Source organism: Xenopus tropicalis, chromosome 8 (genome assembly GCF_000004195.4).
Source record: "Xenopus tropicalis strain Nigerian chromosome 8, UCB_Xtro_10.0, whole genome shotgun sequence".
NCBI lineage: Eukaryota > Metazoa > Chordata > Amphibia > Anura > Pipidae > Xenopus > Xenopus tropicalis.
In genome coordinates this window covers 144292850-144406618 of record NC_030684.2, presented here as the reverse complement: position 1 = coordinate 144406618, position 113769 = coordinate 144292850, and the positions used below count along the sequence as shown (strand labels likewise).

Here is a 113769-nt window from a genome sequence, read left to right as displayed (position 1 = left end):
GCTGCACATTAGCTTGTCACTTTTTATTGCTGATTCGTCCCCCCCCCCAAACAATTCAGTCCGGGGGGAGCCCCCCATTGTATAAACTACATAAAGGGGTTGTTCACCGTTTAATGTTTAGTACAATGTAGAGAGTTATATTCTGAGACAGTTTGCAGTTGGTCTTCATTTTTTTTATTATTTGTAGTTTTTTAATTATTTTATTAATTGTCCAGCATCTCCAGTTTGGAGTTATAACAACTATCGGGTTGCTAGGGTGCAAATTTCCTTAGTAATAGGGAAGGGGCTGAATAGAAAGATAAGGAATAAAAAGTAACAATAACAATAAAACTGGAGCCTCACAGAGCAATAGGGTTTGGCTGCCGGGGTCAGTGACCCCCATTTGAAAGCTGCAAAGAGTCATAGGAAGGCAAATAAATAAAAACTGTAAGAAATAAATAATGAAGACCAATTGAAAAGTTGCTGAGAATCATCATCTAACATCCTAAAAGTTAATGGTGAACCGCCCCTTTACTTGCAGCCCCTCCTACTGATTTGTATGCGTCACATGGTGCAAGTGATTGGCTGAAGGCAGCTGACACCTGTATAGAAAACAAATCTGATTTCTCAGACGCCATTGGCCCCCCATTCCCTGCCGATTGCCCCACCCCCCCCGGGAGGTTAATCCCGCCCTGTGAGTTAAACGGTTAACCCTTCGTGTCCCCTCCTCTCCCCCGCAGCTGTCACTGGCATGCCGGCAGTAGGGGAGACCCATGGTTTTTAATATAAATATATAAATATAAAAAGCTGTAGAAATGTATATATTTGTACCGAGACCTTTTTTTTTTTATGATGCCAAAAAATTAAAGCTGCAGATGTACTAAGTGATACGGGGGTCTCTTGTGTCTGTCTGACCCGGTATGTGCCCCCCCCCCCCCGAGAGCGAGCCCCTCCCCCTTCCTAATGTGACATGTGACCCACATGGGTATATAGCCCCCTGCCCCAGGGATATACCCTATAAGGGGGTTCCTGTGCCCCCTACAGTACAGCCCATATGGCAGCCCCGGTGCCTCTGGGTATATAGCCCCTTGCCCCAGGGATATACCCTATAAGGGGGTTCCTGTGCCCCCTACAGTACAGCCCATATGGCAGCCCCGGTGCCTCTGGGTATATAGCCCCCTGCCCCAGGGATATATCCTATAAGGGGGTTCCTGTGCCCCCTACAGTACAGCCCATATGGCAGCCCCAGTGCCTCTGGGTATATAGCCCCCTGCCCCAGGGATATATCCTATAAGGGGGTTCCTGTGCCCCCTACAGTACAGCCCATATGGCAGCCCCGGTGCCTCTGGGTATATAGCCCCCTGCCCCAGGGATATATCCTATAAGGGGGTTCCTGTGCCCCCTACAGTACAGCCCATATGGCAGCCCCGGTGCCTCTGGGTATATAGCCCCTTGCCCCAGGGATATATCCTTTAAGGGGGTTCCTGTGCCCCCTACAATACGGCCCATATGACAGCCCCGGTGCCTCTGGGTATATAGCCCCCTGCCCCAGGGATATACTCTATAAGGGGGTTCCTGTGCCCCCTACAGTACGGCCCATATGACAGCCCCGGTGCACTGAGCACCAAAAGAGATACAGAGTTTCCCAAATGTAATTAGATAAGGGGGCTTTTGACAGAGCGCAGAATACTCAGCACACAACTTCACCTTCATTAGCAAAACTGTAATAACACATAAAACAAGAGCCCAAAACCCCCAGAAATGGGTTCAAACTCTACATAACCTGCAGAGTTATTTAGGAGGTGTGGTCATAAAAATGGGCGTGGTTAATGATATGAATGTGAATATGATACAATATGACGGTGCTGCCTGGCGGTATATAGCGGGTTACACAAACGCACGGAATAGACTGTCTGTGCCGTTACTGGCACTTTAACTACGGGCAGAGGGTGAGTTAAGCCGCTAATATGGGTTTATCTGAGCTAGGAGCAGGGTTGCCAGATTTATTTTTCCAAACCAGCCCCAAACTAGCCAAAAGCCGCTTTGGAAGTAGCCCAAAAATAGCCCAATATGCGCAAAGAAAAAAATTCTAAAGAAATAGAAGAGCAAGAAGGAATACAAAACAAGAGCCTCTGTCAATACTGTCCGATTGCATGCTGGGTATTGTAGTTTTATATTAACCCTAGCTGTAGGCTAATTCTTAGAAACAAACTACATTACCCAGCATGCAGCGGGACAGGCACACTAAGGGGAAAAACAACTTTGGCTAAGTTTCCAACCAAAATAGCCCAAATCTTTACTTTGGCTGGTTTGTACTTTGGAAACCCGCCCGGGCGTTAAACGAGTAGCCCAATTCGGCGGAAAACCCGCCAACCTGGCAACCCTAATCCATAGAGGCAGTCTAGCCTGTAACTGCCTCTCTATGATGAGAAGGAAGCCGCCGCTCAGTGTTTGTGGCGACTCTATGGTGCTGGCTGCGGGCATTCCCTTCATCCCGTCTCTATGGTAACTGGGAGGCGCTCTGCCCTCCCCTGCCCGTGTTTGTGGTGACCTCGGCGGGACTGCGCCTGGAGCTGTCAGTGGAGCCTGTAGGCGAGATGTGAGGAGCTGAAGCCGCAGCAGCCGGGGGGTGGCCTGGGACTCCGGTAGGTGGAGCGGCCGGTAACGGGAATAGGTTAGTGCATCAGGGCACCTGTGTAGCGTTTGTGTCGTGTGTGTGTAAATCGCAGAGAAGACCCAATGCCCAACTGAGGCACCGGCCGGCACACTGAGTGTTATACCTACGTGTAACTGCAGCATTTACTGTGGCTCTGTGGCTCTGTAGCCCTGTGGCTCTGTGGCCCTGTGGGTCTGTGGCCCTGTGGCTCTGTGGCCCTGTGGCTCTGTAGCCCTGTGGCCCTGTGGCTCTGTGGCCCTGTGGGTCTGTAGCCCTGTGGCTCTGTGGGTCTGTGGCCCTGTAGCCCTGTGGCTCTGTAGCCCTGTAGCCCTGTGGCTCTGTAGCCCTGTGGCTCTGTAGCCCTGTGGCTCTGTAGCCCTGTGGCTCTGTAGCCCTGTAGCCCTGTGGGTCTGTAGCCCTGTGGCCCTGTGGCCCTGTGGGTCTGTGGCCCCGTGGCTCTGTAGCCCCGTGGCTCTGTAGCCCTGTGGGTCTGTGGCTCTGTAGCCCTGTGGGTCTGTGGCTCTGTAGCCCCGTGGCTCTGTAGCCCTGTGGGTCTGTGGCTCTGTAGCCCTGTGGGTCTGTGGCTCTGTAGCCCTGTGGGCCTGTGGCTCTGTAGCCCTGTGGGTCTGTGGCTCTGTAGCCCTGTGGGCCTGTGGCCCTGTAGCTCTGTGGCTCTGTAGCCCTGTGGCTCTGTGGGCGCTGGGGACTGGAGTAGGGTTCTATCTAGAGCCAAAGGGGGGGGCGGGGGGGCTGAAGTAGGGTTGAAGTAGCCCCATGTGTAACTTGTACCCAGAGCATTACTGTCATCAGTGCCTGGGGGGCACTCAGGTGTGGGGGGGGGGGGCAGTGGGGACTGGAGTAGAGTTCTCTCTAGAGCCATAAGGGGGGCACTCGGGTATGGGGGCGGCACTCAGGTGTTTGTGGGCACTGGGGTCTGGAGTAGGGTTCTCTCTAGAGCCATAAGGGGGGCACTCGGGTATGGGGGGGGCACTCAGGTTTTGGGGGCACTGGGGTCTGGAGTAGGGTTCTATCTAGAGCCATTAGGGGGGCACTCGGGTGTGGGGGGGGACACAGGAGACTGAGGTAGGGTGTAATAGCCAATGAGAAGCCGGCTAGTCCAGCAAGACCCATTGGATGCCATTTCGGACTGCTGCATAGCAATGTGAGTGAGTGCTTATGGGCTCAGCGGGGCTGCCGTACACCCTGCTTGTGTATAACTGTAAGGCTGTGGGGTTACTGTATATATTGGGGTTACTGTATGAGGGGTCGGGGTGTGGGGGTTACTGTATATATTGGGGTTACTGTATGAGGGGTTGGGGTGTGGGGGTTACTGTATATATTGGGGTTACTGTATGAGGGGTCGGGGTGTGGGGGTTACTGTATATATTGGGGTTACTGTATGAGGGGTTGGGGTGCGGGGGTTACTGTATATATTGGGGTTACTGTATGAGGGGTCGGGGTGTGGGGGTTACTGTATATATTGGGGTTACTGTATGAGGGGTCGGGGTGCGGGGGTTACTGTATATAGTGGGGTTACTGTATGAGGGGTTGGGGTGCGGGGGTTACTGTATATAGTGGGGTTACTGTATGAGGGGTTGGGGTGTGGGGGTTGGCTGGGGGGGGCGGGGGGCGGTGTTGGGGGGTACAGGTGTCAGTATGAGGCACAGGGGTGCACATCTGGCATTAGCTGGGGGGAAATCACTTTTTATAAGGCGATTTGCAGTTGGTCCTCTTTTTCCTGCTTATTTTCCCTTACGTATTCCTAACCATGTGCCTGTCAGTCCTGCCTCCCTGTGGTTGCCGGGGTCACAGATACCCAGAAACCCTAGCTTGTTTGTTTTCTTTCAGTCTCTCTCTGTAATTGCTGCCTGGTTGCTAGGTACTCAGGACCCTAACAACCAGTTAAAAATTCCACAGCAGGTTCTTATCCCAACATCTGGCCTGTGTGTTTGTTTGAGAGAAGGTCTGTCCTGTAATTTGTGTATTGGTTTGCCCTGTAATTATCCTGCCCCCCCCCCCCGCTTATTTACAGGCCTCAGGGCGGGGTAACTGGGCAGGGTGCTTTATTATACAGGGGGGGGGGGGCTCCCAGTAAATAACTGCCCCCCCCCAAGCACAGTCACATTGAGAGGACAAGCTCTGACTGTTGGGCCCCAGAGAGACAGACATTATATTCCTCCCCCCATTTTTCCCCAGTTATTTGGGGGCTTTGGGGGGGATTACGGGCCCCTCGCTCGCACCCAGGATCTCTCTTCTCTCGCTGTTTGTGGGGTTTTGTGATTTTTCAACTGAGGTCTCATTGTTGGGCCCCTGGTCTGTTCCCTGTATGTCTCTTTTATCAGAGGGCAGTGACTGTGCGAGAGAGGCATGTGACTGCACATAATAGCCCATTGTATCCCTCTACTTGCCACATTCCCCCTCTTCCTGTGTGCCCCCCCATTCCCACCCCCGGGCAGTGAGTGTGTGCCCCCAGCCATCTCTAGCCCCCCATTCCCACCCCCGGGCAGTGAGTGTGTGCCCCCAGCCATCTCTAGCCCCCCATTCCCACCCCCGGGCAGTGAGTGTGTGCCCCCAGCCATCTCTAGCCCCCCATTCCCACCCCGGGCAGTGAGTGTGTGCCCCCAGCCATCTCTAGCCCCCATTCCCACCCCCGGGCAGTGAGTGTGTGCCCCCAGCCATCTCTAGCCCCCCATTCCCACCCCCGGGCAGTGAGTGTGTGCCCCCCAGCCATCTCTAGCCCCCCCATTCCCACCCCCGGGCAGTGAGTGTGTGCCCCCAGCCATCTCTAGCCCCCCATTCCCACCCCCGGGCAGTGAGTGTGTGCCCCCAGCCATCTCTAGCCCCCCATTCCCACCCCCGGGCAGTGAGTGTGTGCCCCCAGCCATCTCTAGCCCCCCATTCCACCCCCGGGCAGTGAGTGTGTGCCCCCAGCCATCTCTAGCCCCCCATTCCCACCCCCGGGCAGTGAGTGTGTGCCCCCAGCCATCTCTAGCCCCCCATTCCCACCCCCGGGCAGTGAGTGTGTGCCCCCAGCCATCTCTAGCCCCCCCATTCCCACCCCCGGGCAGTGAGTGTGTGCCCCCAGCCATCTCTAGCCCCCCATTCCCACCCCCGGGCAGTGAGTGTGTGCCCCCAGCCATCTCTAGCCCCCATTCCCACCCCCGGGCAGTGAGTGTGTGCCCCCAGCCATCTCTAGCCCCCCATTCCCACCCCCGGGCAGTGAGTGTGTGCCCCCAGCCATCTCTAGCCCCCCATTCCCACCCCCGGGCAGTGAGTGTGTGCCCCCAGCCATCTCTAGCCCCCCATTCCCACCCCGGGCAGTGAGTGTGTGCCCCCAGCCATCTCTAGCCCCCCATTCCCACCCCCGGGCAGTGAGTGTTTGCCCCTATATTGATGCGGTTTCGGCAGGATGAGGAGCATAAAGATGGCGGCCACCAGCGCTCTATTTAACAGTCACTGTCCCTTGTGGGACGTCTCTCTGGGACCCTGGGGGGGGGGATTCTCCCCGGCCGGTGGGTATTTACAGACCCCAGTGCAGGGAGGAGCCATATTTATAGCCCTGAGCTATTTTAAGGGGCTGCGTCGGTAGAAGAGGGGCTCAGTGCCTAACAGCTGCGGCTGAACATAAACCCAATTCCTATATACTGTGGCACCGCTGGCACTGGTACCGTGGGTTCCTATATACTGTGGCACCGCTGGCGTCGGCCCTGGTACCGTGGGTTCCTATATACTGTGGCACCGCTGGCACCGGCCCTGGTACCGTGGGTTCCTATATACTGTGGCACCGCTGGCACCGGCCCTGGTACCGTGGGTTCCTATATACTGTGGCACCGCTGGCACCGGCCCTGGTACCGTGGGTTCCTCTATACTGTGGCACCGCTGGCACCGGCCCTGGTACCGTGGGTTCCTATATACTGTGGCACCGCTGGCACCGGCCCTGGTACCGTGGGTTCCTATATACTGTGGCACCGCTGGCACCGGCCCTGGTACCGTGGGTTCCTATATACTGTGGCACTGCTGGCACCGGCCCTGGTACCGTGGGTTCCTCTATACTGTGGCACCGCTGGCACCGGCCCTGGTACCGTGGGTTCCTATATACTGTGGCAGCGCTGGCACCGGCCCTGGTACCGTGGGTTCCTATATACTGTGGCACCGCTGGCGCCGGCCCTGGTACCGTGGGTTCCTATATACTGTGGCACCGCTGGCACCGGCCCTGGTACCGTGGGTTCCTATATACTGTGGCTGCTGGCCCTGGTACCGTGGGTTCCTATACATTGTGGCACCGCTGGCACCGGCCCTGGTACTGTGGGTTCCTGTATATTGTGGCACCGCTGGCACCGGCCCTGCTACCATGGGTTCCTATATACTGTGGCTGCCGGCCCTGGTACCGTGGGTTCCTATACATTGTGGCACCGCTGGCACCGGCCCTGGTACTGTGGGTTCCTGTATACTGTGGCACCGCTGGCACCGGCCCTGGTACCGTGGGTTCCTATATACTATGGCTGCCGGTGCCCTGGTACCGTGGGTTCCTATATACTATGGCTGCCGGCCCTGGTACCGTGGGTTCCTATATACTATGGCTGCCGGCCCTGGTACCGTGGGTTCCTATATACTATGGCTGCCGGCCCTGGTACCATGGGTTCCTATATACTATGGCTGCCGGCCCTGGTACCGTGGGTTCCTATGTACTATGGCTGCCGGCCCTGGTACCGTGGGTTCCTATATACTATGGCTGCCGGCCCTGGTACCGTGGGTTCCTATATACTGTGGCACCGCTGGCACCGGCCCTGGTACCGTGGGTTCCTATATACTGTGGCACCGCTGGCGCCGGCCCTGGTACCGTGGGTTCCTATATACTGTGGCACCGCTGGCACCGGCCCTGGTACCGTGGGTTCCTATATACTGTGGCTGCCGGCCCTGGTACCGTGGGTTCCTATACATTGTGGCACCGCTGGCACCGGCCCTGGTACTGTGGGTTCCTGTATACTGTGGCACCGCTGGCACCGGCCCTGGTACTGTGGGTTCCTGTATACTGTGGCACCGCTGGCACCGGCCCTGGTACCGTGGGTTCCTATATACTGTGGCACCGCTGGCACCGGCCCTGGTACTGTGGGTTCCTGTATACTGTGGCACCGCTGGCACCGGCCCTGGTACCGTGGGTTCCTATATACTATGGCTGCCGGCCCTGGTACCGTGGGTTCCTATATACTATGGCTGCCGGCCCTGGTACCGTGGGTTCCTATATACTATGGCTGCCGGCCCTGGTACCGTGGGTTCCTATGCGCAGTATATCGGCCCAGTATCCCCACCTCTTGTCTCCGGGTCTCACAATCAGCCCCTGCCCTCTCGTCCAATCACCTCTCTGTGGCCCCTCTGTTACTGGAATAGTGCAGCGCCCGTCCGGTATTGGGTAACAGATGGCACATTAACCCCCTCCTGACTCCCGGGGGTGCCCTGGGGATAGGGCTACAAACCCTACCAGCTTGTGTTTGCCACTAACTCCCAGCATCCTCTGGGAGCCCAGCAAACTGAGGGCAAACAATGTAAGTTCTTTGAGTCCCCCCATATTTCTGCCCATAACCCCCCCCCCCCCAGAGGCTGATGTCTCTATTTCCCTCTGTAAAAGGGACAAATCTCTGGGGGTGTCGGGGGGGGGGGGGGGTTACTCCCGGGCACCTGCGTGACATTTAAAGGGGAAGTAAACCCAAACGTGCATCGCCATGGCTTTGCTTTAACCCTTTGCATGGCAGCGGCTGGGAGTCACAGTGACACAGAGCGGGGATTTCCATGGTGAGTGGGAAGGGGGTCAGTGTGTCACACGTTACAGGAAGTCGGGCGCTTTCTGCTGGAGGTTTGGCCGGTGCTCGCTTCCTGTTTGTTCTTCCCATCGCAGCTTTCACTCTCATGGGTTCCCCAGGCTGCTGAGCTGTGCGGTGCCCCTTACCCTGCGTGGTACAACCTTCCCTGCCACGTAATCCCACCACCTGCGCCCTCGGCTGTGGGGCTGCCCCGTCATTTCCCAACTACTCCTGTGCGTTCTTCATCTAACCAGCCTGTCCTTCTCCGTAGGACCCCCACTCAGCTCCCCAAAATGGACTCACCGTTGCCACCGGCGACCGTTGGGTGCTGAAGAGGTCGGACCCCCCCATTGGGTGAGTTACGTTGCCAAGCTCCGCTTCTGCTGATATCTGCCATTTAAAGGGGAACTCTGCCCCCACCCAGAAGCTGTCTTTGCGCAATTAAGAAAATAAATATATATATATATATATATATATATACATACATAGAGGGGAGCTGACTTTTGCTATATTGTTTCAAGGGAACAATCCGAGATTTCTTTCATTACACATTTCATTTTTCAGGTGGAGTTCCCCTTTAAAACATCCACTTACAAATATAGGGGCGTGTCCATTAAAGGGGATGTTCACCATGACATTAACATTTAGTACGATGTAGCCAGTGATATTCTGAGACAGGTTGCCATTGGTCTTTTGTGGTTTTTCAGTTATTTAGCTTTTTTTTTGTTCAGCAGCTGTCTGGTTGCTAGGGTCTTGTTTACCTTAGCAACCAGGCAGCGGTGTGAGTGAGAGGCTGGTATATGAATAGGGGAGGGGCTGAATAGAAAGATAAGGAATAAAAAGTAACAATAACAATAAAACTGGAGCCTCACAGAGCAATGGGTTTTGGTTGCCGGGGTCAAATATACTGTTGCTAGGGCTCAAATCACCTTAGCAACCAGGGAGCTGTTTGAACAAGAGACTGATATATGAATAGGAGAGGGACTGAATAGAAAGATAAGGAATAAAAAGTAACAATAACAATAAAACTGGAGCCTCACAGAGCAATAGGGTTTGGTTGCCGGGGTCACTGACCCCCATTTGAAAGGCAAATAATTTAGAAACTATAAAATAAAAATAATGAAGACCAATTGCAAAGTTGCTGGGAATAGTAACATACTAACAGATGAACCACCCAATAAGTCTAATTACCTCTCTCTCTCTCCATGATTTGAAGTTACCCATGATCCAGTGAAGCCGGAGCCGCCATCATGGAAGAGGGACTGCCCAAACTGGTGGATTACTTTGTAGTGGCCGGCCTGACCCCGGCGTCTCGGCCCTTGGAGGAAGAGAACCGCCAGCGCTCTATTCGCACCACAGAGCTGGTCACTGACGTGGCGGTCATTGTCAAGGCGCAGGGGGAGGAGGTTCCGCAGGGGTTTACCTGTATAGAGACCACCCCCGGGGGGCACTCGGCCGATCTGAATTCCGGCTTACTCACCAACCAGCAGATGTACCTGTGCTACCGCAGGGGCAGAGACAAGCCCCCTATCACCGAGTTAGGGTGAGACAGCTCATTGCTACGTTTTACCCCCGATAATGATTGTGCCCCTCCTCATGTTCTTCTCTTGCCCCCTGTCCTTAGAGTGCACTATGACGGCAAAGAACCTCTCCGCCCGGGCTTCCAGGTTATCGACACCACTCCGTACAGTCACTCTGCCAACCTGAGCTCGGGGGGCCCCGGGAACCAGCGAGCCTTCCTGATGTTCAAACGGGCCCCCGAATCCATGGGGCTGAATAGTCTGGGGGTGATGGATATCTGTATCATTAATCCCAGCAAGGGGGAAAGCACCCCCAACACCTTTTGCCGAGTGGATAGGAACCTCAATACAAGTATGGTAAGAAATCATCTACACCCCCCCCCCGACTACACATTAGAACTGCTTTCAGCTAACCTATTGTTTCTCCTACTCCCATGTAACTGGAGGAGTCCCAAGCCGGACTTGGATTTCTTACTATTGAGTGCTATTCTGATACCTACTGGGAGCTGCTATCTTGCTCCCTTCCCATTGTTCTGCTGATCGGCTGCTGGGGGTGAGGGGGGGGGGATATCACTCCAACTTGCAGCACAGCAGTAAAGTGTGCCTGAGTCTGAGCTTTCAGCCAGTGCTACACATTAGAACTGCTTTCAGCTAACCTATTGTTTCTCCTACTCCCATGTAACTGGAGGAGTCCCAAGCCGGACTTGGATTTCTTACTATTGAGTGCTATTCTGATACCTACTGGGAGCTGCTATCTTGCTCCCTTCCCATTGTTCTGCTGATTGGCTGCCGGGAGGGGGTGGGACCAGAGGTGTGGCCAAAGCCCCCAAGTGCCTGTGCTGACACTTTGCTCTATACTTGCAGTTCGGGCCGGCTCTGTTCCTCTGTTACAAGAAGGGCACGGCTAAGACCCACAGCCTTGTGTATGAGGCAGGTAAGTGTCCGTCTGTGTGAGTGTCAGCTCCTCGGCCCCCAGGACCCTCTATATAAACCCCATCTTACCCACAGGGGTGCTCAGCCGCTTCCCTAGTGCCGACAGTGAAACGTTTCCCTTGCCCGAGATGGTGGCGACCTTCTGTCTGCCAATGGGTGCCACCATTGAGAGCTGGCCAATCAACACTAAGTATCACATGCCCGTCTTCTCCACCTTTGTGCTGACTGGGGCTTCTGGGGAGAAGGTGAGTTGGGTTCATGGCTGATATAATCGGGGGTTCCTGTACCCAGAATTCTGTTCTGATGTCTCGCGTTGCCCAGGTATATGGCGCAGCCATCCAGTTCCATGAGCAATACCCCCGGGGGTGCCTGAGCGAGAAGCAGAACCAATCCCTGGGGCTTCTGAGTGTGGTGGACAAGCGCCCCGTGACCAACAAATCTGTCCAGACCAAGAAGAGCATCTGTGTCCTCTCTCATTGGCCCTTCTTCGACGTCTTCCAGAAGTTCCTCACTTTCATTTATCGATACTCCATCTCCGGCCCCCACGTCCTTCCCATTGAGAAGTAAGTGCCCCCCCCATGATACAGTATGGCGTTAGAGAAGGGAATGGGGGGCCCCCATCTCCGGCCCCCACGTGCTTCCCATTGAGAAGTAAGTGCCCCCCATGATACAATATGGCTCTAGAGATTGGAATAGGGGCCCCCATCTCCAGCCCCCACGTCCTTCCCATTGAGAAGTAAGTGCCCCCCCATGATACAATATGGCGCTAGAGAAGAGAATAGGGGCCCCCATCTCCAGCCCCCACGTGCTTCCCATTGAGAAGTAAGTGCCCCCCCATGATACAATATGGCGCTAGAGAAGAGAATAGGGGCCCCCATCTCCGGCCCCCGCGTCCTTCCCATTGAGAAGTAAGTGCCCCCCATGATACAATATGGCGCTAGAGAAGGGAATAGGGGGCCCCCATCTCCAGCCCCCACGTGCTTCCCATTGAGAAGTGCCCCCCCATGATACAATATGGCGCTAGAGAAGGGAATAGGGGGCCCCCATCTCCAGCCCCCACGTGCTTCCCATTGAGAAGTGCCCCCCCCCATGATACAATATGGCGCTAGAGAAGGGAATAGGGGGCCCCCATCTCCAGCCCCCACGTGCTTCCCATTGAGAAGTGCCCCCCCATGATACAATATGGCACTAGAGAAGGGAATAGGGGCCCCCATCTCCAGCCCCCACGTACTTCCCATTGAGAAGTAAGTGCCCCCCCATGATACAATATGGCGCTAAAGAAGTGAATAGGGGCCCCCATCTCTGGCCCCCACGTGCTTCCCCTTGAGGAGTAAGTGCCCCCCCATGATACAATATGGCGCTAGTAATAAGACAGTTCTTGTTTCCAATGTGTTTCTGTATTTTCTCTTCAGACATATCTCCAACTTCATGTTCAATGTCCCCTTCCCGTCCCCACAGCGGCCGCGCATTTTGGTTCAGGTGAGTAACGGGCTGGCCGGCGCTAGTCATGAGTCAGGCTCTGGTCTAACCAACCTTCTCTCTAGATATCAACATAGGGAGAGCTCTAGATATCAACATAGGGAGAGCTCTATTCCAACCAACCTTCTCTCTAGATATCAACATAGGGAGAGCTCTGGTTCAACCAACCTTCTCTCTAGATATCAACATAGGGAGAGTTCTATTCCAACCAACCTTCTCTCTAGATATCAACATAGGGAGAGCTCTATTCCAACCAACCTTCTCTCTAGATACCAACATAGGGAGAGCTCTATTCCAACCAACCTTCTCTCTAGATACCAACATAGGGAGAGTTCTATTCCAACCAACCTTCTCTCTAGATATCAACATAGGGAGAGCTCTATTCCAACCAACCTTCTCTCTAGATATCAACATAGGGAGAGCTCTATTCCAACCAACCTTCTCTCTAGATATCAACATAGGGAGAGCTCTATTCCAACCAACCTTCTCTCTAGATACCAACATAGGGAGAGTTCTATTCCAACCAACCTTCTCTCTAGATATCAACATAGGGAGAGCTCTATTCCAACCAACCTTCTCTCTAGAAATCAACATAGGGAGAGCTCTATTCCAACCAACCTTCTCTCTAGATATCATGTAGGGAGAGCTCTATTCCAACCAACCTTCTCTCTAGAAATCAACATAGGGAGAGCTCTATTCCAACCAACCTTCTCTCTAGATATCAACATAGGGAGAGCTCTATTCCAACCAACCTTCTCTCTAGATATCAACATAGGGAGAGCTCTGTTCCAACCAACCAACCTTCTCTCTAGATATCAACATAGGGAGAGCTCTTTTCCAACCAAACAACCTTCTCTCTAGAAATCAACATAAGGAGAGCTCTGTTCCAACCAACCTTCTCTCTAGATATCAACATAGGGAGAGCTCTATTCCAACCAACCTTCTCTCTAGATATCAACATAGGGAGAGCTCTGTTCCAACCAACCTTCTCTCTAGATATCAACATAGGGAGAGCTCTGTTCCAACCAACCTTCTCTCTAGAAATCAACATAGGGAGAGCTCTATTCCAACCAACCTTCTCTCTAGATATCAACATAGGGAGAGCTCTATTCCAACCAACCTTCTCTCTAGATATCAACATAGGGAGAGCTCTATTCCAACCAACCCTCTCCCTTGTGTTTCAGATGTCCCCCTATGATAACGTCCTGCTGTGCCAGCCAGTATCCTCTCCTTTGCCCCTCAGGTGAGATCTATTCAGGTATGCGCTAAATAAACCCATTGGCCTATTAGAGTGCCTGTCGCTGATCACATGGTACACACATATGTTTATTTATGCCACAGTTGAATGTTATAAAGTTTGGATAGTTTTTTTAGGGCGGGGGCTGCACCTAAATAGTAAAATAGCCATTTTTTCTCCAAAATGCTTCTCCTATGCACTGCACATATACATGGAAATATTTTGTGTTAAATACCTTCCCCAGTAACATGTTCTCTCCCCTGATTCGCTGGCACAACCACATTCCCTATAGGACATTGCCCCGTGCTGCGGGGTTTGTGATTGCAGCTCTGTCTTGTGATTAAAGGGGAGGGAGTGGGTCTGGGGGATAAAGAGGCAGAAGAGGGAAGGGAGTTGTTCCATATAGAAGGGAGGATTTAAAGGGGCGGTTCACCTTTAAACTAACTTTTAGTACGTTATAGGGCAATTCTAAGCATCTTTTCAATTGGTCTTCATTATTTATTTTCAACTCTTTGCAGCTTTCAAATGGGGGTCAGTGACCCCGGCAGCCAAACCCTATTGCTCTGTGAGGCTCCAGTTTTATTGTTACTGTTACTTTTTATTCCTTATCTTTCTATTCAGTCCCTCCCCTATTCACATACCAGCCTCTCATTCAACCCACTACCTGGTTGCTAAGGTAACTTGGACCCTAGCAACGAGATAGCTGCTGAAACTCCAAGCTGGAGAGCTGCTGAACTGAAAATGAAAAAACAAAAATACTACAAATAATAAAAAATGAAGACCAATTGGAAACTGTCTCAGAATATTACTCTCTACATTATATATATATATATATATATATAGATGATAGATAGAGAGAGACATAGATATATATATAGAGAGAGAGATAGATAGATAGAGAGAGATATATAGATATAGATAGTGAGAGATAGAAATATATAGATAGATAGATAGAGAGAGAGAGAGATAGAAATAGATATATATATATATATATATACTCTGTGTAGGTCTGTACATTGGTCCAGTGATACATTGGTCCAGTGTGTAGGTCTGTACATTGGTCCAGTTTTGGAAGAGTGGAGCAATAGGACGGTTGTTCAGTACCTAAGCCATTTGGCACAGGGGCCGATATGTTGGCTACCTGTAGCCCATGGCTGCAATTGTTATTGCTGTGTGTGGGTGGGAGCGGCCATGTTGCATGACAGGAAGGAGTAGTGAGTGACTAGAATTCTCCTTATTCCCTACTAGCGGAGCCAGTTACGTGACTCTCCTGCAGAACCTGGGCCCCGAGACCGCCGTGACCCTACTCCTCGCCGTGCTGACCGAACACAAACTGCTCATCCACTCCCAGCGGCCCGATGTGCTGACCAGCGTGGGCGAGGCTTTGGTGTCGGTGAGTTGCACTGAGAGAGGGGTCAGGGAGGCGGCACAACCCCCCCGGGGGTGGCACAATCTGAATGGGTTTACCCTGTTCCCCCTGCAGATCATCTTCCCGCTGCGGTGGCAGTGCCCATACATCCCGCTGTGCCCCCTCACCCTCTCCGATGTGCTTTGTGCCCCTGTTCCGTTCATCGTGGGCATCCACTCCAGCTACTTCGACCTGCACGACCCGCCCCAGGATGTTCTGTGTGTGGATCTGGACACCAACACCCTGTTCCAGTAGGTGCATACCAGTCGGGGGCCCCGGGGAGCCGAGCTTCTCCTCTCATCAATATTTTGTCTTCCAGGAGTGAAGAGAAAAAGGTCCCATCGGTGCGCTCGCTGCCCCGCAAACCCTGTAAGGTGCTACTGGGCACCCTGAGCGACCTGCACAAACAGCTGGACGAGAGTGAGCTACTTGCACGCTTGGCCTGCACGTCACCTACCTCTGCTTGGTACCCATTGCTTTGCCCACTCCCCCTGCCATGCCGCTGCCTCCTGGGCCCCATGTCCTCCTCCTGTGCCCCACTGCTGCCTCCTCCTGTGCCCCGCCGCCTCCTGGGCCCCACGTCCTCCTCCTGTGCCCCACTGCTGCCTCCTCCTGTGCCCCTCAGCCTCCTGGGCCCCACGTCCTCCTCCTGTGCCCCACTGCTGCCTCCTCCTGTGCCCCGCCGCCTCCTGGGCCCCACGTCCTCCTCCTGTGCCCCACTGCTTACTGCTCCTGGGCCCTATGTCCTCCTCCTGTGCCCCACTGCTGCCTGCTCCTGGGCCCTATGTCCTCCTCCTGTGACCCGCTTCCTCCTCCTGTGCCCCGCTGCCTTCTCCTGGGCCCTATGTCCTTCTCCTGGGCCCTATGTCCTCCTCCTGGGCCCCATGTCCTCCTCCTGTGCCCCGCTGCCTCCTGTGCTCCACTGCCTCCTGGGCCCCATGTCCTCCTCCTGTGCTCTGCTGCCTCCTGTGCCCCCCTGTATGCCTCGCACCCCCACTGTATGCCTCGTACCCCCCCTGTATGCCTCGTACCCCCCCTGTATGCCTCGTACCCCCCCTGTATGCCTCGTACCCCCCCTGTATGCCTCGTACCCCCCCGTATGCCTCGTACCCCCCCGTATGCCTCGTACCCCCCCGTATGCCTCGTACCCCCCCGTATGCCTCGTACCCCCCCCGTATGCCTCGTACCCCCCCCTGTATGCCTCGTACCCCCCCTGTATGCCTCGTACCCCCCCTGTATGCCCTGTACCCCCCTGTATGCCCTGTACCCCCCTGTATGCCCTGTGCCCCCCTGTATGCAGACACCCTGTATCTCAGCCCCAGTGGCCAGACTTATTGAGCCCAGTTTTCTGTCGGTGCCACTAGTGTACAACAAACCCATGGAGGAGGCCACACTGGAGTTCCTGCTGAAAGACTACGATCTGATCTACGGACGCCGGACGCAGTTGGAGCTGGACGTACGCGCCGCCTTCCTGAGGTTCATGGCATGCTTATTAAAGGGGTACCGCTCCTTCCTGCTGCCCATCACCCAGGCCCCCTCTGAACGGACGCGCGACTCCAGCAACCTGTTTAACGTGGAGGGTAAGTGGGGTCAGAAGTGAGAGGTGGGGTGTGTGGGGGGGACCCCCATTGGAGCTCGCTGAGCCCCCTCTGCCGGTTTCAGGTTTCCGGAAGTCGCGGGACCGGGCGCACCAGAAGTTCTACTCGCAGATGCTGAAGACACAGATGTTCACACAGTTTATAGAGGACTGCTCCTTTGTTAGCGACCGGCACGCCTGTCTCGAGTTCCTCGACAATTGCATAGAAAAGGTACTGCTGGCCCCATAGGCATCTCTGTGTCCTGGGCCCCTCCGAAGATATTTTTGCTGGGGGGCCTGTTAGGCATCTCTGTGTCCTGGGCCCCTCCGAAGATATTTTTGCTTTGGGGCTTGGTAGGCATCTCTGTGTCCTGGGCCCCTCCGAAGATATTTTTGCTTTGGGGCTTGGTAGGCATCTCTGTGTCCTGGGTTCCTCCGAAGATATTTTTGCTGGGTGGCCTGGTAGACTTCTCTGTGTCCTGGGCCCCTCCGAAGATATTTTTGCTTTGGGGCTTGGTAGGCATCTCTGTGTCCTGGGCCCCTCCAAAGATATTTTTGCTGGGGGGCCTGGTAGGCATCTCTGTGTCCTGGGCCCCTCCGAAGATTAATTGCTGGAGGGCCTGCTAGGCATCTCTGTGTCCTGGGCCCTCCAAAGATATTTTTGCTGGGGGGCCTGGTAGGCATCTCTGTGTCCTGGGCCCCTACAAAGATTTATTTGCTGGGGGGCGTGGTAGGCATCCCTGTGCCCTTGGCCCCTCTGCAGATATTTTTGCTGGGGGGCCTGGTAGGCATTTCTGTGTCCTGGGCCCCTCCGAAGATATTTTTGCTGGGGGGCCTGGTAGGCATTTCTGTGTCCTGGGCCCCTCCGAAGATATTTTTGCTGGGGGGCCTGGTAGGCATTTCTGTGTCCTGGGCCCCTCCGAAGATATTTTTGCTGGGGGGCCTGGTAGGCATCTCTGTGTCCTAGGCCCCTCCAAAGATATTTTTGCTGGGGGGCCTGGTAGGCATCTCTATGTGCTGGGCCCCTCCGAAGATTTATTTGCTGGGGGGCCTGGTAGGCATCTCTGTGTCCTAGGCCCCTCCGAAGATATTTTTGCTGGGGGGCCTGTTAGGCATCTCTGTGTCCTGGGACCCTCCAAAGATATTTTTGCTGGGGGGCCTGGTAGGCATCTCTGTGTCCTGGGCCCCTCCGAAGATATTTTTGCTGGGGGGCCTGGTAGGCATCTCTGTGTCCTGGGCCCCTCCGAAGATTAATTGCTGGAGGGCCTGCTAGGCATCTCTGTGTCCTGGGCCCTCCAAAGATATTTTTGCTGGGGGGCCTGGTAGGCATCTCTGTGTCCTGGGCCCCTACAAAGATTTATTTGCTGGGGGGCGTGGTAGGCATCCCTGTGCCCTTGGCCCCTCTGCAGATATTTTTGCTGGGGGGCCTGGTAGGCATTTCTGTGTCCTGGGCCCCTCCGAAGATATTTTTGCTGGGGGGCCTGGTAGGCATTTCTGTGTCCTGGGCCCCTCCGAAGATATTTTTGCTGGGGGGCCTGGTAGGCATTTCTGTGTCCTGGGCCCCTCCGAAGATATTTTTGCTGGGGGGCCTGGTAGGCATCTCTGTGTCCTAGGCCCCTCCGAAGATATTTTTGCTGGGGGGCCTGGTAGGCATCTCTATGTGCTGGGCCCCTCCGAAGATTTATTTGCTGGGGGGCCTGGTAGGCATCTCTGTGTCCTAGGCCCCTCCGAAGATATTTTTGCTGGGGGGCCTGTTGGGCATCTCTGTGTCCTGGGACCCTCCGAAGATATTTTTGCTGAGGGGCCCAGCACACACTATTTACTCCAACTCTTTGTTTTTTCTAGGTGCAGATAGATGGGGAGAAGATGGAGGACTTACACCTGGTGGAGTTGGACGAGTCCCACCGCAGCGAGCACACTGTGTTCATCATGCCAGCCGAGGAACCTCATGAACCTGGCAGTGGGGAGCTGCCCGCCCAGTACATGTGAGAGTACTTTGCCCCCGACACACTTCCCATTTGCCCCCCAGCACTCACAGTCTCCCCCTTATGGTTTTACTTTGTACCCTTCCACCTTGTAGGTATGAGAGCTTCCCAGTCCTCAAATGGGAGCTGTTCGACCTACCCCAAGATCTACTGATGGCTCCACCCAACCAATCCAAGAGCAGCGCCCCGAGCAGCCCCGCCCCACGCCGGACCAAGCAGGTGATTGGCTCTAGCTTGCCATCATGTAGAGAAGGAGGAGGTGGGTCTAAAGGGGAGGGATTTTCATCTATCTTTATTTTTTTGGCAGGAAATAAAAATGGCTCAGCGCGTGGCCCAGAAGTACTCAGCCATGCCCGACATGTGGGCCAAGTGCCTGCTGGGCCACTGCTACGGCCTGTGGTTTATTTACCTGCCCACGTTCGTGCGTGCCACCCCCAGCAAAGTGCGAGCTCTTCAGACCGCCTACGATGCCCTGAAGCAGATGGAGAATAAGAAGGTGGTCCTGCCTGATGAGGTAAGTGGCCATATGGACTTGGGGCCAAACACAGCACCAAAATGCCTGCTGGGTAGCGGGGGACATGGGCGGGGCGGGTAGGTGTGTGCCGGGCCCCTCTGAACTGGGATTGGCTGATTTGATCACTCCCCACACAGAATCCTGTGCGCTGCCGATGTTTAAAGGGGAAATTCACCTTCAGGTTAACCTTTAGTATGTTATAAAATGTCCTATTCCTAGCAAGTTTTCTATATTTCAAATGGGGGTCACTGACCCCGGCAGCCAAAACCTATTGCTCTGTGAGGCTCCAGTTTTAAATAATAAGCCCCAAAGCTCAGGGCTGATAGTAAATATCCGGCCCATGTATGGGGCATTCAAATGTTTTTGCCTAATTATAGCTTAAAAGGGTGTTCCCCTTGGAATTAACCCTTAGTATGATGTAGAGAGTGCTATTCTGAGACAATTTGCAGTTGGTCTTCATTTTTTATTATGGGTAGTTTTTTAATTATTTTGCTTTTTGTTCAGCAGCTCTCCAGTTTGAAATTTTAGCAGCTATCTGGTTGCTAGGATCCCATTTAACCTAGCAACCAAGCAATGGTTTGCAAGAAAGACCGAATTATGAATAGGGGAGGGGCTGAATAGAAAGATAAGGAATAAAAAGTAACAATAACAATAAAACTGGAGCCTCACAGAGCAATAGGGTTTGGCTGCTGGGGTCAGATATACTGTTGCTAGGGCTCAAATTACCTTAGCAACCAGGGAGCTGTTTGAATGAGAGACTGGTATATGAATAGGGGAGGGGCTGAATAGAAAGATAAGGAATAAAAAGTAACAATAACAATAAAACTGGAGCCTCACAGAGCAATAGGGTTTGGCTGCCGGGGTCAGATATACTGTTGCTAGGGCTCAAATTACCTTAGCAACCAGGGAGCTGTTTGAACGAGAGGCTGATATATGAATAGGGGAGGGGCTGAATAGAAAGATAAGGAATAAAAAGTAACAATAACAATAAAACTGGAGCCTCACAGAGCAATAGGGTTTGGCTGCCGGGGTCAGATATACTGTTGCTAGGGCTCAAATTACCTTAGCAACCAGGGAGCTGTTTGAACGAGAGGCTGATATATGAATAGGGGAGGGGCTGAATAGAAAGATAAGGAATAAAAAGTAACAATAACAATAAAACTGGAGCCTCACAGAGCAATAGGGTTTGGCTGCCGGGGTCAGTGACCCCCATTTGGAAGAAAAAGGCAAATAATTTAGAAACTATAACAAATAAACAATGAAGACCAATTGAAAGGTTGCTAAGATGTGGCCATTCTATAACATACTAAATGTTATTTTGAAAGTGACCTACCCCCCCTACTTACTAACTCCGTACTTAACCCCGCTATCCTTCCCACAGGTGTGTTACCGGGTCCTGATGCAGCTGTGCGGCCAGTACGGGGAGCCGGTCCTAGCGGTGCGGGTTATGCTGGAAATGAAAAAAGCTGGCATTGTGCCCAACATCATCACCTACGGATACTACAATAAGGTACCCGCTCTGTGCCAGCGGCCGCCCGGGGGCGGGGTCTGTTTCCTTCATTTACATGTAAATCCCCCGCTAGCTCCAAGGTAGGAGAGGGGGCGGGATTTTTATATGTTTTTATATGGCCATGGAACTCCCAGGTGACTTCTAATATCCTTATTTTACAACAGGGGGACTTTATAAGGATATCATTTACAGTTTGGTCCCATAGGGAAATGATCCAACTGTATATTATATAGTGAATAAAGTGCCCCCTATTGTAACATATAGGGATATTATAAGCCCCCGAGGAGTTCCTTATAATATATAGTGAATAAAGTGCCCCCTATTGTAACATATAGGGATATTATAAGTCCCCGAGGGGTTCCTTATAATATATAGTGAATAAAGTACCCCCTATTGTAACATATAGGGATATTATAAGTCCCCGAGGAGTTCCTTATAATATATAGTGAATAAAGTACCCCCTATTGTAACATATAGGGATATTATAAGTCCCCGAGGGGTTCCTTATAATATATAGTGAATAAAGTGCCCCCTATTGTAACATATAGGGATATTATAAGCCCCCGAGGGGTTCCTTATATATAGTGAATAAAGTGCCCCCTATTGTAACATATAGGGATATTATAAGCCCCCGAGGAGTTCCTTATAATATATAGTGAATAAAGTGCCCCCTATTGTAACATATAGGGATATTATAAGTCCCCGAGGGGTTCCTTATAATATATAGTGAATAAAGTACCCCCTATTGTAACATATAGGGATATTATAAGTCCCCGAGGAGTTCCTTATAATATATAGTGAATAAAGTACCCCCTATTGTAACATATAGGGATATTATAAGTCCCCGAGGGGTTCCTTATAATATATAGTGAATAAAGTGCCCCCTATTGTAACATATAGGGATATTATAAGCCCCCGAGGGGTTCCTTATATATAGTGAATAAAGTGCCCCCTATTGTAACATATAGGGATATTATAAGCCCCCGAGGGGTTCCTTATAATATATAGTGAATAAAGTACCCCCTATTGTAACATATAGGGATATTATAAGTCCCAGAGGAGTTCCTTATAATATATAGTGAATAAAGTGCCCCCTATTGTAACATATAGGGATATTATAAGGCACAGAGGAGTTCCTTATAATATATAGTGAATAAAGTGCCCCCTATTGTAACATATAGGGATATTATAAGCCCCCGAGGAGTTCCTTATAATATATAGTGAATAAAGTGCCCCCTATTGTAACATATAGGGATATTATAAGCCCCCGAGGAGTTCCTTATAATATATAGTGAATAAAGTACCCCCTATTGTAACATATAGGGATATTATAAGGCACAGAGGAGTTCCTTATAATATCCCTATATGTTACAATAGGGGGTACTTTATTCACTATATATTATAAGGAACTCCTCGGGGGCTTATAATATCCCTATATGTAACAATAGGGGGTACTTTATTCACTATATATAAGGAACTCCTCGGGGGCTTATAATATCCCTATATGTTACAATAGGGGGCACTTTATTCACTATATATTATAAGCCCCCGAGGAGTTCCTTATATATAGTGAATAAAGTACCCCCTATTGTTACATATAGGGATATTATAAGCCCCCGAGGAGTTCCTTATAATATATAGTGAATAAAGTACCCCCTATTGTAACATATAGGGATATTATAAGGCACAGAGGAGTTCCTTATAATATATAGTGAATAAAGTGCCCCCTATTGTAACATATAGGGATATTATAAGTCCCCGAGGAGTTCCTTATAATATATAGTGAATAAAGTACCCCCTATTGTAACATATAGGGATATTATAAGTCCCAGAGGAGTTCCTTATAATATATAGTGAATAAAGTGCCCCCTATTGTAACATATAGGGATATTATAAGTCCCCGAGGAGTTCCTTATAATATATAGTGAATAAAGTGCCCCCTATTGTAACATATAGGGATATTATAAGCCCCCGAGGAGTTCCTTATAATATATAGTGAATAAAGTACCCCCTATTGTAACATATAGGGATATTATAAGGCACAGAGGAGTTCCTTATAATATATAGTGAATAAAGTACCCCCTATTGTAACATATAGGGATATTATAAGTCCCAGAGGAGTTCCTTATAATATATAGTGAATAAAGTACCCCTGAGGCTGAAGGCCGAGTGCTTTTATACAGGACATAGAACTCCGAGGTGACTTCTAATACCCTTATATTTTACAACAGGGGGTACTTTATTATAATATACAAGTTTTAGTGAGTCATGTGACACAAAGCTCCGGTTATAAGTGATGACATCACTAAGCACCGTTTATAAGGATATCATTTACAGTTTGGTCCCATAGGGAAATGACCCGACCGTACATTACATTATTATTGTTTCCTTCTCTCTCACAGGCCATATTGGAAAGCAAATGGCCCTCGAGCAGTCAGAGCGGGCGCCTACGCTGGGCCAAGCTGCGCAATGTGGTTCTGGGAGCCGCACAGTTCCGCCAGCCCCTCAAACGGAAAAGGAGACAGGCCGGACTCAGCCTTTCCCAGACTGAAAGTGAGCAGCGGGCTTTGTACTTTCGGGGGGAGGCTGAAGGTTTTAAAGGAGAAGTAAAGCCATTTTGGTATAAAAGCCCTAGAAGCTCCCAGTGTTTAAGATAGCAGCTGCCATTTTAGCTTGGTCTCAGTAGCTTCCTGCTGCAGCTCTAGTTTATGATGGCTAAGACTACACAGAGAAGGGAGGGGGAGCGAATTCTGATGGGTGGGGAGCAAATTCTGATGGGTGGGGGACAGGGAAAGACGAGCAAACTGAGCCCTGAAGGATATTTCTGAGAGCAGGAAGTCTGACACACAGGAACATGTTTACACAAAAGGAGACAAGAAATCCTGTGTTTCTTTTGCTAGAGGACTCAGTGCAGCATTGACTGCAACATATTAGTTAGTGAAAGTAGCGCCTGTCTGTCCCTCCCAGTGTCTCCCAGTTTCCGACCGGTCTGATAATTCACTGGTTTCTGCTACATCGTTTCAGGAGTCGGAACAGCCAGTCACAGTTTTTCCCTTCAATTCTCAGGCCATTTGCCAAGGAACTGCGCCTCTGAGCTGCCCCCGCGGCTGAGCCTCCTGCGCCAAGCTACATGGGCGGGGAGCTCACACAGGGAATTCCATGAGAGCTGCGCCGGGAAACTGGTAAAGAGCTGGAGCGTCAGTGGCGCCGGGAGTGATGGCGACATGGTGGAGAGCTCGTTGGCGCACAGTGAGTTTGTCTAAGACCTGAGTCCTGGGGGGGAGTGGGACCGTTATATGTGCCCCCTGCCCCTTCCTTCTCTATGTACCCCCTCTCTGCCCCCTCCCCTTCTCTATGTACCCCCTCTCTGCTCCTCCCCTTCTCTATGTACCCCCTCTCTGCCGCCTCCCCTTCTCTGTGTACCCCCCTCCCCCGCCATCTCTTCCCTATTCAATGAACAGGCACATATTGTTAGTACAGGTATAGGACCCATTATCCAGAATGCTCGGGACCAAGGATATTCCGGATAAGGGGTCTTTCCATAATTTGGATCTCCATACCTTAAGTCTACTAAAAAATCAATAAACCGCTAATCAAACCCAGTAGGGCTGTTCTGCCCCCAATAAGGGGTAATTATATCTTAGTTGGGATCAAGTACAGGTACTGTTTTATTATTACAGAGAAAAGGGAATCATTTAACCATTAAATAAACCCAATAGGGCTGTTCTGCCCCCAATAAGGGGTAATTATATCTTAGTTGGGATCAAGTACAGGTACTGTTTTATTATTACAGAGAAAAGGGAATCATTTAACCATTAAATAAACCCAATAGGGCTGTTCTGCCCCAATAAGGGGTAATTATATCTTAGTTGGGATCAAGTACAGGTACTGTTTTATTATTACAGAGAAAAGGGAATCATTTAACCATGAAATAAACCCAATAGGGCTGTTCTGCCCCAATAAGGGGTAATTATATCTTAGTTGGGATCAAGTACAGGTACTGTTTTATTATTACAGAGAAAAGGGAATCATTTAACCATTAAATAAACCCAATAGGGCTGTTCTGCCCCAATAAGGGGTAATTATATCTTAGTTGGGATCAAGTACAGGTACTGTTTTATTATTACAGAGAAAAGGGAATCATTTAACCATGAAATAAACCCAATAGGGCTGTTCTGCCCCAATAAGGGGTAATTATATCTTAGTTGGGATCAAGTACAGGTACTGTTTTATTATTACAGAGAAAAGGGAATCATTTAACCATTAAATAAACCCAATAGGGCTGTTCTGCCCCAATAAGGGGTAATTATATCTTAGTTGGGATCAAGTACAGGTACTGTTTTATTATTACAGAGAAAAGGGAATCATTTAACCATGAAATAAACCCAATAGGGCTGTTCTGCCCCCAATAAGGGGTAATTATATCTTAGTTGGGATCAAGTACAGGTACTGTTTTATTATTACAGAGAAAAGGGAATCATTTAACCATTAAATAAACCCAATAGGGCTGTTCTGCCCCCAATAAGGGGTAATTATATCTTAGTTGGGATCAAGTACAGGTACTGTTTTATTATTACAGAGAAAAGGGAATCAGTTTTAAAAATCTGAATTATTAGATTAAAATGGAGTCTATGGGAGACAGGCTTTCCATAATTCGGAGCTTTCTGGATAATGGGTTCCGGATAAGAGATCCCGTACCTGTACTTACCTCCAGACTGGGCTTGTGAGGGTTAAAGAGACATATATTGCAGTTGGTCTGTGTGTATTCCCAGTGATGGAAGATGCGGAGGGTATGAAGATGGGCAGAAGAGGAGAGGGAAGCCCGTCGCTAAGGAGGCCGTGTGGGACCCCCCTGGCCCTGGGCCCCTCGGAGAACGGGAGCCTATCCAACGTCAGTCTGCAGACCGATGCCACCGGCAGCGACGTGGCTGTAACTTCAGAAGACTCGGAAGCCCTGATGACGGAGAGTTCCACGGAGGCCTTGCCCTGCCGGCCGGCCAGAGACCTGGGAGACTCCTCCTCCACCGGTACCAACGGCAAACGGCACAGCTTGGCCGGCAAGATACAGCAGCTTCTCTCCCCGGCCCGGAAGCCTGGAAGGGTCACGTTACTGCGCAAAAAGTCCTCCATGTCTGAAAAACCGTCCCCTCTCAGCTTCCCCGGGGATCAGAGCTGGAGGAGCTACAAGGAAAGCATTGGGCGCCCAGAGTCCACGGCCTCCGAGGTGAGTAAGGTGGGTGCTCATTGGTGTAGGAAATGGGAGGTATAGGGGTATGGGTTGGTCATGGTCATGTGTGGGCCGGCCCATACCCGCTGGACCCCTGGGTTTACCTATTATATATATTGGTTGGGGCTACCATATTGCTTACCGTATTGCTTGGGGCTACCATATTGCTTGTGGCTACCGTATTGCTTACCGTATTGCTTGGGGCTACCATATTGCTTGTGGCTACCGTATTGCTTACCATATTGCTTGGGGCTACCATATTGCTTGGGGCTACCATATTGCTTGGGGCTACCATATTGCTTGGGGCTACCATATTGGCTGGGGCTACTATATTGCTTGGGGCTACCATATGCTACCATATTGGTTGGAGCTAGGGCAGTCCATCTATATAGAGGAGGGGAGCTCCCACTAAATTAGTTCCCGGCATGTCCCCCATGCTGGGAAAGCCCACCCATGATGCCCCAACTGCCCTGACCCTTGCTTTTACCCCTCTCTCAGAGCTCCGTCTCTCTGGGAAGCGAAGTGGACTTGTCCGACACCTCCGTCTGCAGCTTCACCCTACACAAATCCACCGACCGACTGACCGACGGGGGGCAGGAAGCGCCGGCGGCAGAGGTACGTTGCACGTCACGTGACCTATAGGGGGCAGCAGCAGGGATATAGCATGTGCCCCTGTGCATTGTGGGTATTGGGTTCCCTAAGCATGTGACCCCCTGCCGCAGGTGATGCTGTCCGGCTGCTCCCTGTGCCCGGTGTGCCACTCCCTGGTATACGACGAGGACATCATGGCCGGCTGGACCTCCGATGACTCCAACCTGAAAACCGTCTGCACCTTCTGCGGCAAATACTTTGTGCCCCTCCTGAACGTCAGGGTCACCGACCTGCAGAGCCGGCACAGGTGGGACAGCCCCATTGCAATTGGTCTTCATTCATTGTTTTGAATATAAATCGATTGCGCTATAAGTACCTTAGCAACCAGGGAGTCGGGGTTTCCAGGGTCAGTGACCCCTGACAGCCCATAGGCTGGAAATATCCAGACTGGGAAGGCTAATTATTAAAGGGGAGGTTCACCTTTTAGAATGGCCTATTCTAAGCAACTTTTCATTTGGTCTTCATTATTTATTTGTGGGGGTCACTAACCCCGGCAGCCAAAATCTATTGCTCTGTGAGGCTCCAGTTTTATTGTTATTGTTACTTTTTATTCCTTATCTTTCTATTTAGTCCCTCCCCTATTCATATACCCGCCTCTCATTCAAACAGCTCCCTGGTTGCTAAGGTAATTTGAGCCCTAGCAACAGTATATCTGACCCCGGCAGCCAAAATCTATTGCTCTGTGAGGCTCCAGTTTTATTGTTATTGTTACTTTTTATTCATTATCTTTCTATTCAGCCCCTCCCCTATTCATATACCAGCCTCTCGTCCAAACCTCTCCCTGGTTGCTAAGATAACTTGGACCCTAGCAACCAAATAGCTGCTGAAACTCCAAGCTGGAGAGCTGCTGAACGGAAAACTAAATAACTACAAATAATAAAAAAATGAAGACCAATTGCAAATTGGTCTACTAAACGTTAACTCAAAGGTGAAAAACCCCTGTAACAATCCACACAGATGAAGACCAATTGCAAAGTTGCTTAGAACAAGACCCCGTTGAGGATACTTACCCCCAGTTCTGTACAGAAACCCCAAACACATTCAGCACCCCCCTCTCTAACCGGTCCCCTCTGTCTCTCATCAGTGCTTCCAAGGACTCCTCTGCCTCCCCCCAGCCTTCCACAAATGGAGACTCCCCAGTCCCTGGGGGGGCGGGGCCAGTGCTGAGCGACCGCTTCCAGTGTTTGGTGCTCGATGACCAAGGGACTGTGCGCCCCCCGTGCAATGGATACACCGACACCCAAGTAAGAGACTCTTCATCTTGTTGCCCCTGCCCTGTTGCCTTTTACCCCCCCGAGTTCCGAGGTACCTAGATCCGGTCTCTCCTCCAGTTACAGCTGCCTGGGCCCAGTGCGAGCTCCGAGGTGGTTACGGTGGCCTACCTTTGCCCGCTGGTTCTGCGCAAGGAGCTGGAGAGCCTACTGGAGAATGAAGGTGGAGATGTCCTTTCCCAGCCAGAGCTGGTCAACAGCCACCCAATCATCTACTGGAACCTTGTGTGGTACTTCAAGCGTATGGCACTGCCCAGTAACCTCCTTCAGCTGGTGTTGGCCTCCAAACACGTCCGGCAGCAGTCACAGGTCAGTGCTTTGGATCTGGATCTGGAGGGGAGTGGGACATGGGAGGTCTGAAGGCATCTCTAGCAACATGAAAACATGGGGTTCCACCATTCCAGGTAGATGTTTCCTTAAAAATGTATTCTCTTTACCCTTCAGACCCTTATCTGCAGCACAGTTTAGATCAGTGAACCCTAACTGGTGGCTCGGGGGCAACATGTTGCTCACCACCTCATTTGATGAATATTTCTGGCTTGGAGGCAAGTTTTGGAGGCTCCGAGACCCAGTTTTACTCCAACAGAGCCTTCTACAGGCCAGAAGTCCATATAGGGGCTACCAAATAGCCAATCACAGCCCTTATTTGGTGCCCCCACACTTGTGTGGCACACCACAGTGCCCCACCTATTGATGATGACATTTTCCCAGTCCTTCTACCTTTCAATGGTGAGGTCCCACCCATGGGTGAAGTCTTCATAGTGCCTCCAAAGCTGATCTATGTAAGTCCTCTGCCCTTCCTAGGGCGGGCAACTTGGGGCGGGAGCAGTGGGTGTGGTCTCTGCTGGAGGTTTGCTCATTGGTGCTTAATACTGTGCCCCGCCTATTGGTGATGACATTTTCCCAATCCTTCCCCTATCAATGGTGAGGTCCCACCCATGGGTGAAGTCTTCATAGTGCCTCCAAAGCTGATCTATGTAAGTCCTCTGCCCTTCCTAGGGCGAGCAACTTGGGGCGGGAGCAGTGGGTGTGGTCTCTGCTGGAGGTTTGCTCATTGGAGCTTATTATACTGTGGGCGGGGTCTGAACTGAAAGTCACTCCTCCCCCTCTCCATCTGTAGGTGCTGGAGGTGCCGCAGGTGAGGGTGCGACTTCTGTGGGACGTGTTAATGCAGGACCCGGAGCGGTGGCCTCCTCTCTACGTCCTCTGGAAACTCAACAGTAAGGACATTGGCTCTGCCAGGCTCTTCCCTTGTAATCAACCAGGTCCATTTACAGACTTTTGGTTCTTCTTCTTCAGGAAACCTCCCCACCCACCTCCATTCCTGGAACCACGCCCACCCCTTTACCCTGGAAGTTCTGGAGAAGATCTTGAATTTCGTAGGCCTCAACGAGGTTCATAAAGCAATTTCCCTGATCATAGGAATCTTACAGGAGCAGCCCTCCCCACCCCAGAGTATGCAGAGGTACCCCCATTTCCTTCCCATCATGCACCAGTAATGTATAAAGGTGATGTCACCAGCGCACTGACCAATGAGCTTGTCTTTCTGTCTAGGGGAATATACCGGGAACTGCTACTCCTAACACTGGCTGCCCTCGGGAAGGATCACATGGATATTGGTGAGTTCCGCTGTCTCTCTCTGCCCCCTGGGGATCTGCTCTGTAGAACCCAGAGCTCTAGGTGAGACCTTACCCAGGGATCTATAAAGTGGTACCGCTGTCTCTCTCTGCCCCCTGGGGATCTGCTCTGTAGAACCCAGAGCTCTAGGTGAGACCTTACCCAGGGATCTATAAAGTGGTACCGCTGTCTCTCTGTGCCCCCTGGGGATCTGCTCTGTAGAACCCAGAGCTCTAGGTGAGACCTTACCCAGGGATCTATAAAGTGGTACCGCTGTCTCTCTCTGCCCCCTGGGGATCTGCTCTGTAGAACCCAGAGCTCTAGGTGAGACCTTACCCAGGGATCTATAAAGTGGTACCGCTGTCTCTCTGTGCCCCCTGGGGATCTGCTCTGTAGAACCCAGAGCTCTAGGTGAGACCTTACCCAGGGATCTATAAAGTGGTACCGCTGTCTCTCTCTGCCCCCTGGGGATCTGCTCTGTAGAACCCAGAGCTCTAGGTGAGACCTTATGATGGTCCTTTTACTTTCCTTTTTGCCCCTCCTGTAGGTGCATTTGATAATAAATACAAGACGGCCTTCAAGAAGCTAAGCAGCTCATTGGGGAAGGAAGAACTGAGAAGAAGAAGGGCCCAGTTCCCCACTCCCAAGGCGCTAGACTGTCGGAGAACCTTTGGGGCCACCCTGGATTGCTGAGTGTGGCTCTTTGCGAGCAGAACCAGGTAGTGGGTTTGCAACATGCACAGGAGAAAGTCTTCTGCTCCGCGTAGGAGGGGCCCAGAGATGGGGCTGAGGAGCATCACTGTGATTGGCCCTCCTGTGTAAATAGGTAACGCCCATCTCCACGTGCACATTCCCTCCATGACCGCTCGTCATCAAATGCCAGTTATGCCGTGCAGCAGGAGTCATAGGAAGGAGAAGACTGGTGCATGCTGGGATAGATGTAGGCCAATGGGGCAGCAGCTCTAATGGCCAATAGCAGAAGACATGGAGCCGTGGGCGTGTCTTCCAAAGGCCCCCGAGCCGCCACGTGACCAGTGTTCATACTACTGCCATCACTTGCCAAAGCCGAACCCATTAGCCAACCGGGCGTCCCCGACGCGATTGGGCTCGTCTGTGGGTCATGTGATCTTCTTGGCTGTCACATTTGGTTTTATAGGGGGGTTGTTTTTATTTTATTGTAAATGGGACTGTCCCGGGGTCAGACTCACCGGCCCCAGTTTTATGTTGTCAGTATTAAGCAAACGTGTAAATGTTCCTTTATTTATTTCAACTTCTGTATTTGGTTTCTCCCCAGTCCCAGTATTTTACCCCCCCCCCCGTATTGTTTACCCCCCCAGAGTGTTACCCCGTTACTCTTTAGCCCCAGGGACGGACAGTCGGCCCCACACACAGGCACCTTCATAGATTTTGCTGCTCAATCTTCCATTAAAGGGAATTGTAACCCTTAGCTTGCCGAACACAAAGAGGAGGTGCCACTGCATAGGGGGCAGGGCAAGTGCCGCAGAACTGTCCCTCCCTGGCGCTCAGTGCAATATGATTGGAGCTTCGCTTTCCGAAGCTTTTTATTGTTTTGGAATTTGCTGGAAATAAAAGGATTCATATGTTTCAAATCCTCGGTTTCACTGTCCCAAGGAGCTTACACTCTAGTGGTATAATGGGAGACCCTGTCCCAAGGAGCTTACACTCTAGTGGTATAATGGGAGGTCCTGCCCCAAGGAGCTTACACTCTAGTGGTATAATGGGAGTCCCTGTCCCAAGGAGCTTACACTCTAGTGGTATAATGGGAGGCCCTGTCCCAAGGAGCTTACACTCTAGTGGTATAATGGGAGGTCCTGCCCCAAGGAGCTTACACTCTAGTGGTATAATGGGAGGCCCTGCCCCAAGGAGCTTACACTCTAGTGGTATAATGGGAGACCCTGTCCCAAGGAGCTTACACTCTAGTGGTATAATGGGAGGCCCTGTCCCAAGGAGCTTACACTCTAGTGGTATAATGGGAGGCCCTGCCCCAAGGAGCTTACACTCTAGTGGTATAATGGGAGGCCCTGCCCCAAGGAGCTTGCATTCTAGTGGTATAATGGGAGGCCCTGTCCCAAGGAGCTTACACTCTAGTGGTATAATGGGAGGCCCTGTCCCAAGGAGCTTACACTCTAGTGGTATAATGGGAGGCCCTGTCCCAAGGAGCTTACACTCTAGTGGTATAATGGGAGACCCTGTCCCAAGGAGCTTACACTCTAGTGGTATAATGGGAGGCCCTGTCCCAAGGAGCTAACACTCTAGTGGTATAATGGGAGACCCTGTCCCAAGGAGCTTACACTCTAGCGGTATAATGGGAGGCCCTGTCCCAAGGAGCTTACACTCTAGTGGTATAATGGGAGGCCCTGTCCCAAGGAGCTAACACTCTAGTGGTATAATGGGAGACCCTGTCCCAAGGAGCTTACACTCTAGTGGTATAATGGGAGACCCTGTCCCAAGGAGCTTACACTCTAGTGGTATAATGGGAGACCCTGCCCCAAAGCGCTTACAATCTAGTGGTATAATGGGAGGCCCTGTCCCAAGGAGCTTACACTCTAGTGGTATAATGGGAGGCCCTGCCCCAAGGAGCTTACACTCTAGTGGTATAATGGGAGGCCCTGTCCCAAGGAGCTAACACTCTAGTGGTATAATGGGAGACCCTGTCCCAAGGAGCTTACACTCTAGTGGTATAATGGGAGACCCTGTCCCAAGGAGCTAACACTCTAGTGGTATAATGGGAAACCCTGTCCCAAGGAACTTACACTCTAGTGGTATAATGGGAGACCCTGTCCCAAGGAGCTTACACTCTAGCAGTATAATGGGAGGCCCTGCCCCAAGGAGCTTACACTCTAGTGGTATAATGGGAAACCCTGCCCCAAGGAGCTTACACTCTAGTGGTATAATGGGAGACCCTGTCCCAAGGAGCTTTCACTCTAGTGGTATAATGGGAGACCCTGTCCCAAGGAGCTTACACTCTAGTGGTATAATGGGAGACCCTGCCCCAAGGAGCTTACACTCTAGTGGTATAATGGGAGACCCTGCCCCAAGGAGCTTACACTCTAGCGGTATAATGGGAGGCCCTGCCCCAAGGAGCTTACACTCTAGCGGTATAATGGGAGGCCCTGCCCCAAGGAGCTTACACTCTAGCGGTATAATGGGAGGCCCTGCCCCAAGGAGCTTACACTCTAGCGGTATAATGGGAGGCCCTGTCCCAAGCAGCTTACACTCTAGCGGTATAATGGGAGACCCTGTCCCAAGGAGCTTACACTCTAGTGGTATAATGGGAGGCCCTGCCCCAAGGAGCTTATACTCTAGTGGTATAATGGGAGGCCCTGCCCCAAGGAGCTTACACTCTAGTGGTATAATGGGAGGCCCTGTCCCAAGGAGCTTACACTCTAGTGGTATAATGGGAGACCCTGTCCCAAGGAGCTTACACTCTAGTGGTATAATGGGAGACCCTGTCCCAAGGAGCTTACACTCTAGTGGATAATGGGAGGCCCTGCCCAAAGGAGCTTACACTCTAGTGGTATAATGGGAGGCCCTGCCCCAAGGAGCTTACACTCTAGCGGTATAATGGGAGGCCCTGTCCCAAGCAGCTTACACTCTAGTGGTATAATGGGAGACCCTGTCCCAAGGAGCTTACACTCTAGTGGTATAATGGGAGGCCCTGCCCCAAGGAGCTTACACTCTAGTGGTATAATGGGAGGCCCTGCCCCAAGGAGCTTACACTCTAGTGGTATAATGGGAGGCCCTGTCCCAAGGAGCTTACACTCTAGTGGTATAATGGGAGACCCTGTCCCAAGGAGCTTACACTCTAGTGGTATAATGGGAGACCCTGTCCCAAGGAGCTTACACTCTAGTGGATAATGGGAGGCCCTGCCCAAAGGAGCTTACACTCTAGTGGTATAATGGGAGGCCCTGCCCCAAGGAGCTTACACTCTAGCGGTATAATGGGAGGCCCTGCCCCAAGGAGCTTACACTCTAGCGGTATAATGGGAGGCCTGCTCCTTGAGGTATAGTGGTAGACTCTATCCCAAGGAATAGAGGGGTGCTGGGAATATTGGGGTAGAAATATAGGTGCAGTAGAAATAAGAAGGGGGCACAGGAGGAATAGTGGGTGCAGTTAGTATTGGGGTACAGCAGGAATTGAAGGGGTGCAGTTAGTATTGGGGTACAGTAGGAATAAGAGGGGTGGAGAGAATATTGGGGTACAGTAGGAATAAGAGGGGTGGAGAGAATATTGGGGTACAGTAGGAATAAGAGGGGTGGAGAGAATATTGGGGTACAGTAGGAATAGAAGGGATGCAGTGACTATGAATGATATAGCAGGAATAAGAGGTATGGAGGAATAGGGGGTGCAGAGAATATTGAAGTACAGTAAAAATAGGGGTGTAACGAGTCTTGGGGCATAGAAGGGGTGCAGTGAGCGCGTACAATAGGAAGGATGCTGTGATTATTGGGGTACAGTAGGAAAAGGGAGGGGTATTGGGGTACAGTAGGAATAAGTGGGCTGCAGTGAGTGTGTACAGTAGGAATAGAGGGATGCTGTGAGTATTGGGGTACAGTAGGAATAGGAGGGGTACAGTAGGAATAGGAGGGGTACCATAGGAATATCGGGATGCTGTGAGTATTAGGGTACAGTAGGAATAGAGGGATGCTGTGAGTATTAGGGTACAGTAGGAATAGAGGGATGCTGTGAGTATTAGGGTACAGTAGGAATAAGGGGATGCTGTGAGTATTAGGGTACAGTAGGAATAGAGGGATGCTGTGAGTATTAGGGTACAGTAGGAATAGAGGGATGCTGTGAGTATTAGGGTACAGTAGGAATAAGGGGATGCTGTGAGTATTAGGGTACAGTAGGAATAGAGGGATGCTGTGAGTATTAGGGTACAGTAGGAATAGAGGGATGCTGTGAGTATTAGGGTACAGTAGGAATAAGGGGATGCTGTGAGTATTAGGGTACAGTAGGAATAGAGGGATGCTGTGAGTATTAGGGTACAGTAGGAATAGAGGGATGCTGTGAGTATTAGGGTACAGTAGGAATAAGGGGATGCTGTGAGTATTAGGGTACAGTAGGAATAAGGGGATGCTGTGAGTATTAGGGTACAATAGGAATAGGAGGGGGTACCATAGGAATATAGGGATGCTGTGAGTATTGGGGTGCAGAAGGAATAGGAGGGGGTACCATAGAAATATAAAGATGCTGTGAGTGTTGGGGTACAGTAGGAATAGGAGGGGTACAGTGAGTATTAGGGTACAGTAGGAATAGAGGGATGCTGTGAGTGTTGGGGTACAGTAGGAATAGGAGGGGTACAGTGAGTATTGGGGGGTACAGTAGGAATAGGAGGGGTACAGTGAGTATTGGGGGTACAGTAGGAATAGGAGGGGTACAGTGAGTATTGGGGTACAGTGAGTATTGGGGTACAGTGAGTATTGGGGTACAGTAGGAATAGGAGGGGTACAGTGAGTATTGGGGTACAGTGAGTATTGGGGGTACAGTAGGAATAGGAGGGGTACAGTGAGTATTGGGGTACAGTAGGAATAGGAGGGGTACAGTGAGTATTGGGGGTACAGTAGGAATAGGAGGGGTACAGTGAGTATTGGGGGTACAGTAGGAATAGGAGGGGTACAGTGAGTATTGGGGGTACAGTAGGAATAGGAGGGGTACAGTGAGTATTGGGGTACAGTAGGAATAGGAGGGGTACAGTGAGTATTGGGGTACAGTAGGAATAGGAGGGGTACAGTGAGTATTGGGGTACAGTAGGAATAGGAGGGGTACAGTGAGTATTGGGGTACAGTAGGAATAGGAGGGGTACAGTGAGTATTGGGGTACAGTAGGAATAGGAGGGGTACAGTGAGTATTGGGGTACAGTAGGAATAGGAGGGGTACAGTGAGTATTGGGGTACAGTAGGAATAGGAGGGGTACAGTGAGTATTGGGGTACAGTAGGAATAGGAGGGGTACAGTGAGTATTGGGGTGCAGTAGGAATAGGAGGGGTACAGTGAGTATTGGGGGTACAGTAAGATTAGGAGGGGTACAGTGAGTATTGGGGTACAGTAGGAATAGGAGGGGTACAGTGAGTATTGGGGTGCAGTAGGAATAGGAGGGGTACAGTGAGTATTGGGGTACAGTAGGAATAGGAGGGGTACAGTGAGTATTGGGGTACAGTAGGAATAGGAGGGGTACAGTGAGTATTGGGGGTACAGTAGGAATAGGAGGGGTACAGTGAGTATTGGGGTACAGTAGGAATAGGAGGGGTACAGTGAGTATTGGGGTACAGTAGGAATAGGAGGGGTACAGTGAGTATTGGGGTACAGTAGGAATAGGAGGGGTACAGTGAGTATTGGGGTACAGTAGGAATAGGAGGGGTACAGTGAGTATTGGGGGTACAGTAGGAATAGGAGGGGTACAGTGAGTATTGGGGTGCAGTAGGAATAGGAGGGGTACAGTGAGTATTGGGGTACAGTAGGAATAGGAGGGGTACAGTGAGTATTGGGGTACAGTAGGAATAGGAGGGGTACAGTGAGTATTGGGGTACAGTAGGAATAGGAGGGGTACAGTGAGTATTGGGGTACAGTAGGAATAGGAGGGGTACAGTGAGTATTGGGGTTCAGTAGGAATAGGAGGGGTACAGTGAGTATTGGGGTACAGTGAGTATTGGGGTTCAGTAGGAATAGGAGGGGTACAGTGAGTATTGGGGTACAGTGAGTATTGGGGTGCAGTAGGAATAGGAGGGGTACAGTGAGTATTGGGGGGTACAGTAGGAATAGGAGGGGTACAGTGAGTATTGGGGGTACAGTAGGAATAGGAGGGGTACAGTGAGTATTGGGGTACAGTGAGTATTGGGGTACAGTAGGAATAGGAGGGGTACAGTGAGTATTGGGGGTACAGTAGGAATAGGAGGGGTACAGTGAGTATTGGGGTACAGTGAGTATTGGGGTGCAGTGAGTATTGGGGTGCAGTAGGAATAGGAGGGGTACAGTGAGTATTGGGGTACAGTAGGAATAGGAGGGGTACAGTGAGTATTGGGGTACAGTAGGAATAGGAGGGGTACAGTGAGTATTGGGGTACAGTAGGAATAGGAGGGGTACAGTGAGTATTGGGGTACAGTAGGAATAGGAGGGGTACAGTGAGTATTGGGGTTCAGTAGGAATAGGAGGGGTACAGTGAGTATTGGGGTACAGTGAGTATTGGGGTTCAGTAGGAATAGGAGGGGTACAGTGAGTATTGGGGTACAGTGAGTATTGGGGTGCAGTAGGAATAGGAGGGGTACAGTGAGTATTGGGGGGTACAGTAGGAATAGGAGGGGTACAGTGAGTATTGGGGGTACAGTAGGAATAGGAGGGGTACAGTGAGTATTGGGGTACAGTGAGTATTGGGGTACAGTAGGAATAGGAGGGGTACAGTGAGTATTGGGGGTACAGTAGGAATAGGAGGGGTACAGTGAGTATTGGGGTACAGTGAGTATTGGGGTGCAGTGAGTATTGGGGTGCAGTAGGAATAGGAGGGGTACAGTGAGTATTGGGGGTACAGTAGGAATAGGAGGGGTACAGTGAGTATTGGGGTACAGTGAGTATTGGGGTGCAGTGAGTATTGGGGTGCAGTAGGAATAGGAGGGGTACAGTGAGTATTGGGGTACAGTAGGAATAGGAGGGGTACAGTGAGTATTGGGGTACAGTAGGAATAGGAGGGGTACAGTGAGTATTGGGGTACAGTGAGTTCTGGGTCAGATAAGAATAAAATTCTCACAGGGCCCCGCAGTACCAGGGGAATCACAGCGTTCCCTGTCTATTGGGTGGGTTGATGTTATTGTAGTTGAACTGACTCTGTGATTGGTAGTAACAAGTGTCACTTAGAATATCGAAACCGTTTATTGGTAAAGATATCTGTCACTTTCCTTGTTAAGCCCACCCACCACTGTCATTCTCTTACTGTCTGGCCAGTAAACCAAATGCGCCCACCCACGCATCGGAGACAGCTGCGTTTTTATTGGTCCGTACTACTGTCTGTCTGTTCGTACAACTAATGGAAACCGCAGGGCACGAAAAAATCGTCTTGCTCCTTGATTGGGCAGTTGTCACGTCGATCAGAACAGCGCCGGTCTTATCTGTACCTTTTATTGGTTAATGCCATAAAACCGCCTTCTTACTCCAATTCCGCGCCAGGAGTCTCCAATCAGCTGTGTGCTTGCGCCTGTTGGGCGGGTCCCCGGGCTTTGGCTCTCGCCCAATCAGAGTCATTGTTTGTGTGTGGCCGGTGCTGCCGCAGTGAGAGGCGCCGGACGGAGCCCACAAGCCGACTCTTCGCTCAGGTGAGACCGGGGATCTCAGGCCTGAAGGGAGGGGACCCGCAGCGGGATGGAGCGGCACATATCGGGGCTGAAGGCAGGAGAGCTGCGGAAATGGAGTCTGAGGGGTCGGAAATTCATCTTTCGCCTTCTTAGTATAGAGGGACCCGGGCAGGCGGGGGGGCTCCCATGTAGCTGCTGGGGGGATGATGGGGGCGGCTGAGAGGCGGATTGGGACAGGGGCTGAGAGAGGGAGATGGAGAGAAAGGAGGCAGAATAAGGGAGGGGTGGGGATGATGGGGAGGAGGGGCTGGAATCATAGAGGGGGAGGGAGGATAGAGAGAAGGGGAGGGGTCATGGGGGATAGAGGGGAGGGGCTGGGGGGATAGAGGGGAGGGGCTGGGGTGATGGAGAGGAAGGGAAGGATGATAGAGAGGAGGGATTGGATGGGAGAGGGAAGGGCAGATAGGAACAGGGCTGGGAACATGGGGGGGTGAGATAGATATAACAGAGTGAGGGAAAGGGCTGGGGTGATAGAGAGGAGGGATGGGATGATAGATGGGAGGGGCTGGGGTGATGGAGAGGAGGGATGGGATGATAGATGGGAGGGGCTGGGAGGATAGATGGGAGGGGCTGGGGTGATAGAGAGGAGGGATGGGATGATAGATGGGAGGGGCTGGGGTGATGGAGAGGAAGGGAAGGATGATAGAGAGGAGGGATGAGATGTGAGTAGGTAAGGGCAGATAGGAACAGGGCTGGGAACATGGGGAGAAGGGAAGATGGGGGGGTGAGATAGTAACAGAGTGAGGGAAAGGGCTGGGGTGATAGAAGGGGTGAAATGATAGGGGGTATGGGTAACTGGGGACTGGGATGATGGAGAGGAGGGGGGGATGTGAGGGGAAGTAAAGAGCAGGACTGGGATAATGGAGAGGAAGGAAAAAGGATGATAGAGAGGAGGGATTGGATGGGAGAGGGAAGGGCAGATAGGAACAGGGCTGGGAACATGGGGAGAAGGAGGGGTGAGTGAGGAGAAGGGCTTGGGTGATGGAGATGGAAGGGGTGAAATGATAGAGGGTATGGGGAGGAAAGGGATTGGGGTGATAGAGAGGAGGGAGGGGATGTGAGAGGGTAAGGGGAGAGGAAGATCAGGAACATGGAGAGAAAGGGAAAGATTGAGAGATGGGATGAGATAGTAACAGAGTGAGGGGAAGTGAAGAGAAGGACTGGGATGATGGAGAGGAAGGGAAAGGATGATAGAGAGGAGGCATGGGGTAAGGGGAGAGGAAGATCAGGGCTGGGAATATGGAGAGAAAGGGAAGATGGAGAATGGGGGGGGGGTGAGAGAGGGAGGGGAAGTAAAGAGGAGACTGGGATAATGAAGAGGAAAGGATGAGAGAGAGGAGGGAGGGGATGTGAGTGAGTAAGGGGGATGAAGAACAGGGCTGGGATGATGGAGAGGGATAGAGTGAAGGGGTTAATGATAGAGGGCATGGGTAATTGAGGATGATGGAGAGGAGGGAGGGGATTTGAGAGGGTAAGGGCAGGGAACATGGAGCGGGATAGAGAGAAGGGGGGGGTAATTAATATAAGTGGATGGGGAGATGGGTGAGATTAATATAGGGCTTGGAATGATGGAGATGATTGAGGGCGAGGGGAGATGAAGCGTCGGGGTGAGCCAATAGAAGAAAGGGGAATATGGCAGATTAACTGGGATGGGGGATAATTTGGGTCAAAGAAGGTGATAAAGGGGCAAGATGGAGATGGGAAATAAGGATGGTGAGAGGTATACTGGGACTGAGAGGTACAGTACAGTAAAAGATGGGAGAGAGGATGGGGTGACGGAGGGGATGGGGGGACGGAGGGGATGGGGGGACGGAGAGGATGGGGGGACGGAGAGGATGGGGGGACGGAGGGGATGGGGGGACGGAGGGGATGGGGTGGAACTCAATAGTAAAAAGAGATAATAGAGTAGGGAAGATGGAGGGAAGGGGGGTGGGAATAGAGAGGGGGTGACAGGAAGTAAAATTGGAGGGAAGGGGGGTGGGAATAGAGAGGGGGTGACAGGAAGTAAAATTGGAGGGAAGGGGGGTGGGATGATTGGGGCAAGAAATGGAAAGAATGAAGGAGAGGGAAACTGGGGGTTTGGGGGGGGTTTTACTCTTCAGATATCGGCTGTACGTTTAACTGCAACGCTGTGAGACTCACACTCAGCCTGAGACTGGGGGGTACAGGTTACAGGGACCAATCATACGGCTCCCACTGTAGGGCCCCCGGGGTATCGGCAGGCGACAGTTACACACAGAGGAATGGTTTAGGGGTGCAGTGTCCATTTATTGGGCCCCTACAGTGCAACCCCCCATAGGGCCCCAGCTGTACCGGGGGACTATTAACCCCATGTGGTCTTCTCTCTCAAGTGCCAGTGGCCCCAAATGATGTTATCCTTCATCTTGTGGGGTCCCCCAATATCTCTGTATCCCTTTGTTGTTCCTATTCTGCCAGTGAAAGTCTGGCCCCATGTGGGGGGTGGGGGAACCAATCGCCTGAAAGCACCCGCCTGACATTGGGCCTCTCTCTCCTGCTAATGTCATCCCTGTGCATTGACCCTTTTTAGACCCGCCACCACTGAACCTTTTTAGACCCGCCACCACTGACCCTTTTTAGACCCGCCACCACTGACCCTCTGTAGAACCTCCTCTACTGACCCTCTGTAGTATCTTCTCCACTGACCCTCTGTAGTACCTTCTCCACCAACCCTCTGTAGAACCTCCTCCACCGACCCTCTGTAGAACCTCCTCCACCGACCCTCTGTAGAACCTCCTCCACTGACCCTCTGTAGTACCTTCTCCACTGACCCTCTGTAGTACCTTCTCCACTGACCCTCTTTAGTACCTTCTCCACTGACCCTCTGTAGAACCTCCTCCCCTGACCCTCTGTAGAACCTCCTCCACTGACCCTCTGTAGAACCTCCTCCACTGACCCTCTGTAGAAGCGCCACCACTGACCCTCTGTGGAACCTCCTCCACTGGCCCTCTGTGGAACCTCCTCCACTGGCCCTCTGTGGAACCTCCTCCACTGGCCCTCTGTGGAACCTCCTCCACTGACCCTCTGTGGAACCTCCTCCACTGACCCTCTGTGGAACCTCCTCCACTGACCCTCTGTGGAACCTCCTCCACTGACCCTCTGTGGAATCTCCACCACTGACCCTCTGTGGAATCTCCACCACTGACCCTCTGTGGAACCTCCACCACTGACCCTCTGTGGAACCTCCACCACTGAACCTCTGTGGAATCTCCACCACTGACCCTCTGTAGAACCTCCTCCACCGACCCTCTGTAGACCCGCCACCACTGACCCTCTGTAGACCCGCCACCACTGAGCCTCTGTAGACCCGCCACCACTGACCCTCTGTAGACCCGCCACCACTGACCCTCTGTAGACCCGCCACCACTGACCCTCTGTAGACCCGCCACCACTGACCCTCTGTAGACCCGCCACCACTGACCCTTTTTAGACCCGCCACCCCTGACCCTTTTTAGACCCGCTACCACTGACCCTTTTTAGACCCGCCACCACTGACCCTTTTTAGACCCGCCACCACTGACCCTTTTTAGACCCGCCACCACTGACCCTTTTTAGACTCGCCACCACTGACCCTTTTTAGACTCGCCACCACTGACCCTTTTTAGACCCGCCACCACTGACCCTTTTTAGACCCGCCACCACTGACCCTTTTTAGACCCGCCACCACTGACCCTTTTTAGACTCGCCACCACTGACCCTTTTTAGACTCGCCACCACTGACCCTTTTTAGACCCGCCACCACTGACCCTTTTTAGACCCGCCACCACTGACCCTCTGTAGACCCGCCACCACTGACCCTCTGTAGACCCGCCACCACTGACCCTCTGTAGACTCGCCACCACTGACCCTTTTTAGACCTGCCACCACTGACCCTTTTTAGACCCGCCACCACTGACCCTTTTTAGACCCGCCACCACTGACCCTTTTTAGACCCGCCACCACTGACCCTCTGTAGAACCTCCTCTACTGACCCTCTGCAGTACCTTCTCCACTGACCCTCTGCAGTACCTTCTCCACTGACCCTCTGCAGTACCTTCTCCACCGACCCTCTGTAGAACCTCTTCCACCGACCCTCTGTAGAACCTCCTCCACCGACCCTCTGTAGAACCTCCTCTACTGACCCTCTGCAGTACCTTCTCCACTGACCCTCTGCAGTACCTTCTCCACTGACCCTCTGCAGTACCTCCTCCACGACCCTCTGTAGAACCTCCTCCACGACCCTCTGTAGAACCTCCTCCACGACCCTCTGTAGAACCTCCTCCACCGACCCTCTGTAGAACCTCCTCCACCGACCCTCTGTAGAACCTCCTCCACTGACCTCCACTGACCCTCAGTAGAACCTCCTCCACTGACCCTTTTTAGACCCGCCACCACTGACCCTCTGTAGAACCTCCTCTACTGACCCTCTGTAGTATCTTCTCCACTGACCCTCTGTAGTACCTTCTCCACTGACCCTCTGTAGTACCTTCTCCACTGACCCTCTGTAGAACCTCCTCCACTGACCCTCTGTAGAAGCGCCACCACTGACCCTCTGTAGAAGCGCCACCACTGACCCTCTGTGGAACCTCCTCCACTGACCCTCTGTGGAACCTCCTCCCCTGACCCTCTGTAGAACCTCTTCCACTGACCCTCTGTAGAACCACCACCCCTGACCCTCTGTAGAACCACCACCCCTGACCCTCTGTAGAACCTCCTCCACTGACCCTCTGTAGAACCTCCTCCACTGACCCTCTGTAGAACCTCCTCCACTGACCCTCTGTAGAACCTCCTCCACTGACCCTCTGTAGAACCACCACCCCTGACCCTCTGTAGAACCTCCTCCACTGACCCTCTGTAGAACCTCCTCCACTGACCCTCTGTAGAACCTCCTCCACTGACCCTCTGTAGAACCTCCTCCACTGACCCTCTGTAGAACCTCCTCCACTGACCCTCTGTAGAACCACCAACACGGACCTTCCTTAGGGCATAATCTGATGGACTCTGTATGTTCTCCCTGGTGCCCAATAAGATTCTGTATGACTGCATCTGGCCCAGTGTGTATCTGCACTTGGGGAAAGGTCTCCTGAGGGGTGGGCCGGGGGGTGGATATTAGGTGTGACCTACCTGTGAGGGGGGGGGGTAGTAAGCTGACTAGGTGCAACTGTAGGGGGTGCTGAGGCCGAGGCATTTAGAACAGAAAGTTTGGCAGCGTTCCAGCCCCCACGGGGTGGTATTTACGCCAGGGGGGGTACCAGACGGGGGCATAAATGCAAATAAACCCACGCTAATCCCCTGTCCAGAGGTTTGGAACCAGCTGCAACCAGATCGTTAACCCCCTCTTTTTTTTTTTATTTTCGCCTTGAATCATGGGTAGAAGTATCTCCCCCCCCCCACCCCATAACCCCCTTTTTTTTTTTTTTCTTCTCTCTCTTTTGTTTAATCTGAGTGTAAGGTTATGATTGGCTGAGTGTCAGTGTGATGCCCACTGTCGGGGCAGGAATCCCGCAGGGCTGGGGGGGGGGGGTGTCACGCCGTCTGTCCCTCCCACACAATCTGAATTAAATTCACTTCCCCCTTCCTTCCCTCTTTCTCTCTTTCCTCCTTTCTTCCTTTCTTTTTTTTTTTTTCTTCCCTATTCCCACCGCCCCCCCCCTCACCCCCCCCAAGTCCACCCCCCATTCTCCTCTCAGACGGCAGGACCTGTGTAAGTATCCTTAGGAATGTGTATGGGGGGTTATATGTCGGGGCGCGCCATGCCAGTGTGGGGGGGGGCATGTTGGGGGGACAGTGTGATGGTGGGGGGGCACTCGTGTATCCAGGGCAGAGGGATTCTTTTGTTAGTCGGTGGCGGCGGCGGCGGGGGGGGGTATAGATGGGTATTTGAGGTAATTGCTTCCTCCCCTTCCCCCCCCCTTTCCTCCTTCTCTCTCTGTGAATGGAGCTGAACAGCTGATGGGTGTCTGTAGCTACGCCGGTCCCCCCCCCCTCTGTGTGTAGTACTGGGGGCTTCCCAGGCCCCTGCGTCTATGTATTTATATACGGGCCAGGCCTCTGCGTCATTCAAGACCTGACGGAAGGGTCTGGGGTGGGGGGGGAGGTTGACCCCCCTTCTTCCCTTTCTTCCTCCCCCCCCTCCCTCCCCCGACTGTGTGTGGGGGAAAAGGAGGGGGATTTTTGGGCTGTCTGGCCCCACGGAAGAGAAGCCACCAAATGGCAGGTAAATGCTGCAGGTTTCCCCCCCCCCGGTGGCGTTTGGGCTGGTTAGTGGGGGGGTTCAGTAGCCGGGCGGGGAGTCACAGTGCCCCCATCCATTGCCGCCTGCCTCGTTTATCTGCCGGCCCTGGCACCCCAGGGTATGGGAAGGAGCCGCATGTGGGGGTGCCTGGGCATTGGGGGGCCCCTCTCCTTTGTGCAGTGGATCCCCCCCTGGGCTGGCAACGCCGCCGGGCACCCCTGATTCTTACACGTTGGGCTTGTGTTCCCAGCATTGTGTGCCTTGTTCTGCGAAGCTTGCAATCTGATTGGGGGGGTTACATACTGACAGGTGGAAGGTTTGAGTGTTGGGGGGGGGTAGATATGGAATTTGTAGCATTTTATTGGCCTGGCCCCCTCCTGGCTAACCTGGCCCCCTCCTGGCTAACCTGGCCCCCTTACTGGCTAACCTGGCCCCCTTACTGGCTAACCTGGCCCCCTCCTGGCTAACCTGGCCCCTTCCTGGCTAACCTGGCCCCTTGCTGGCTAACCTGGCCCCTTGCTGGCTAACCTGGCCCCTTGCTGGCTAACCTGGCCCCTTGCTGGCTAACCTGGCCCCTTCCTGGCTAATCTGCCCCCCTCCTGACTAACCTGGCCCCCTCCTGGCTAATCTGCCCCCCTCCTGACTAACCTGGCCCCCTCCTGGCTATCCTGGCCCCTTGCTGGCTAACCTGGCCCCCTCCTGGCTAACCTGGCCCCCTCCTGGCTAACCTGGCCCCCTCTTGGCTAACCTGGCCCCTTGCTGGCTAACCTGGCCCCTTGCTGGCTAACCTGGCCCCTTGCTGGCTAACCTGGCCCCTTGCTGGCTAACCTGGCCCCTTGCTGGCTAACCTGGCCCCTTGCTGGCTAACCTGGCCCCTTGCTGGCTAACCTGGCCCCTTGCTGGCTAACCTGGCCCCCTCCTGGCTAACCTGGCCCCTTGCTGGCTAACCTGACCCCTTGCTGGATAACCTGGCCCCTTGCTGGCTAACCTGACCCCTTGCTGGCTAACCTGGCCCCTTGCTGGCTAACCTGGCCCCTTGCTGGCTAACCTGGCCCCCTGCTGGCTAACCTGGCCCCCTCCTGGCTAACCTGGCCCCCTCCTGGCTAACCTGGCCCCCTCCTGGCTAACCTGGCCCCTTGCTGGCTAACCTGGCCCCTTGCTGGCTAACCTGGCCCCTTGCTGGCTAACCTGGCCCCTTGCTGGCTAACCTGGCCCCCTGCTGGCTAACCTGGCCCCCTGCTGGCTAACCTGGCCCCCTGCTGGCTAACCTGGCCCCTTGCTGGATGTAGCTGGCAGGCAGCAGTGAGGTTCAATTGAGACTCTTTGGCAGGCAGCATTTCCTTAAGGGAGGCTGAAGGTTCAGATGAGTTGAAAAGCATACTGGCAGGCAGCAATATATTGAGGAGAGGCTGAAGGTTCAGGTGAGGAGTCACTGGCACGCAGCAATATATTGAGGAGAGGCTGAAGGTTCAGGTGAGGAGTCACTGGCAGGCAGCAATATATTGAGGAGAGGCTGAAGGTTCAGGTGAGGAGTCACTGGCAGGCAGCAATATATTGAGGAGAAGCTGAAGGTTCAGGTGAGGAGTCACTGGCAGGCAGCAATATATTGAGGAGAGGCTGAAGGTTCAGGTGAGGAGTCACTGGCAGGCAGCAATATATTGAGGAGAGGCTGAAGGTTCAGGTGAGGAGTCACTGGCATGCAGCAATATATTGAGGAGAGGCTGAAGGTTCAGGTGAGGAGTCACTGGCACGCAGCAATATATTGAGGAGAGGCTGAAGGTTCAGGTGAGGAGTCACTGGCAGGCAGCAATATATTGAGGAGAGGCTGAAGGTTCAGGTGAGGAGTCACTGGCAGGCAGCAATATATTGAGGAGAAGCTGAAGGTTCAGGTGAGAGTCACTGGCAGGCAGCAATATATTGAGGAGAGGGTGAAGGTTCAGGTGAGGAGTCACTGGCAGGCAGCAATATATTGAGGAGAGGCTGAAGGTTCAGGTGAGGAGTCACTGGCAGGCAGCAATATATTGAGAAGCTGAAGGTTCAGGTGAGGAGTCACTGGCACGCAGCAATATATTGAGGAGAGGCTGAAGGTTCAGGTGAGGAGTCACTGGCAGGCAGCAATATATTGAGGAGAAGCTGAAGGTTCAGGTGAGGAGTCACTGGCAGGCAGCAATATATTGAGGAGAGGCTGAAGGTTCAGGTGAAGAGTCACTGGCAGGCAGCAATATATTGAGGAGAGGCTGAAGGTTCAGGTGAGGAGTCACTGGCAGGCTGGAGGAGAGGCTGAAGGTTCGGGTGAGGAGTCACTGGCAGGCAGCAATATATTGAGGAGAGGCTGAAGGTTCAGGTGTGGAGTCACTGGCAGGCAGCAATATATTGAGGAGAGGCTGAAGGTTCGGGTGAGGAGTCACTGGCAGGCAGCAATATATTGAGGAGAGGCTGAAGGTTCAGGTGAGGAGTCACTGGCAGGCAGCAAAATATTGAGGAGAGGCTGAAGGTTCAGGTGAGAGGAGTAACTCACTGGCAGGCAGCAATATATTGAGGAGAGGCTGAAGGTTCAGGTGAGGAGTCACTGGCAGGCTGGAGGAGAGGCTGAAGGTTCAGGTGAGGAGTCACTGGCAGGCTGGAGGAGAGGCTGAAGGTTCAGGTGAGGAGTCACTGGCAGGCAGCAATATATTGAGGAGAGGCTGAAGGTTCAGGTGAGGAGTCACTGGCAGGCAGCAATATATTGAGGAGAGGCTGAAGGTTCAGGTGAGGAGTCACTGGCAGGCAGCAATATATTGAGGAGAAGCTGAAGGTTCAGGTGAGGGGTCACTGGCAGGCAGCAATATATTGAGGAGAGGCTGAAGGTTCAGGTGAGGAGTCACTGGCAGGCAGCAATATATTGAGGAGAGGCTGAAGGTTCAGGTGAGGAGTCACTGGCAGGCTGGAGGAGAGGCTGAAGGTTCGGGTGAGGAGTCACTGGCAGGCAGCAATATATTGAGGAGAGGCTGAAGGTTCGGGTGAGGAGTCACTGGCAGGCAGCAATATATTGAGGAGAAGCTGAAGGTTCAGGTGAAGAATAATGGCAGGCAGCAGTGCATTGAGGAGAGGCTGAAGGTTCAGGTGAGAGGAGTAACTCACTGGCAGGCAGCAATATACTGAAGAGATGCTGAAGGTTCAGGTGAAGAATAATGGCAGGCAGCAGTGCATTGAGGAGAGTCTGAAAGTTCAGATGAGAGGGGGAACTCACTGGCAGGCAGCATTTCCTTAAGGGAGGCTGAAGGTTTAGATGAGTTGAAAAAGCATACTGGCAGGGAGCAATATATTGAGGAGAGGCTGAAGGTTCAGGTGAGGAGTCACTGGCAGGCAGCAATATATTGAGGAGAGGCTGAAGGTTCAGGTGAGGAGTCACTGGCAGGCTGGAGGAGAGGCTGAAGGTTCAGGTGAGGAGTCACTGGCAGGCAGCAATATATTGAGGAGAGGCTGAAGGTTCAGGTGAGGAGTCACTGGCAGGCAGCAATATATTGAGAAGAGGCTGAAGGTTCAGGTAAGGAATCACTGGCAGGCAGCAATATATTGAGGAGAAGCTGAAGGTTCAGGTGAGGGGTCACTGGCAGGCAGCAATATATTGAGGAGAAGCTGAAGGTTCAGGTGAGGAGTCACTGGCAGGCAGCAATATATTGAGGAGAAGCTGAAGGTTCAGGTGAGGAGTCACTGGCAGGCAGCAATATATTGAGGAGAGGCTGAAGGTTCAGGTGAGGAGTCACTGGCAGGCAGCAATATATTGAGGAGAGGCTAAAGGTTCAGGTGAGGAGTCACTGGCAGGCAGCACTATATTGAGGAGAGGCTGAAGGTTCAGGTGAGGAGTCACTGGCAGGCAGCAATATATTGAGGAGAAGCTGAAGGTTCAGGTGAGGAGTCACTGGCAGGCAGCAATATATTGAGGAGAAGCTGAAGGTTCAGGTGAGGAGTCACTGGCAGGCAGCAATATATTGAGGAGAAGCTGAAGGTTCAGGTGAGGAGTCACTGGCAGGCAGCAATATATTGAGGAGAGGCTGAAGGTTCAGGTGAGGAGTCACTGGCAGGCAGCAATATATTGAGGAGAGGCTGAAGGTTCAGGTGAGGAGTCACTGGCAGGCAGCAATATATTGAGGAGAGGCTGAAGGTTCAGGTGAGGAGTCACTGGCAGGCAGCAATATATTGAGAAGAGGCTGAAGGTTCAGGTGAGGAGTCACTGGCAGGCAGCAATATATTGAGGAGAGGCTGAAGGTTCAGGTGAGGAGTCACTGGCAGGCAGCAATATATTGAGGAGAGGCTGAAGGTTCAGGTGAGGAGTCACTGGCAGGCAGCAATATATTGAGGAGAGGCTGAAGGTTCAGGTGAGGAGTCACTGGCAGGCAGCAATATATTGAGGAGAAGCTGAAGGTTCAGGTGAGGAGTCACTGGCAGGCAGCAATATATTGAGGAGAGGCTGAAGGTTCAGGTGAGGAGTCACTGGCAGGCTGGAGGAGAGGCTGAAGGTTCAGGTGAGGAGTCACTGGCAGGCAGCAATATATTGAGGAGAGGCTGACGGTTCAGGTGAGGAGTCACTGGCAGGCAGCAATATATTGAGGAGAGGCTGAAGGTTCAGGTGAGGAGTCACTGGCAGGCAGCAATATATTGAGGAGAGGCTGAAGGTTCAGGTGAGGAGTCACTGGCAGGCAGCAATATATTGAGGAGAGGCTGAAGGTTCAGGTGAGGAGTCACTGGCAGGCAGCAATATATTGAGGAGAGGCTGAAGGTTCAGGTGAGGAGTCACTGGCAGGCAGCAATATATTGAGGAGAAGCTGAAGGTTCAGGTGAGGAGTCACTGGCAGGCAGCAATATATTGAGAAGAGGCTGAAGGTTCAGGTGAGGAGTCACTGGCAGGCAGCAATATATTGAGGAGAGGCTGAAGGTTCAGGTGAGGAGTCACTGGCAGGCAGCAATATATTGAGGAGAGGCTGAAGGTTCAGGTGAGGAGTCACTGGCAGGCAGCAATATATTGAGGAGAGGCTGAAGGTTCAGGTGAGGAGTCACTGGCAGGCAGCAATATATTGAGGAGAAGCTGAAGGTTCCGGTGAGGAGTCACTGGCAGGCAGCAATATATTGAGGAGAGGCTGAAGGTTCAGGTGAGGAGTCACTGGCAGGCTAGAGGAGAGGCTGAAGGTTCAGGTGAGGAGTCACTGGCAGGCAGCAATATATTGAGGAGAGGCTGAAGGTTCAGGTGAGGAGTCACTGGCAGGCTGGAGGAGAGGCTGAAGGTTCAGGTGAGGAGTCACTGGCAGGCAGCAATATATTGAGAAGAGGCTGAAGGTTCAGGTGAGGAGTCACTGGCAGGCAGCAATATATTGAGGAGAGGCTGAAGGTTCAGGTGAGGAGTCACTGGCAGGCAGCAATATATTGAGGAGAGGCTGAAGGTTCAGGTGAGGAGTCACTGGCAGGCAGCAATATATTGAGGAGAGGCTGAAGGTTCAGGTGAGGAGTCACTGGCAGGCAGCAATATATTGAGGAGAAGCTGAAGGTTCAGGTGAGGAGTCACTGGCAGGCAGCAATATATTGAGGAGAGGCTGAAGGTTCAGGTGAGGAGTCACTGGCAGGCAGCAATATATTGAGGAGAAGCTGAAGGTTCAGGTGAGGAGTCACTGGCAGGCAGCAATATATTGAGGAGAGGCTGAAGGTTCAGGTGAGGAGTCACTGGCAGGCAGCAATATATTGAGGAGAAGCTGAAGGTTCAGGTGAGGAGTCACTGGCAGGCAGCAATATATTGAGGAGAGGCTGAAGGTTCAGGTGAGGAGTCACTGGCAGGCAGCAATATATTGAGGAGAAGCTGAAGGTTCAGGTGAGGGGTCACTGGCAGGCAGCAATATATTGAGGAGAGGCTGAAGGTTCAGGTGAGGAGTCACTGGCAGGCAGCAATATATTGAGGAGAGGCTGAAGGTTCAGGTGAGGAGTCACTGGCAGGCTGGAGGAGAGGCTGAAGGTTCGGGTGAGGAGTCACTGGCAGGCAGCAATATATTGAGGAGAGGCTGAAGGTTCAGGTGAGGAGTCACTGGCAGGCAGCAATATATTGAGGAGAGGCTGAAGGTTCAGGTGAGGAGTCACTGGCAGGCAGCAATATATTGAGGAGAAGCTGAAGGTTCAGGTGAGGAGTCACTGGCAGGCAGCAATATATTGAGGAGAGGCTGAAGGTTCAGGTGAGGAGTCACTGGCAGGCAGCAATATATTGAGGAGAAGCTGAAGGTTCAGGTGAGGAGTCACTGGCAGGCAGCAATATATTGAGGAGAGGCTGAAGGTTCAGGTGAGGAGTCACTGGCAGGCAGCAATATATTGAGGAGAAGCTGAAGGTTCAGGTGAGGGGTCACTGGCAGGCAGCAATATATTGAGGAGAGGCTGAAGGTTCAGGTGAGGAGTCACTGGCAGGCAGCAATATATTGAGGAGAGGCTGAAGGTTCAGGTGAGGAGTCACTGGCAGGCTGGAGGAGAGGCTGAAGGTTCGGGTGAGGAGTCACTGGCAGGCAGCAATATATTGAGGAGAGGCTGAAGGTTCAGGTGAGGAGTCACTGGCAGGCAGCAATATATTGAGAAGAGGCTGAAGGTTCAGGTGAGGAGTCACTGGCAGGCAGCAATATATTGAGAAGAGGCTGAAGGTTCAGGTGGGAGGAGTAACTCACTGGCAGGCAGCAGTCCAATCACTGTACAGGAATAACGTTGGAATTGTTATTTACAAGGATGGACAGAGTGACGGAAGACTCCTTGCGGCTCAACCTCCTGAAGAGGGGCCTGGAGCAGCCTGATGAGCGAGAGGATGTCCTGGCCAAGCAGCTGAAGATGGAGGGGCACGAGGCCATGGAGAGGCTGAAGATGCTGGCCCTCCTGAAGAGGAAAGACCTCCCGGGCCTGGAGTTGCCCCACGAACATCCGGCCAAACAGGACGGGCTGAAAATGTACGAGGAGAAGCTGAACGGTAGCCTGCGACCTCACGGGGATGGTCGGCCAATGGGAAGGCACGGCAAGGAGAACATTAATGAGGAGCCAGTAGACATGAGCTCCAGGAGAAGGTAAGTGCGCTGGTTTGGGACCCGCCCTGTGAAACGCTATCTTCCCATAAAGGTCCTGCCCACACTACCCACAATGCACTGCAGACTGGATGTTAGGTCATTTGGTTGTGTTCTTTAGCTGGGCCTCAATCGAATGAACCGGTTTGTGATATTCTTTGTGTGTAATTCCAGGACCCGCCTCCAGGGGGAGCTGTGATCAGTGCTAAACTCCCAGTTATACCCCTTGTGCAACATACAACTCTGGCACATAGGGATTCCCCTGTACTAAGCACAATTCAGCAGGAACAGCCCCCTAAGTTTGCCCATACCCTGTACAGAGAGATACCATAAAACTATGGCACATAGGGATTCCCCTGTACTAAGCACAATTCAGCAGGAACAGCCCCCTAAGTTTGCTCATAGCCTGTACAGAGAGATACCATAAAACTATGGCACATAGGGATTCCCCTGTACTAAGCACAATTCAGCAGGAACAGCCCCCTAAGTTTGCCCATACCCTGTACAGAGAGATACCATAAAACTATGGCACATAGGGATTCCCCTGTACTAAGCACAATTCAGCAGGAACAGCCCCCTAAGTTTGCCCATAGCCTGTACAGAGAGATACCATAAAACTATGGCACATAGGGATTCCCCTGTACTAAGCACAATTCAGCAGGAACAGCCCCCTAAGTTTTCCCATAGCCTGTACAGAGAGATACCATAAAACTATGGCACATAGGGATTCCCCTGTACTAAGCACAATTCAGCAGGAACAGCCCCCTAAGTTTGGCCATAGCCTGTACAGAGAGATACCATAAAACTATGGCACATAGGGATTCCCCTGTACTAAGCACAATTCAGCAGGAACAGCCCCCTAAGTTTGCCCATAGCCTGTACAGAGAGATACCATAAAACTATGGCACATAGGGATTCCCCTGTACTAAGCACAATTCAGCAGGAACAGCCCCCTAAGTTTGCCCATAGCCTGTACAGAGAGATACCATAAAACTATGGCACATAGGGATTCCCCTGTACTAAGCACAATTCAGCAGGAACAGCCCCCTAAGTTTGCCCATAGCCTGTACAGAGAGATACCATAAAACTATGGCACATAGAGATTCCCCTGTACTAAGCACAATTCAGCAGGAACAGCCCCCTAAGTTTGCCCATAGCCTGTACAGAGAGATACCATAAAACTATGGCACATAGGGATTCCCCTGTACTAAGCACAATTCAGCAGGAACAGCCCCTTAAGTTTGCTTATAGCCTGTACAGAGAGATACCATAAAACTATGGCACATAGAGATTCCCCTGTACTAAGCACAATTCAGCAGGAACAGCCCCCTAAGGGGTTTCTTGGGGCGCTGGTTTTGTTCATCATCTGATGCCCTGTGAATTCCGCCTCTCTCTGTGCCATTTTGCAGTTTCCCTCTCTGCCATCTTGTGCCATCTCTCCTCCTAATTACCCCGCACAAAGAACTTGGCTCGTGCGTCCCCCCTCCCCCCGTTATGTGCCGCGTCCCACTGCTCGGCTCAGAGCCGGCGTCTGCTGGGATTCATGTTGTTTCTTTAGCACCTCCGCAGGGGGCGGGACCAGGCCATCTGGCGGTGAGACGATTCCTTGGCACCGAGTCGCCTCTCGGCAAATTCAGCGCCGGCGACATTCACGCGAGATGGAGGTGTCCGACTGCGGCCGCTTTGTGCCTTATTGTGTGCCCAGAGCATTCCTTCTCTGTATATTTGTATTTATACATATGGGTAGGGGGTGCCATAGTGTTTCCCTTAGACAGTACAGTATGGGGGTACAGCTTATTGTGTGCCCAGAGCATTCCTTCTCTGTATATTTGTATTTATACATATGGGTAGGAGGTGCCATAGTGTTTCCCTTAGACAGTACAGTATGGGGGTACAGCTTATTGTGTGCCCAGAACATTCCTTCTCTGTATATTTGTATTTATACATATGGGTAGGGGGTGCCATAGTGTTTCCCTTAGACAGTACAGTATGGGGGTACAGCTTATTGTGTGCCCAGAACATTCCTTCTCTGTATATTTGTATTTATACATATGGGTAGGAGGTGCCATAGTGTTTCCCTTAGACAGTACAGTATGGGGGTACAGCTTATTGTGTGCCCAGAACATTCCTTCTCTGTATATTTGTATTTATACATATGGGTAGGAGGTGCCATAGTGTTTCCCTTAGACAGTACAGTATGGGGGTACAGCATATTGTGTGCCCAGAACATTCCCTCTCTGTATATTTACATAGTTACATAGTTACATAGTTACATAGGGTTGAAAAAAGACCTGTGTCCATCAAGTTCAACCCATCCAAGTAAACCCAGCACACCTAACCCACACCTACCAATCTATACACTCACATACATAAACTATAAATACAACCACTAGTACTAACTGTAGATATTAGTATCACAATAGCCTTGGATATTCTGATTGATCAAGAACTCATCCAGGCCCCTCTTAAAGGCATTAACAGAATCTGCCATTACCCCATCACTAGGAAGGGCATTCCATAACCTCACTGCCCTCACCGTGAAAAACCACCTACGCTGCTTCAAATGGAAACTCCGTTCCTCTAATCTATAGGGGTGACCTCTGGTGCGTTGATTGTTTTTATGGGAAAAAAGAACATCCCCCAACTGCCTATAATCCCCTCTAATGTACTTGTACAGAGTAATCATGTCCCCTCGCAAGCGCCTCTTTTCCAGAGAAAACAACCCCAACCCTGACAGTCTCACCTCATAGTTTAAATCTTCCATCCCCTTAACCAGTTTAGTTGCACGTCTCTGCACTCTCTCCAGCTCATTAATATCCTTCTTAAGGACTGGAGCCCAAAACTGCACTGCATACTCACTGTTACTGCCCCCCCATACTCACTGTTACTGCCCCCATACTCACTGTTACTGCCCCCCCATACTCACTGTAACTGCCCCCCATACTCACTGTTACTGCCCCCCCCCCATACTCACTGTTACTGCCCCCCCATACTCACTGTAACTGCCCCCCATACTCACTGTTACTGCCCCCCCATACTCACTGTAACTGCCCCCCATACTCACTGTTACTGCCCCCCCCCATACTCACTGTAACTGCCCCCATACTCAAGGTGAGGCCTTACCAGGGACCTATAAAGGGGCAAAATTATGTTCTCATCCCTTGAGTCAATGCCCTGTTTATACAAGACAGCACTTTATTTGCTTTAGTAGCCACAGAATGACACTGCCTGGCATTAGACAACTTGTTATCAACAAAAACCCCTAGATCCTTCTCCATTAAGGACCCCCCCAACACACTCCCATTCAGTAGATAGTTTGCGTTTATATTATTCCTACCAAAGTGCATAACTTTGCACTTATCAACATTGAACCTCATTTTCCAGTTTGCTGCCCAGTTATCTAATTTTGTCAAATCGCTCTGCAAAGCGGCACATCCTGCATGGAACTTATAGTTTTGCACAATTTAGTGTCATCAGCAAAAATAGAAACAATACTGTCTATGCCCCCCCCCAGGTCATTAATAAACAAGTTAAAAAGCAAAGGCCCAAGGACTGACCCCTGCGGTACCCACTAACCACACTGGTCCAATTAGAAACTGTTCCATTTCCCCCACTCTTTGTACTCTATCCTTCAGCCAGTTCTCTATCCAATTACAAATATTATGTTCTAGGCCAATATTCCTTAATTTGATCATTAACCTTCTGTGAGGTACTGTATCAAACGCTTTAGCAAAGTCCAAGTAGATCCCATCCACTGCCATTCCAGCATCAAGGTTCCTGCTCACCTCCTCATAAAAGGCGACTAAATTAGTCTGGCAAGATCTGTTACCCATAAAACCATGCTGGCACAAACTAATAGTATTGTGAACTGCAATGTATTCAAGTACCCTATCCCTTATTACCCCTTCCAAAAGTTTTCCTACTACTGATGTCAGACTAACAGGCCTATAGTTTTCAGGCTGAGAACGGGATCCCTTTTTAAATAACGGCACCACATTAGCAATCCGCCAGTCTCTTGGCACCATGCCAGACCTCAATGAATCCTGAAAAATTAAGGGAAGAGGTTTGGCAATCACAGCGCTCAGCTCATTTAATACCCTGGGATGAATCCCATCCGGCCCTGGACCTTTGTTTCCCTTTACATGTTCAAGTCTCTTTTGAATTTCCCCCCGAGTGACCCACGCGTCAGTAGCTAAATTACTAGCACTGGGCATATTACAAGGGAAGCCTTCATTATCTGGCTCCTCAGATGTATAGACAGATGAAAAATAAGAGTTCAAAATTTCAGCTTTTTCCCCGTTTTCATCAACCAACGTACCCCCCCGTGATAATAAAGTTCCCACCCCTTCTTGCTTCATTTTTTTACTATTCACATAATTAAAAAATAATTTAGGATTCTTTTTACTCCTAGCAGCAATATCCCTTTCCATCTCTATTTTAGCTGCCTGATAGCTTTTTTGCTGCTTTATTTGCCCCCCTGTACCTGATGAAAGTTTCCGCTGCCCCAGCTAACTTGAATGCCCTAAAAGCACGTTTTTTATTACCAACCTCGACAATAACACTTTTATTCAGCCATAAAGGTTTTGCTTTGCGATGCCTCTCCTTGCTTACAAGGGGGATATACTGTTGTGTATACCTACAAAGCAATGTTTTAAAGATGTTCCATTTTCCTTCTGTGCCTAACCCCATGAAAAGCCTTTCCCAGCTGACACATTGCAGAGATGCCCTTATACTGGCAAAGTCTGCCCGTCTAAAATTGAGTGTTTTAGTTACTCCCTTATAGAGCTGTCTCTGCAGCATTATCTCAAAGGAGACCATGTTGTGATCACTGTTCCCCAAATGCCCCACCCACACAAATGTTAGAGATAAGTTCATTATTATTAGAAATCACCAGGTCCAAAATAGCGTCATTCCTAGTGGGTTCTTGAATCTCCTGAAATAAAAAGTTGCCATTTAGCATATTTACAAACCTACTAGCTTTTTCTGACTTAGCCCCCCCATTACTCCAGTCAGTGCCGGATAATTAAAGTCCCCCATAACAACAACTTGACCCAGTTTTGAAGCCTCCTCCATTTGCAACAATAGCTGGGCCTCATCCCCCTCATCTATACGGGGTGGTTTATAACATACACCAATGATCATTTTCTTTGTGACCTTCAGCCCTACTGAAATTTCTACCCAAAGAGATTTGATGTTTTCATTGGTAATGTCTTTATTACATGGCTTTAAGTCTGACTTTACGTAAAGACAAACCCCTCCCCCTTTTTAATCTCTCTGTCCCTCCTAAAAAGCGTATAACCATTTAAATTCACAGCCCAGTCGCATTTATCATCCCACCAGGTCTCAGTGATACCTATTAAATCATAATTTCCAATACATGCAATAGCCTGCAGCTCCCCTAATTTACCCGACAAGCTACGCGCATTACCCAGCATGCAGCGGAGATTATTACTTCTCCCTCTGATGTTACATTAGCTAAGGGAGAATTAGAGCTAAGGCAATTATGAGACTGCTTTCCTTGTAACGGAAGCTCCTTATCTGATAAACTATATGCCCCCCCCACTCCTCCCCCACAACCCTTTGCTAGTCCCCCTACCCCGTCTACACTAATTTTCCCATGGAATTCTAGCTCACCCACCCCCCCCTTGTCTAGTTTAAACACTCCTCCAACCTCTTAACCATTCTCTCCCCTAGCACAGCAGCCCCCCTTCCATTGAGGTGCAATCCGTCAGGGCTGTATAGATTGTACCCCAAGGAAAAGTCAGCCCAGTGCTCTAGGAACCCAAACCCTTCCTTCCTACACCAAGACTTTAGCCACGCATTTAGCTCCCTAAGCTCCCGCTGTCTCCCTAAACTTGCACGTGGCACCGGCAAAATTTCCGAAAAAATGACATTGGAGGACCTTTGCCTAATCTTAGAGCCTAGATCCCTGAACTCACTCTTTAAGGTCCCCCACCTACCGTTCATTTTGTCGTTAGTACCGATATGTACCAAGACAGCCGGGTCATGCCCAGCCCCTCCCAATAATGTGTCAACCCGATCAACCACATGCCGAACCCTGGCACCAGGAAGACAGCAAACTGTCCGGTTGTAGCGATCCGCTTGACAGATTACCCTGTCCACTTTCCTAATGATCGAATCCCCTATAACCACCATCTGTTTAGGCCTAGCTCTGCTCTCCTCCCCACCACTACTAGAGAAACTGGTCTCCCGGCTGTTAGAGAGATCAGCCTCACCTAGAACCGCCAGTCCAGAGTTCTACTCCCATCTTCTTCACACAATCTGGCAAATCTGTTGGGATGCGCAAACCCTGGAGCAGCCTCCCTTTTCCTTTTCCCCACACTAGATTTTCTAACTGTCACCCAGCTTACTGCCCTATCATCCTTTTGCTGCTCCCCTCCCCCCCTACTATCTGACCCCACTAGTTCTTGTTCAGTTAACAAGAGACCCCTCTCAAGATTGTTGATTGAACGCAGTGTTGCGACGTGTTCCTCTAGGACTCTAACGCGAGCCTCTAAAGTGGCAATTCGCTCACATCCACAACAGAGGTATGCACTTTGGAACTGTTGTTCCACAACTGCATACATGTGGCAGGCTGTGCACTGTGTCAGACCTTCAGTGTTGCTACCACTCATTCTCCCAGTTACAAGAACAGTTAAACAAAAATAGGTGTAAGGATTTATACATATGGGTAGGGGGTGCCATAGTGTTTCCCTTAGACAGTACAGTATGGGGGTACAGCTTATTGTGTGCCCAGAACATTCCCTCTCTGTATATTTGTATTTATACATATGGGTAGGGGGTGCCATAGTGTTTCCCTTAGACAGTACAGTATGGGGGTACAGCTTATTGTGTGCCCAGAACATTCCCTCTCTGTATATTTGTATTTATACATATGGGTAGGGGGTGCCATAGTGTTTCCCTTAGACAGTACAGTATGGGGGTACAGCTTATTGTGTGCCCAGAACATTCCCTCTCTGTATATTTGTATTTATACATATGGGTAGGGGGTGCCATAGTGTTTCCCTTAGACAGTACAGTATGGGGGTACAGCTTATTGTGTGCCCAGAACATTCCCTCTCTGTATATTTGTATTTATACATATGGGTAGGGGGTGCCATAGTGTTTCCCTTAGACAGTACAGTATGGGGGTACAGCTTATTGTGTGCCCAGAACATTCCTTCTCTGTATATTTGTATTTATACATATGGGTAGGGGGTGCCATAGTGTTTCCCTTAGACAGTACAGTATGGGGGTACAGCTTATTGTGTGCCCAGAACATTCCCTCTCTGTATATTTGTATTTATACATATGGGTAGGGGGTGCCATAGTGTTTCCCTTAGACAGTACAGTATGGGGGTACAGCTTATTGTGTGCCCAGAACATTCCTTCTCTGTATATTTGTATTTATACATATGGGTAGGAGGTGCCATAGTGTTTCCCTTAGACAGTACAGTATGGGGGTACAGCTTATTGTGTGCCCAGAACATTCCCTCTCTGTATATTTGTATTTATACATATGGGTAGGGGGTGCCATAGTGTTTCCCTTAGACAGTACAGTATGGGGGTACAGCTTATTGTGTGCCCAGAACATTCCCTCTCTGTATATTTGTATTTATACATATGGGTAGGGGGTGCCATAGTGTTTCCCTTAGACAGTACAGTATGGGGGTACAGCTTATTGTGTGCCCAGAACATTCCCTCTCTGTATATTTGTATTTATACATATGGGTAGGGGGTGCCATAGTGTTTCCCTTAGACAGTACAGTATGGGGGTACAGCTTATTGTGTGCCCAGAACATTCCCTCTCTGTATATTTGTATTTATACATATGGGTAGGGGGTGCCATAGTGTTTCCCTTAGACAGTACAGTATGGGGTACAGCTTATTGTGTGCCCAGAACATTCCTTCTCTGTATATTTGTATTTATACATATGGGTAGGGGGTGCCATAGTGTTTCCCTTAGACAGTACAGTATGGGGGTACAGCTTATTGTGTGCCCAGAACATTCCTTCTCTGTATATTTGTATTTATACATATGGGTAGGGGGTGCCATAGTGTTTCCCTTAGACAGTACAGTATGGGGGTACAGCTTATTGTGTGCCCAGAACATTCCCTCTCTGTATATTTGTATTTATACATATGGGTAGGGGGTGCCATAGTGTTTCCCTTAGACAGTACAGTATGGGGGTACAGCTTATTGTGTGCCCAGAACATTCCCTCTCTGTATATTTGTATTTATACATATGGGTAGGGGGTGCCATAGTGTTTCCCTTAGACAGTACAGTATGGGGGTACAGCTTATTGTGTGCCCAGAACATTCCTTCTCTGTATATTTGTATTTATACATATGGGTAGGAGGTGCCATAGTGTTTCCCTTAGACAGTACAGTATGGGGGTACAGCTTATTGTGTGCCCAGAACATTCCCTCTCTGTATATTTGTATTTATACATATGGGTAGGGGGTGCCATAGTGTTTCCCTTAGACAGTCCAGGTCTAGGGACCCAATCAGTATGTCTCTTCTCTGCCCCCAGTGACCAGGATCGAGGGGGGCTCACCCCGTCCCCCGATGTCATCGTGCTGTCGGACAATGAGGCTTCCAGCCCCCGCTCTGTGTCCCGATGGGAAGAAAGGATCAAGGTGGCCAACCTGGACATGTTTAAGGTAAGTGATGCCTGGGGTACCCCCCTGATTTATTCTGCACCCATGGGGGGGATTTAAGGCAGGGGCGGAGCTTATCTTTAGGTAAAGATTCAGTGAATTTGGGGGGGAACTGGGGGTGCAGCCTCAATTCTCTTGGGGTTACAGTAGTCACACCTACCCCCTCAGTAGGTCAGCAGTAGGGACCTTTACCCTCACCCTTACCAGTCATTATCAGGGGCCTTACCCACCCCACTCACCGCCTTGTTGCCCCCTCTCAGGGGAAGAATCTGGAGGAGCGGCAGAAGCTGATCAAGGAGCTGAGGGATGAGCTGCGATTGGAGGAGGCCCGGCTGGTTCTGCTGAAGAAGCTCCGACAGAGCCAACTCCAGAAGGAGAACGTCCTGCAGAAGGTACAGGGCAGCGCCCCCCTCGGGGCAGTTCCTGGGGCAGAATATTTGCAGCAGGTGTTTAGGGCGTTGATATTTCTAGATTGGGGTATTGGGGGAGGAGCTGTTCCAGGGCCTAGGTATTTGGGGCATTACTTGGGCTGAGGTATTGGGGGGGCTTGAGGTTCTGGGATGACATTTTTGGGGTGCTGTTGGGGCCTTTCCCTAACTTTTTCTTTCCCCCAACAGAACCCAGTGGCCCAGAATGCTGCTACCATTGTACAGCCCTCCCCCACCCACGTGGGCCAACCCGGCCTGTCCAAGATGCCCTCCCGACCGGGGGTCCCAGGCCTGGACGCGCAGAATATGCGGAGTGTGCAGGTAAGGATTCGACTAGGCTTATCCCACTCCCCGTCCCCTGAATGGGTTAAGCAGGAACAGCCAGTGAGTAACAGTGGCAGTCAGTGAGTGACAGTGACACCTAGCGGCAGTCAGTGAGTGACAGTGGCACCTAGCGGCAGCCAGTGAGTGACAGTGGCACCTAGCGGCAGTCAGTGAGTGACAGTGGCACCTAGCGGCAGTCAGTGAGTGACAGTGGCACCTAGCGGCAGCCAGTGAGTGACAGTGGCACCTAGCGGCAGTCAGTGAGTGACAGTGGCACCTAGCGGCAGTCAGTGAATGACAGTGGCACCTAGCGGCAGTCAGTGAGTGACAGTGGCACCTAGCGGCAGCCAGTGAGTGACAGTGGCACCTAGCGGCAGTCAGTGAGTGACAGTGGCACCTAGCGGCAGTCAGTGAGTGACAGTGACACCTAGCGGCAGCCAGTGAGTGACAGTGGCACCTAGCGGCAGTCAGTGAGTGACAGTGGCACCTAGCGGCAGCCAGTGAGTGACAGTGGCACCTAGCGGCAGTCAGTGAGTGACAGTGGCAGCCAGTGAGTGACAGTGGCACCTAGCGGCAGCCAGTGAGTGACAGTGGCACCTAGCGGCAGTCAGTGAGTGACAGTGGCACCTAGTGGCAGCCAGTGAGTGACAGTGGCACCTAGTGGCAGTCAGTGAATGACAGTGGCACCTAGCGGCAGTCAGTGAGTGACAGTGGCACCTAGCGGCAGTCAGTGAGTGACAGTGACACCTAGCGGCAGTCAGTGAATGACAGTGGCACCTAGCGGCAGTCAGTGAGTGACAGTGGCACCTAGCGGCAGTCAGTGAGTGACAGTGGCACCTAGCGGCAGCCAGTGAGTGACAGTGGCACCTAGCGGCAGTCAGTGAATGACAGTGGCACCTAGCGGCAGTCAGTGAGTGACAGTGGCACCTAGCGGCAGTCAGTGAGTGACAGTGACACCTAGCGGCAGCCAGTGAGTGACAGTGGCACCTAGCGGCAGTCAGTGAGTGACAGTGACACCTAGCGGCAGTCAGTGAGTGACAGTGGCACCTAGCGGCAGTCAGTGAGTGACAGTGGCACCTAGCGGCAGCCAGTGAGTGACAGTGGCACCTAGCGGCAGCCAGTGAGTGACAGTGGCACCTAGCGGCAGTCAGTGAATGACAGTGGCACCTAGCGGCAGTCAGTGAGTGACAGTGACACCTAGTGGCAGTCAGTGAATGACAGTGGCACCTAGCGGCAGTCAGTGAGTGACAGTGGCACCTAGCGGCAGCCAGTGAGTGACAGTGGCACCTAGCGGCAGTCAGTGAGTGACAGTGGCACCTAGCGGCAGTCAGTGAATGACAGTGGCACCTAGCGGCAGTCAGTGAGTGACAGTGACACCTAGTGGCAGTCAGTGAATGACAGTGGCACCTAGCGGCAGTCAGTGAGTGACAGTGACACCTAGTGGCAGTCAGTGAGTGACAGTGGCACCTAGCGGCAGTCAGTGAGTGACAGTGACACCTAGCGGCAGTCAGTGAGTGACAGTGGCACCTAGCGGCAGTCAGTGAGTGACAGTGACACCTAGCGGCAGTCAGTGAGTGACCGTGGCACCTAGCGGCAGTCAGTGAGTGACAGTGGCACCTAGCGGCAGTCAGTGAGTGACAGTGGCACCTAGCGGCAGTCAGTGAGTGACAGTGGCACCTAGCGGCAGTCAGTGAGTGACAGTGGCACCTAGCGGCAGTCAGTGAGTGACAGTGGCACCTAGCGGCAGGTTAGGGGACCTGTGGGTACTTGTTCCTGTGCTGCAGGTGGGGGGCACCACGATGGCACCCTTGGGACGTTACTGGGCCCCTTTATTTCCCCACGTAGTGGGGTCTCAGACTTTCACCCCCACATTTGTTGTTTATCAGAGTCACGGCGTGATTAGAACGGCCAACTCGGCGCACCCCCACATGTTGATGTCGCAGAGGGTCATTGCCCCCAACCCGTCCCAGATGCCAGGGCAGTGTGTGCCACCCAAAGCCAACATGATCCGCAGCAGTACCCCGAGCATAAACCAGCCCATCAGCTACCCACAGGTAAGTAGCCCCCCCGCCCCGGGCATTGCTACTCTGTGTACTGCTGCCCAAGAGCTCACAGCCTTGTGTCGCCCCCTACAGACCAGCTCTTCGATCCAATGCCAGCGCTCTGCCTCATCCTCCATGTACATGAACCTTGGCTCCCACATGCCCCCGGGCTCAGTCAACCGGGTGTCGTCCCCACTTCCCAGCCCAAGTGCCATGACGGACCCCGTGAGTTCCCAGGCCGCGGCCAAGCTTGCCCTCCGCAAGCAGCTAGAGAAGACCCTCTTAGAAATCCCGCCCCCGAAGCCCCCGGCTCCTCTTCTCAACTTCCTGCCCAGCGCGGCCAATAGCGAGTTCATCTACATGGTGGGACTGGAGGAGGTGGTGCAGAGCGTCATAGACAGTCAAGGTGAGACACGTGGGGGCATGGAGACTGGGGGGGACGTATAAGGGCAGTATGTTGCCCCCCTGTTACTAACGCCCCCTTCCTCCCCTACCCAACAGTCAAAGGCTGCTCCTCCCTCCTGCATATGGATCCGTTCATCTGCGCCCAGTGCCGAACGGACTTCACCCCCCACTGGAAACGGGAGAAGAGCGGGAAGATCCTGTGTGAGCAGTGTATGACGTCCAATCAGAAGAAAGCACTGAAGGCCGAGCACACCAATCGGCTCAAGAACGCCTTCGTCAAGGCCCTGCAGCAGGAACAGGTGTGTACCCCGGCTTCACTTGGGGTGCTGTGTAGGGCATGCTGGGGCGGGAACATGGGGATGTGGGTGTTCAGTGTGACGGGGAGTGGGATCAGGGTGTAGGGAGGATTTAGAGAAGAAGCAGGAGGTGGGAAGAAGTGGGGTGCAGGGAAGGAGATGGAATAGAAGGAGGTGGAGTAGATGCGAGGTATGGGGAAGGAGGTGGAGTAGAAGTAGAATGGGAGGTGTAGAAGTTGGTTGCAGGGTATGGGGAAGAAGGTGGAGTAGAAGTGGGGTGCAGAGATGGAGTAGATGCAGGGTATGGGGATAGAGGTTGAGTAGAAGTGGGGAAGGAAGTGGAGTAGAATGGGGGTGCGGGGATGGAGGTGGAGTAGAATGGGGGTGCGCGGATGGAGGTGGAGTAGAATGGGGGTGCGCGGATGGAGGTGGAGTAGATGCAGGGTATGGGGAAGGAGGTGGAGTAGAAGTTGGATGCAGGGAAGGAGGTGGAGTAGAACTGGGCTACAAAGATGCTGACTGGGCAAGATGGGGCAGAAAGGAATTGCCGTAGCCCTGAGGTACGTGTCCCCACAGCGCCATCTGTTGATAGAGCCCCTAACAGGCTGTACTGGCCCCAGGCAGTGTGAATGAGCCCCTAACAGGCTGTACTGGCCCCAGGCAGTGTGAATGAGCCCCTAACAGGCTGTACTGGCCCCAGGCAGTGTGAATGAGCCCCTAACAGGCTGTACTGGCCCCAGGCAGTGTGAATGAGCCCCTAACAGGCTGTACTGGCCCCAGGCAGTGTGAATGAGCCCCTAACAGGCTGTACTGGCCCCAGGCAATGTGAATGAGCCCCTAACAGGCTCTCCCCATACGTTTGGTTCTGGGGTGGAGTTGTCCCAGGCTTTTGGGGTATCAGGAATGTTCCTTTTGCTTTGCAGGAGATTGAGCAGAGGTTACAACACCAGGCGTCCCTGTCCCCTGGCACCCCGCCCATTGTTTCCTCCAAGCAGGACAACCTGATGCGGCACCACAGCCTGCGGCAGGTACAGAGCTTACCTGGGGGGGGGGGGGCGGGGCTCATAGGGTCCAGGCCATGGCTTCATTCTAACTCTTTGTTTCCGTTCCAGCCCACACAGCCCCAGAACGTGCTGCAGCGGGGCATCACCAACGCCCGGGCCATGCTGTCCAACTTTGCCCAGGCTCCGCAGCTTCCCGTTGCCGGCGGTTTACTGGCCATGCCAGGTAAGGGGCCCGAGTGCCGATTGTACCCCTGAGCTGTTCGGTATCCTCTGCACAATGGAAATAATTCCCATAATTCTCTCCTGTAGGTGTGAACATTGCGTATCTGAATGCTGGAATGGGGGGCCACAAATCCACCAGCCTGGCGGATCGGCAGCGCGAGTACCTTCTGGACATGATCCCCCCACGGTCCATATCGCAGCCCATCAGTGGCCAGAAATAGCCCCTCTATGCACTGATTCCCACCCACCCCAGCAGCGACAGATGGCGCGACCCGGCAAATGGACTTAACCAGCTCCAGACACAGAGTAACCCCGCCTCCCCCCCCCCCCCCCCCCCCGAGCAGCGTATTAAGGATCCGTGTTTGTGCTTAACCCCGCCCCCATCCTTGGACTGGCTTTATTCCTTTTTTTTGTCTTTTTTTAATCTAATTTTTATTTCGGCTGGTGACACGAGCTTTCTATGATGTTTTACTTGCCCTTTATTTCTGATGAACTTTGTGCTGAAGTGACTGGGGTGGGGGCGCCATAATGGCTACTAACGCGGATTGGAACGGCCTCTTGGGAGATGTTGGGGGGCGGGCAGTCCGATGAAGGGCAGGTGTTATTGGGGGGGGGGGTATAACTTTCTACGGCTCTGAGGGGGGAATAGAAAATCCAAGATGGCGCTCCAGCGGCGCGGACTGGTGGCTCTGCAGTGCAGAGTTCTGATTTCCGTTAAAGGACCACGTTCCTTATTTTCCCTGGACACGCTCCATGGTGGCCTCGCTTTTACTTCTCACCAATCAGCTGCTGGCTCCCTGCAGTTGTGTGATGTCATCATTCAGGCCCAATCCTTGAGAGCTGTAGCCCCAACCCCCCACCATTGTCTCTATTTGCACTATGGGCCTATGAGACTGAGGAGGGGGAGGAGCCAGTGGTACTTTATCGGACTGCCGCCTACTCCTCCCTTGGGATTGGCTGTACCATCTGGATACGTGGCGTGAAGCGACCTGGAAACGGGTTTTGGATAAAGATGCACTTCGTAACATACGTCTTCTTCAGGCAAAAAGGTCAACTTGGGCCTGGTCTTGTGTCAGGGGTTGTGGAAAATGTGAGCCATGGAGGACTTTTATATTTGCCAGTAACCACTGCTGGGGCTGTTACGGGGGGTTGCCCCCCGCTCTCCTTATCCGCGTGCCATCCCTGCACTGTGCCTCGGGGAAATGCACAGGTTAAATATTCCCCACTTGTATTTCAAGCTGGACGACAAGCACTTAGCCCTTTGAATACAGAGCGGTCACGTGACCAAGAGTTAACCCTCGAACGGAATCGGTGTTACTCTCCAGGCTGGCAAGGCCAGCGTCCAGACTCCTAGCCAGCCCCCGAGCTTCTTCCTGTGGAAAAACAAAAGTACCAGAGTGTATATATATTACACAGGTTCAATATTGACTTTACGATGGGTTCATATTGGGGGTCTCACTAGACTTAAGTGCAGTTAAAGGTTTGGAAGGGGTAGTTACCCTTTAATATAAAGTTGTAGGACTTTTTTTCAAGTGTTAAAACAAGGGTTTGCTATTCTGGGAAAGTTCTTTTTATATTATACAGCAGGTGGCGCTGTTCTGTTCCACACAATGGAAAGTATACATGCCCCCAGAAACGCTGGTGAGACGCAGTACGACCGTCCGTGACAAAGCTGTCGGCCCACGAATGAAGGAGCTCTTGAATTTGGCACAACCCTCGTTTTAACGACCCGGAAGAGCTCTACAACCTGAGTTTGAGCAGAAAAAAATGGTGTAAAATTCTTCATAAATGGTTTTTCTATCGGAGTCAAGTTACCGTCGGAGAGTTGGGACGTTGGACGGGGTGGAGTGGCCTTCGTGGCTCCGCAAGGAATTACGCTGATGTTTTGTAACACTTCATGGAGTTGAATGTTCAGTTTGAAGGTTACAATGTGTGCAGCAAAGCTGGGTTTTGAGAAGGGGCGGGGCAAAGACAGTGCAGCCCACCTTCTGTTGACCAAGATCCAACAATTCGTCCCGTTGCTGCACAGGTGACTCTAGCTCCACGTGTTCAGTCAAGCAGTGGTGACGGGCGACATGCCTCAAGTGGCCCTTGGATCCACTGTGATGGTGGGCTCTTATCCTGAGGATCATTTTCTGAATTGGTCTTCACTTCAACGTTACCCTCAGATTGGGAATGGAATGTTCTAGGACAAATGCTCCATTTGTCTTGTGTGGGATCCAGCGCTGAGGAGGCAACTCCCTTCCAATTCCCGACAAAGCTCAGTATTTCCCTTCCAGTTCTCTCTCCCATGGAAGGAGCTCAGAATTTCCCTTCCAATTCCCGACAAAGCTCAGTATTTCCCTCCAGTTTCCCGACAAAGCTCAGTATTTCTCTTCCAGTTCTCTCTCCCAAGGAAGGAGCTCAGAATTTCCCTTCCAATTCCCGACAAAGCTCAGTATTTCCCTCCAGTTCTCTCTCCCAAGGAAGGAGCTCAGAATTTCCCTTCCGATTCCTGACAAAGCTCAGTATTTCCCTTCCAGTTCTCTCTCCCAAGGAAGGAGCTCAGAATTTCCCTTCTAATTCCCGACAAAGCTCAGTATTTCCCTCCAGTTTCCCAACAAAGCTCAGTATTTCCCTCCAGTTCCCCGACAAAGCTCAGTATTTCCCTCCAGTTCCCCGACAAAGCTCAGTATTTCCCTTCCTATTCCCGACAAAGCTCAGTTTTTCCCTTCCAATTCCTCAAAAAAGCTCAGTATTTCCCTCCAGTTCCCCCGACAAAGCTCAGTATTTCCCTTCCAATTCCCGACAAAGCTCAGTATTTCCCTTCCAGTTCTCTCTCCCAAGGAAGGAACTCCGTATTTCCCTTCCAATTCCCGACAAAGCTCAGTATTTCCCTTCCAATTCCCGACAAAGCTCAGTATTTCCCTTCCAGTTCTCTCTCCCAAGGAAGGAACTCCGTATTTCCCTTCCAATTCCCGACAAAGCTCAGTATTTCCCTTCCAATTTTCCGACAAAGCTCAGTATTTCCCTTCCAATTCCCGACAAAGCTCAGTATTTCCCTTCCAATTCCCGACAAAGCTCAGTATTTCCCTTCCAATTCCCGACAAAGCTCAGTATTTCCCTTCCAATTCCCGACAAAGCTCAGTATTTCTCTTCCAGTTCTCTCTCCCAAGGAAGAAGCTCAGTATTTCCCTTCCAATTCCCGACAAAGCTCAGTTTTTCCCTTCCAATTCCCGACAAAGCTCAGTATTTCCCTTCCAGTTCTCTCTCCCAAGGAAGGAACTCCGTATTTTCCTTCCAATTCCCGACAAAGCTCAGTATTTCCCTTCCAATTTTCCGACAAAGCTCAGTATTTCCCTTCCAATTCCCGACAAAGCTCAGTATTTCCCTTCCAATTCCCGACAAAGCTCAGTATTTCCCTTCCAATTCCCGACAAAGCTCAGTATTTCCCTTCCAATTCCCGACAAAGCTCAGTATTTCCCTTCCAATTCCCGACAAAGCTCAGTATTTCCCTTTCATTTCTCTCTCCCAAGGAAGGAGCTCCGTATTTCCTTTCCAATTCCCGACAAAGCTCAGTATTTCCCTTCCAGTTCTGTCTCCCAAGGACGGAGCTCAGTATTTCCCTTCCAATTCCCGACAAAGCTCAGTATTTCCCTTCCAGTTCCCGACAAAGCGCAGTATTTCCCTTCCAGTTCCCGACAAAGCGCAGTATTTCCCTTCCAATTCCCGACAAAGCGCAGTATTTCCCTTCCAATTCCCGACAAAGCTCAGTATTTCCCTTCCAGTTCTCTCTCCCAAGGAAGGAGCTCCATATTTCCTTTCCAATTCCCGACAAAGCTGAGTATTTCCCTTCCTATTCCCCGACAAAGCTCAGTATTTCCCTTCCAATTCCCGACAAAGCTCAGTATTTCCCTTCGTATTCCCCAACAAAGCTCAGTATTTCCCTTCCAGTTCTCTCTCCCAAGGAAGGAGCTCAGTATTTCCTTTCCAATTCCCGACAAAGCTCAGTATTTCCCTTCCAGTTCTCTCTCCCAAGGAAGGAGCTCAGTATTTCCTTTCCAATTCCCGACAAAGCTGAGTATTTCCCTTCCTATTCCCCGGCAAAGCTCAGTATTTCCCTTCCTATTCCCCGACAAAGCTCAGTATTTCCCTTCCACTTCTCTCTCCCAAGGAAGGAGCTCAGTATTTCCCTTCCACTTCTCTCTCCCAAGGAAGGAGCTCAGTATTTCCCTTTCTATTCCCCGACAAAGCTCAGTATTTCCCTTCCAGTTCTCTCTCCCAAGGAAGGAGCTCAGTATTTCCTTTCCAATTCCCGACAAAGCTCAGTATTTCCCTTCCAGTTCTCTCTCCCAAGGAAGGAGCTCAGTATTTCCCTTCCTATTCCCCGACAAAGCTCAGTATTTCCCTTCCACTTCTCTCTCCCAAGGAAGGAGCTCAGTATTTCCTTTCCAATTCCCGACAAAGCTCAGTATTTCCCTTCCAGTTCTCTCTCCCAAGGAAGGAGCTCAGTATTTCCCTTCCTATTCCCGACAAAGCTGAGTATTTCCCTTCCTATTCCCCGACAAAGCTGAGTATTTCCCTTCCTATTCCCCAACAAAGCTCAGTATTTGCCTTCCTATTCCCCAACAAAGCTCAGTATTTCCCTTCCAGTTCTCTCTCCCAAGGACGGAGCTCGGTATTTCCCCAGTTCTCTCAGTAGTTCTATCACCCAAGGATCAAGCTCAGTATTTGCCTTTGAGTTCTATCACCCAAGGATCAAGCTCAGTTCTCACCCAAGGACACAACTCAGTATTTCCCTTCCCGCTCTCCCCTTGTTCTACACACAATACACATTTGTAGGTAAGTAACAGCCGCCCCAATACTGACAGATGAAGGTGCTGCAATGATATCCAGCGTTTCATACCCCACTCTCCTCTTATGCAATGACTTTATTCTCCCTTCCGGTTTCTCTCCGCTGAATTGTTTGTCTTTTAGTGGGGAGGGAAGGTTCCTTGAGATTTTCATTTGTTTCTACGAAAGGTCGAATCTTTCTCTGCAGCCGTAACGTTTCGCTTCTGTTTCCATGCCAGTGGCTCTTTATTTTCTCTGTATATAAAGCTATTTCTGGACAAGTAAAGTCAAAATAAACTACAGAAAAAAAAAACAATGGAAGAAACATTGTATATTGTGTAAAAAATACAAAAAGCAAAAAAAGCTCAATTGAACCCACACCGACCAGAGTTTAATAGTGTGCGACTTTGTCACTGTATATTGTAAGTTGTGTGCACAAAAAAACAAATAAGAAAATGTGCAAAAGGCAGCGTCCGACTTACAAAAGTTTTGGGGACAAATATTTACGTTTGTATTAAAAAAAAATTGTTTTAGTAACTTAAATGCTGGAAGTGAATGAATCATTTTGTTCAGCAAGATATATTTTTCGGAAGAGAAACTGTCACGTGTCCAACTAGAAACTTGCTCGGAGTAAAACAGTTCATTGAATTCTAAAAGTGAATGAATGATTTTGTCTGGCAAGATGTATTCAGAAGAGAAACAGTTCATTGATTTGCCTTAATATGATCAACTAGAAAACACAAAGGAGTAAAACAGTTCATTGAATTCTAAATGTGAATGAATGATTTTGGCAAGATGTATTCAGAAGAGAAACAGTTCATTGATTCACCTTAATATGTCCGACTAGAAAACACACAGGGTCAGAGTAAAACAGTTCATTGAATTCTGGATGTGAATGAATGATTTTGTCTGGCAAGATGTATTCAGAAAATAAACAGTTCATCTTAATATGTCCAACTATAAAACACATACAAAGTGAAACTGTTCATTAAATACTGGAACTGAATTCATGATTTTGTTTAGCGAGATATATTCGGAGGAGAAACTGTGTGATTCGACCTAATGTCCAATTAGAAAGCTCACCTGCTCAAAGTGAAACAGTTCATTCAATACAGAAGGTGAGTTAATAATTTTGTTTGAAGATATTCAGAAGAGAAACAGTTCCATGATTTGCCTTACACGCCCAACTACAAAGCTCATCTACTCAAAGTGAAACAGTTCATTGGCAGAAAGTAAATGAATTGTATGTAGAAGGCAAACAATTCATTGATTCAACTGAACATAGGAAGCTCTCCTGCTCAAAGTGAAACAGTTCAATGAATACAGAAAGTAAATTTATGATTTTATTTAGTACAATATTTGTGGAAGACAAACAGTTCATTGATTCACCTCAATGTGTCCAAATAGAAAGCTCACTTGCTGACGTGAAAGACAAACAGTTCATTGAATAGCAATATGTATTTAGAAGAGAAACAGATCATTAATTTTCTTTGTGTCCAACTAGGAAGCTCACTTGCTCAAAGGAAAACAGTTCATTGAATACTAGAACTCAATTCATGTGTAGCAAGACGTATTCAGAAGAGAAACTGTGTTGATTCAGCTTCACACATCCGAATAGAAAGCTCACCTGCTCAAAGTGAAACAGTTCATTGGCAGAAAGTAAATGAATGATTTTATTTAGCACAATATTTGTGGAAGACAAACAGTTCATTGATTCACTTTAATGCGTCTAAATCGAAAGCTCACTTGCTGATGTGAAGGACAAACAGTTCATTGAATACTGGCACTGAATGAGTTATTTTGTTTAGCAAGATGTATTAGGAAGAGAATCAGTTCATTGATTTGATTTAACATGTCCAACTCGAAAGCTCACTTGCTCAAAGTAAAACAGTTCATTGAATACTAGAACTAAATTCATGTGTAGCAAGACGTATTCAGAAGAGAAACTGTGTTGATTCGACTTCACACGTCTGAATAGAAAGCTCTCCTGCTCAAAGTGAAACAGTTCATTGGCAGAAAGTAAATGAATGATTTTATTTTAGACAAACAGTTCATTGATTCACCTTAATGCATCCAAATAGAAAGCTCACTTGCTGATGTGAAAGACAGTTCATTGAATACCGGCACTGAATGAGTTATTTTGTTTAGCAAGATGTATTAGGAAGAGAAACAGTTCATTGATTTGACTTAACGTGTCCAACAAGAAAGCTCACTTGCTCAAAGTAAAACAGTTCATTGAACACTAGAACTAAATTCATGTGTAGCAAGACGTATTCAGAAGAGAAACTGTGTTGATTCAACTTCCCACGTCCGAATAGAAAGCTCTCCTGCTCAAAGTGAAACAGTTCATTGGCAGTAAGTAAATGAATGATTTTATTTAGAAAAATATTTGTGGAAGACAAACAGTTCATTGATTCCCGTTAATGCGCCCAAATAGATAGCGCACTTGCTGACGTGAAAGACAAATAGTTCATTGAATAGTAAGATGTATTTAGAAGAGAAACAGATCATTAATTTTCTTTGTGTCCAACTAGAAAGCTCACTTGCTCAAAGTAAAACAGTTCATTGAACACTAGAACTAAATTCATGTGTAGCAAGACGTATTCAGAAGAGAAACTGTGTTGATTCAACTTCACACGTCCGAATAGAAAGCTCTCCTGCTCAAAGTGAAACAGTTCATTCAGTACAGAAGGTGAATTAATGATTTTGTTTAAAGATATTCAAGTTCAAGAAACAGTTCATTGGCAGAAATTAAATTAATTGTATGTAGAAGGCAAACAATTCATTGATTCACCTTTACATAGGAAGCGCACCTGCTCAAAGTGAAACAGTTCATTGGCGGAAAGTAAATAAATGATTTTATTTAGAACAATATTCGTGGAAGACAAACAGTTCATTGATTCACCTTAATGCGTCCAAATAGAAAGCTCACTTGCTGATGTGAAAGACAAACAGTTCATTGAATACCGGTACCGAATGAATTATTTTGTTTAGCAAGATGTATTTAGAAGAGAAACAGATCATTCATTTTCTTTACGTGTCCAACTAGGAAGCTCACTTGCTCAAAGTAAAACAGTTCATTGAATACTAGAACTAAATTCATGTTTAGCAAGACGTATTCAGAAGAGAAACTGTGTTGATTCGACTTCACACGTCTGAATAGAAAGCTCTCCTGCTCAAAGTAAAACAGTTCATTGGCAGAAAGTAAATGAATGATTTTATTTAGCACAATATTGGTGAAAGACAAACAGTTCATTGATTCCTAAAGATGGCGGCTGCAATAATCATTTTTTTTGGTGGGTTTATAGTTTAGCCTCCCCCATTAATATAGTCCACAGGCCCAATATAAAGCACCTCTCTGGCAGCCACCTGGGACCCCCTCGGACCCGCTACCCACGACCCTGACCCACAACCTGTATTTTTACTTGCTTTGACCCTTTACCTGACCCACATCCGCCTTATCCGCCACCCCGGTGGCCAACATTAAAGAGGAAGTGCTGTTAATGCAAACCGGAAGTGACATCTTCAGAAGTGGGCGGGGCTAGAATAAAATATAGCCAATATACAGGTAGGTAATAGAATGTAAGCTCTTCGCCCCTCTGACCCACATCTATTCCCACGTCTGAAAACCCTGCCTACAACTCGCAGGGTACCGGCTATTGCTGAGGGTACGGCGCCGGTACCAATGGTACCTGACCCACTGCTGGACTCTGACCCACTGGTTGAAAATGAAAATTGTTACACAAAAATCCAACAAAATCGGGAAATAGTTTTAGGTCAACTAGACCTGCCCCCCCCCAAGGAAATGGGTGGGGAATATGAAAGGGTTAATCCATGGTTCTGTCCGGATCTGGGATTGGTGCCATGGAAACAATTTCTCCTTCTGATCACTGGGATTTGTATCTGATCGTCAGGCCATTGCCGCCATTATCTCCAAGGGACCCCGTGACAATTGTAAAACAAACCCCCCCCCTCCCCCCGCCGGGCTTCGCCTCGTTAGGCCACCTTCATTAGCAGTAATTGCAGCCAGACGTTTCCTGCAGTTAATGAGCGCACGTGGCCCGGGGGAGAGGGAATTCGACTCAACCTGCGGAATTTCTGAGACAAAGCAGAATTCATGGACTCTCAGCGGAGAGATCCGGCTCACTATTTGGCAAAATGTCCCCGTGCCGCCATGTTTTACCCAGTGTCCCTCTGGTGGGGACTCAGCCGAGATACAGAGGCCCCAGAGCCCCAACTCTACTCTATGCTTCCTTGTTTGCTCATCAAAAGCCTAATGGGAAAGTGGGTCACTTCCCTCCTATAGTTCATGTTGGCCACTTCCCTCCTATAGTTCATGTTGGCCACTTGCCTCCTATAGTTCATGTTGGCCACTTCCCTCCTATAGTTCATGTTGGCCACTTGCCTCCTATAGTTCACGTTGGTCACTTCCCTCCTATAGTTCATGTTGGTCACTTCCCTCCTATAGTTCATGTTGGCCACTTCCCTCCTATAGTTCATGTTGGCCACTTCCCTCCTATAGTTCATGTTGGCCACTTGCCTCCTATAGTTCACGTTGGTCACTTCCCTCCTATAGTTCACGTTGGTCACTTCCCTCCTATAGTTCACGTTGGTCACTTCCCTCCTATAGTTCACGTTGGTCACTTCCCTCCTATAGTTCACGTTGGTCACTTCCCTCCTATAGTTCATGTTGGCCACTTCCCTCCTATAGTTCATGTTGGCCACTTGCCTCCTATAGTTCACGTTGGTCACTTCCCTCCTATAGTTCATGTTGGCCACTTCCCTCCTATAGTTCACGTTGGTCACTTCCCTCCTATAGTTCATGTTGGCCACTTCCCTCCTATAGTTCATGTTGGCCACTTCCCTCCTATAGTTCATGTTGGCCACTTGCCTCCTATAGTTCATGTTGGCCACTTCCCTCCTATAGTTCACGTTGGCCACTTGTCTCCTATAGTTCACGTTGGCCACTTGTCTCCTATAGTTCACGTTGGCCACTTCCCTCCTATAGTTCACGTTGGTCACTTCCCTCCTATAGTTCACGTTGGCCACTTCCCTCCTATAGTTCACGTTGGCCACTTCCCTCCTATAGTTCACGTTGGCCACTTCCCTCCTATAGTTCACGTTGGCCACTTCCCTCCTATAGTTCACGTTGGCCACTTCCCTCCTATAGTTCATGTTGGCCACTTCCCTCCTATAGTTCATGTTGGCCACTTCCCTCCTATAGTTCATGTTGGTCACTTCCCTCCTATAGTTCATGTTGGCCACTTCCCTCCTATAGTTCATGTTGGCCACTTGCCTCCTATAGTTCATGTTGGCCACTTCCCTCCTATAGTTCATGTTGGCCACTTCCCTCCTATAGTTCACGTTGGCCACTTGTCTCCTATAGTTCACGTTGGCCACTTCCCTCCTATAGTTCACGTTGGTCACTTCCCTCCTATAGTTCACGTTGGTCACTTCCCTCCTATAGTTCACGTTGGCCACTTGTCTCCTATAGTTCACGTTGGCCACTTCCCTCCTATAGTTCACGTTGGCCACTTCCCTCCTATAGTTCACGTTGGTCACTTCCCTCCTATAGTTCACGTTGGTCACTTCCCTCCTATAGTTCACGTTGGCCACTTCCCTCCTATAGTTCACGTTGGCCACTTCCCTCCTATAGTTCACGTTGGCCACTTCCCTCCTATAGTTCACGTTGGCCACTTCCCTCCTATAGTTCATGTTGGCCACTTCCCTCCTATAGTTCACGTTGGCCACTTCCCTCCTATAGTTCACGTTGGCCACTTCCCTCCTATAGTTCACGTTGGTCACTTCCCTCCTATAGTTCACGTTGGCCACTTCCCTCCTATAGTTCACGTTGGCCACTTCCCTCCTATAGTTCATGTTGGCCACTTGCCTCCTATAGTTCATGTTGGTCACTTCCCTCCTATAGTTCACGTTGGCCACTTGTCTCCTATAGTTCACGTTGGCCACTTCCCTCCTATAGTTCACGTTGGTCACTTCCCTCCTATAGTTCACGTTGGTCACTTCCCTCCTATAGTTCACGTTGGCCACTTGTCTCCTATAGTTCACGTTGGCCACTTCCCTCCTATAGTTCACGTTGGCCACTTCCCTCCTATAGTTCACGTTGGCCACTTCCCTCCTATAGTTCATGTTGGCCACTTGCCTCCTATAGTTCATGTTGGTCACTTCCCTCCTATAGTTCACGTTGGCCACTTGTCTCCTATAGTTCACGTTGGCCACTTCCCTCCTATAGTTCACGTTGGCCACTTCCCTCCTATAGTTCACGTTGGCCACTTCCCTCCTATAGTTCACGTTGGCCACTTCCCTCCTATAGTTCACGTTGGCCACTTGTCTCCTATAGTTCACGTTGGCCACTTGCCTCCTATAGTTCACGTTGGCCACTTGCCTCCTATAGTTCACGTTGGCCACTTCCCTCCTATAGTTCACGTTGGCCACTTCCCTCCTATAGTTCACGTTGGCCACTTCCCTCCTATAGTTCACGTTGGCCACTTCCCTCCTATAGTTCACGTTGGCCACTTCCCTCCTATAGTTCACGTTGGCCACTTCCCTCCTATAGTTCACGTTGGCCACTTCCCTCCTATAGTTCACGTTGGTCACTTCCCTCCTATAGTTCACGTTGGCCACTTCCCTCCTATAGTTCACGTTGGCCACTTGCCTCCTATAGTTCACGTTGGCCACTTGCCTCCTATAGTTCACGTTGGTCACTTCCCTCCTATAGTTCACGTTGGCCACTTCTCTCCTATAGTTCATGTTGGCCACTTCCCTCCTATAGTTCATGTTGGCCACTTGCCTCCTATAGTTCATGTTGGCCACTTCCCTCCTATAGTTCATGTTGGCTAATTATCTCCTGTAGTTCCATTTATTACCTAGAATTTGAGGAAGTTCTGAAGATGTTGGCAGGCAATGTCCCTAGAGTTGCATGTTGGCCACTTACCTCCTATAGTTCCATTGACCTTGTTCATTCAACTAATGGAAGAAGCACCAACAAATGTTGCTGTCGGCTAATACTTGACCATGGGACACCCCTATTATCCATCCCAGCCCCCCAATATCTACATTACTAGGGGTTTGCTCATTATTTCACTTGACATGCTCCCACCTGTAGAACCTCAGAGCTCAGAAGATACATTGGAGGGAAGTCCCATGTACCGGTGGCTGACCCCACCATCCAAAATGGCTTAGGTTTGTGACACCCTATGGATAAAGTCCTGGGGGGGAGGCAGCCTGTTAGGCAGATATTTGGGAAGACCACTTATATGTTCTCCTAGACATTCCTGGATCCCAAGTTTGAAGCTTAGTTGGAGGGAATGATCTGGGCGCTCACCCATGTTCTTGCCTCTACGGCTGATTGGCTCAAACAGCAGCGCTTTCATTTCCATTAGCTAAGGGGGTGACCAGTCGTTGGACTTCAAAGCATGGGGCATTAATGGAAAAGTCCAAGATGGGCAAAGAGCCAATGAACTGGTCACAAAAATCCTCTGCTGCTCCATATACTGTGTGTGCAGACTCTACAGCAAGTCACTATGGGAATTATGTAAGGAGTTGGCCAACAGCCGTCATGGCTCAGTCTGTGGCCCCTTCTGACCAGCGGCAATGAACAAAAAGAGCCCCAGGAAATGGCTGGCAGTGGTCTGTACCACCCGACATATGTAGTAGGGCTGGCCCAGACTGCCGGGAACTGATGGCACCAATATAGAAAGATCTTTAACAGAGAATTACAGACCTGTTAGTCTGACACTGGAGAAAGTCATGGGAAACTTTTGGGACATGGGGCAGATTTACAAAAAAATTTTTGATTACAAAAATTTGATCACTGATGTATTTATTAAAAGTCACGATCATTTGCAAGCGGATAGTTATTTGAATGCAAAAATATTGAACCTTTTTTGTATGAAATTTTCAAGAAAATATTGTAAATTGTAAATGGACGTTAATCGGAGCCCATTCTTGGAAAACAATAATGCATTTAAGTTTCATTTGGAACTGGGTGACATAGAAAACAGTGATGGGATTAACTTCCCCTTGAAACTGGGTGAAATAGAAAACAATGATGGGATTAACTTCCCCTTGAAACTGGGTGAAATAGAAAACAATGATGGGATTAACTTCCCCTTGAAACTGGGTGAAATAGAAAACAATGATGGGATTAACTTCCCCTTGAAACTGGGTGAAATAGAAAACAATGATGGGGATTAACTTCCCCTTGAAACTGGGTGAAATAGAAAACAATGATGGAGATTAACTTCCCCTTGAAACTGGGTGAATAGAACAATGAGGGATTAACTTCCCCTTGAAACTGGGTGAAATAGAAAACAATGAGGGGATTAACTTCCCCTTGAAACTGGGTGAAATAGAAAACAATGAGGGGATTAACTTCCCTTGAAACTGGGTGAAATAGAAAACAATGAGGGGATTAACTTCCCCTTGAAACTGGGTGAAATAGAAAACAATGAGGAGATTAACTTCCCCTTGAAACTGGGTGAAATAGAAAACAATGATGGGATTAACTTCCCCTTGAAACTGGGTGAAATAGAAAACAATGAGGGGATTAACTTCCCCTTGAAACTGGGTGAAATAGAAAACAATGATGGGATTAACTTCCCCTTGAAACTGGGTGAAATAGAAAACAATGATGGGATTAACTTCCCCTTGAAACTGGGTGAAATAGAAAACAATGATGGGGATTAACTTCCCCTTGAAACTGGGTGAAATAGAAAACAATGATGGGGATTAACTTCCCCTTGAAACTGGGTGAAATAGAAAACAATGAGGAGATTAACTTCCCCTTGAAACTGGGTGAAATAGAAAACAATGATGGGATTAACTTCCCCTTGAAACTGGGTGAAATAGAAAACAATGAGGGGATTAACTTCCCCTTGAAACTGGGTGAAATAGAAAACAATGAGGGGATTAACTTCCCCTTGAAACTGGGTGAAATAGAAAACAATGATGGGGATTAACTTCCCCTTGAAACTGGGTGAAATAGAAAACAATGATGGGATTAACTTCCCCTTGAAACTGGGTGAAATAGAAAACAATGAGGGGATTAACTTCCCCTTGAAACTGGGTGAAATAGAAAACAATGAGGAGATTAACTTCCCCTTGAAACTGGGTGAAATAGAAAACAATGATGGGATTAACTTCCCCTTGAAACTGGGTGAAATAGAAAACAATGAGGGGATTAACTTCCCCTTGAAACTGGGTGAAATAGAAAACAATGATGGGATTAACTTCCCCTTGAAACTGGGTGAAATAGAAAACAATGATGGGATTAACTTCCCCTTGAAACTGGGTGAAATAGAAAACAATGATGGGGATTAACTTCCCCTTGAAACTGGGTGAAATAGAAAACAATGATGGGGATTAACTTCCCCTTGAAACTGGGTGAAATAGAAAACAATGAGGAGATTAACTTCCCCTTGAAACTGGGTGAAATAGAAAACAATGATGGGGATTAACTTCCCCTTGAAACTGGGTGAAATAGAAAACAATGATGGGATTAACTTCCCCTTGAAACTGGGTGAAATAGAAAACAATGATGGGATTAACTTCCCCTTGAAACTGAGTGAAATAGAAAACAATGACGGGATTAACTTCCCCTTGAAACTGGGTGAAATAGAAAACAATGAGGGATTAACTTCCCCTTGAAACTGGGTGAAATAGAAAACAATGATGGGGATTAACTTCCCCTTGAAACTGGGTGAAATAGAAACAATGATGGGGATTAACTTCCCCTTGAAACTGGGTGAAATAGAAACAATGAGGGGATTAACTTCCCCTTGAAACTGGGTGAAATAGAAAACAATGATGGGGATTACTTCCCTAACTTTAACTTCCCCTTGAAACTGGGTGAAATAGAAAACAATGATGAGGATTAACTTCCCCTTGAAACTGGGTGAAATAGAAAACAATGATGGGGATTAACTTCCCCTTGAAACTGGGTGAAATAGAAAACAATGATGGGGATTAACTTCCCCTTGAAACTGGGTGAAATAGAAAACAATGATGGGGATTAACTTCCCCTTGAAACTGGGTGAAATAGAAAACAATGATGGGGATTAACTTCCCCTTGAAACTGGGTGAAATAGAAAACAATGATGGGGATTAACTTCCCCTTGAAACTGGGTGAAATAGAAAACAATGATGGGGATTAACTTCCCCTTGAAACTGGGTGAAATAGAAAACAATGATGGGGATTAACTTCCCCTTGAAACTGGGTGAAATAGAAAACAATGATGGGGATTAACTTCCCCTTGAAACTGGGTGAAATAGAAAACAATGATGGGATTAACTTCCCCTTGAAACTGGGTGAAATAGAAAACAATGATGGGATTAACTTCCCCTTGAAACTGAGTGAAATAGAAAACAATGACGGGATTAACTTCCCCTTGAAACTGGGTGAAATAGAAAACAATGATGGGGATTAATTTCCCCTTGAAACTGGGTGAAATAGAAAACAATGATGGGATTAACTTCCCCTTGAAACTGGGTGAAATAGAAAACAATGATGGGGATTAACTTCCCCTTGAAACTGGGTGAAATAGAAAACAATGATGGGGATTAACTTCCGCTTGAAACTGGGTGAAATAGAAAACAATGATGGGGATTAACTTCCCCTTGAAACTGGGTGAAATAGAAAACAATGATGGGATTAACTTCCCCTTGAAACTGGGTGAAATAGAAAACAATGAGGGGATTAACTTCCCCTTGAAACTGAGTGAAATAGAAAACAATGACGGGATTAACTTCCCCTTGAAACTGGGTGAAATAGAAAACAATGATGTGATTAACTTCCCCTTGAAACTGGGTGAAATACAAAACAATGAGGGGATTAACTTCTAAAAATGTCTCATTAAAATTTACAAATCTCGAACATTTTGTGGTTTTTAAAAAAAATATTTTCGAGAAAATACTTAGAAATATCGAAATTCAAGGAAAAACCCCAAAACAATTGTATATGTATATCTCGAAAAAACAAAACAAAACTTGAACATTTCCCAAAAAACCTCATCAAATGGGCCCCTAGGAGTCTCATTAGGACCCAACGGATGGGAGAGGAGGTCAGGTCCGGTTAGAACTGGTTAGAACTGGTTAGAACTGGGCCCAATGAAACACTCAGAATCAACGGAATTTCCACAGATTTATTACATCTAAAAAAGTATCAAAATAGAAACTTTCCATAAAAATATTCTACCGACAAAAAAAACGAAATTTATCTATTTATTACAGAAATAGAGACCCTGTATTGGACGGACGGACATTGGGAGCGGCTCCTATTGGTTCATCCGTTTAAGTTCCGGCAGATTTGGCCCAATCAGTTCATTGCGGCTACAGACAGTTCCAGTTGTTCCCTGATGCCAAGGCTCTAGAACTGGAAACGAGTGGGGCGGGTTCCAGAGGTCCAGTTGCTCCACTGACTACTTTCGATGAGATCATCAATTGGCCGCCAATCGTATTGCATCATATGAGCCTTGGGCTCCTGGGGGGCTGGCACTGAAGTAATAGTTTGGGTTCATGCCTTGAGCACAAGAAGAACCAGAGATTTGGGTCTAGAATATTCTAATATACATCTACCTGAAAGTTCCGACTGTTGGGCAACAATAAAAGCAATGGACATTCGGTTCCACAAAACCGGGGCCTGTGACCCCGCCCCGAAGAATCAGAACCGTATTCCTCCCCTCCACTTCAGTTCATATCTGTACAACATCTAAAGCAGTTCTACTCCTGCCCATTCAGCAGGTTCCTGCACCGCTGACCCCTCTGTGAGTTGGTTGGCCAGAAGCCTCAGCAGAAGCCTCACCAAAAACCTTAGCAGAAGCCTCACCAGAAGCCTCAGCAGAAGCCACAGCAGAAGCCTCACCAGAAGCCACAGCAGAAGCCTCACCAGAAGCCTCAGCAGAAGCCACAGCAGAAGCCTCACTGGAAGCCTCAGCAGAAGCTTCACCAGAAACCTCAGCAGAAGCCTCACCAGAAGCCTCACTAGAAGCCTCACCGGAAGCCTCAGCAGAAGCCTCAGCAGAAGACTCAGCAGAAGCCTCACCAGAAGCCTCAGCAGAAGACTCAGCAGAAGCCTCAGCAGAAGCCTCACCGGAAGCCTCAGCAGAAGCCTCACCAGAAGTCTCAGCAGAAGCCTCACCGGAAGCCTCAGCAGAAGCCTCACCAGAAGTCTCAGCAGAAGCCTCACCGGAAGCCTCAGCAGAAGCCTCAGCAGAAGACTCAGCAGAAGCCTCACCAGAAGCCTCAGCAGAAGCCTCACCAGAAGTCTCAGCAGAAGCCTCACCGGAAGCCTCAGCGGAAGCTTCACCGGAAACCTCAGCGGAAGCCTCACCAGAAACCTCACTAGAAGCCTCACCGGAAGCCTCAGCAGAAGCCTCACCAGAAGCCTCAGCAGAAGCCTCACCAGAAGCCTCACTAGAAGCCTCATCGGAAGCCTCAGCAGAAGCCTCACCAGAAGCCTCAGCAGAAGCCTCACCAGAAGCCTCACAGTCGGAACTCAGAAGAGACGATGCGGGAATAGAGATCGTGGGAGAGCAGCCGGTAGGAGCGTGAGGTCTCGTCAAGGAGGTACAGGGGGTCGGCAACCAGCGAGGGGGAGAAGCCTTCCTGGACCAGCTTTGTCTTCTGCGGCTTGAATGTCCCCGTGGCTTCCATGGAATCCTGGAGGAGGCAGAGAACATAGAGTCACCCAAGTGTAATTGCCCAGTGTGGGGTAGAAACCACAGCAGGACACCATAGTAACCGACTGTGTAAGACTGCTGCACCCTGCTCCCCTGCCCCCTAGTGGGAAACCACAGAAGGACACCATAGTAACCGACTGTGTAAGACTGCTGCCCCCTGCTCCCCTGCCCCCTAGTGGGAAACCACAGCAGGACACCATAGTAACCGACTGTGTAAGACTGCTGCACCCTGCTCCCCTGCCCCCTAGTGGGAAACCACAGAAGGACACCATAGTAACCGACTGTGTAAGACTGCTGCCCCCTGCTCCCCTGCCCCCTAGTGGGAAACCACAGCAGGACACCATAGTAACCGACTGTGTAAGGCTGCTGCACCCTGCCCCCTAGAGGGAAACCACAGCGGGACACCATAGTAACCGACCGTGTAAGACTGCTGCCCCCTGCTCCCCTGCCCCCTAGTGGGAAACCACAGCAGGACACCATAGTAACCGACTGTGTAAGGCTGCTGCACCCTGCCCCCTAGTGGTGGGACAGAGACACAGACTCACCATGATGCGCAGGAAGCGGGGCCGGGCATACGAGGGCAGAAACTCCATTACGTAACTATAGATTCTGCCCAGATCCAGGTCGGTGCCAGGACGTAGGGTAACAGCGGCCATTCCAGCCCGACCCTCGTGCCCTGCCAAGGGGGGAAAAGCAAGGTTAATATGGGGGTGAAATAAGGGGGTACCTGTGTATAATAGGGGGGTACCTGTGTATAATAGGGGGTACCTGTGTATAATAGGGGGTACCTGTGTATAATAGGGGGTACCTGTGTATAATAGGGGGGTACCTGTGTATAATAGGGGGGTACCTGTGTATAATAGGGGGTACCTGTGTATAATAGGGGGTCCCTGTGTATAATTGGGGGTCCCTGTGTATAATAGGGGGGTACCTGTGTATAATAGGGGGGTACCTGTGTATAATAGGGGGTACCTGTGTATAATAGGGGGTCCCTGTGTATAATAGGGGGTCCCTGTGTATAATAGGGGGTACCTGTGTATAATAGGGGGGTCCCTGTGTATAATAGGGGGTACCTGTGTATAATAGGGGTCCCTGTGTATAATAGGGGGTACCTGTGTATAATAGGGGGGTACCTGTGTATAATAGGGGGGTACCTGTGTATAATAGGGGGTACCTGTGTATAATAGGGGGTACCTGTGTATAATAGGGGGTCCCTGTGTATAATAGGGGGTCCCTGTGTATAATAGGGGGTACCTGTGTATAATAGGGGGTCCCTGTGTATAATAGGGGGTACCTGTGTATAATAGGGGGGTACCTGTGTATAATAGGGGGGTACCTGTGTATAATAGGGGGTACCTGTGTATAATAGGGGGTCCCTGTGTATAATAGGGGGTACCTGTGTATAATAGGGGGTCCCTGTGTATAATAGGGGGTCCCTGTGTATAATAGGGGGTCCCTGTGTATAATAGGGGGGTACCTGTGTATAATAGGGGGTACCTGTGTATAATAGGGGGGTCCCTGTGTATAATTGGGGGTCCCTGTGTATAATAGGGGGGTCCCTGTGTATAATAGGGGGTCCCTGTGTATAATAGGGGGTCCCTGTGTATAAAAGGGGGTCCCTGTGTATAATAGGGGGGTACCTGTGTATAATAGGGGGTCCCTGTGTATAATAGGGGGTCCCTGTGTATAATAGGGGGGTACCTGTGTATAATAGGGGGTCCCTGTGTATAATAGGGGGTCCCTGTGTATAATAGGGGTCCCTGTGTATAATAGGGGGGTACCTGTGTATAATAGGGGGTACCTGTGTATAATAGGGGGGTACCTGTGTATAATAGGGGGGTACCTGTGTATAATAGGGGGTCCCTGTGTATAATAGGGGGTACCTGTGTATAATAGGGGGGTACCTGTGTATAATAGGGGGTCCCTGTGTATAATAGGGGGGTACCTGTGTATAATAGGGGGGTCCCTGTGTATAATAGGGGGTCCCTGTGTATAATAGGGGGGTCCCTGTGTATAATAGGGGGTCCCTGTGTATAATAGGGGGTACCTGTGTATAATAGGGGGGTACCTGTGTATAATAGGGGGTCCCTGTGTATAATAGGGGGTCCCTGTGTATAATAGGGGGGTACCGGTGTTTAATAGGGGGTCCCTGTGTATAATAGGGGGTCCCTGTGTATAATAGGGGGTACCTGTGTATAATAGGGGGTCCCTGTGTATAATAGGGGGTACCTGTGTAGAATAGGGGGGTCCCTGTGTATAATTGGGGGTCCCTGTGTATAATAGGGGGGTCCCTGTGTATAATAGGGGGTACCTGTGTATAATAGGGGGGTACCTGTGTATAATAGGGGGTCCCTGTGTATAATAGGGGGTACCTGTGTATAATAGGGGGGTACCTGTGTATAATAGGGTGGTACCTGTGTATCATAGGGGGGTCCCTGTGTATAATAGGGGGGTACCTGTGTATAATTGGGGGTCCCTGTGTATAATAGGGGGGTCCCTGTGTATAATAGGGGGTCCCTGTGTATAATAGGGGATACCTGTGTATAATAGGGGGTCCCTGTGTATAATAGGGGGTCCCTGTGTATAAAAGGGGGTCCCTGTGTATAATAGGGGGTCCCTGTGTATAATAGGGGGTCCCTGTGTATAATAGGGGGGTACCTGTGTATAATAGGGGGTCCCTGTGTATAATAGGGGGTCCCTGTGTATAATAGGGGGTCCCTGTGTATAATAGGGGTCCCTGTGTATAATAGGGGGGTACCTGTGTATAATAGGGGGGTACCTGTGTATAATAGGGGGGTACCTGTGTATAATAGGGGGTCCCTGTGTATAATAGGGGGTACCTGTGTATAATAGGGGGGTACCTGTGTATAATAGGGGGTCCCTGTGTATAATAGGGGGGTACCTGTGTATAATAGGGGGTCCCTGTGTATAATAGGGGGTCCCTGTGTATAATAGGGGGGTACCTGTGTATAATAGGGGGTCCCTGTGTATAATAAGGGGTACCTGTGTATAATAGGGGATACCTGTGTATAATAGGGGGTCCCTGTGTATAATAGGGGGTACCTGTGTATAATAGGGGGTCCCTGTGTATAATAGGGGGGTACCTGTGTATAATATGGGGTCCCTGTGTATAATAGGGGGTCCCTGTGTATAATAGGGGGGTACCTGTGTATAATAGGGGGGTACCTGTGTATAATTGGGGGTCCCTGTATATAATAGGGGGGTACCTGTGTATAATAAGGGGTACCTGTGTATAATAGGGGATACCTGTGTATAATATGGGGTCCCTGTGTATAATAGGGGGTCCCTGTGTATAATAGGGGGGTACCTGTGTATAATAGGGGGGTACCTGTGTATAATTGGGGGTCCCTGTATATAATAGGGGGGTACCTGTGTATAATAGGGGGTACCTGTGTATAATAGGGGGGTACCTGTGTATAATAGGGGGGTACCTGTGTATAATAGGGGGTCCCTGTGTATAATAGGGGGGTACCTGTGTATAATAGGGGGTACCTGTGTATAATAGGGGGTACCTGGGTATAATAGGGGGGTACCTGTGTATAATTGGGGGTTCCTGTGTATAATAGGGGGTCCCTGTGTATATTAGGGTGTCCCTGTGTATAATAGGGGGGTACCTGTGTATAATAGGGGGTCCCTGTGTATAATAGGGGGGTACCTGTGTATAATAGGGGGTACCTGTGTATAATAGGGGGTACCTGGGTATAATAGGGGGGTACCTGTGTATAATTGGGGGTCCCTGTGTATAATAGGGGGTCCCTGTGTATAATAGGGGGGTACCTGTGTATAATAGGGGGGTACCTGTGTATAATAGGGGGTCCCTGTGTATAATAGGGGGGTACCTGTGTATAATAGGGGGTACCTGTGTATAATAGGGGGTACCTGTGTATAATAGGGGGTCCCTGTGTATAATAGGGGGTACCTGTGTATAATAGGGGGGTACCTGTGTATAATAGGGGTCCCTGTGTATAATAGGGGGTACCTGTGTATAATAGGGGGTACCTGTGTATAATAGGGGGGTACCTGTGTATAATAGGGGGTCCCTGTGTATAATAGGGGGGTACCTGTGTATAATAGGGGGTCCCTGTGTATAATTGGGGGTCCCTGTGTATAATAGGGGGGTCCCTGTGTATAATAGGGGGTCCCTGTGTATAATAGGGGTCCCTGTGTATAAAAGGGGGTCCCTGTGTATAATAGGGGGGGTACCTGTGTATAATAGGGGGTCCCTGTGTATAATAGGGGGTCCCTGTGTATAATAGGGGGTACCTGTGTATAATAGGGGGTCCCTGTGTATAATAGGGGGTCCCTGTGTATAATAGGGGTCCCTGTGTATAATAGGGGGGTACCTGTGTATAATAGGGGGTACCTGTGTATAATAGGGGGGTACCTGTGTATAATAGGGGGGTACCTGTGTATAATAGGGGGTCCCTGTGTATAATAGGGGGTACCTGTGTATAATAGGGGGGTACCTGTGTATAATAGGGGGTCCCTGTGTATAATAGGGGGGGTACCTGTGTATAATAGGGGGGTCCCTGTGTATAATAGGGGGTCCCTGTGTATAATAGGGGGGTCCCTGTGTATAATAGGGGGTCCCTGTGTATAATAGGGGGTCCCTGTGTATAATAGGGGGTACCTGTGTATAATAGGGGGGTACCTGTGTATAATAGGGGGTCCCTGTGTATAATAGGGGGTCCCTGTGTATAATAGGGGGGTACCGGTGTTTAATAGGGGGTCCCTGTGTATAATAGGGGGTCCCTGTGTATAATAGGGGGTACCTGTGTATAATAGGGGGTCCCTGTGTATAATAGGGGGTACCTGTGTAGAATAGGGGGGTCCCTGTGTATAATTGGGGGTCCCTGTGTATAATAGGGGGGTCCCTGTGTATAATAGGGGGTACCTGTGTATAATAGTGGGGTACCTGTGTATAATAGGGGGTCCCTGTGTATAATAGGGGGTACCTGTGTATAATAGGGGGGGTACCTGTGTATAATAGGGTGGTACCTGTGTATAATAGGGGGGTCCCTGTGTATAATAGGGGGGTACCTGTGTATAATTGGGGGTCCCTGTGTATAATAGGGGGGTCCCTGTGTATAATAGGGGGTACCTGTGTATAATAGGGGGTCCCTGTGTATAATAGGGGATACCTGTGTATAATAGGGGGTCCCTGTGTATAATAGGGGGTCCCTGTGTATAAAAGGGGGTCCCTGTGTATAATAGGGGGTCCCTGTGTATAATAGGGGGTCCCTGTGCATAATAGGGGGGTACCTGTGTATAATAGGGGGTCCCTGTGTATAATAGGGGGTCCCTGTGTATAATAGGGGGTCCCTGTGTATAATAGGGGTCCCTGTGTATAATAGGGGGGTACCTGTGTATAATAGGGGGGTACCTGTGTATAATAGGGGGGTACCTGTGTATAATAGGGGGTCCCTGTGTATAATAGGGGGTACCTGTGTATAATAGGGGGGTACCTGTGTATAATAGGGGGTCCCTGTGTATAATAGGGGGGTACCTGTGTATAATAGGGGGTCCCTGTATATAATAGGGGGTCCCTGTGTATAATAGGGGGGTACCTGTGTATAATAGGGGGTCCCTGTGTATAATAAGGGGTACCTGTGTATAATAGGGGATACCTGTGTATAATAGGGGGTCCCTGTGTATAATAGGGGGTACCTGTGTATAATAGGGGGTCCCTGTGTATAATAGGGGGGTACCTGTGTATAATATGGGGTCCCTGTGTATAATAGGGGGTTCCTGTGTATAATAGGGGGGTACCTGTGTATAATAGGGGGGTACCTGTGTATAATTGGGGGTCCCTGTATATAATAGGGGGGTACCTGTGTATAATAAGGGGTACCTGTGTATAATAGGGGATACCTGTGTATAATATGGGGTCCCTGTGTATAATAGGGGGTCCCTGTGTATAATAGGGGGGTACCTGTGTATAATAGGGGGGTACCTGTGTATAATTGGGGGTCCCTGTATATAATAGGGGGGTACCTGTGTATAATAGGGGGTACCTGTGTATAATAGGGGGGTACCTGTGTATAATAGGGGGGTACCTGTGTATAATAGGGGGTCCCTGTGTATAATAGGGGGGTACCTGTGTATAATAGGGGGTACCTGTGTATAATAGGGGGTACCTGGGTATAATAGGGGGGTACCTGTGTATAATTGGGGGTCCCTGTGTATAATAGGGGGTCCCTGTGTATATTAGGGTGTCCCTGTGTATAATAGGGGGGTACCTGTGTATAATAGGGGGTCCCTGTGTATAATAGGGGGGTACCTGTGTATAATAGGGGGTACCTGTGTATAATAGGGGGTACCTGGGTATAATAGGGGGGTACCTGTGTATAATTGGGGGTCCCTGTGTATAATAGGGGGTCCCTGTGTATAATAGGGGGGTACCTGTGTATAATAGGGGGGTACCTGTGTATAATTGGGGGTCCCTGTATATAATAGGGGGGTACCTGTGTATAATAGGGGGTACCTGTGTATAATAGGGGGGTACCTGTGTATAATAGGGGGGTACCTGTGTATAATAGGGGGTCCCTGTGTATAATAGGGGGGTACCTGTGTATAATAGGGGGTACCTGTGTATAATAGGGGGTACCTGTGTATAATAGGGGGTCCCTGTGTATAATAGGGGGTCCCTGTGTATAATACGGGGGTACCTGTGTATAATAGGGGATACCTGTGTATAATAGGGGGTCCCTGTGTATAATACGGGGGTACCTGTGTATTATTGGGGGTCCCTGTGTATAATAGGGGGGTACCTGTGTATATTAGGGGGTCCCTGTGTATAATAGGGTGGTACCTGTGTATAATAGGGGGTCCCTGTGTATAATAGGGGGGTCCCTGTGTATAATTGGGGGTCCCTGTGTATAATAGGGGGGTCCCTGTGTATAATAGGGGGTACCTGTGTATAATAGGGGGTCCCTGTGTATAATAGGGGGGTGCCTGTGTATAATAGGGGATACCTGTGTATAATAGGGGGTCCCTGTGTATAATAGGGGGTACCTGTGTATAATAGGGGGGTACCTGTGTATAATAGGGGGGTCCCTGTGTATAATAGGGGGGTACCTGTGTATAATAGGGGGTCCCTGTGTATAATAGGGGGGTCCCTGTGTATAATTGGGGGTCCCTGTGTATAATAGGGGGGACCCTGTGTATAATAGGGGGTACCTGTGTATAATAGGGGGTCCCTGTGTATAATATGGGGGTGCCTGTGTATAATAGGGGGTCCCTGTGTATAATAGGGGGTACCTGGGTATAATAGGGGGTACCTGTGTATAATAGGGGGTACCTGGGTATAATAGGGGGTACCTGTGTATAATAGGGGGTACCTGGGTATAATAGGGGGTCCCTGTGTATAATAGGGGGTACCTGTGTATAATAGGGGGTACCTGGGTATAATAGGGGGTTCCTGTGTATAATAGGGGGTACCTGGGTATAATAGGGGGTCCCTGTGTATAATAGGGGATACCTGTGTATAATAGGGGGTACCTGGGTATAATAGGGGGTACCTGTGTATAATAGGGGGTACCTGGGTATAATAGGGGGTACCTGTGTATAATAGAGGGGTACCTGTGTATAATAGGGGGTACCTGTGTATAATAGGGGGGTGCCTGTGTATAATAGGGGATACCTGTGTATAATAGGGGGTCCCTGTGTATAATAGGGGGTCCCTGTGTATAATAGGGGGGTACCTGTGTATAATAGGGGGTCCCTGTGTATAATAGGATGGTACCTGTGTATAATAGGGGGTCCCTGTGTATAATAGGGGGGTACCTGTGTATAATAGGGGGGTACCTGTGTATAATAGGGGGTACCTGGGTATAATAGGGGGTCCCTGTGTATAATAGGGGGTCCCTGTGTATAATAGGGGGGTACCTGTGTATAATAGGGGATACCTGTGTATAATAGGGGGGTCCCTGTGTATAATAGGGGGTCCCTGTGTATATTAGGGTGTCCCTGTGTATAATAGGGGGTACCTGTGTATAATAGGGGATACCTGTGTATAATAGGGGGTCCCTGTGTATAATAGGGGGTACCTGTGTATAATAGGGGGGTACCTGTGTATAATAGGGGATACCTGTGTATAATAGGGGGGTCCCTGTGTATAATAGGGGGTCCCTGTGTATATTAGGGTGTCCCTGTGTATAATAGGGGGTACCTGTGTATAATAGGGGATACCTGTGTATAATAGGGGGTACCTGTGTATAATAGGGGGTCCCTGTGTATAATACGGGGGTACCTGTGTATAATAGGGGGTCCCTGTGTATAATAGGGGGGTCCCTGTGTATAATTGGGGGTCCCTGTGTATAATAGGGGGGTCCCTGTGTATAATAGGGGGTACCTGTGTATAATAGGGGGTCCCTGTGTATAATAGGGGGGTACCTGTGTATAATAGGGGGTCCCTGTGTATAATAGGGGGGTCCCTGTGTATAATTGGGGGTCCCTGTGTATAATAGGGGGGACCCTGTGTATAATAGGGGGTACCTGTGTATAATAGGGGGTCCCTGTGTATAATAGGGGGGTGCCTGTGTATAATAGGGGGTCCCTGTGTATAATAGGGGGTACCTGGGTATAATAGGGGGTACCTGTGTATAATAGGGGGTACCTGGGTATAATAGGGGGTACCTGTGTATAATAGGGGGTACCTGGGTATAATAGGGGGTCCCTGTGTATAATAGGGGGTACCTGTGTATAATAGGGGGTACCTGGGTATAATAGGGGGTTCCTGTGTATAATAGGGGGTACCTGGGTATAATAGGGGGTCCCTGTGTATAATAGGGGATACCTGTGTATAATAGGGGGTACCTGGGTATAATAGGGGGTACCTGTGTAAAATAGGGGGTACCTGTGTATAATAGGGGGTACCTGTGTATAATAGGGGGTACCTGTGTATAATAGGGGGTACCTGGGTATAATAGGGGTCCCTGTGTATAATAGGGGATACCTGTGTATAATAGGGGGTACCTGGGTATAATAGGGGGTACCTGTGTAAAATAGGGGGTACCTGGGTATAATAGGGGGTACCTGTGTATAATAGGGGGTACCTGTGTATAATAGGGGGTACCTGGGTATAATAGGGGGTACCTGGGTATAATAGGGGGTACCTGTGTATAATAGGGGGGTACCTGTGTATAATAGGGGGGACCCTGTGTATAATAGGGGGTACCTGTGTATAATAGGGGGGTGCCTGTGTATAATAGGGGGTACCTGGGTATAATAGGGGGTACCTGGGTATAATAGGGGGGTACCTGGGTATAATAGGGGGTCCCTGTGTATAATAGGGGGTCCCTGTGTATAATAGGGGGTACCTGTGTATAATAGGGGGGTGCCTGTGTATAATAGGGGGTGCCTGTGTATAATAGGGGGTACCTGGGTATAATAGGGGGGTACCTGGGTATAATAGGGGATATTACCTGGCACCGTGACGCCGTAGACATTTACTTCTTGGAAGAGCTCCAGGCCAGTCAGGATCTCAGAAACCTCTGTGGTTGCCACATTCTCCCCCTTCCACCTGGAGACAAAGTGATTGGTCAGTGCCGTTACTGGGCGGGGCATATGGTGGTGCCAGGGAGGTGATGGGGAGGCTGCTGTGTATGAGATGGAGGGAGTGCAAGGGGCATATTAGCTGGGAGTGCAAGGGGCATATTAGCTGGGATTGGCATCTGTTTGTTGGTGGAGAATGCGGGCGAGTGCAGCTGGAGTGGTACCTGAATGTGTCGCCGGTTCTGTCCCGGAAGTAGACGAATCCCAGTCTGTCCTGAACCATCAGGTCCCCAGTGTTGAAGAAACAGTCCCCAGACTTGAACACCCCTCGGAGAAGTTTCCTCTCGGACAACTCCCGGCTACCCACATACCCCAGAAAGGGAGAGGTTGGGGTGATGGGTGAGATGAGGAGGCCGGGCTCCCCTGCAGAGACAGATAAGGGGGGTGAGTTATTTGGTGGAGCCATGATTGGGGCACAGGGCCCACAGCCCCCCAATCTTGGCCCATTTGTAAATAGGGGGGTCTCTGACCTGTGGCCACTCGTAGGCACCTTCCCGCGCCGTCTCTCACGGCCTCGCCCGTCTCTGTATCAAACCGGATCAGCTCAAAGGGGCAAAATGACTGCAGAGAGTGAAGGTGGGGTAGTTAGAGAGATGTGGGGGTGCAAAGACACAAACGTACCCTTGGCAAAGCATTGTGGGTAAGCAGTAATTAGCATGGTGTGCATGTAAATAAGCAGGTCTGGCAGTGCATTGTGGGATATGTATTCGCCTCACCTTGTATAGGAAGGAGCCCCTGCCCACTGCCCCCGGGGTGCCCGTGTAGTTGAAGAAACTGATGTTGAACTCAGTCATCCCGTACGTCTCGAAGATTCGGATGTTCCCAAAGCGGCGACTGAAATCTCGCCAAACGTCCGGGCGCAGCCCACTCCCTGCCGCCAGGCGCACTCTGTGCCGGGTCTCATTCTCTGACTGTCGGGGGGCAAGGGTAGAATCAGCACTGGGGTATTGGGGGGGCAAGGGTAGAATCAGCACTGGGGTATTGGGGGGGCAAGGGTAGAATCAGCAATGGGGTATTGGGGGGGCAAGGGTAGAATCAGCACTGGGGTATTGGGGGGGCAAGGGTAGAATCAGCAATGGGGTATTGGGGGGGACAAGGATAGAATTGGCACTGGGGTATTGGGGGGGCAAGGGTAGAATCAGCACTGGGGTATCAGGGGGGACAAGGATAGAATTGGCACTGGGGTATTGGGGGGGCAAGGGTAGAATCAGCACTGGGGTATTGGGGAGGGCAAGGGTAGAATCAGCACTGGGGTATCAGGGGGGAAAAGGATAGAATCAACACTGGGGTATCAGGGGGGCAAGGGTAGAATCAGCAATGGGGTATCAGGGGGGACAAGGATAGAATCAACACTGGGGTATCAGGGGGGACAAGGATAGAATCAACACTGGGGTATCAGGTGGGACAAGGATAGAATTGGCACTGGGGTATTGGGGGGGCAAGGGTAGAATCAGCACTGGGGTATTGGGGAGGGCAAGGGTAGAATCAGCACTGGGGTATTGGGGGGCAAGGGTAGAATCAGCACTGGGGTATTGGGGGGGCCAGGGTAGAATCAGCACTGGGGTATTGGGGAGGGCAAGGGTAGAATCAGCACTGGGGTATTGGGGGGGCAAGGGTAGAATCTGCACTGGGGTATCAGGGGGGACAAGGATAGAATTGGCACTGGGGTATTGGGGGGCAAGGGTAGAATCAGCAATGGGGTATTGGGGGGGGCAAGGGTAGAATCAGCACTGGGGTATTGGGGGGGCAAGGGTAGAATTGGCACTGGGGTATTGGGGGGGCAAGGGTAGAATCAGCACTGGGGTATTGGGGGGGCAAGGGTAGAATCAGCACTGGGGTATTGGGGGGGCAAGGGTAGAATCAGCACTGGGGTATTGGGGGGGCAAGGGTAGAAACAGCAATGGTGTATTGGGGGGGCAAGGGTAGAATCAGCAATGGGGTATCAGGGGGGGCAAGGATAGAATTGGCACTGGGGTATTGGGGGGGGCAAGGGTAGAATCAGCACTGGGGTATTGGGGGGGGCAAGGGTAGAATCAGCACTGGGGTATTGGGGGGGCAAGGGTAGAATCAGCAATGGTGTATTGGGGGGCAAGGGTAGAATCAGCACTGGGGTATTGGGGGGCAAGGGTAGAATCAGCAATGGTGTATTGGGGGCAAGGGTAGAATCAGCATTGGGGTATCAGGGGGGACAAGGATAGAATCAACACTGGGGTATCAGGGGGGGCAAGGGTAGAATCAACACTGGTGTATCAGGGGGGGCAAGGGTAGAATCAGCACTGGGGTATCAGGGGGGACAAGGGTAGAATCAGCACTGGGGTATCAGGGGGGGCAAGGGTAGAATCAGCACTGGGGTATTGGGGGGGCAAGGGTAGAATCAGCACTGGGGTATCAGGGGGGGCAAGGGTAGAATCAGCACTGGGGTATTGGGGGGGCAAGGATAGAATCAGCACTGGGGTATCAGGGGGGGGCACATACCGGGGGCTGGTTGGTCAGGTAGCGGCACAGCTCCCCAATATACTGGAACACGGTGACGTTGTGCTTCCGGCAGTCGCCCCAGAACTGACTGGCAGAGAATTTCTCCTTCAAGACCAGCGATGCTCCTGGCATGGGGAGGGCAGACAGGTGGGTAAGTAGGCACTGCCCAAACCTACAGGTTCCATTTGGGCACAGGTATGTACTCACCGATACCAATGCAGCCCCCAATGCCCAGCAGCGCCCCCGACATGTGGTACAGGGGGAGGGACATGTAGATGATGTCATCAGATCCCGCCTCACACAGGTGGTAGAACACACAGCACGTGAGGGTCTTCAGGTTACTGATCCGAGCCGCTTTGGGCAACCCTGGGGGGGGGGGCAACATGGTCATTCATCATCAGCATCATCAATATCATCATCATCATCATCAACATCATCATCATCATCATCATCAATCATCATCAATCATCATCAGCATCATCAATATCATCAATATCATCATCATCATCATCATCATCAGCATCATCAATATCATCATCATCATCATCATCAACATCATCATCATCAATCATCATCAGCATCATCAATATCATCAATATCATCATCATCATCATCAATATCATCATCATCAATTATCATCAATCATCATCAGCATCATCAATATCATCATCATCAATCATCATCAGCATCATCAATATCATCAATATCATCATCATCATCATCATCAATATCATCATCATCAATTATCATCAATCATCATCAGCATCATCAATATCATCATCATCAATACCATCAATATCATCAATCATCATCATCATCATCATCATCAATATCATCATCATCAATATCATCAAGGGGAAGTGGGACAGATTAGGAAGAAGATGGGGGTGGATTGGGGAGGAGTTTAAGGGCATCAGGGAGGGGGGGAGCAATTAGGAGGAGGGGCTAGAGAGATTAGGAAGAAGATAGGGTGGATTGGGAGAGGAGTTTAGGGTATGGGGAGGAGAGACTAGGAGGAGGTGGATCTGGAGAGATTAGAAGGAGGAGATGGAGAGATTAGGAAGGAGATGGGGGTAAATTGGGGAGGAGTTTAAGGCTATGGGGAGGAGAGATTGGGAGGAGGAGCAGGTGAGATTAGGAAGGAGGTGGGGGTAGATTAGGGAGGAGTTGATAGCTATGGGGAGAGAATTGGAGGAGGAGGAGCCGCAGAGATTAGAAAGGAGGTGATGGTAGATTGGGGTGGAGTTTAAGGCTATGGAGATTGGGAGGAGGAGAAGGAGCTGGAGAGATTAGGAAGGAGGTGAGACTAGATTGGGGAGGAGAGATTAGGAGGAGGAGGAGCCAGAGAGATTAGGAAGAAGATGGGGTCAGACCATTTTCTGGAAAAGAAAATGGAGCGGAAAGAAGAACCATGTGATAGTATAATAGAACCTCAGTGATCCCCTGTATCTCTGTGCCCATTGGGTCAGCAGACGGGGCGGGTTTCTCACCTGTGGTCCCTGAAGTGAAGATATAGATGGCCGTGTCCATTGGTGCGATGGGCGCCTGGGGCGGGGCTTCCCCACTGGTCTCATCCATGAGCTGCTGCAGGTTAATGACGTCCTCTGGGAAGTCTCCGCCCCCCATCACCCAAACCTTCACTCCCATCTCCCTCAGCTCGGGCAGGATCTCCTCAACGGCCTCAAACAGCTCTGAAACATCAGAGAGAGACACTTACCCTTTATCTTCCCCTCACAATTGCCCCCCCCAAAACAACATCACAGAAGCCCCAGAGGAGATCTGACTGCTGCTACATTGCTTCAAGAGTCAGAACGGGACAAACACACGATCGGAGGGACATTGATACTATGTTATTAAAGTGCAGATGTTCCTTGGGCATTTTCACCATGAGTGGAAGAAGGGGGTTAACCCAGCTGCCCCTTTAGCCCCAGGGAGAGATGGGAAATGGAGGGGGGGGGCTGTACATGTGGCCTGTGTTCTTCCAGACTCCCAATACTTCCTAAGCTCTAATGAGAGACACATTTCCCAGCCGCTCTCTCTCCTCATATAACCCCTCGGCCTTGGAGACGCCTGATTCCATTAAGGGAGCCGCCCCCAGATAGCAACCTGCCCCCTGTACTGCCCCCATGTCACCATCAACCAGAAGAACCACTTGGACCCACTCCCAACTGCCCCGGCTCCTCCAAGCAGGCACCTCAGGCTCAATCAGAGATGCAAAAAGTAATGGCCAATGAGGATATTTCCTACCAGCTCTAGAGTTCTGATCTAACATAGGGAGATCACCAGGCAGATTTTACCCGGAAGCTTCCAACTATGAGCAAATACCCTTGTAGCATGCTATAAATATATAGTACATACCAGTGGGGCAGATACAGAGCTGTTTAATTGGTCAGAGCTAGAAGAATGACTTTGCCAATCACACAATCCCTTTATTTAAATTTGAATATTTGAAATTTGAATATGCAAAATAGGAGTCACAGTATCTTTTTGGATGGATTTTTTTAAACCCAAACATAACGGATTTGGCACATTCCATAAGGTTTAATGCTTGATAATCTATCAGTGGATTCTGGGAGCTGTAGTCCAAGAACAGCTGGGAGGTAAAAGTGTATTGTATGTCCCAGGTTCTGCTCTAACATAGGGAGATCATCAGGCAGATTCCTACTATGGTCAGATATCTCTGTATAAATATATATAGAACATATCAGTGGGGCAGATACAGTGCTGCGTAATTGGTCAGAGCAGGAAGAACGATGTAACCAATCACACAAAAGTTTCACTTGATTTAAATTCAAATATTCAAAGTAGGAGTTACACTGAACTTTTGGATGGATTTTTTAAACCCAAACATAACGGATTTGGCACATTCCCAAAAAGTTTAATGCTTGATTATCTATCAGTGGATTCTGGGAGCTGTAGTCCAAAATCAGTTGGGCGGTAAAAGTGTATTGTATGTCCCAGGCTCTGATCTAACATAGGGAGATCACCAGGCAGATTTTACCCTGAAGCTTCCTACTTTGGGACAGTTTCTCTCTGCACCCTCACTTCCTGTAGGAGCCACACTGTCTCCTGGACAGGAAATGGGAGACACAAAGGCAATTGGTACAAAACAAGAGACTGAACCACACAAAGGAGCCATGTCCTGGCTGTGATGGCAGGGGGGGGGGGCATTTATTAACAAAACAGGATGGGGGGGAGTCAGGGGGGGTCCCTTGTGTGGGATCTACTGAAGCACAAAGGATAATGATTACAGAATAAACACTTGGGGTAGGAAAGGCATACAGGGGGATGTGCAATGTGGGGCCCTCCTGCTGTTGTAGTACTACAACTCCCAGCATCTCCTTCATTAAAGGGAAAGTCAAAAAAGGTGCTTTTTTTGGGAAGGGTGTAGTTCCCCTTTAATTCCCTGCACGGAGTAAATAGGACGTTTGTGAAATCCTGTCCCTGGCTCGGGGGCTGCGCAGGGCGTGTCCCGTCACGTAGGGTGCAGACTCCGCCCCCCCCACCCCCAGGTCAGGTGACTCTTCCCATAACAATCTGTACAAGCCCCGACCTGCGGCTTTAATTATGGGCTCCTCGGCTTCTGCCACCCACATCCCTTTAAGGGAGCGGGAATGATTCAGTCTGAGCTTCTGCAACTGCTACAAAGAAGCAGAAAGTGGCAAGTGAGTGATAATTGCAGCCAATCTCCTGCCTGGGACTTTGATCTGACAGGTTTAGGGGCGGAGACAGGAGGTGAAACTAAAGCCCCAATTGCCCCAATAAACAGTGCAAATCCCCCAGTGAGAAACAGAGAAACTGGTCTCTTGAATGGATATTGGGGAGTTGTATCAGGAGTCAGAACCAGCAGTGCAGGGAAGGGAAAGGGACAGTGACAGTTACACATAACTATAAACCCAGTGAGAATGAGGGATGAATGGATATTGGGGAGTTGTATCAGGAGTCAGAACCAGCAGTGCAGGGAAGGGAAAGGGACAGACACAGTGACAGTTACACATAACTATAAACCCAGTGAGAATGAGGGATGAATGGATATTGGGGAGTTGTATCAGGAGTCAGAACCAGCAGTGCAGGGAAGGGAAAGGGACAGACACAGTGACAGTTACACATAACTATAAACCCAGTGAGAATGAGGGATGAATGGGTATTGGGGAGTTGTATCAGGAGTCAGAACCAGCAGTGCAGGGAAGGGAAAGGGAACCAGTGACAGTTACACATAACTATAAACCCAGTGAGAATGAGGAATGAATGGGTATTGGGGAGTTGTATCAGGAGTCAGAACCAGCAGTGCAGGGAAGGGAAAGGGACAGACCAGTGACAGTTACACATAACTATAAACCCAGTGAGAATGAGGGATGAATGGATATTGGGGAGTTGTATCAGGAGTCAGAACCAGCAGTGCAGGGAAGGGAAAGGGACAGTGACAGTTACACATAACTATAAACCCAGTGAGAATGAGGAATGAATGGGTATTGGGGAGTTGTATCAGGAGTCAGAACCAGCAGTGCAGGGAAGGGACAGACACAGTGACAGTTACACATAACTATAAACCCAGTGAGAATGAGGAATGAATGGTATTGGGGAGTTGTATCAGGAGTCAGAACCAGCAGTGCAGGGAAGGGAAAGGGACAGACACAGTGACAGTTACACATAACTATAAACCCAGTGAGAATGAGGAATGAATGGATATTGGGGAGTTGTATCAGGAGTCAGAACCAGCAGTGCAGGGAAGGGAAAGGGACAGACACAGTGACAGTTACACATAACTATAAACCCAGTGAGAATGAGGAATGAATGGATATTGGGGAGTTGTATCAGGAGTCAGAACCAGCAGTGCAGGGAAGGGAAAGGGACAGACCGGATATGGGCAGTTGCTTACAAAAAAAGTGCTTATGTCCCTCCCGGTACCTTTACCGCTATTGACACTTTTGAAGCAGTTGTTATGTTGGAAATTAATAAATGTTTCCCTAGTAACGAAACTTATTCAATAAAAGGTGGTTCTAATATATCGGGGGCAGAACGTCAGGCTTTAAAATCTCTACGGAGTAATTCAACTATTTTTGTTACTAAGGCTGATAAGGGTGGAGGCACTGTGGTTTTGAATAAACATGATTATGAACAAGAGGCTGCACGGCAATTAGAAAACTTGGCACATTATAAGAAATTAGATGGTGATCCTACGTTCAAATTTAAGAATGAGTTAAATATTTTTTTAAATGCTGCAGTAATGGAGGGTGTCATTACGGATGAAATATATCAGTTGATACTTACACAGCACCCTAAGGTTCCTAAAATCTACTTTCTACCAAAAATACATAAAAGCCTTGACTGTCCACCGGGGAGACCCATTGTATCTAATGTAAGCTCATTGTGGCAATCACCTGCTATATATGTTGATATGCATTTGCAGGAGATATTGCCATCACTGAAGCCGTCTCTGACAGACACTACTGAATTTTTGACTCGATTAAACGATGTTGTTTTGCCAAAAGGTACCTTCCTCTTGTGTTCTTTGGATGTGAAGGACCTTTTTACGTCAATTCCACATAAGGAGGGTATTGAATGTGTACGGCAATATTTAACTGAGACAAAATTGCATGGTTACAAGATAAACTTCATTTGTGATCTGTTAGAGATGGTTCTAACACGGAATTATTTCAAATTTAATGATTATTATTATATGCAATTGCAGGGTTGCGCCATGGGTGCTAACATGGCACCTGCATATGCTAATATTTTCATGGACCACTTTGAAAGATCTTATATTTTTTCAGACACCAAATACCATCCGTTCATTCAAAGCTATATGCGCTATGTGGATGACACTTTTTTTCTGTGGACTGGTACTCAAGATCTGTTGAATGATTTCTTATTCCATTTAAATAATTGTCATCCTACTATTAAGTTTACTTTGGAATGTGATCGGACTCAGATACATTTTCTGGATGTGATGATAACAGTGAATGACTCTAACTTCGTTACATCAGTATATAGTAAGCCCACTGATAAAAATAACTTATTATGTCCATCTAGTTTTCACCCTCAGGGAGTGTTTAAGGGGCTCCCTAGGAGTCAACTATTGCGTGTCAAACGTATTGCATCTACTCCGGAATTGTATGATGATGAATCTCTAAAGACAGTCCAAAAATTTGTGGAAAAGGGATATTGTTTAACTGAATTAATGGAAACAAGAAATGAGGTAAAATCCATTTCTAGGAAAGACACTTTGAGAAAGAAAAAGAGAACGTTGGATAAGGGTAAACGGATTCCCTTTATTACAACATATGATATACATGCTAAAAAGAGAAGAAATATTATTTTAAAACATTGGGGCATATTAGCTGCTGATCCTAAGTATGGTCATTTATTTAAGTTGCCACCTATGTTCTCGTATAGGAGAGGTAAAAATATTGGTGAATGTATAAAACAAGGAACAAATTTAAAACAGAAAGTGACTGCTGACAGAGTGAAAGGTACATATCCATGCAGAAATTGTAGTCATTGTAATGGCATTATCCCTGGTTCCTTTGTTACACATCCTTTACAAGGTACTCGACATGAAGTGGGTGGCTTCTTTACTTGTGACACTAAGGACGCCATTTATTGCATCAAATGTCCATGTGGGTTAGCATATGTCGGACAGACTACTAGACCCATTAAAATTAGATTGAACGAGCATAAATCTATTATACGCAATTACCAACCACAGTCACCGCAGAAACAAAAGAAAGGGAAAAAGGGAAAAAATTGCACCTGTTCAGGGACAAGAGAAAAAGAAAATACTATCACAAAGAGAGTGTTATTGGATTTGGTTTTTGCAATCTCGCCACCCTAAAGGGTTAAATGATGAATTTAATATGTCCTGTTTTTTATAGGGCAGTAGTTAATGCATATTGCTTTTATATTTTTCCAGGTATTAATGTCCTGGGCTTTCTGCAGGGTTAGATTCTTTCTCCTAGGAATAGGGTAAGATTCATTTTATTCCCTGCTACTTTGTAACTTATGAATAGTTTTTAACTTTTGCAACTTTTTAAATTTAGTAACATAGTGTTCTATGTATCATTTTTCTGGCACTAAAATGTTTCTTTTTTGCAGCACTGAAATGATCTGTTTCGCGATATATATTGATGCTCTGGGAGCAAGCACTGGGACTTTTTTCATATAATTGAATATTTGTACTAATTTTTGTATCAATTTTGTATATCTATATCTGAATTTGTTTCTATACTTTGTATATTTACTTACACATTACTAATATGTTGCTGCATTGTGCAGACTTATATATATATTTTTTGTAATAGGTACTAAGGAGTTTGTAAAAACTTTATTTTACTATCACTAGTAACACACTTAATTGATGTCAATCAATGTTAATTGAATGGGTATATATCACTGTTGTTTCTCACTTTTACTTATGCTTGATAAAGGGGCAGTTTGCCTCGAAACGTTGCATGTTTTTTCCGCAATAAATATTTTTAAGGGCTAGTCCCGTTTGAAGCTCTTGAGTGCCACTGCTATTTGTTTGTGCAGTTGCTTACAATAACACTTCCCCTTTAATCCAGAGGAAGCCCCGGGTACCACAGGGGGGCGCTACTGTTCTGATTATTTCATGTCAGACTCGGAACTGAATGTCAACAAAACATTGGCTCAAAGCTCTGAGCCCCAATATCCTGCACCCCAACACCCTGACACCCACACATTCTCTGGCAGCCCCGAGTTCCCTTGCTGATCAGTGATTGGCCCCTGAGCCTGACAGGTGACACACCTTGCACCCAGGGCAGTTTAGGTTTTTTCTCCTTTTCTATTGGAATTTTTTCACTTTTTGTTCCTTGGCTCTTTAGTTGGACACTGGTTACCAGGCACACTGACCCTAGCAACCTGGTATTTGTTGTGTTGTACAAGGGAAGGGACCCAATGGGGCGCCCTGTAACCCCAGGAATGGCCCAAAGGTATCCCATATACAGTATAGGGGCCCATGTTGTGCCAGTAGGGTGCCCTGTAACCCCAGGAATGGCCCAAAGGTATCCCATATACAGTATGGGGGCCCATGTTGTGCCAGTAGGGTGCCCTGTAACCCCAGGAATGGCCCAAAGGTATCCCATATACAGTATAGGGGCCCATGTTGTGCCAGTAGGGTGCCCTGTAACCCCAGGAATGGCCCAAAGGTATCCCATATACAGTATAGGGGCCCATGTTGTGCCAGTAGGGTGCCCTGTAACCCCAGGAATGGCCCAAAGGTATCCCATATACAGTATAGGGGCCCATGTTGTGCCAGTAGGGCACCCTGTAACCCCAGGAATGGCCCAAAGGTATCCCATATACAGTATAGGGGCCCATGTTGTGCCAGTAGGGTGCCCTGTGGACCCCAGGAATGGCCCAAAGGTACCATATACAGTATAGGGGCCCATGTTGTGCCAGTAGGGTGCCCTGTAACCCCAGGAATGGCCCAAAGGTATCCCATATACAGTATAGGGGCCCATGTTGTGCCAGTAGGGTGCCCTGTAACCCCAGGAATGGCCCAAAGGTATCCCATATACAGTATAGGGGCCCATGTTGTGCCAGTAGGGTGCCCTGTAACCCCAGGAATGGCCCAAAGGTATCCCATATACAGTATAGGGGCCCATGTTGTGCCAGTAGGGTGCCCTGTAACCCCAGGAATGGCCCAAAGGTATCCCATATACAGTATAGGGGCCCATGTTGTGCCAGTAGGGTGCCCTGTAACCCCAGGAATGGCCCAAAGGTATCCCATATACAGTATAGGGGCCCATGTTGTGCCAGTAGGGTGCCCTGTAACCCCAGGAATGGCCCAAAGGTATCCCATATACAGTATAGGGGCCCATGTTGTGCCAGTAGGGTGCCCTGTAACCCCAGGAATGGCCCAAAGGTATCCCATATACAGTATAGGGGCCCATGTTGTGCCAGTAGGGTGCCCTGTGACCCCAGGAATGGCCCAAAGGTACCCATATACAGTATAGGGGCCCATGTTGTGCCAGTAGGGTGCCCTGTAACCCCAGGAATGGCCCAAAGGTATCCCATATACAGTATAGGGGCCCATGTTGTGCCAGTAGGGTGCCCTGTAACCCCAGGAATGGCCCAAAGGTATCCCATATACAGTATAGGGGCCCATGTTGTGCCAGTAGGGTGCCCTGTAACCCCAGGAATGGCCCAAAGGTATCCCATATACAGTATAGGGCCCATGTTTTTAGGCATGTTTACTAAAAACATGTGCTCATTTTTTGCTCTTTCTTTTTAAATATTTGCAAATAGAATTCAATTCTCAATGTTGTCTTGCCCTAATTGACTTAAAATGCCGAATGTTTGACAATATCTGCTGGTTATAACCACCAAAGAATGTGGGCGCGAACCTAGAGTGAGTTTTTTGATTATTGCACATCTATAGCAAACCATCGCCTTATAGTTTGAGTCACACAATTGTCAGCGTACGAAAAATAACTTTCACAAACATCAGAACCTAGAGGTTTGGAAGAGCAATAAGACGGGATCCTGCCCTGTAGCATACCCCGCCGGGAAGCGCGAAGGAATGGTCCATATAAGGTCCTCATGAACTTTATCTCTCACATCGCATATCTTGCACCGGTTTTAGTATGCGCGAATTTGCTTCAATTCTATAGGGTGACATTCACATATTTGTAGCCATTTTTATTGCCTTGCCTTACTGGCAAACTTTTAAAAAAAATGCTGTTCTTTAATGGCCCCGCTACACACTGTATAAAACTCCCATCATGAAAAGGAATAAAGAAAGTGAAACGTCCTACAAGAGAGGCATCCCTCCAATCATTTCCACTCTGGTTAGCTATAATAGGATAATGGTACTGTGATGGCATACCTAAATGTTCAGCGTGCTATAACTGACGCAGTACCTATCATGCCACCAGATTCCTGAATGGGGCCAGAACTACAAACTGTCCTTCTGCGCTCCAGCTTTATTATAGGCTGCTATTCTGACATATGAAATTAATAGTTTCTGCCTTCTGCCCAATAAGGCTCCCATTGGTGAACCACCGACTGGAATGGGTCGCTATAAGGTATCCCAAAATTACATTACAGAATTTATTGAATAAATACTTTGTGTAGGCAAAAAAATCTCAGACGATGCCACAGCGCAAAATCCAGCCATGTGTAATACACTCTTAAAGTCGAGAACACAAGGTAAAAAAACATACAGTAAGCTATTATTCAGTGGAAAAAGGGTCTATGTTAAATACAGCCATGAAGCCACTCACAGAGATAGCGCCCCCTTGTAGACCACCAGTGACTAATGGCTCCCTCAGTACAAGCCGTGTTCTTCTATTGCCGCTTTAGCTTAAATTACCACGTATTTATGCTGGCGGCCACGAGCACATGTGGCAGCTCTCCCCGCCTCCCTCCTAGCTCCCCCCTCCCTCAAGAATGCCAGACTCTATCTACTCCCCCCCCCCCCCCCTAGGAATGCTGGATCTGAGCCAGCAGGACAGGAAGCGTGATTGTTGGGGCGCCACATCTTACTCAAGTCACAAACAAATCGAAACTCCCCCGAAATGGGAGATGAAAACAACTCGGATAATGGTGAACACAACACAAAAATATACTATGAATGACAGACTTGTGTTTGCCCAGTGTTTTCTGTGCCCAGTGAGTCACATTTTTCCTATTTTTGCGCGGATTTTTGTCTCCCGCTCTGGTCCAAACCCCCAAGCGAAGCGAATTATTCGCTCTAAAATTGGGCCCGCAAACTTTTCCCTAGTTCTATACAGCCGTCGCAATTTTTTCGTATAGACAATGCTAAACGGCGAAAAAACAATCCTAATTTTGTGTTCGGGCCCGCACAAAAATGAGTTCTGTCGGACCACCAGATTCTAGGCTGCCCTGAATAAACACAGCTCCAAAAAGGAGAAAAAGTGAAATGGCCCCAAATTGGCGATACGAACAAACACATTTCGAGTCCCACTCGTACTTTTACTCAGGACGTTTATGAGGATGGTTGAGTCAACACTGTGAGTGCGCGCCATTAGTTGTGCTCTCTACTAACTGAGCAGAATGCTTAGCACGTTCTGGCTCCTGCTGTGGTCTCAGTACAGGAGTGATGGCCATTTTGGGTGAACTTTATCTTCCTAAACACAGCCCTCAGCAGGTATATGGTCTTCTCCAAACTTCGGCGTCTCTGGCTTATCCCTAATTCTATACTGAGCAAGATGGGATAAATTATATTTGGAGGAGAGCCCACTTAAGATGTGCGATCGTATCTCGAAAGAAGAATCTGAAGGAGAGTGCCTGCCAGCTTGAGATTAATCGTTTATGTAGCGCCTCTTCCCTTTACTCGTACTTACCCATATTAGAAGTGTAAGCAAGCCACAGCCACAATGCACAAGACAGTTAAGCCTAAATTGTATCCCGTATACTTTACCTTCCAGTCAAACATATGGTTTGTGTGCCACATAATCAGTCTCGACTATGCCTCCAGAAGGATACTTAGGGGCGTATACCTCCCACTGTGCTCAATTCCCAACTGCAATTGACTATGGCATCCAAAGGCCTAATGACGCAATCAAGTAAACACTGGCCAATCTCTAGCTTGATATCTAATTGGAGTAGGGCGCGTACAACTCTAAGCGTTCTGCTGCCAGGGTAACTCTAGCGCCCAGCCCGTGGAAGATAACCCTAAGAGTAACAATGTCCAAAGAGTTATATCCAATTATAACAGTTGTGGTAGGAGGTCCCCCTACTTTGCTGCCCCAACTTACCAGTTCTACCATATACCACTTTTGAGTTCCACCAAGGTACCAATAAACGCGCAAATGATGAATTCCAACTGTGCTGCCAAATGGAGAGTCCCAGTGTATACCCATATATATATCTAACTACAATGATACATCATATACTTATTACAGAGGGGCCCATGTCCTATCTATACACTCTGCTGATCTACTATACACAATCTATATACAAGTGCGCTAGTGCTAGGGTCAAGACCAGTATTTCGTCAACGCCCACAGGCACATGGCCCTCTGAAAGAGCTTATCCCTATACTCAACCATTTAGTGCTTATACTAAGCGGCGACTCCATACAGCCCACAACATAATTCAAGTTTAGTTGCGCCATCCACGTTGAAAGACCCAATACAAAGTGCGAGTTACATGCTGAGATAGTGGAACGAAAAAGTCCATACATGGATGGTGCCCAAACATGTTAACCTTCAACAGATGATTAAATATAATAGCGTGCCAAGAGAGTGGTAGGTCCTCAGTGATGTGAGCGCGGTTAATTATTCAGCCCCCTTTGCTTATCATGGACGCTCAGAGTTCTATGGTTATGGCCCACCTAGAACATGCCTGAGAGTTGCTAATGACTAAAATTAGAGTGTACCTGTGTAAATCTGCAATGTCAGTACAAATTTACAGCTGCCCTCTGTGACGCCTTCCAGAGCGTTGTCTAACGAGGAATATTGGTAGCCAACAACACCATGAAGTTCCAAAGAAACACACTCAGACAGCGTTCAGCGGGATGAAAGTTATTTGAGAAATTCTAAAGGCAAGGCTTCCCTGTAACTTAGCGCACTACAAAGAAATGGGAGTCTCTATCCAAGAGCACTCCCATTGAACATCCATCTAGCGAGAGCACCTGTATCAATGTCTGAGGGACTCCACTTCAGAAAATGGAATGGAGGTATCGCACAACTGTAAACCTACCAAGACAAGACCACTAAACTCACAGGCCGAACCAAGGAGAGCGCTGATCTATGGAAATTGCAGCGCCAACGAGGAGCACCCATGATGACTTGCTAGGACGTAGCCCGTGCAGAGACTACAGCCAACCTGTTGGGGGATGAATTCTGTCACAACTCGCAAGACACGAATGACCTATTCAGCATCAAGTGCATACATTGCACAAAAGATTTGCACACGTTATGAAGAGTATAGGGCAAGACAACAAAGCCACTGTTATTTGTGCCTCAACAGAAAACCATAAGAAGTCCCAGGTGTGTGCAGTTTGCCACAAGCTAATGGGGCGGGGGCCACCATGCGCATAACCCATGTAGAAATATCGGTCCAAAGGTGGTCCTTCCCACTGGTTTACAGATGTACAGAGACTGTAGGGGCCGCCCACAATATATATGTAACTTGTGCTCTGGCCAAAATGCCAAAACGCATTAAGTGGGGAGTCGAGCCATCTTGTTAAACCTACCCAAGGACCCATGGACCCGACAAACGGGGTATCCCATATAACAGTATAGGGCCCATGTTGTGCCACGAATGCGTCCGATCCTGCCGTTTTTTTCCGCAAGTAGGGCGCCCTGATTAACGACCGGAGAATGTACTCTCTAGCGAAGTGTATTTTTCCTGACGAACAAATGGATACGGCGACTTTTGCAGGCCCGTTAATCAATACGTATGGTTTTTTTTGCCAAAAAACGCGAGTTTTTCCGTGCCATTCGAAAGGTTGCGAATTTGTTCCCGCCACTAGGCCGTTAAAAACTTTCCCAGGTTGAAACGTTGCCGCCTTTCTAAGTTTTTAACGGCTACGCGAAAAAACAGCGCCAACTTTTGTTCAAGCGCAACGTCTATAACGCTATAACTCGGAAACATCTCGCCAAAGGACATTTTCGGACCATGTTTAACGCAAAAACTACAGTACTGCGTTTTTTAGGTCGCGCCCGCAAATCGTATTCCTGTGTGTGACCAACGAAAAGAAGTCTCCAGATAATGTTCGCTAAAAGGTCGCTATGACCCGCCTCCCGGAGAAACTAAGTCGAGCCACACCATGTTCGTTACAGAATTGGAGATATTATTTTCGGCCACAATATCAGGGGATTTCAGCTGCATCTCCAGTGGTATACGAGTGTTAGCTAAATGTGCCCCTATTTTGTGGCGGAAAACTAACACTGCCCCACATCACTCTGAACACACCATCCCCATATCTGTGCACAATGGTCGGCGGGCCCATGTTGTGCAGTAGGTGCCCTGTAACCCCAGGAATGTGCCCAGGACAGCAAGTCAGTGCTCTGAGTCGCCATATACCAGTGGCTGCTTCTCATTTCAGCGGAGGGGGACAGCCCATGGGAAGGCTGCGTCAGAGTGATGGAAAGATTGGGTATGTGGACAGCCCAAATACAGGGCTAATCTTGGAAGAAAAACCTTTCATGTGGAGTCCTGCACAAGCTTGATGGACATACGCTCGCGGACGAGTGAGGGGTTCCAAAGGCGATATCCCATACTATATATGATGGCCCATGTTGTGCCAGTAGGGTGCCCTGGAACCCCAAGGAATGCGCCAAAGGTATCCCATATACAGTATAGCTCCATGTTGTGCCTCCAGCAGGGACAAGTAGGCTGCGGACCAGTCGACCCTAAACCCCAGGAATGGCCCAAGGTATCCCATATACAGTTATCATAAAGCGCCCTCGATAAGGTCCCCAGAGTAGGCGGGGTCGCCAACCATGTAACCCATAGGAAATAGGCCCATGAGAGGTATTCTCCAATACAGTATAGGGGCCCATGTAAACCAAAAACATGTTTAATCGCACGCGTCTGTTAGAATAGGGCCCAGTCAAAGTCCAGATCTTAGAATCAGCAATGGAGAATCCTGCTGGCAAGATCTTTGAAAAAGCTCCTCGTTCGAACAAACCACCGCTGTCCAAAAGGTCTAAATAACTGACTGAGCTGCCCATGATATTGCCGGATATAGAACGAATGCACGGTAATAAAGACTATCAGTCTTTAATAGTGTGCCAAAGCTCGGCCGCAATAGTGAGATGATCATACCCTAAACAGACCTAATTGCCACAAAAGGTGCTAACCTTTCACAAAGTATTGACTCAGGGGGCTGAATAGATTACGCCACACCCCACTTTGCAGGTTATTATTTGCTAAAAGAGGATGCATCGGCAATCATGTTATAGATATCGTCTTCCCACTTACTCCCACTGTACACCAGTGGATATGTGCGCTACTATTCGGGTCTCCCGTACACAAATTCCGAATAAAAATACCTTGATTCATGTTATGTGCGCTATGTAATGTAGACAGCAAAAGTCTGAGCGAAAAGTCTGCCAAGGGCCCAGGTCGGTAATGACTGTCTGCAAGCCACTGGATATATATATATATATATATTGCAACAAGAGAAGCCAGCACTCACGTAAAAAATTGTTATAATGCGCCTGCGGCTGAGGTCTTAAGGTTACACGAAAATATACAGAATGTAGCCAAGTCAGGAGACCGCTCGCCCGTCAGGTGTGTTCTATGCTCAGTTTAAAATCCCCCAATTTATTAAAACGTGGAGATGCACACAAACAGAGGGTATCCACTCAATCAGTTATCAGGGCTGGCACCATACACAGCCTTTGGGCTCCAAATAGTGTCACAAAGATGCCAAGTATACAGAAACACTATATAGTAGTGTTATGCGCGGAAATAACCGAAACGGACAGTGATACAAGGATAAAAGAACACCTCCGTTTATCACGTAGATACCCATCCACCAAGCCCACGTACCCCATAGGCACTCACCAAAGGAATATCAAGTTTGATAATCCACATGAAATAAAATACAAAAAGAAATAATAAAGAAACAAAGACAAACAAAAAATAAGCTCCAGTAGGGCGCCCTGTAACACCCTAGTGGAATGGCCCAAAGGTATCCCATATACAGTATAGGGGCCCATGTTGTGCCAGTAGGGGTGCCCTGTAACCCCAGGAATGGCCCAAAGGTATCCCATATACAGTATAGGGGCCCATGTTGTGCCAGTAGGGCGCCCTGTAACCCCAAGAATGGTCCAAAGGTATCCCATATACAGTATAGGGGCCCATGTTGTGCCAGTAGGGCGCCCTGTAACCCCAGGAATGGCCCAAAGGTATCCCATATACAGTATAGGGGCCCATGTTGTGCCAGTAGGGTGCCCTGTAACCCCAGGAATGGCCCAAAGGTATCCCATATACAGTATAGGGGCCCATGTTGTGGCCAGTAGGGTGCCCTGTAACCCCAGGAATGGCCCAAAGGTACCATATACAGTATAGGGGCCCATGTTGTGCCAGTAGGGTGCCCTGTAACCCCAGGAATGGCCCAAAAGGTATCCTATATACAGTATAGGGGCCCATGTTCGTGCCAGTAGGGGTGCCCTGTTAACCCCAGGAATGGCCCAAAGGATCCCATATACAGTTTAGGGGGCCCATGTTGTGCCATAGGGGCCCTGTAACCCCAGGAATGGTCCAAAGGTACCCATATACCAGTATAGGGGCCCATGTTGTGGCCAGTAGGGTGCCCTGTAACCCCGCAGGAATGGCCCAAAGGTATCCTATATAACATATAGGGGCCCATGCTTGTGCCAGTAGGGTGCCCTGTAACCCTAGGGAATGGCCCAAAGGTATCCCATATACAGTATAGGGGCCCATGTATGTAAGCCAGTAGGGTGCCCTGTAACCCCAGGAATGGCCCAAAGGTATCCCATATACAGTATAGGGGCCCATGTTGTGCCAGTAGGGTGCCCTGTAACCCCAGGAATGGCCCAAAGGTACCATATACAGTATAGGGGCCCATGTTGTGCCAGTAGGGTGCCCTGTAACCCCAGGAATGGCCCAAAGGTATCCCATATACAGTATAGGGGCCCATGTTGTGCCCATAGTGCCCCCCCCCCTTACCTGGGCTAGTGATGAGTCCCCGGGAGCCGCTGGCCCCAAGGCAGTGCCTAAGGGCCCCTTTCCGTACGTTGGTGTTCAGGAAGGCGGATACCACTCCGAGTTGGGCCAATCCGAACCAGGCTGCTAGGAACCGGGGCTCATTCCCCAGGAGAAGGGCCACAGTGTCCCCAGGGGCCAATCCCGCTAGGGCCCCGGCCACTCTCAGACTGCGATCCCTCAGCTGCCGGTAGGTGATAGTCTGGTCCCGGTACCGCAGGAAGATCTGTTCCGGGTGGGTCCGAACTCGGACCTGGAAGAGCAGCGGGAGAGACAGCGCTCCGCACCCAATCCAGCTCCGCACCCTGCGCTTCAGCAGCGCCGCCCGAACCGAGAAGCGCAAGTCTTGCACCTGGATCCACAGCCACTGCCAGCGGGACCCCAACAGCAGGAGGGCCCCCAGGAGCAGGGTCAGGGGCCACAGCCACATGGCAGGGGGTCGCTATGGGGTTATACGGGGACAGAGCCGGGGTCTGAGGGGTGGAGCGGAGAGTGGGCTGGGGGGCCCTCAGGTAGGGGCAAGAGCCGGGGGGACAGGGGCAAGTGGAGCCGGGGGGACAGGGGCAAGTGGAGCCGGAGGAACAGGGGCAAGTGGAGCCGGGGCAACAGGGGCAAGTGGAGCTGCGGAGTCCCAGGGACTGGGCCGGGGAGGGTTGGGAGGGATGGGAGCGGGGAGGCTACTGGATGGGGAGGGGGCGGGCAGGGGGTTTGTCTGGCTCCGGGCGGGGGGAGGGCTGGGGGCTCCCCGCAATTTGGGTGGAAGTAGGTGAGAGGTCAGACACAGCCTGTGGCGCCCCCTCCCCCGCCAGACGGGCCCCTCCAACTGCTCCTGTTCAGCCTGTGTGTGGCCCCCCATGTCTGCTATCCTGCCCCCCCAAACCTACTGAATACTCTTACCCCATGCCCCCCCCCAAACCTACTGAATACTCTTACCCCATGCCCCCCCCCCAAACCTACTGAATACTCTTACCCCATGCCCCCCCCCCAAACCTACTGAATACTCTTACCCCATGCCCCCCCCCAAACCTACTGAATACTCTTACCCCATGCCCCCCCCCAAACCTACTGAATACTCTTACCCCATGCCCCCCCCAAACCTACTGAATACTCTTACCCCATGCCCCCCCCCAAACCTACTGAATACTCTTACCCCATGCCCCCCCCCTAAACCTACTGAATACTCTTACCCCATGCCCCCCCCCCTAAACCTACTGAATACTCTTACCCCATGCCCCCCCCCCCAAACCTACTGAATACTCTTACCCCATGCCCCCCCCCAAACCTACTGAATACTCTTACCCCATGCCCCCCCCCAACCTACTGAATACTCTTACCCCATGCCCCCCCCCAAACCTACTGAATACTCTTACCCCATGCCCCCCCCTAAACCTACTGAATACTCTTACCCCATGCCCCCCCAAACCTACTGAATACTCTTACCCCATGCCCCCCCCCCCAAACCTACTGAATACTCTTACCCCATGCCCCCCCAAACCTACTGAATACTCTTACCCCATGCCCCCCCCCAAACCTACTGAATACTCTTACCCCATGCCCCCCCCCCAAACCTACTGAATACTCTTACCCATGCCCCCCCCAAACCTACTGAATACTCTTACCCCATGCCCCCCCCCCTAAACCTACTGAATACTCTTACCCATGCCCCCCCAAACCTACTGAATACTCTTACCCCATGCCCCCCCCCCAAACCTACTGAATACTCTTCCCCCATGCCCCCCCCAAACCTACTGAATACTCTTACCCCATGCCCCCCCCCAAACCTACTGAATACTCTTACCCCATGCCCCCCCCCCAAACCTACTGAATACTCTTAACCCATGCCCCCCCCAAACCTACTGAATACTCTTACCCCATGCCCCCCCCCAAACCTACTGAATACTCTTACCCCATGCCCCCCCCCAAACCTACTGAATACTCTTACCCCATGCCCCCCCTAAACCTACTGAATACTCTTACCCCATGCCCCCCCAAACCTACTGAATACTCTTACCCCATGCCCCCCCCCCAAACCTACTAAATACGCTTACCCCATACCCCCCCCCAAACCTACTAAATACGCTTACCCCATACCCCCCCATGGGTAACTTGTATAGGGGTCCGATTGCCCCACTACCATGGGGGCACCAGTAGTTCTGTTCAGTACCCTCGGGCAGGGGCAGGAGGCCCCAGGCTGGCACACAGTACCCCCCAGGCTGGCACACAGTACCCTCGGGCAGGGGTAGGAGGCCCCAGGCTGGCACACAGTACCCTCGGGCAGGGGTAGGAGGCCCCAGGCTGGCACACAGTACCCCCCAGGCTGGCACACAGTACCCTCGGGCAGGGGTAGGAGGCCCCAGGCTGGCACACAGTACCCCCCAGGCTGGCACACAGTACCCTCGGGCAGGGGTAGGAGGCCCCAGGCTGGCACACAGTACCCTCGGGCAGGGGTAGGAGGCCCCAGGCTGGCACACAGTACCCCCCAGGCTGGCACACAGTACCCTCGGGCAGGGATGCAGGACAGAGGGCACAGTGCCAAGTACAAGTGGGTGGAATGCAGGGGGAGTTGGACTAATAAAAAGCTCCATTTATTCCCCAAACTGGTCCAGTTTAGCCCAGTACCGACCCTAACCCACCCCCAGGGGCACCTTGGGAAAGCAGTTAACCCCTACCTGGCCAACTCTCCCCCAGGCGAAATGTCTGCTGCAGAGAGAGCTGGGGCACTTGGGGGCAGTGCCAGGATGGAACCAGACGGTATCTGCCCCCAAATCCACCCCCCCCCCTCTGTGGGGCATCTGAGAACCACCCTGGTGGTCTATTCCCCGGTGCCGGGTCTCTATTGGCCCAGATTGGGGCCCCATCACTGGCCCAAGGGCCACAGCATCATGAGGGCGACGTGCCCACCTAGGGGGCAATTATTCCCATATGGGCATCGCTTACCCCCCCATGGGCAGAGGGACACTCCCACCTATATGGGCCCAATGGACTCCCAGAACCGGGCAGGTTATACAATCTCTGTGTGGCCCCAGGAATGTTAATGATGATTTTATCAGCCATTTTGCCCATCACTAGCGCTGCTGCTTCATTGGAGCTAAAGGTCCACACACAGAGCTCTCACCCCCATATCCAATCAGCACAGAGCTCTCCTCACC

General features: G+C 49.9%; 5 protein-coding genes across 18 annotated transcripts; 3 read left to right on the top strand and 2 right to left on the bottom strand.

Annotated features, from left to right (window-relative positions):
• Nucleotides 1-2413: 2413 nt before the first annotated feature.
• Nucleotides 2414-30971, top strand: dennd4b (DENN/MADD domain containing 4B). 3 transcript variants are annotated; one of them, XM_031890963.1, is made up of 29 exons: nucleotides 2414-2624; nucleotides 8705-8787; nucleotides 9650-9976; nucleotides 10058-10310; nucleotides 10818-10887; nucleotides 10962-11131; nucleotides 11208-11449; nucleotides 12299-12365; nucleotides 13550-13608; nucleotides 14851-14995; nucleotides 15086-15261; nucleotides 15330-15430; nucleotides 16375-16590; nucleotides 16673-16818; nucleotides 18432-18571; nucleotides 18667-18790; nucleotides 18879-19085; nucleotides 20467-20595; nucleotides 22998-23148; nucleotides 23662-23844; nucleotides 25368-25828; nucleotides 26321-26437; nucleotides 26545-26720; nucleotides 27558-27717; nucleotides 27805-28053; nucleotides 28865-28964; nucleotides 29044-29209; nucleotides 29299-29363; nucleotides 29909-30971. In XM_031890963.1, exons 3-29 carry the CDS (start codon nucleotides 9684-9686, stop codon nucleotides 30052-30054), a joined length of 4512 nt encoding a protein of 1503 aa, XP_031746823.1. In that variant the 5' UTR covers nucleotides 2414-2624; nucleotides 8705-8787; nucleotides 9650-9683; the 3' UTR covers nucleotides 30055-30971. The 3 variants fall into 3 exon arrangements, with proteins under 3 accessions (XP_031746823.1, XP_031746824.1, XP_031746825.1); XM_031890964.1 differs by having other exon boundaries at nucleotides 2414-2653; XM_031890965.1 differs by having other exon boundaries at nucleotides 2415-2624; nucleotides 25368-25819.
• A 6462-nt stretch (nucleotides 30972-37433) lies between these two features.
• gatad2b (GATA zinc finger domain containing 2B) lies at nucleotides 37434-66957 on the top strand. Of its 3 annotated transcripts, none has more exons than XM_031890632.1 (11): nucleotides 37434-37685; nucleotides 50685-51014; nucleotides 59547-59676; nucleotides 59934-60065; nucleotides 60291-60422; nucleotides 62312-62479; nucleotides 62561-62873; nucleotides 62969-63171; nucleotides 64092-64196; nucleotides 64281-64395; nucleotides 64482-66957. In XM_031890632.1, the coding sequence occupies exons 2-11, from the start codon at nucleotides 50686-50688 to the stop codon at nucleotides 64613-64615; spliced, it is 1761 nt and encodes a 586-aa protein (XP_031746492.1). In that variant the 5' UTR covers nucleotides 37434-37685; nucleotide 50685; the 3' UTR covers nucleotides 64616-66957. The 3 variants fall into 3 exon arrangements, with proteins under 3 accessions (XP_031746492.1, XP_031746493.1, XP_031746494.1); XM_031890633.1 differs by lacking the exon at nucleotides 37434-37685 and adding an exon at nucleotides 43375-43425; XM_031890634.1 differs by lacking the exon at nucleotides 37434-37685 and adding an exon at nucleotides 43869-43938.
• LOC101730490 (DNA-directed RNA polymerase II subunit RPB1-like) lies at nucleotides 66574-70154 on the top strand. Of its 9 annotated transcripts, none has more exons than XM_031890628.1 (4): nucleotides 66574-66673; nucleotides 66776-67592; nucleotides 67727-68873; nucleotides 69041-70154. In XM_031890628.1, exons 1-4 carry the CDS (start codon nucleotides 66589-66591, stop codon nucleotides 69221-69223), a joined length of 2232 nt encoding a protein of 743 aa, XP_031746488.1. In that variant the 5' UTR covers nucleotides 66574-66588; the 3' UTR covers nucleotides 69224-70154. The 9 variants fall into 9 exon arrangements, with proteins under 9 accessions (XP_031746488.1, XP_031746489.1, XP_031746486.1 ...); XM_031890629.1 differs by having other exon boundaries at nucleotides 66574-67592; nucleotides 67727-68466; nucleotides 68611-68873; XM_031890626.1 differs by having other exon boundaries at nucleotides 66574-67592; nucleotides 69041-69089; nucleotides 69130-70154.
• Nucleotides 70155-80351: 10197 nt separating this feature from the next.
• On the bottom strand, nucleotides 80352-81671 carry LOC116406707. 2 transcript variants are annotated; one of them, XM_031891378.1, is made up of 3 exons: nucleotides 81608-81671; nucleotides 81054-81511; nucleotides 80352-81023 (listed from the first exon to the last, which is right to left on the bottom strand). In XM_031891378.1, the coding sequence occupies exons 1-3, from the start codon at nucleotides 81646-81648 to the stop codon at nucleotides 80932-80934; spliced, it is 591 nt and encodes a 196-aa protein (XP_031747238.1). In that variant the 5' UTR covers nucleotides 81649-81671; the 3' UTR covers nucleotides 80352-80931. The 2 variants fall into 2 exon arrangements, with proteins under 2 accessions (XP_031747238.1, XP_031747237.1); XM_031891377.1 differs by having other exon boundaries at nucleotides 80352-81511.
• Nucleotides 80352-111287, bottom strand: supt20hl1 (SUPT20H like 1). Its single transcript, XM_031891376.1, has 10 exons — nucleotides 110585-111287; nucleotides 95443-95643; nucleotides 94160-94318; nucleotides 93953-94077; nucleotides 92194-92388; nucleotides 91948-92038; nucleotides 91642-91840; nucleotides 91348-91445; nucleotides 82447-82577; nucleotides 80352-81881 (listed from the first exon to the last, which is right to left on the bottom strand). The coding sequence occupies exons 1-10, from the start codon at nucleotides 111048-111050 to the stop codon at nucleotides 81705-81707; spliced, it is 1842 nt and encodes a 613-aa protein (XP_031747236.1). The 5' UTR covers nucleotides 111051-111287; the 3' UTR covers nucleotides 80352-81704.
• Between the last annotated feature and the right edge of the window lie 2482 nt (nucleotides 111288-113769).

Bases quoted from the DNA above. Each gene is read 5' to 3' on its own strand.
- LOC101730490 (XM_031890622.1), top strand. From the start codon at position 66,589: ATGCTCCATTTGTCTTGTGTGGGATCCAGCGCTGAGGAGGCAACTCCC. The intron at 67,593-67,726 runs TTTTTCCCTTCC...GACAAAGCTCAG, and splicing joins CAATTCCCGACAAAGCTCAG to TATTTCCCTTCCAATTCCCG. The intron at 68,874-69,040 runs GAAGGAGCTCAG...CTCTCTCCCAAG, and splicing joins TTCCAGTTCTCTCTCCCAAG to GACGGAGCTCGGTATTTCCC.
- gatad2b (XM_031890632.1), top strand. From the start codon at position 50,686: ATGGACAGAGTGACGGAAGACTCCTTGCGGCTCAACCTCCTGAAGAGG. The intron at 51,015-59,546 runs GTAAGTGCGCTG...CTCTGCCCCCAG, and splicing joins GACATGAGCTCCAGGAGAAG to TGACCAGGATCGAGGGGGGC. The intron at 60,066-60,290 runs GTACAGGGCAGC...TTCCCCCAACAG, and splicing joins AGGAGAACGTCCTGCAGAAG to AACCCAGTGGCCCAGAATGC.
- LOC116406707 (XM_031891377.1), bottom strand. From the start codon at position 81,648: ATGAGGCTTCTAGTGAGGCTTCTGGTGAGGCTTCTGCTGAG. The intron at 81,512-81,607 runs GCTTCTGGTGAG...GCTTCCGCTGAG, and splicing joins CTGGTGAGGCTTCTGCTGAG to GCTTCCGGTGAGGCTTCTGC.
- supt20hl1 (XM_031891376.1), bottom strand. From the start codon at position 111,050: ATGTGGCTGTGGCCCCTGACCCTGCTCCTGGGGGCCCTCCTGCTGTTG. The intron at 92,389-93,952 runs GTATGTGCCCCC...GCCCCCCGACAG, and splicing joins ACCTGACCAACCAGCCCCCG to TCAGAGAATGAGACCCGGCA. The intron at 81,882-82,446 runs GTGAGTCTGTGT...TGCCTCCTCCAG, and splicing joins CCCGCTTCCTGCGCATCATG to GATTCCATGGAAGCCACGGG.
- dennd4b (XM_031890963.1), top strand. From the start codon at position 9,684: ATGGAAGAGGGACTGCCCAAACTGGTGGATTACTTTGTAGTGGCCGGC. The intron at 15,431-16,374 runs GTGAGCTACTTG...CGGTGCCACTAG, and splicing joins GCACAAACAGCTGGACGAGA to TGTACAACAAACCCATGGAG. The intron at 27,718-27,804 runs GTAAGAGACTCT...TCTCTCCTCCAG, and splicing joins ATGGATACACCGACACCCAA to TTACAGCTGCCTGGGCCCAG.